Source organism: Sminthopsis crassicaudata, chromosome 3, assembly GCF_048593235.1.
Source record: "Sminthopsis crassicaudata isolate SCR6 chromosome 3, ASM4859323v1, whole genome shotgun sequence".
NCBI lineage: Eukaryota > Metazoa > Chordata > Mammalia > Dasyuromorphia > Dasyuridae > Sminthopsis > Sminthopsis crassicaudata.
The window spans coordinates 271,815,500-271,948,604 of record NC_133619.1 but is presented as its reverse complement, the minus strand read 5'-3'; the positions used below and the strand labels follow the sequence as shown (position 1 = coordinate 271,948,604).

The window sequence follows — 133,105 nt, the reverse complement described above, 5'->3', positions numbered from 1 at the left end:
TACAAGTAAAACCACGGACCCAAACAAAAAAGCATAAGCATAAACTGAAATGATACAGATTAAACATGCCAGCCACAAGAGTAACTATATTCTTTAGCGAGAAGCAAGATAAAATTTCAGTTCAACTGAGAATTCTCAATCTCACTTAAAGGAAGAATCTCTTCTAAAATCTCTAGGACGACTAGCTGGAAATTAGGGACATAATGAGGTGCTACTTTCCTCTACATGTTTATAGCTTTCGGTCTCTTGTGGAGTGTCCCAAACCACAAATGTCTCTATCCCAAGATGCTCTGTAACAAACTGCCAGGCACTCCTTGTCAGGTCATTTATTCTCTATCAAATTGGAGTCATCATTTGTTCCACAGTCAGTGGCATGCAAAAACACTTCAGAGATAGCTAGAAGCCTGGAAACAAAAACAAAATACAAAAAGCCCAATAAAAATATATTTTTAAAAGCTACAACAACAAAAATGTGCATGTAAATTTTTTCATAACATAATACCCAATTTTTACACAAATCACCATATTGTAAAACTTTCAAGGAGACATCCTGCTGGCATATTCCCAGGGATGTCAATGCAAGCATTGCATTAGGCCTGGAGAGGTACTATAGTTAAATATGTTGTAAAATGTGGTTTTACTTACTCTTTTTTTGTTCCAAAGTATAAAGTACAAACTAAGTTTTATTCAGATCTATTCAGTGTAGTCAATGTAATTTTTTACAGCATTAATAAAAATTATTTTTAAAATGCTATTTTTGTGGATACTTTTTCTTAGTTTCCTGAAATATCCTGTGTATATCATTGTATTTATCTTTATTAAAGCTTTTTATTTTCAAATTATATGCATAGTTTTCCATATTCACCCTTGCAAAACCTTGTGTTTCAATTTTTCCCCCTCCCTTTCTTTCAGTCTCTCCCCTGGACAGTAAGTAATTCAAAATATATTAAACATATCATTGCATTTCTAAGGATGGGACAAGATTCACATTGATTTTGAAAGATGTTGTTATGAGGCTTTGTGTCGTCTAATAAATATTGGTTGAATAAATTAAACAAAAAACAATTAAGAAGCCTGACTCCAAAGATAGAGATGAATTGATCTTTATTGCTTGTAAAATCCAATTTGGATGTTCATTGTTGTTATTAGCTCCATCAACCTTATGTTGCTTTTCTATCTTCTTTGGCTTTTTTCTGGATGACTTTCTTCTTACTAATCTAAAAACCTATTTTCAATTAGCCTACATCATTGTATTTGGAATCCTCCAAGAATAAATCTACCAAGTATTTGTTAAACAGAGCACCATCTACTGGTTAAAGAATATAATTTCTTTGATCATTTGAATTTGTTCAAATCCTGTATTTGAGGTTTACTACTCATGTAACTTTAATTCTCCTTAGCCCTTATTTTCCTTATCTATAAAATCATGGAGTTAGATGAGCTGGCCTAGGTTTCTCGTAGCTCTCAATCTATGATTCTGTCATCTTGACTGACTCTTCTATCTTCTTACTTCCTAAGGGAAAAGAAGGTGGCTCCTGCTGTTGCCTTGTTCCTTCCCTTTATCTTTTCCCCTCCTTTACTGCACCTTTACTACCTTCTCCTTCCCTTTAGGTGGAGATTTATGTTATATACTCTTTTCTTTTCCCTACTATCACAAATGTGCAAACTTACATATGGATTGTCAACTCTTTGGGTTCCACATTCAAGTTTGTTTCTCTTGTAATAAACCTAGTCCTCAATTAAATTTTTTGAAATTATTCTTCCTTATTTATTCTCTTCAAAGACAAATACCATTTTTTCTTTCTTTTGTATCACAGGACACAGTGCTTGTGAATATATATAAATATATAAAAAGCTCATTGCTGATGATGGGGATTTCTGAATTATTTTAGGAGAGAGAAAACAGGTAAGAGGCTCAAGGTTGATTTTGCCTTTGGTATAATAAAATGTTATTTTAAATTTTCATTTATTTAATTTTTAATTTATGGAATAAAACAAGCATTTCCATAATATGGTATAATAAAAAAGATGATTGCTCATGACACCGCAAATCTATTATTGTTAAGGACCATGCTTAAGTCAAGGGGCAGGTCAATTCTTTGAGAGCCTCCACAGCTGTGAATCATAACATCTGAAGGAGTTGCAAATCAGCCTTTATTTACACAGATTTTCCTTATGGATTGGGAATGAAATAAGTTGGAGGCAAGAGGGAAGAGGAGGGAGGTCAGATCACACAACTGCCTCTCAGTCTCCTTGTCATCATCATCCTCTCACATGAAGAAGAGCCATTCTACAGGTCTGAGTTAGACCTCCAGCAGGCACTGGCAGGTGGCTCCTATCACAACATATTGTGTGCAATTATCTTTTTCTTTTAGATATATAATATAGTTATCATGTAAATTTCCTTCTTTCTTTTAGAATCTGTGTGTTCTAAAATATTTATAGTAACTCTCTTGGTAGTGGCAAAGACTTGGAAAAGGTAGATATGCTTATTAATTGGGAATGGCTAAACAAGTTGAGATATATGATTATAATAGAATATTATTGTGCTATAAGAAATGATGAGCTCAATGAGCTTAGAAAAACATGGATAGATTGCTTGAAATAATGAAGAATTAAATGAACAGAACCAAGAGAACATTGTATACTGTAGCAATGATGTTGTTTTAAGAACAATTTTGAGTTAACAAATTATTTTGACTATTATAAATACCCAAATTTGCATCCAAAGAAAGAACTGATAAATACAAGTATGAGTAGAATTTTACACACACACACACACACACACACACACACACACACATACACACACACACACACACAATTATGTTTGTCATTAGTCATGCTGTGAAATAAGAATCATAATAAAAGGGAAAAACCAAGAAAGAAAAAAACAAAAAAAAAATGAATTTTTGAAAAGTAAAAACAGTATGCTTCATCTGCATTCAAACTCCATATTTCATCCTATGAATGTGGATGGCATTTTCTATCATAAGGAACTGATTTTAATAAGAGTAGGACATGTCTCTTTTTTGTTTTGTTTTGTTTGTATCCCCAGCTCTTAGCACAGTATAACACACATATAAGTACATTTCTTTCATTTAGCAAAAAAAATAAGATCTGAGGCAACCAGCTTCTTGAAGGCAAAGACTATGCTTTTTTCTTTCCATGCCCAGTATCTCCACAAAGCTAAGTATCAGAATTTTAATAAATATTTGTTGAATTAAATTAAATTATATAATTCTGCACTACATAAAGAAAATTAATCCAAGTTAATAAAAAAGGGGACCATTAAAAACAAAACAAAACAAAAAACCTTTCTTTTCATAAAGTTGAACCAGTTCTGCTGGTTGGAAAAGTGACTCTGAGTCTGAGTCAAGGGCATGAGAGGACAGGTCATATTGATTTTTTATTCAGTTCTGGAAAAAGTATCTACAATGCATATATATATATATATATGTGTGTATATATATATAATAGCTCAATTCATCACTTGCTTTTTGAAATAATCTTTTCTCCTTCCTTTTTTCTCCATTTAGACACTTTTGTCTACTCGCACTGCTTTTCCTCTCTTAATCTCTAGTTATCTTTTCTGTTTCTGCTTCACATACCCTGCAGAGAGAGCAATGGTGAAAAGAGACAGGGAATTCTTCCATATCCTAGTCATGTCATATAGGACTGAATCTCCCAAAGTAGGAATGGGACTCAGTGATTCCAATAAATTTTCATTATCAGAAATACATTATAATTTTTTTTCTAGTAAGAGAATTGATATTGCCTCTAAAAAGAATGTAAAAATTGTAATGAGACTTTTCTATGGTTTCACTTAACCATTCCTGTGACTCCCCAGATCCAAACTCATTTCCTTAAATACCATTGCCCTACGTGTGTGGTTCTTTTTCCCTTTCTCCTTCACGTATATAATGTATGCTCCTTCACGGCTTATTATATATATATATATATATATATATATATATATATATATATATATATATATATATATATATATATATATATATATATATATATATATATATATACATATATAATATATATATATATATGTATATATATATGTATATATATGTATGTATATATATGTATATATACATATATATATTATATTTATAGTTTTATATATATAGTTATATATATATATTATATATTATATTTATAGTTATATCACTTTTATATTTGACTCTCTAGTTCCTAGTACAGGGCCTGACATTTAATAGGTGCTTAATAAATGCTTTTTCATTCATTCACTCATCCATCTATTCATTCATTCATTCTGCCGGTTTACTGTAGGCTAGAGTTTAAACAAGGCTCTCAGAGCATATTATGCTCAGAAGAAGTTTAGGGGACAGAAAGTTAATACAGTCCAATGTTCCAGTGTCAAGGCCTATGAATTGTGAGACATTCAAGCTAAAGAGCAAAAGCATCAGTGCCACTCAGTGTTTTGCCTTCCAGGGAAATAGATTGTCAAGGAAAATAAACAAGCCAGAGTGCTCGGGAAGAAAAGGTTAAAGATTAGAATGTCAATAAAACCAGTGGAACAGGCCAAAGTGATCACAGCTGGAGGCAAAAACCTGTAATCTCATTTTGCTAGAATGATATATGACTTGTCAGTGATGTTTCTTATTCCTGGTAGATAAGATATCATTGCTGAGTGATAGTCAAAAAAGTAGGCAAACTTGGGTACAAGAATATAAGCTTGCATATAGTAGAATTGCATTGGGATCATTGGTGCAGAAGGAAAATTTCAAATTCAGTAAATTCTTCACAATACATTTTTAAATAGAATACTTCATTCACTAAGATTCTAGTCTTCTCTCCTCACTCCCATATAATGTACATTTGATCATTATCTTTGACCAGAAAAAAAACAAAAAAAATTTACTATATTGTTAATATTAGGAAAAGAGAAAAATTATCTTATTCTTTCAACGAACTTAATCAAGCCCAACAGAAGAAGTAGTATATCTTGGTAGAAAACTGGCTTTGAAATCATTCGCCTTTCAATAGTCTCTCTCAATCTTTAAGTTGAATTAAGGAATTTCCTTGGTTGATTTACCTAGGTGCCCCTAGCATGGTGCAGTGGGAAGAGAATTGAGGTTGGAAGGAGAACCTGGAATCTGAGAAGCTGGATTCAAATCTCACTTTTGATGCTTACTACCTGTGTGACCTTAGACAAATTAGTCAATTTCTCTCAGCCTCAGTTTCCCCATCTGTAAAATGAAGAGATTGGAAGAACTGACCTTTCAGGATGGTTTTATGTCTACATCTATGATACTATCCTAGGATTAAGTAAGAACCAAAAAACAAAGCAATAAAAATAGTTCAACATAATGTTAGATCCTGGGGGAAGATAATAGAGACAAATGAGGTGAGAGTTCTGAGTCTAGGAGCTTAACTTTGCTTACAGATTACTTCAGAGCTGTGTTCTATTTATAGTCAATTTGTTTAAGAAGAGAAGAGAACATGTTGATTGGTAAGTGTTGATCACAGTCTTAGGTAATGATAAGGGGTTAAGTAGTGAATTGGAAGGTGGGAAAAGGTTAGACATTTTTAGTAAAGTATAAGGGAAGAAGAGACATCGAGTTGTATGGAACCAGTCCCTGATCCCCTTTTAGAACTTTCTCTAGTTCACAAAATAAATTTTTCCCATTGAAGCTGGGTCTAAGCAAATGTCTTCTTCAGATATATTCTGTTCTTTATTTCTCTTAGGAAGGTATTGAAATTTGTGCTTCCTTAGTCTGAATGAGCCCATTCTTTACACTTTCATGTCTTCTGATTAGTGTCAACCTGTCTATTAAGAAAGGTGACATAGACTTTTGAAGTGAAAATATGGAGCAGCAAAATGAAGTAGTTTTAGGAGAGGATATTTGTAAAAGAATAGTATAAAAATAATTTATGATATTTGATAAAATTATAAATTGACCTGAAGAAGTCATAACATAGACATCCATCACAGGTTACAGATGTTTGATATTTATTACGTGAAATAGCTTGCAGGTTCAAAAAAATATAATTAGGCAAAGCAGAGTCATACTGATTGAGCAACCTGATTTTGGGGGAACATGACTTTTAAAGTCTTAAGGGAATAGAGGATTGGCGAAGGGGGCAAGATCTAGGATATAAGGGGAGGAATTAGGAAGGAGTTTGATTATCTAAACACATGCTGAATGAATAAATGGAGTTTTTCTTAAAATGATCAGTAGCATCTATCTAAATTCATCACCAAGCATCATATGTAATGGGGATAAACTGGAAGCATTGCCAATAAGATCAGGGGTGAAATAAGGTTGCCCAATATTACTATTTTTGCACAATTACGACTTTGCAGATAATGTGATAATATACTTAGAGAATCCTAGAGAATCAACTAAAAGCTAATAGAAGAAATTAACAACTTTAGCAAAGCATCAGTATACTAAATAAATCAATATAACCATTAGCATTTATATATGTTACCAACAAAGTCCAACAGCAAGAGAAGAAATGAGAAATCCCATTCAAAATAACTATAGTGGGCTAGATTGGTGGCACAGTAAATAGAGCACGGACCCTGGAATCAGAAAGACTTAAGTTCAAATCCAGTCTCAGATACTTAATACTTCTTAGTTTTGTGACCCTGGACAAGTCAGTCATTTAACCCCAATCGCCTTGCCAAAAAAAAAAAATTAAAAATATTATATATAATATAAAATTTTTGCAAGTCTACCTACCAAGACAAAACCAGGAATTGTACAAACACAATTATAAAACACGCAAATAAAGTTAGAATTTATTGGAAGAATTGGAAGAATATCAACTGCTCCTGGGTAAGCTGAGCTAATATAATAAAGGTGTCACATTTACCTAAATTAATCTACTTATTCAGTGCCATACTAATAAAAGTGCCAAGGAATCACTTTATAGAGCTAGAAAAAATAATAACAAAATTCATCTGGAAGAACAAAAGGTTAAAAATTTCAAGGGATTAATGAAAAAAAAATGCAAACAAAGATGACCTAGCAGTACCAGACCTAAAACTAGTACTGTCTAACAAGTAGAGTAGTGGATCAGTGGAATAGATTAGGTTTATAGGATACAATAGTTGATGACTATAGTAATCTAGTGCCTGATAAATCTAGACTCCAGCTTCTAGGATAAGAACTCACAATTTGATAAAAATTGCTGGGAAAATTAGAAAACAGAATGGCAAAAACTAGACATTGATCCACACCTAACATCCTATATCAATTTTGATTATATTAAATTAAAAGTTTTCACGCAAACAAAATCAATGCAATCAAGATTAGAAGGAAAGCAGAAGACTAGGAATTTTTTTTTTCATTTAAGGGTTCTGATAAAGGCCTCATTTCTAAAAACTAAAGAGAATTGACTCCAATGTATAAGCATATAAGCCATTCTCCAAATGATAAATGTTCAAAGGATATTAACAGACAATTTTCAGATGAAGAAATTAAAGCCATTTTTAGTCGTATAAAAAATCTTCAAAATTACTAGTTTTTTTAATTAAAGTTTTTTTTTTTATTTTTATTTTCAAAACATGTGGATGGATAGTTTTTCAACATTGACTCTTGTAAAACCTGTGTTACAAATTCCCTCCTGTTCCCATCACTCCTCCCCAGATAGCAAGTAATACTATATATATTAAACATGTTAAAAATATAGGTTAAATACAATATATGTATACATATTTATACAATTATCTTGCTGCACAAGAAAAGTGAGACCAGAAAGGGAAAAAAAGAGAAAGAAAATAAAATGCAAGCAAACAACAACCGAAATAGTGAGAATGCTGCCGTGGTCTACACTCAGTTCCCACAGTCCTCTCTCTGGGTGTAGATGGCTTCTTCATCACTGAACTATTGGAATTAGTTTGAATCATCTCATTGTTGAAGAGAGCCACATCCATCAGAATTGATCATCTTATAATCTTGTTATCTTGTACAATGCAAATCATTATTGTTTAGAAAAATCAAATTAAGACATCTCTGAGGTACTATTTCACACCTTTCACACGGGCTAAAATGACAGGAAAAGATGAGGAGGAAATGTGGAAAACCTAGGACACTACAACATTGTTAGTGGAGTTGTGAACTATTAAACTGTGGATACTCTTTTATCTAGCAATTCTCTACTGGGTCTATATCCCAAAGAAATAATAAAAAAGAGAAAAGGACTCACATATGCAAAAATGTACTTTTTAGTAGTGACAACGAATTGGAAATGTAGTGGTTGCCCATCAATTGGGGAATGGCTGAATAAATTGTGTTATATGAATCTTATGGAATATTATTGTTCTATAAGAAACGACCAGCAGGAAGATTTCAGAGAGGACTGGAGAGACTTAAATGAACTGATGCTAAGTGAAGTGAGTAGAATGAATGGAACAAAACAATAGTAAACAGCAACAAGAAGATTATGTGATGATCAACTGTGATGGACTTGACTCTTTTCAACAAAGAGTTGATTCAGGGAAAACCATCTATTTCCAGAAAGAGACTCTGAATGTGGATCACAAAAAGTATTTTCACCTTTTTTGTTGCTATTGCTTGCTTGCTTGTTTTTTTCTTTCTCATTTTTTCCTTTTTGATCTGATTTTTTTTGTATAGCATGATAAATATAAAAATATGTTTAGAAGGATTATACATATTTAACCTATATTGGATTATTTGCTCTCTAGTTTAGGGGGAAGGTAAGGAAGGAGGGAGAAAAATTTGTAACGCAATGTTTTGCAAGGGTGAATGTTGAAAACTATTTTTGAATATATCTTGAAAAATACAAAGCTATTATAAAAAATTAAAAGAAGTTGGAATAGAAAAAAATAAAGAATGCTAACAAAGACAAGCCTCAGGGGTTGGAAACAGGATGGTTGTATTTGAATTTCTAACAATAGGAAGCCAGATGAGCTCCAGCCTTGTTATCATTATTCCTTATAAGAGGGATCTAATGAATGTTATTAGAGTTCACATCACTTTGATCCTATCTCCTTGTCCTTTGCAGTAGCAGGTAACCACACATGCTTTTACTCCCATCTCTTAACCTCTGAACTCATTCCCTATGATGTGGCTATATGGGAGGAGCTGAGATACAAAATGGTTCATTCTTTTTGAAAATGTGTACTCTTCAGAATTGTCTTGCTCTTATTACAAAAAGTTGTCTCTAAAACCAGTAGGTAATTTGAAATTGTATCTTGGTGTCTCTCAATGCCTCATTGCTTAATAAATCCCTTTTAATTTTCTCTATCTGAGTTTGCTTCTTTACTGAGGGCAAATAAAAAGTTTCTTTTAACAACATGGCCTGCTCTATCTGGAGGATGCTTTTTGTAGGACCACTAACTGAGGAATTCTATTCTGACTCCTTCAGCCCCAAAACTGGATCTTTGTGCAGGTGTCTCTGGTGGTCAGTCAACCATGGGGTGATCAAGGAATTTAAGTTATCAAATTTAGTAGATAAACTGAAATAGGTCTCAACTACAAATTGTGATTTCTCCTTCTCTCTTATTGGTACAAAGAAGAAAAAAAGGATACTTGGAAAAGGAAGCTTGTTCTGTGTATGAGTTATGTGTAACTCATTTTTAAGAGAACACCAGTATTCATGATAAGATCCCTTGGGGCTAGACTTATCTTAACTCCTGTTTGGGTATAAGAACACCCTGCCTTTACACTTTGGATTGGGAAAGTTGTGGGCAAAAAAAGGTTGTCCAGATAAGCGAGGGGACCTTGTGCATTAGTACATATATCTTGGCTGATCTTTCTGAAAAGGCCTCAAGTAAAAATGCAATGACTTCAAAATTGAAATGAGAAGAGTTATGCTATTGACCCACTTCACAAAAGGGAAACCACATGCATTCTGCATTTGGAGGACAATGTTCAAATTTTCTTTCTATTTAGAATTGAAATAGAAACTCTCTGAAGATTGTTTTGACTGAATCAAAAAATCTAGGTAGTATGCAGTTTAGCAGTGGACACAAATATTCGAAAGGCAAAATGGTATAAAAAAAGTCAATGGAATATTTCATTTTCTCTGTCTCTATGGTTTGTAAAGGTATTTGAAGACACATGTCACTGTAAATTGGGTACATTCTGAAACTTTATTTTCTCTCTCATAAATACAATGAATTTTATAGAGATTTTAAATGATTGACTATAGATTTAAATTTTACTTTTTTTTCAAAACTGACCTTTGCAATCATAAAATATGGATATTGGGAAAAGGTAACGTTTTTTTGAAAAAAAATATATATAATGAGATTCAATGTACTGTAGAATAGCAGGCTTAAATTAATATTTTATTGAAATACTTTATGGTTAAAAGGGCAATTGTGATAACATATACAAGTCTCCAGTTTCCTTAAATTTTAGTATATACCATGATGTCTGCAAGCTAGCATCCTAAATCTTTTCTCACTTTCTCAGCCAAACTTCTTTTTAAAAATGTTCTCCTTTAGATCCAATAAAATCTGGCTTTTGACTTTATCTAAAGTGACTTTATCTTTGACTGATATTCCTCTTTACACAGTTCCTTTAAAAAATCTATATTACCTAATCTAATAGTATCTTCTTAATCCTTTCCATTTTGTTTTGTTCTCTCTGAAACATTTGATACTGCTGACCACATCTATTTCTCCTGGGTACTTTCTTTGGGTTTTCATGACTTGTTCTCTCCCGATTCTCTGCTTATCTGTTTGTCTGACCTTAGTTAGTTTCCTTTACTGGATTATCATTCATATCATGCTCCCTAACTTTGGGTGTGACAAAGCTGTGTATTGGGCCATCTTTTGTTTTCTTTGTATAGTCTCTTTGGATGAGTTCATTAGACTTAAAGTGTTCAATTATCAAGTGTATGGAGGTGACTTCTAGACCCATGTCCAGAGTCTTTTCTGACCTACCCCAGGACCTATACTACCAATTATTTCTTCTTCTTGTTCTTCTCTTCCTTATTCTTCTTTTCTTTTTCCTCCTCTTCATTTTTTTTTTTTTTTTTTTTTTTTTTTTTTTTTGGCAAGGCAATTGGGGTTTAATGACTTGTTTAGTGTCACACAGCTACTTTTTTCGAGTATGTGAAGCTGGATTTAAACTCAGATACTCCTGACTCTAAAGCCAGTGCTCTATTCACTGTACCCCTAGCTGCCCCTTCACTAATTGATTCTTGAATATTTTAACCTAATATCTTAGAGTCATTTCAAATGTCATTACCTGGACCTTCATTCTATCCCTTTTCCACACTTCCACACTGTTGAGATCACTACTATCCTTCTAGTCTTGTCAACTCAATATTGAGGTCCTCAAGCCATTTCAAAGGTTATCTCCACAACATCTCTCTAAATTGCTTCTCCTCTCTCCTTACATTACCTGGGAACCTGGTACAGGTCCACCTCATGCTTGGACTATTGCAACAAATCTCCCCTCCATTCTCCACACAGTTATCAAAATGTTTTTCTTAAATTTCAGGCCTCATCAGGCTACTCCCTCCCTAATTAACTTCAGTGACTCCCTAATGCCTTTAGGGTCTCTGTTCCTCTCTTTGGATTTAAAACCCTTCAAAACTTGGTCCTAAACTCTATTTTCATCTCATATATTAGTCCTACAAACCTCACTGTGATCTAGTCAAACTATTCCTCCTATATAACATTCCATGTCCCATTAGAAAGCTAGTTCATTAGTATGAATTTTCATTTTTTGTACTTGTATTTTCATCTACCATATAATATAGAGACTTGCACATTTTCAATTGTGTCTCTTTATGACCTTTTCTTGGCAGAGATACTGCAGTGATTTGCTATTTCCTTTTCCAGCTCATTTTACAGGTGAAGAAACTGAGGCAAACAGGATTAAGTGATTACCACAATTTATTCAGCCATTTCCAACTGATGTCTTCTTGACTTCAGGCCTTCATTGCACCCATTCTTAAGCTGAATTCAATACAATACTTGACTAACTGCACTAGTTATCCTCCATGCTTAGAATGCATGCCATTTTAAAAACAGTCCTTGCTTTCCTTCAAACTCAGCTCAAGAACCCTTAGAACTTTTTCCCATTCCCAACCCTGCTTTTTCTCCACCCCAATGATTAATGCCCTGTTTCCCCAAAACTACCTTGTACTTATTTTATATGTCTGTATATATATATATATATATATATATATATACATATATATATATATATATATATATATCTATGTGTGTGTGTGTGTGTGTGTGTGTGTGTGTTATGTATATACATATGTATATGTGTTTATATTACGTATATTATATATAAGCCTTTTATTTTCAAAATACATGAAAAGATAGTTTTTCAGTATTCACTCTTGCAAAATCTTGTGTTCTAAATTTTTCCCCTATCCTCCCATCCACCCCTTCCCTTAAAAAACAAGCAAACCAATATAGATTAAATATGTGCAATTCTTCTAAAGATATTTCTACATTTATCATGTTGCACAAGAAAAATCAGATCAAAAAGGAAAAAAATGAAACAGAAAAAAGCAAGCAAACAACAACAACAACAAAAATGAAAATATTATATTGTGATTTGAATTCATTCCCTATAGTCTCTTTTTGGATGCAGGTAGGTTTTCCATCACAAGTCCATTGGAATTGAGCTGAATCACCTCATTGTTGAAAAGAGTCAAGTCCATCACAATGGATCATCACATAATCTTGTTGCTATGTACAATATTCTCTTGGTTCTACTCAGTTCACTTAGCATCAGTTCACATAAGTCTTTCCAGGCCTTTCTGAAATCTTGCTGATTGTTTCTTATAGAACAATAATCTTCCATTATATTCATGGCTTATTCAGCCATTCCCCAATTAATGAACATCCATTCAATTTCTCATTTTCCACTACAAAAAGGGTTACTACAAACATTTTTGCACATGTGAGTTCTTTTCCTTTTTTTTAGATCTTTTTTGGGATATAGACCCAGTAGAGACATTCTGGATCAAAGGCAATGTACAGTTTGATGGCCCTTTGAGCATAGTTGCTTGAATCAGTTCACAATTCTACCAATATTGTTGTATACACACACACATACATATATATGTGGATAAAACAATATGTACATGTTAGAGAGTTGTTAAGTACCAACTTAGCACCTAGTAAGAACCTAACATGTAATATATGTACATCTTATTTCCCTAGTCAGAATTTGAACCCATCTAAAATCAGGGACATGTTTATTTCCCCAACACTTGGCACAATACTGGCCCATAATAAGCAAGTAATAAATGCTGACTGATTTGCTAGCTTAATATTTGTGTTGTGGCAAATAATTCAATCATTGATTAGTTGGGGAAAACCTAGATGATAGCTTATTTAGTATCCTATGGCAACTCAACAAAAATAATCTTTTAGGTGCTTACACCAACACTCATAGCCTTAGGATACTTCTGATTTGAAAAGGTATACCTCTAGAACAAGAGAAGTTTACAATTCTTATATACATAATGTATATAAAAGAAAAGAAAAAGTAGCACACATGTGCAGTGAGCACTTTTATTGAATGATTAATTAGCATTGATGATTACAATAAGCATTTCATAATATGAAAGAAATAGAAAGCAATATATCCATTCTCAGCCTGGAGAGTACACAGAGGAAAATTAGAGGCAAATATAGAGAATAACATATAAGTAGTATGAATTAACACAGTGTATATAATAGGCACCCAGTGAACATAAGAAAGAGTATACTAGTTAACTGCATCATTTACTGATAATGTTTTGAGTCAGAGGTTTCATAGAATGAAGACTGAATAGAGAAATCAGGAGAGACTCCTCACCGTACTATCAAGTAAGTAATCTTGTGATCTCATGAGGAGATCACCTTTTTGGGCCTCAGTTTCTCAGAATAAAGTAGTTGATTAGATGTAGTCTAGTATTTCTTTACATTCTATGGCTTTTTGAGAGAAAGTGGGAAAAGAAGGAAAAATTAAGTATTAAGCAATTAAGAAGATAGCATTGATCAGAGATAGTGAGAAGCATCATAGTAAGTGAATTTTCTTGGCTAAAGTCTGAGAATATATTGCAAGCAAAAAAAACTGATGAGATAGATTTGACGGGAGGCTTTAAAAGTCAGCTAGAAGACAGCCAGGTGATGCAGTGGATAAAAGTCAGCTAGAAGACTTGATAGTATGGACAGATTTGAATTAAAACTATAACAACCACCATCCATTAATTCACTTTCTGAAATGGGGAGTCTAAGTATTCTAAGTTCCCCCAAAAAGTATGCAACATTATCTGGGGGCTTCTTCACTTTCTGAAGGAGAATCCTTTGTAGGAAGAGATAAGAGCAGCTGCTGAAGATAAGGCTAAAGAAAATCCAATCAGCTTCAAAAATCCTGGCACGGAAGGCAAGTTCCTCTCCAAGAAGGTGGTGGTGATTGGCAGGGTTGGCACATCCTACATGAAAAAACATGAAAGTTACCATTAGCATCAAGAAAAGTATTTCAGGAAGGTAGGGTTCTTCTTTTTAACATAAAACTAAAACTCTTGTTTTTCTTAGTTGCCTCTAATGGAGCTTTGTTATCAATGAATTTGGTCTTGTACTTAATTATGTTTCAGACTGCACCACTTCCTGAGGCAGGTTTAGACAAGTATATGAGTATTTTATACTTTTTCATTCTTCAAAATCTTCCTCTGGGCCTTGATAAATAAGTCTATTTCCACTGTACTCATGCCCTGAATGATTGCACAAGCACATACTTCATGTTTACCAAAAGATGGAAAAAGGAATCTTTTTCAGGTATGTAATATACTAGATGGGCAGTAATGCACTTCCCAACTCTAAAATTCTGTGCATGAATTTTCTGTGCATGAATAATTTTGTTGTCTCCATCATTATTCTTTTGTATTTCTATAACATTTTCTTGAGGTCTCTTAATAAACACTACATAGTATTCAATAAGCACTACACAGTGATCAAGAATGGAATAAAAATTTACTTCCATTTTGAAGCTGTTCTTCATGTTTTCTAACATCTTGATAACTTATTTGGGCCTGATAGCAACATGACCTTTTTGGAGGGAAATAGTCACTAAAAATACCCTTTTGAAATTGAAGGATTACCCCTCACTGCCTGCCTGCCTGCTTTACTCCATTACCATTTTCTGAGATTTTCTTAGTTTTTTCTCATCACTTACAACTCAGAAAATATTATGTCTTTTATAAAATTGGAGATTTTATTGATTGATTCTCTTGAAGATCATTTACAAAAAATATAAATAAGCACTGATTTCTGAGGTACCTTGTTTCTACACTTTTTATCTATTATTTTCTATCTTGTTCTTTGTGATAAAAACCCTCCAACCTCCAATCTTACGGTACCTCCTTAAAATATTCTTTGGTTGAAACACATAAGCTTTTATTTTATGCCATTCATTCTGCTAGGCATAAAGGAGATACATACATACATATATATATATATATATATATATAATACTAACCTCCAGGCTCATGGTGTTTACTTAAAATATTGATTGGCTGAAACACATATGGATAGGGAAAAAAAACAACTACGGAGTATTCTTAATTACTTTTTTAAATAAATGAGATTTATATTAATGTCATCAGATATTATCTGAAGTCACTGGTACATCTGTTCACTATGAGAAATCACCTACCTCAGATTCTGGTTCTTCCTGCCAGATTTCATCTTCTGGAATTTTCCCCATTGCATGTAGTACCTGAAATGAGAGCATTTCCCGGTAAATCCTACTAATTTAAATGTAACTTGTACACTTGCATTAGAGAGGAAAAATGAACTTTCCACTCTTCCTTATCCATCCTCTTTTCTTTCTCTCCTCCACAGTAAAATAAGGTGATACACAGACTGTCCTTTGCCCCATAAGTGATGTTTTCAGATGACAAAAAAAATATGAACATGAGAATTTGGTACATCACATTTTGAAAGCTTCCCCCACCTTATTTTACTTGTGGAAGATGAAAAGTGTGTGAGACTCCAGTTGGTATATTCAGGATCATTTTTTAGAATTCTCAATCAATTCAGGATGAGTACTAGAATAAGTACTAAAAGGAAGTATGCAAATGAATCCATAACTTTTTCCAAAATGAATAAAAAGTTTAAATTTTGAAATTTTGGGCACTTCAGATCTTTCACTGTTTTGGTCTCTTCTACTTCTTCTTCTTCTTTTTTTTAAATTTAGAATTTTTTTCCACATTATATATGCATGAGTAATTTTTTTATAACATTATCCCTTGTATTCATTTTTCCAAATTATCCCCCCCTCTCTCCACTCCCTCCCCCCGATGACAGGCAATCCCATACATTTTACATGTGTTACAATATAACCTAGATACAATATATGTGTGTAAATACCATTTTCTTGTTGCACATTAAGTATTAGCTTCCGAAGGTATAAGTAACCTGGGTAGATAGACAGTAGTGCTAACAATTTACATTCGCTTCCCAGTGTTCCTTCTCTGGGTGTAGTTATTTCTGTCCATCATTGATCAACTGGAAGTGAGTTGGTTTTTCTTTATGTTGAAGATTTCCACTTCCATCAGAATACATCCTCATACAGTATTGTTGTTGAAGTGTATAGTGATCTTCTGGTTCTGCTCATTTCACTCAGCATCAGTTGATTTAAGTCTCTCCAAGCCTCTCTGTATTCCTCCTGCTGTCATTTCTTACAGAGCAATAATATCCCATAACCTTCATATTCCACAATTTACCCAACCTTGGTCTCTTATTCTTAGTATTTTCTTGAGGATAGCTTAATTTTAACATAGATTTTTTTCATCTCAGGAATTTATTATAAATAGAATAAAATTCTCTAAAAGGTATAAAAGTATGGTATGATTCTTTCTATAGTTACCACATGATACTTGGAAATTGTTGACTTACTTTTAAATCTCTTATGCATTCTGCTCAAATAAAAGTTGAGGCTCTAGTTAAAAAAAATCCAAAGTGGCCATGGGATTAAACAGAGTTTTGGATATGTGTGTGTGTGTGTATACACACACACACACACACACACACACACACACACACTATATATATATATACAGTTAAAGTTTAACACAGCCTTTAAAAAAATAAAATATAAAAATGGAGCTCATTGTTTTGTCTGATATTTAAAAATTTTTGTTTGTGTGTGTGAATGTTTGTTATTGTTGGTAAGTTGTTTAAAAAAAACTGTAAAATTAATTTAGTTTTAAAAATAGACATTGGGTTCCTTCCCATACCTCTCTGGCTGCCCTCTCTCCTGCCTGCACTGCTCCTTCCATATATCCACTCCAGTGGGTAGCAGTCTCTGTTCCAGCAAAATAAATTCTGCCAACTGACTGGCGGAGAACCCTTGAAACCAAATCAGAGAGAGAGAGAGAAGGAAAAAAAATATTAGAATTCCAAAATAAATGTTCTTCTTAAAGAATGAATTACACTTTAAGTCCATTTTCTTTCCTCCTTCTCTTCCTTCTTCCCTCCCTCCTTTGAAAGTGATGATTAGTTAACATTAGCCTCAGTCTCCTAAAATCAAAGAAAATATATCAGCATGCAGTGAAAGTCAAACTCTTGATAGCTTTTGAATCTATAAGCAAATAATGTTCAGATCCAACTCTGTCATTTAGAGGACATTGCTCTAAATTTGAAGGCTGGATATCCTGGGCTCTTCATCTAAGTTCCTATCTCTCTGTGGCTTAGGCAAGTTAATAAACTATTTTATGTTTTGGTTTCTCCATTAGTGGAAATGCAATAAATCAGGCCTGACATTTTCAAGAGAATGTTTTTAATATGGAAAGTGAATTATCTGTGGACCCTCTGTGTTCAATTGATCTTTTTCTACCAAAGAAGATATAAATGAGAGAAAGAATTACTTTCTAGTTTATTTTGTTGGTGAGCTATACTTTGTTGACCTAATACATCCAGTTAGACCCCATTCATGTTTCCTTATGACAGAACGAAAGTGGATGACCACATCTTTGACAGAGGGGAACCAGGAATATATTGATAGCAGAGTTGCACTATCAGTCTTTGACTAGATGTTTGCAGATACTCAGCTGAGGCCCTAGGTTCTTACCTATCCAACTTAACAGTAACTTTCAGTGATTGTAAGTTTAGGTCAGGATGGGATAATAATACTTCAAAAATTGCCATAAATCCATTAAATCTATTTTGTTCTGCCTATCTATCTGTCTGTGTGTGTGTGTGTGTGTATATAAAATCATTAAACTGATATTTCTGAACACAGAGCTGACCATGCCATTCACTTGCTCAAGAAATTTTAACTAGCTTTCTGTTGCTCCTTGGATCACTACAAACTCCTTTGATGAACATTAAAGTTCTACAAATTATCTTTTCTAATTTATTTCACATTATTTCCTTAGGCAACCAGGTGGTCCTATAGAAAGAATGCCGGTCCTGGAGTCAAGAAAATTTGAGTTTAAAATTCCCTCAGACATTCACTAGCTGGGCAAGTCACTTTGATGAGGTCAGAGTAATAATTTCTAGTCTGAAATGTACAAAAATGTACATGTACAAAATTCACAGTGGCCTTTTTCTTTGCCAAAAGGGAAATTTATTTAGAAGAAGAGGTAAAAGAAGAAGAGGTAAAAATGAAGAGGTAAAATAGGCACCAGGTAAATATGAAATAGATTTGGGAGAGCAACCAAGGAAGGAATTTGGAAGAATTCATTAAAGGAATATGCCATTAATTGGCAGGTTAAAACCAAAGAGAAACTTAGCAGACTAACCAGAGTTAGTTATAGTAAGGACACAGATGTCGTTAAAGGGAAAATATTATAAGAGAAAGGGAGAGGAGGAGAGAGAGGCAGAGACACAGAAATACAGAGAGAGAGACAGAGACAGAGTCAGACACAGAGAGACAGAGAGAGGAGGAGGAGGAAGAGGAGGAGGAGGAGGAGGAGGAGGAGGAGGAGGAGAAAGAAGAGGAGGAGGAGAAGGAAGAGGAGGAGGAGGAGAGAGAGAGAGAGAGAGAGAGAGAGAGAGAGAGAGAGAGAGAGAGACAGAGAGACAGAGACAGAGACACAGAGACAGACAGAGACAGAGAGAGACAGAGACAGAGAGAGACACAGAGAGAGACACAGAGAGAGAGAGACAGAGACAGACAGAGAGAGAGACACACAGAGAGAGAGACAGAGACAGACAGAGAGAGAGACAGAGAGAGAGACACACAGAGAGAGAGACAGAGACAGACAGAGAGAGAGAGACAGAGAGAGACAGAGACACAGAGATACAGACAAAGAGACAGAGAGAGAGACAGAGACAGAGTCAGACAGAGAGACAGAGAGAGGAGGAGGAGGAGGAGAAGAAGGAGAAGAAGAAGAAGAAGGAAGAGGAGGAGGAGGAGGAAGAGTAGGAGGAGGAGAGAGGGAGAGAGGAGAGAGAGGGAGAGTGTTTCCCAGAAGGCTTGGTTATATCTAATAGCCAGATGGGGTTTTCCCAGATATTGGAAGAAAATAGACTCAAAATCCACATCAACTTAATTTCAATTTGCCTCAGTTTCATCAGCTATAAAGTGAGAAAAAGAATAGCAACCTAACTCCCCAAAAGTTGTTGTGAGTATTAAATTAACTATTTGTAAAGCTTTTAATACAGTGGTTGTCACAAAAAGGTCTTATATAAATGCTATCAGTATTATTACTTTACAAACTTATATTTATTCTTGGTACATGAAATTGGTAATGCTCTTACAATGCCTTACACATAGAAGACACTGCTAAATGCTTGTTGAATGTAAAGCAAAAACAAAACCTTTCAATTTACCAGAGATTCCCAGGGTGTTCCATATTCTGACTCCAATCTTCTAGCTTTATTTTTTATAATTTTCCTTCATGAACTGGAATTCCAGTTCTATTGTTCATCATCCCTTATTCTCTACCCTTTTGTGCTTTTATACATGTTATCTCTCAAGTCTGAAATGGAAATTCTTCCCTTCCTTTAAGATTTGATTTAAGCAACACATTTTCCAGGAAACCTTTCCTGAGACCTTCATCTATATTTGATCCATTCCTTCTGGAAACTTATGGTCTCCCTTATAACATTATCTGTTTCTTGCCTTTATAACATTATTTATTTTATCCCATCTGTTAGATTATAAACTCCCCAAGGGCAAAAATGGCTTTTTGTTTCTTTTTAAAAATTCCCTTCACTTAGCACAGTGCATTTGCATGCAATAGGTGCATCATTTGTTGAAGTGAAAATAGACAGCTGCATCCTGCAAGTAAGTAGCAAATTAAAAACTAAGAAGTCTTCACGTCACAAATCATTGAGTTTCTTTTCATATTAACATTCATGTGGATATTTTAATATGTACCATTTTGAAGTTATTTGCTGATTATGGGAATTATTATTCTTGGAAGCACACTAAGAGAATATCATGTTGGACTGAGAACAATTCTTGGAGTTAAGAATACATGCTATCATTTGGCAGAACTCAATTCCTCATCAGCCCCCCAAAACACCACATAGGGAAGTTTTATTTAAAAGAACAAAAAGCTCATTTTGAGATCTGATTAGCTTCAGTTTTCCTGACCTAAAACTTCCTTTCTTGCTTTGCAACCTGCTTCATACCCTCTGATCCTTAGCCAACATGGAGAAGGTCCAGGACAAAGCTGTTTTGGGTTGTGATTAACACTGGTTTCTTTGATATACTTCCCTAGTCATCTAGCTGCAAGAAAAATCCCAGGCACATGGAGTCTGGGGCCTGCCACACTTATTATGTGCTTAAGACCATGCAAGTCACCATAGGCTCATGACTTACTGACCAGAGGTATTTCCAGATAGAATGGACAGGGCCATGTCCAGAGAATCTAAGGATACTGGACTTTTGTTGATATATATGAGGGCAAAATAAATTTCCTTTGTTAAATTTTCAAAACTTTATGACAGTGCCTCATTCTGTCCCAACCATCAAACATGAATTAAGGATGTTGTAGTTAGAGCTATACTTATGAACGTAGGACACATGAATAGTCATAAGCAAGGTACAGAGAGATGTCTTCTGTATTAGTGAAGAGATTCCCCTACAATGATGACATTGGGTACAGAACCCACCATCTCCTCAATAAAAAAGTCAGAGTCTGAGATATTATTGCTTTTTATAATGAGAACACAGCAAAAGAAATATAAGGGTGCTGAATTTCATTTACTTAATGTAGAAAAATAGAACTTAAGACACTGAATATTTATACCACCGAAAGATAATTTTTCTTAGTTCACCCCAAGCTCCTACAGTTACAGCTTTGTATAAATTCACTACAGTACCTCCCATACTGAGTCATGATCCCTGGTGGGAAATAACTTGTGTAGCAGCCTCCGGAGTATTGTTCCTCACACCAGTTTTTTTCTTCATAATGCACGGGCTGTAAGGCAATTAGGGCAACTTGAAAGAAAGTAAAAGGAAGACAGTACCAAATGCTGCAATAGCTTCTTTCCTAAACAATCTCATCTTAGAATCTCAGAGCTGCTTAGCCTGGTATTATAAGATTTGATTTAGGACACCAGTCAGCAATGTCAAGTATAGGGAAAAACAAAAACAAAAAAAACTTATTAAGAATTCTAACTTTATAAGCTAGAAAACACATAATATACTTACATTTGATACATTTATGGATTATATTTCCTATTTAGATCTCCTAAGTTTCCATATCTCTTTATTACAAGTTTTCACTTTTAATTCCCATTTTCTTGGAAAAAAGGATTCTTTAAGAGGTGTTTACTCTTTAGCAGATTTGGATCTGAAAGCTCAGAAAACTGGGCCAATCTGGGGAAAAGGTATATCCACTTATGGGTATGTGAATAAAGATTAGAGAGAATTCTGCCCTAGTTATGAAGTTACATAGCCTTTTTGTGGGGACCTTAGCTGGAAAGAAATATGAAAACAAAACATAACATTTCTTCTGGAGACAGAGGCCATTCATATTTTGAATCTATTTTACCATTATAAATGATATTTCTAGCACAGTGTGATATTATTGTGTTCACTTTATCAGTTTCATTTGGCAAGTTTTACACAAAATTTGTTTCAGAGAGAATAAGCTGCCACCAAAAGCTGACAGAATCTTGGGCAAAACCAAAGTCATATGCATGTCATGACATTATCCTCATGATGTCATTGATGTTCTTCCAGAATAAGGGATGAACAACAAACAAGAGTAGTTCACAGTACATCTATTCCATGGGTGTGATTTATTGGAACATAAAGATGAGAATGTTCTTTTTCTTTTTATAAAAATAAAATGTTGTATGAAAAGGGAAGAACAATGAGATTAGAGCCAAGGAGCCTCAAGTTTCATTCCTGAATTTGTCACTAACCACCCAACTGACTATGGAGAAGTCATTTTCTCTGCTCATACATTAGTTTTCTCATCTGTAAAATGAGAGGTTTATAAGAGATAATCTCTAAGATACCTTCTAGCTCCAGATCCCATGCTGTTAGAGTACTTTTGGGAAGGCATAACTAAATATTTTGTTTATATTATTATTATATGTTAATATTACATATAATATGTTTATATGGTAATTCTTGGATTTATAGCCTGACAGAAACTAAACTTAAAAAAAGATTTAAAATAGCACATTATTTATAAAAACATTGAGCCTAGTTCAAATAAATTTATAAAGTTTATTAAGTTTGGTAAAATTCTTTCCCTATGATAATCCTGGTAAGTGTCAAACTCAAGACTTAACCTTTGACCCTCTGACTGCTGATCTAATGATCCTCTCATTAGACCACATATAGGCTTTTGATGTAGGTCAAAAAAGCAAAAAAAAAAATCTCTTAGTACACATTTAATGGGTATAGAAGCTGCTTGTTATTAGCATCTAAATTAAGCTGTTAGTTCCACAAGACCAGGTAAAGTATCCATTTTTTTCTGATTCCCCCTTAGAACTTATTATATATAGTACCATGCAAATAGTTGACCTAAATGAAGATTTGTTGAATGAATAAATGAATGAATGGACTGGATTGTTTATAGGGTACTTTGGTTAAATTTCCCCCCCATGATTTATTTTTATGTTAATCTCTATGTTTATTTATTTAAAACTTCACAGACAAATGGCTTTTGTAATGACTTTCAAAAGGTGATAAAAGACATGTCAAAACTTTTCAAGATGAATGGTCTGGTGAATATACCCAGAACACTAATTAATACTTAAAAGCTATAGAAAGTGAACAAAGAAGATGTTTTTGCTATTGCTTATGAACTCTACATTAGGGCCTTTTGGTTTATAATAAAATGTACTAAAAAGGAAGGCAGAACCTAAGAGCCTTTGAATTCTAAAAGGGGAAAAAAAAATCATCTCTTTGAATGGTTTCCATGGTTACTCAAAACACAGCTTTCTAAAGCTGCTTCAAAGGAAAAAAATGAGGGAAGCTGAGACAAATGTAGTCAAGCATACAGGCAGGACAACCTCTAGGTAAATGGACTGGGTAAAACACATTTTGTGTTTTGCTGCTTCTCCCACCACCCTTTTTATGCCAGTAAAATTAGGATAAAATAAACACAGAGATTATTTTAGAAAAGGAAAACAAATCACAAAAATAACAAAAGTCTTTATATGTGGAAGCTGGGGAAGGGCAACCACCTTATCTGCTTTGCCTGGGGGGTGATGGTTTTGCTGGCAATTGGAGGTTTATATTCTTATTTATAGACTTATTAAGTGTGATCTTCAGGTTATCTACTTTTCCTAGTGTTACCACCTCTATATTTCTTGTTAGCAACTTCCTTAAGAACCTCTTTATTTCAAAAGAGAAAGGTCCCCCTGAAACTGAGGGTTTGGGACAACTGTCTCATTTACCAAACCTGGCAAGAACAGTAAATATATGTGTGTGAGATCACAAGCCATCCTGGAACTCATTCAAGATATACATCATTTGTGTGGGTTCTGATATGGACAAATCACACATATAATGAAAGAAATCACATTTTCTTTTAACTTGATCTTTATATAGGACATTGTTAATCATATCAACATTGGCTTAATGCATCCTCTTTATGAGGGAGGGAAGAGAATCTGGTTAATTTTGCAGGAAGTATTGGACTTACTTTGAGTGCTTCTTTTGATCCCAAAACCTTTGCATAGAGTTCACAGAGTTTCCTCTTCCTTCAAAGGAAAAAAAAAGAAACAGTCAAAAAAGCACTACCTTAAATTTTATTTCCCTTCTCTTACCTTTCATATGGTTTTCCTATTCATTGTTATTTTATCTTAATTTGACCGAAAGGGTCATGAAATGACTTTTATTTTTGCTAATTATTATTATTAATAATATGCTACTAATAAGGAAAATGAAATGCTCAAACATTCTAAAGGCAAATTTTCAGGTTGCTGGAATCACTAAACAGGCAAACTGATCATTTAAAGTTGGTTATCAACCAAGTCAATAGTCATACAGTACAATGTTAAGGAAGGAATGATGGACTGGGGATCTGAAGACACTGCTTTCCATCTCAGTCCTTCTACTTATTAGAAGTGATTATTTCCTCATCATTGGGAAAAATAAGGACAAATCTACTAATAGTCTTTACAATTATGTAACTAAAGTGCTTTGTAACCATAAACATTAGATAAATATAAGTAATATAGGACCTTAGAACTGGTCTAGTTCTTCTATTTCTCTAGGGAGGAAAATGAGCCCAGAGAGATGAAGAAGTAAGTAGGTCTCTTGATTTCCAGCTCAATATACTTTCCATGACATATTGCCTCTTAGAGAAGAGAAATGTCACTTCTTTTACATGGCAAGAAAGTGGAAACTATTAGACCTTTTTGTTCTCTACTATTAAATATTATCTTATTATTACAAAACTCCTCAAAGGAGAGAATTATTACCACTTCCATTTTATAATTGAGGAAACAGACAGAAGTTAAGTTTCTGGCCCAAAGTTACACAGCTAGGCAAGACCTGAACTCATGTCTTCTTGACTCTAGTGGCAATGTTCTATTGACTGTGTCACCTAGCTGCCTTTAAATGATACACATCATTCTATAATGCACATGCTGTGGATAATTTGTTCTTTGAACAGTATCAGTTATTGACAAGTTTGGAAAAGACTTTGACCAGAAGGACTTTGATGATCAAGAATATTTCAGATAATACAAGGTGTTATACTTTCTTTACCTACTTGGATAAATCTTATAAGAGTAGCAATTGCCTCCAATAAATTTAAAGACTGTACCATGTAGTAAACGTTCATGAAGTATCTGTCATCTTAATAATGGAGATGAATATTCATCTAATACTACTGGTAAGTATTTCCATATAAGTTGTTCTAGAAAGTGCTCTATGGATTCCTGGATGATGTCGTCTATTCCAATAGGAATCTACTGTGTGAATTAAGAGTCAGGATATCTCAAAATGAATTTCTCCCAGCCTATTAAGTTTAAAATTCACAATAATTCACAAAAATTCATAAGCTATTAAATAACAAGCTTTATTTCTTACCTTTCTTCTTTGGTAAGATGTGCCAGTTTTCTTGCTTTGTTGGCAAGAATAAATCTAGAACATTAAAAAAATAGAAAAACAGTATGAAATTAATTTTTTTCTCTTGCCCTGTTCACATAACTTTAAACACTCATAAGCATTCTGCTTTAAAAGCCTGACAAAAATGTGACAAATTAATTTATTTTGTTTCCATGTCCCTCTTATTTTCAAGTTATTCCAATTCTAGACACTGAATGCCACTTTCAATCTTGAGAAATTCTGAAGGATAAATAAAATGACCAATTTGTCAGCCATCTAGGTCAGTGTAATATTGTTTTCCTCCAATTGTCATGGAATGATAATTGCTTATTAAAATTCCCCATCTAGTATAGTATTTTCTATCTTTAAAGCATATCATTATTCTATTTCAACTAAGAAACCTTCCTATAAACTTTCCTATGTCTTTCTAAACCCAACCCAAAATAGCAAGTGACAGATGTAATAAATTTCAAAATGGTAATAGAATTCAACTTTTTAAAAAATACTAATTTAGTGGAAATTTTGAAAAAGTAATAATGCTGATTTATGTAATGTTACACTTGAGGAACTATTTTCTTGGGTAAGGAAACATTTCAAAATTATTTTTATTATTATCAATCATTTAGATATAAAGAGTAATATTAGGGGAGTAAATCAGGAGAGGATAGAAAAAATGTAGCAATCGGATCTATGAATAAAGGAATATTTTATGACCCGTAAAACACAAAGGGGATTACATAAAGTAAAAAAAGATAATTTTGATTACATGAAGTGAAAAGGTTTTTCCACAAATAAGAAGTGAAGAAAATAAAATTAAAATATCCTTCATTACCATAAATGATTGGACATTATAAAGAAATATCTTATATTTCATTCTTACCCTGTTATTGCAGCATAAGAACCATCAGGCTTGGTCTCATCTAAAGTGTAGGCAATTGGAGCTTCTTCATCTTCAATGATCATGGTTCCACAGTAATCTTGGCAAGCCAAAAAGAATAGAAAGAACTGAATTTTCCCCTCAAATCATTTGCAGGATCAATAATACAACACTACTATCACTATCTGAATAAAATTGTAGTTTATTGTTTGCACTATAAAAGTAGGAAGGTCAGATATATGCTTTGAAAGAAAAATAACCAACAGATCATTTTCCTCTTTTATTTCTGAAAATGAGGCTACAGACTTGAGCAAAAAAAGAGGATAAAAGAATATAGCAATGTGAGTAGATGTAGGACTGCATTTAATAAAATCTTGTTATTAATTCTGTTTCAAACATAATTTTGGTTCCTTTTTTATGTACATGATAAAACTAAAATAAAAATGAAGATTAAAGGAAAAGTGTTCTAAGAGTACTGCAAAATGGAAACAGTATAAGATATCTAAAATCACTCAGACAATTTGCAGGCTTTAAATGTAATGGTTATTTTCTTTGTAATTTTCCTCCAAGAAATATATGATAAGTATTTGTACTAATTTTTTTCAATGAATTCTCGGTTATCTGAGAGGCAATGAAAATATAGACGATAGAAATCTACCAGTAGTATAAAATCTTCATAGTGATGGATCTCCCCTGATAATTCACAAAATAGATGTCAGATCTAGAAAATGGTGACACTGAGATGTGGTGAAGATACAATTGCTACAATCTGAAAATTCTAGAATATATGCTAGAGATAAGCTCAAGATGAAAGCTCTACTTTATCCCTTATTTATTCAACAAACTAAAATCAAAAGAAATAAGAAAAATATAACAATAACTAATATTTATAGTACTTTGCAAAGGGGTTTAAACATCTCATTATATCCTGACAACAATCCTGAAGGTAGTTTTATTAATATTACAATATTACAGATGAGGAAACTGAGACACAGAGAGGCTTAAGAAAGTAATGAAGAAAATATTAATAAGTTAATTAAACTTAAAAGTGTGATGCATGGGCTACACTAACTATCTGACTAATAGATAGAAAGATGAACGGTACCTAGTTGCTGCTATGAGGGGAATAGTGGGAAGACAATATAATTGATTAATTGTATACAATAGTATATACCATTGCTTAAGAAAGATACATGGAAAGTGCTATGGGAATTTGTAAGAAGGAACGATCATTTTTAGTGGAAGGAATAAGTAAAGCATTTCTGGAAACAGTTTTGACATGGGACTTTTAAAGAGTAAATTTGATGTCTAGTTTCAGATATGTTGAAGAGAAGAAAATGCAGACTTAGGGAATGGAATAGTTCTATGGAAGTAAAAAAGGATTAAAAAATGCCAAATAGTCCACTTTGGCAGGAGTAGTGAATAATTAAATAACAGTTATATTAGACAAGGTTGGGAAGATAGGTTGTAGAGAGCCTCTAATGCTAAGGTTAGACTTTTAGCTTTGTTTCTTAGAAGATATGACATTTTTAAGAGAGGTACAGTATTGCAAAATAATGTGTATTAGTGCGGGTATGGGGAGAGATAAAAGAGCCCTCTAGCATTTTTCTTAGCTAATCCCTGGAATATTACTTCATACAAATAAGATACTTACCCTTTTTCCTCCAAAAAGGTTCTTGGTAATATACCATACATTTGATGACTGAACCCACAGGAACACGACTAATCAATTGGTTTCTCATCATTGGTAAAGGTGGCTTAAAATGAATCTTCATACCCAATGGTGCAGGAACAGCACTAATGACATATTTGGCCTGTAAGGAAACAAACAACAAAATAATAAGGATGAACTCTAATTTTTATAGGATTATAGCTTTGGAGTTGGAAGAAACCTTAAGAGTAAATTGAATCAATCTTCTTATCTTAAAGATACCAAAACTGAAACTCAAAGATATTTATTTAGTTGTCCAGGATCACATAGCTTTAGTCCCTGACATGATTTGAACTCAGGATTAATTCCAATCTAGCACTCTATCCAGTACACGAGACTAACCATTACCTAGAATATTCATAGAGCTCAGATTATTATAGATTTTTGCATGTTAATACCTTGGTCTGTAATGGCATTTAAGAATACATTTTTTTTTCATTAGAAAACATTTTTTTCTTTCTTCATTACAAAAGTATCATATCTGAAGTTGAGTAAAATCTTGTTCATATTTTAGCATTAGGCACTGGTGAAATTCTGACATAAAATTTTATCAATAGAAGGATCTTAAATCAATCAATCAACAATTAAGTACTTACTATGGGTTAGGCACTCTGCAAGGCAACAGGGATACAAAATGAATGAAAAAATATTTACTTCCAAAGAGCTTAAATTTTTAAAAGGGAGAAATTTTTTGGCCCGTTCTTATTTCATGATCATTGGGCTTTCATTGATGGTTTTTGGGAACAAGAATTTCACTATTTCTTCTGTATTCTAGTTTATAAGAAATTTACAAAGTGAATTTCATTGTTGATAGTTCTAATAATTAAAAAGTTATTTCTTATAATGAGCTTAAATATCTTGTGTTTTTAAATTTTAAGTGTTAAATCTTAAAAATCTGAAATTTCCAACCACTGGACCCTACTTTTTAGCTCCTTCCTCTATTGTGGAATTACTTGGAATAAATCTAATCTATTTCATTTAATACATCAAATATTTAAAGATAATTATTATTTCTCTCTTCTTCAGGATAAATATATTCATTTCCTTCTAATGTTACCCATAAAATATGGTTTCTAGCTCCTTCATTATTCAGATTACTTTCCTCTGTAGGTATCTACTATATCAGAATTCAGAATATCTCCAATGTGTACCAAACAGTTCAAAGTATAGCGAGCGAACAAAGAACTTTACCTCTCACATTTACAGAAACTTCATTTTCATTGCATGGAATTTTTGGAACAAAACAAACATTTCTATAACATAGTATAATAAAAAGATGATTGCACATGAAAATGCATATCTTATTAGTACAAATTGCTATTCTTTTTAAACATGTAAAGTTAGAATTAAATTGTTTTCTTCCTCCCCTAACTCCCAACTTAGATATATCTACCATTACATGCAAATATATATATATATATATATATATATATATATATATATATATATATATATATATATATATATATGTGCAAAACTATTCTATACATATTTTTAGTTATCGGCTTTTTCTCTGAATGTAAATACTATCATTTTCATTAGTTAATATATTTAATTTGTGTATGTATAATAGTCAAAATAACTTTTTTGCTTACAACAGTTGTTCTTAAAACAATATTTTTGTTATTGTATACAATGTTCTCTTAGTTCTGCTCATTTTCCTCTTTATTATTTTGTGCTAGCCTTTCCATGTTTTCCTAAGATGACTGAGTTTATCATTTCTTATAGCCTAGTAGTATTCCATCACCATCATATATTATAATTTATTCAGTTATTCTCCAGTTGAAGGGCATCATTGCAATGTCCTTTTTTCTGCCATCACAAAGAAAGTGGCTATAAACATTTTAGAATATATTCTTTTTTCCCTAATCATCTTTGGAAATGGTCCTTATAGTGGTATTGCAGTTTAATAGCTCTTTGGGCATAAATCCAGATTGTCCACTCTCTCTGGATAATTTCAATTTCATTAAATTAAAAAAGATTTTTTACAAATCCTACAAATGTAGCCAAGATCAGAATGAAAACAGAAAATTAGGAAAAAATTACTGTAGACAATTTCTCAGATAAAGGTTTCATATCTCAAGTATATAAATAACTTTTTGAAATCTATAATTGATAAATGGACAAGCAATTTTTCAGTGAAGAAATCAAAACAATTGATAATCACATGAAAAACTGCTTTAAATCATTATTGATTAGAGAAATGCAAATTTAAACAATCTTGAGATGTCATTTTACACCTAATAAATTGACTAAAATGACTGATGGGGAAAGTGACAAATTTTAGAGGGGATGTGGAAAAATTTGGACACTAATTCATTGTTGGTGAAACTGTGAATTGATTCAAACATTTTGGCATAGCTTCTTAGTGAATACATTCTACCTCCTAGAAATAATTTATACAACTCTGAATCACATAAATAAATGTTTAAATAAATTTTTAAAAAGAGCTTAAGTTACCTCATATATCTCATGGTTCAGAGTCTCCACAATAACATTTTCACCTGACTGATCAATGTGAACTACAGGCCTTTCCAACTTTACTCGGTCTCCAAGAAGTTCCATTATCTTCTCACTAACTTGACTAGAACCTCCAATAAACTTCCTTTCCTGTAAAAGAAAGACATGGTAAGTCTTAAGTAAGAAGTGGGACAGAAGGAAAAGGAAATGGAATATTTAGCTTCTTCCTTTCAATGACTTATTACCATCCTTTCAACTTTCATTTTGTTCTCTTCGCCTACCCTCCAGAAGTGTGCTTAAATATTTATTGACTGATTGACTGACTGACAATGTGTCAGATGTAAGATAGGGAGGAAAATAATGAATTGTTATTTTTTTTTTTATAATGCAGGCAAAGGAATAGAGAGGTGTTGAGGAAAGGAATGAACATAAATGAGAAGGCAGTCAAAGTTATGGTTTTTCCAGAAGCAATGTATTTTTGTGAAAGTTGGATTATAAAGAAAAGCATTGTAGAATGAATGCTTTTGAATTGTGGAGCTGGAGAAGCCCTTTAAGAGTCCCTTTTACAGCAAGAAGATGAAATCAATCAATACTGAAAGAAATTAATTCAGGCTATACACTGAAGCTGAAGCCCAAATACTTTGGTCACATAATGAAAAGACAATACTCATTGGAGAAGACCTGGTGTTGGGAAAAATTGAAGGACAAGGGGATGGCAGAGGATGAGATGGAGAGATAGTTTCATGGAGACAACAAATGTTGAGTTTGGAAAGACTTCAGGAGAGAGTGGAGGGTAGAAAGGGCTGTGGTGCTATGGTTCATTGGATCACAAAGCACTCAACATAACTGAATGATTTATCATAATCATTAACAATACAAGGGCTATAACAAAAAAATTCTTGGCACCTATGAGGCCCCAGAGCTCTAATTTGGGGGATAGTTAATTTACAAAAAACATGCAACAGTTCCAACTATTCTAGACATTGAAAAAGAAAACAATAAGGTTTAAAAAAACCTCCTCAATATCCGAAGTTATCTGAAGGCTATAAAAATGTGTTCATAGGAATTTTATATTTTAAATTGTACAAATTTCTTAACTTAAAAACTCAGAAAAAATGTACTCAATATGTCTTTTTTTTGTTCTTACTCTCATTTTTCTTTCAACCTTCATAAATATTCTACATTTTTCTAAAAATCTTTGGTTGCATTGATTCCAAATGTGAAATTACAAAATTAATGCATTTATATATTTTTTAAGATTATACTCAGTTTGTTATTTTGAATGGCTATCAACAAACGGTGACTTTCTAAAATTAAAAGATAGCTCAAATTATTATAGTATCCAGTTCTTTGTTTCTGTTTATGTCTCTGTGTGTCTATCTCCTCTATCTCTTTTTTTTTCTGCCTCTGTCTCTCTGTGTATGCTCCCCTTTTTCTTGTTGACGTGACTTTCTAACTAGAAATATCTGTTGATAAGTGTAGGTACCTGTCCTCCATTGGTTGTTGACATAATCCTGGTTGTGCCCCCACACTGTTTCACATACCACAGGAACCACAGGGCAGAGATTTCATGTGGCTCAGCAGTGACACAGAGGTTCACAACGAGAATAGCAAGCTGCTTGGAAGATCTGTATAGGAAACAAGAGTGGAATCATCATCCAATCATCCTATTGTCTATAGGTGAGAAGACCAAAATGAAGAAAGGTTACATGATTTACAAGGCATTATAGTATAATGCATGGAACAATGGACTGCTTGGCATGAGAATTCTTTTCTTTTTCTTTATTTTCAAAACACATGCATGAATAATCCTCATCATTCACCTAGAGACAGCATTGTGTTCCAAATTTCTTCCCTCCTTTCCTCCCACCCCTTCCCCCTAGACAGCAAGCAATATGTTAATTAGTTCAATTTCTCCATACATATTTCTACAATTATCATGCTGCACTAAGAAATATCAGATCAAAAAGGGGGAAAAATGAGAAAGAAAACAAAATGCAAGCAAACAAAAACGTGAAAATACTATGTTGAGGTCCTCTTCCTCTAAATCTCTGTCTCTTGGCTTTCTTCAAATCCCAGCTAAAATCCTACCATCTAAATTGGGGTGCTGCTATTGAAAGTGTTCCCGCATTTATAAAGTTTTTCTCCATTATGGATTGTCTATTGTTGAATAAGGTTCCATTAGAAGACTTTCCCACAAGTGTGAAATTTTATAATGAATAGTCTCTGAGTTGAGTGAAGTTGGAATTACAACTAAAGGACTTCGACTTCTATTATACTTAGGGGCTATTTTTGAAGATTTTTTTTTTATCAATTTCTGAGTATAATCTGAAGCTATTTCCATATGCATCGCTTTTAGGGAGAATATTTCCTAAAGATGCTCTCTTTTGTAGAAAATGTACTTATCTCAGATCAACAATCCTCACAAGTTTACTATGGTTACACCCTCTCAACTGAATAAGATGAATGATCTCTTCCAATTCAAAATGTTTTTCCTTGTCATTCTGCTATCCCTCCAGTCTGACAAAACATCAGGCTTCTCACAACTTGGAGACAAAGATACTAACCATAGAAAAGATTCTCAGAAAATTTTAAGGGAATAATTTTATCATATCAGCTTGGGAGCTGATTCCTGCTTGTTAGGTCCAGTGTCCTAATTTGCAAAGGAACTTTCAGAGACATCTCCTACCTCCAGCATCTAAGGTGTTTACCTTTGCTTCCACTAGTGGATCATATCTCTTTGACAAGACAAGTTGTTTTCCTGCATTATCTTCCTGCTTCAGAGAAGGGTCTGGGGCTCCCATTTTTCCAGGGTGAAGTCCACAACCACCTCTTGAAATGTCACTGACTTGTGGAGGGAGTTGCTGACCGGTTCTATCCCAGCCAGAAAGGAATCTGGATGTATTAGCCCTTGGAGCCCAGAGGCAGAACTGGAAGCCCTGTGCATGATTAAGTACTGTGGGACTCTGAGGGAGACCAGAATTTCTACTCCAGAATCTTGCAATAGAGCTCCAACCACAGAGCAAGAAATGAAAGTACTGTGATTGTTCTGAAGAAGAAAGGTACCATTTCTGGAAATGGAAGTGCAGTGGCCAGGCTGGAGCATATGCAGAGTGGACACCTTCCTACAAAAGCCAATAGCCTCTGACCATTTTGGCCTTATTATATATCTCTAAATATCTTACTTTTTCCCTTCCTTCCAGCTCCCATAGGGCTACTATCTCCCTGCAATGATAGATCAAAGCCATTGCCCTTTCTTCCTTTTCAGGGCTGTAAGTCCATGTAATTGCCTTCTAATACCATTAAAACTTAACAAAACTTTGCCTAGACCCACTATTATTTTAACCTGATTTAGAATAATTAGGGTTCTAAGAAAACATTTATTTCTTATCGCCATATCAACACATAAGCAATTTATCCCCATATTCTGTTTCAATTAATATGTATTTATGTATATGTATATATACATATATACATATGTATAAGCATATATATATATATGTGAATATATATATATATATATATATATGTATGTATTTCTCAGTTCAAAAGCTACCTTCTTCAGGAGGCCTTTTTGCTAGTGTATTTCCTTTGAGAACCTATCATTCTTATCTGTTTATCTTATATGCACTTTTTAATTTTTTGTTGTTGTTGGGGTTTATTTATTTATTGGTTTTTTAGCATACTATCTACTCCATTAATAGTAGCAATGTACTCATTGAGGGCAAAAACCACATTTTTTTTCATTCTTTTTATTCCCTCCATTTAGCACAACGCTTGACACACATTAAATGTTTAATTAATGTTTTATTATAATTGCATAATAAATATTTGCTGACCGATTCAGACTTCCCACTGTAGTACAAATATTAGGATTTGAATTCTACAAATCCAGGATTTTTCCCATAACACCATGTTCTCCAGATTTATCTACTTTGTAACTAGGAAACTACTTTATAAAACCAACATTCACTATCTGACTCATACATGTCATGAAAAGGGAAGCCAAACTAGCAGCTTTATAGTTAATAGTAGCCTTTAAATTTATTTAATTTTATTTCATTCATCTATTCATTCATTCATTTATTTTGATTTCATTTATTTATTTATTTGGTGAGGCAATTGGAATTAAATGCTCTGCCCAAGGTCACACAGCTGGTAAGTGTTAAGTGTCTGAGGCTGCATTTGAATTTGGGTCCTTTTGCCTCCAGGCATCTATCCACTGTGTCATCTAGCTGCCCTATTTCAGGTCATTTTTACAAGGCAGGCAGGAATGGAATAAAAGAAGAAAAACTGAACATAGAAAAAGATCTGTGTTTTCATTTGAGTTCTTCCAGTAATTGACCAGCAAGTTGATTTGGACAAATTACATTTTCCGGACCTTGTTTTTTTAGTTTGATTAGCTGATCCTCAATGTTATTTCCAGATCATAATTTCTATGACTTTATTGAGCATCTGCTAATGATAATCCTACTGCAGTGAAAATAATGGATTAGTTATGGTTCCTGACCTAATGTCAACAATAACAACAATATGAGGAGGCAAGATTTCCAATTAATTATTACTGTTGAATCGTGTTTACCTCATTTAGGTTTTTTTTGTTTTTTTTTTTTTTTTTTTTTTTTTTTTTTATGGCAAAGATAGTGGAGTGGTTTGCTATTTCCTTCTCCAGCTCATTTTACAGGAAAAAAAACTGAACTCAGGAAGAACTGGATTCAAATCCAATCTCAAATCCAATATACTTAGTAGCTGTATGATCCTGGGCAAGTAACTTAAACTTATTTGCCTCAGACTTAGTATTCCGGACCAACTAGCTGAGGAAACAGCTAAATTGAAAAAGTAGGTTGTATATGACTATTACATTATTTGGTGTAAAGGAAGAGACGTTAGATAAAGAGTCTGCATAACTATGTTTGAGGTCTACCTCTGGCATTTATTAGATCTGTGGCCATGGAAAAATCATTTAAACTCTGAGCTTTAGCCCTATTAACTGGAAAATTCAATAATCCTTGCATTACTTACAATAACTATAGGAAAAGAATTCTATGAATCTTGAAAGAGTCCATTTTTACTTGTGAATCATAACATTAAATATTATTTTTGGTAGGACACTTAAAATAAAACTTATTTGCACCAAAAATAATAATACCTAACATTTACATAACACATTAATATGATTACTTAGCATGTACATAAGGGATATACTCTGACCATTTTGCTCTACTGAATCAAATGTTTGGTTCTTTTAATCAATAAACAATAATCAAAGTAGAATCTCATATTTTTCATACACCTCAATGAATTATAAGGCTGGGAAGACAGAATGTTACAGAAAATTATAAAAACACCACACCCTTGGCATATTTTCATCAAGGATGTCTAGATCTACAGATACAGACTATTGTCATAAAGATTAATGCATATAAAATAGAAGGCATGCAGTCCAGTACTTAGTAATGTCTCCTTTAATCATTTTTTTAATATTAAAAGTACTTGATCAAGTATTTGATCTTTTTCATTCTTTTGGAGTGTCAACAGAGAAGTATCTTTCATACACACAAGTTAAAATTTGATCATACAAAATCCTTTGGCAGACAACTAGAGGTAACTCTGTTCAGTTATTTGCATGCATCAGTATTAAATTAGGAATATTGCCTAGACTGTCACACAACTAGATGGGCTACCATAACCTTAATTTGCTAAAGAGAGTAGGTCATTTAAAAAAAAAACCCAAAACCCAAAACAAAAAGAGTATGTCATAGATGTTTCCTTTAAGAACTGAGAAAAAGTCAAGTCATTGGTACTTTCTGGATTCTCCACTCATTCCTATTTTTATTTTATTTCCTTTAAGGCCATTTTCACAAACTGATTCTTTACTCTTTTTGATTTGGATCATATTATTCTGTGTTCTCTCCAAGGTCTTTTTTTGGTCTACTATTCTTGTCTTTTTCTTTTCATAGTTCCATTGAATACTGATCCATAAGAACAGTGTATATATCAGCCCAAATATTTACTATTGCTTGCACTCTTCTGCTATCCCCATTATGGGTTAAGAGTATAGAATATAGTTATGGATTACTATCTTCCCTTATTAGAGATTCATAGTATCACTGTTAAAATAAATAATGCTCTGAATCACTGATATTCCCAAATTTCCTCTTAAGAAACAAAAGACAGACCTGTAATCTCATATCTTCAGATTCTTTCTCCCCTGATGCACATGACAATCCTACCATCCCTTCTTATCTTTTGTGGTGTCTTTTAGTGGTGTCTTTCTGTAACATGTCATATATACACTCATCATCCTGCAAATCTCCCTTGCCTTTTTAATATATCAGGGGTATGTATCATTGTAGGCCTCAGGCTGTCTATCTGTAGTTTATCATTCTTATTACATTACCAGCCAATCTCCTTTGCTGGTCACCTATGTCCTGCTTGTTTTCCCTTACAAATTATAAAATACTGACGATCATCATTGTCCACATCTATTCACACTTATCCCCTGTGATGAAACAGTCAACAGTGATTTATTTATTAAGCATTTACTATTTGAGAGGCACTAGGCTAAGTGTGGGGGTAAAAAAGAAAAGCAGAATCATGGTCTCTGTCTTCAGAGAACTCAGATGAAGAGACCCACATCTGAAAAATAGAAAGTAGACCTAATATTAATGAAGGCCACTTACAAAATGGAATTAGTTTGGGGTGAGAATAGAAAGAACCAATCAGATTTTATCTCACTCCATCTTGACTCCATATGTATTATTCTCCATCTTATTTTTCTGTAAATTCATGAGAAACTATATAATATAAGCCATCTATTATTTCAAACAACTCAACTGAAACCCTCTCTTCCTCCCTCCCAACTTGGAAAATCTTTCCTCCAATTAAAAATCCCATTTATATTCTAGTTTGTATTCTGTTAATTGCTTTCTTTTAATCAATTGATCTTGTTTGATTAATTGCTCTTAATTCATAAAAATCTGTCTAATTCTGTATCCAGGGTCTTTGGAGTGACTAAGGAATCTGACTTTTTATTTTGTTTTGTTTTATTTTGTTTTTTGTTAATTTATTTTAGGGATCAGATTGTGTTTTCTCAGTTATTATAAATTACTTTCCACAACAGTCACCTATAAATTCCTAAATGAGGCACTTCTCAAGACAAATGAAAGAATGGAAAAGATTACAGAAGCTACTTTGCAATATAAATCTTTCCCCATTCTCTTTTCTCTGTATGACTTGTTGATTTTTCTTCAAGAAAAATCTTATACATCTAATCCACTGTGGAGCTGAGGATGGGCTTATACACTTGCTTCTGTTTCTTATCAAACTTATCACTATGCTACCAAATGAGTAACTGCTATGACTGCAAATGTTGTGATTCTTAACAGTATTACCTGCATTGCTAACTGTGTTGTTCTTATTTATCGCTCCCCTTAAATGATGCCCCAGGATCTGCCCGTGCAATAAGTGATGAGAACACTATAGCAAATGCTATTTTTACTTCACTGCAATATTCCAAATGAATGTTTGGATATTGTCTTTTGATGGATGACAAGCTTTTTTCTTTGACAAGAGAGTACTCGGCAGTTGCTAATTCTCATTTACTTCAAGGGATATTGAAAAATTCTCATAATAAAATTAATTTAAAATCAATTAAATTTTTTTAAATATCTGCTATCTAACAATATTTTTGGTTTGGAGTAGAGAGGTAATAACAAAAAAGAATCAAACATGACAACCTGTCAGCTTGTCACAACTCCATAAATGTCAGCAATTATGGATCCATTTCTTGATTCTAGTCCCATATACACAGAAGAGCAAGTTTCAGTACACCAAAAAGAGACCCTTTGCCAATGAATCATTAATTAGCTGAAAATACTTTTGAGATAGTCACTTTGATTCTTCTATACTTCAGTTTCCTAATCTATAAAAACAAAAGTTGTTCTAGATGAAGCCTAAAGTTCACTTTTACTCTTAAAGCCACCTAACCTAATCAGGCAGATTTCTAATCTAATCTCATAAACTACCTGCTCTTTGCCTTTTGCAAATATTTCTAGGAAATGGAGCCAGAGGGCAAAAGGTACGTGAGAAGGGATGGTGTAAGCTATCTGGTCTATGTCTTCTGATTTACTTCCCTACTTTTGGGGAGGCCGGTCAAATAGCATTATCTTCATTTTAATATCATCATTCATATTTGGACATCTAGGTGGTGCTGTGGGTATAGAACTGGATCTGGAATCAGGAAGACCTGAATTAAAATCTGGACACAGACATTAGCTGGGCAAATCACTCTGCTTGCCTCAGTTACTTTAAGTATAAAATGAGATAATAGCAAATCCCAGTGTTGTGAGGATCAAATGAGATAATAATTGTAAAACACTTTATTGTAGTGTTTGGCATGTAGCAGGCACTAAATTAATGTGAATTTCCCAAAATTATAGAGCTAGAAAGTAATTTGGGCACAAATTTCCTGACTGCAAACCTAGTGCTTCTCTCACTGTAACTAGCTAATTAACACTAAAGGAGGAATTGATGATTGATTATGGAAATAATGCTTTTGAATTGTGCCTAAAGACTTATAAGCTATTTTTTTATAAAAAGTCTCATAACTAAGATATATAAGAAACTGATTAAAATTTATAACAGAGAGCTATTTCACAATAGATAGATAGATAGATAGATAGATAGATAGCAACTTAAGCTATTAACACAACTATTTGAAAAAAAATGTTCTTAGGGGCAGCTAGTGGCGAAGTGGATAGAGCATCAGCACTGAAGTCAGGAGGATCTGAGTTTAAATCTGGCTTGTGACCCTCACCAAGTCACTTAACCCCAATTGTCTCAGAAAAAAAAAGTTCTTAGTCACTCCTAATTATAGAAATGAAATTAAGGCAGTTGTGAGGCTTACCTCACAAACATCAAATTGGGAAAGATGACAAAAGAGAAAATGATAGGTATTAGGAAAATCATAAAACTATTGCATTGTTGCTAGACTTTTTAATTTGTCCATCATTCTGGAAAGTAACTTGAAATTAGGCTTCAAAAGTTACAAGCCTCAGTTGAATTTACTGGTATGTGGAGAACTATTTTGTCATTAGCAGCATCTGTTGTAGTGAAAAGGAGCATTACATCTGAAGTCAAAGGATCTAGATTCAAATTCTTTTTTTCCTTTTCTTGGTATCATTTTTTCTAAGTTTAAAATTGTTCTTATATGAGAAAAATAAAATAATCTCTTTAGATCCCCTTTTAAGTTTCAAAGTTTAGTTGATTTGTCTTGATTTAAAGCTATGCTTGCTTTGGGTATATACCTTTATGTCTTTGTCCAGATTTACATCTACATCTATATATTTTTCTTCAAACACAAAACACCCATTAAACTTCAATATAAAAAGAATTTTATCTATTGGGAAAGATGTAAAAGGTCGGCTTAGGCCAAATCAATTCATTGAACTTAGGTTTCTCCCACCTTGACCCTTATCCCCACCCAATACCATATATAAAGTTTCTATATACTTATTGTAAACATGTTTTCTTTCCTGATAAAATGTAAGCCTTTTGAGTCAAGGACTGTTTCATTTTTATTTTCAGATCCCTACATCTCAGTACATGCCTGATATAGTATAAGTACTTAATAGATACTTGATGATGGATTGCAAGAAGTCTCCATGTCTGAAGTGTGTTTTTTTCTGAGAATAATTATCATTTATTTTTATCTCACCAACAGTGGTGGATTAAAATTAAAGAAAAAAAAAGACAAAACAAAATGGAAAATTATTTTTGGTAGTGTAACTTTTTTTCTAATAAACTTTCATGGAAAAAAGTCAATGCAATTCTGACTTGTTCCAAGTACTTTCCTTATTGTACCTTATTGTAACTTAGAAAAGTTTATATATATATATATATATATATATATATATATATATATATATATATATATATACATATATGTATATATATAATATATATACATATATGCATATATGTCTGCATTTATGTATACATATTATACTATATATATATACACACACATATATCTATATCTATATCTATATAATTCCATTATATTAAAAGTTTTAATAGTTAAAAATAGCAATAAGACTTTTGGGACCTCCTGTATCATATAGATTGACTGATCTACATAATAAAATTGTAATCTTCTTAAGGAAGACAACATATCTTTTAGTACTCTATATAATGACTATGTCCAGCATATAATAGAAGCATGTTGAATTAAATTGCTATATAAAAATGTATTATTTGGGATGTTATTTCTTACTCAGTCCAGCAGATCTTATCCAGTAGCTCCTTCATTGTCATGGAATCCCACTCTTCCGCATGAGGTGCTTTCCAGGGAGCATCACTTGGAATCTATGCAGAAAAGAGTAAAAATCTTTTTTTTATTTGGGGCCAACAGTTAAATTGGATTTTAACTTATAGGACACAAATGAAGTTATATGTCCATAAAGTTCAACTAGATAGGAGGGAGACAGTATACATAAATGACCTACAATTTTTTTTTAATATAAAGGTAGATAGATAGATAGATAGATAGATAGATAGATAGATAGATGGATGGATAGATGGATGGATAGATAGATAGATAGATAGATAGATAGATAGATAGATAGATAGAGGTAGAAAGAAAAGAGAAAGAAAGAAAAAGAAAGGAAGGAAGAAAGAGGGAGGGAGCAAGGAAGAAGAAATAGAGAAAGAAAGAAAGGGAAAAGGAAAGAAAGAAAGAGAGTGAAAAGGAAAATGGAAGGAAGAAAAAAGAAAAGAAGAAAGAAAAGAAGGAAGGAGGGGAGGAAGGAAGGAAAAGAAAGAAAAAGGAAAAAAAAGAAAAAGAAAGAAAGAAGGATAGCAGGATAGAAGGAGGGAGAACTGGCCTCAAATTCAAGACTATGGATTCAAATTCTGATTCTAATACATACTGATAATATTTGTTGTTGTCACATCATTTTTCAGTCATATGTGACACTATGAGACCCTATTTGGGGTTTTCTCAGTGGAGATACTGGAGAGTTTTGACATTTCTTTCTCCCACTCATTTTTACAGATGAGAAACTTTGGCAAAGAGGATTAAGTGACTTGTCCAGGGTCAAACAGCTAATAAGTGTCTGAGGCTACAATTGGACTTGACTCCAGAGCAAACCACCAAGCTGCTCTACCCTGATGGCATGAACTGGAACAATTCATGTAGCCTCTGAGTACTCCCAGCCAATTCTCTCAGACCATAAGTTACAAAACTGTTGCTCATCTACATTGATAGAGATGATTTTTCTAACTGGGTATCCACTTGCATTAATGCAATGAAAAGGGGTGTGTGTGTGTGTGTGTGTGTGTGTGTGTGTGTGTGTGTATTTGGCTATATTTGTTTCCTTCCCATCTGTATGCATCCACATAAATACATGCATATTAGAGTTACATGTACATATGTATGTGAATATATGCATATGTGTGCATGTATGTGAACATTAGCTTGCCTGCTGCCTGTTTGGCTTGAAGACTAAGAATAGTTTTACATTTAAAAAATGTAATGCAATTTTGTAAAACTATTCTCAAGGGATGGCACAGTGGGTCAAATCCAGCCTAATGGGCCACTATTTGCCAATTTTTTCATTATATCATACTTCCCTTTTTATGAAATTTTTTTGTTGTTATTAGACTTATTTAAATTGATGACTACATTGTTATGATTTTATTTGTTTTGCACTCATTTCTAATTCTACTTATTGAACTCTATAAACTGAATTCTCAAATTCATGATGAAACTTTTTCTTTCTTATAATAAATCTTGTCTTTAAATGGATTGTTCCCAGACATGTATTGTAATGTCTAATTCTAATTGAAAATCAGCCTCTATTGGATTAGACTAATAAAGAAGTGATTGGTAGAAAGGAAATATACAAAGCTTCCCTATGTATGTCCAGAGAAGGGCCAAATTTACCCCTGAAAATGTTAAATGAGTTCTGTTGTTTAGTCATTTTTAAATTATGTTTAACTCTTCATAATCCCATTTGGGGTTTTCTTGACAAAGATTCTGAAGTGGTTTGCCATTTCCTTGGCAGCTCATTTTACAGATGAGGAAACTGAGGCAAATGGGTTAGGTAAATTCCCCAAGGTCATACAGCTAATAAAGTGTCTGAAGCTGGATTTGAATGGTGCTCTATCCACTGCACCATCTCCTCAATTTGGTCCAATATACATTTCAAGTTTAATTTAATCTAATTCTCTTTACATATTCTACCTACATATTAGACCAAATGAAACTACTATTTTACTGAAGGCAAATTTCCATCTCTGGGTTCCCGTTACAGGCTAAACTTCTTAATGAGAAAGTAAGTCTTTTTTATGGCCTCCATGAACGCTCCCCTCTTCTGATTTAAAAAAAAATTGGGGGGGGGGAACTCTCTTTTGTGTCTCTCTCATTTTGTCTTGTTTTGTCTCATATGTATTATTAGTAATGTCATAGCCCCTAGAGGGGCTTTTCCTAGAGGAAAAGAAAGTTTCTCCTGTTTTTATTCCCAGGACCTAATATAGCACTTAGTATATGATGGACACTACATATGTGCTTCTTGATATGCTGGAGGAGATATCTAAAAATTGGGACACTAATGAACGATTGGTGGAGTTGTGAATGGATCCAACTATTCTAGAGAGCAATTTGGAACTATGCACAAATGGCTATAAAATAGTGCATACCCTTTGATCCTATCTGCTAGGTCACAGAAATTACTTCTGGGCCTCATCTCCCGATGCACTGTGTCCGCCCATTTAAAGGGCCCTTACACATACCCTTTGATCCTATCTGCTAGGTCACATTCCAAAGAGGCCAAAATAAAACAGGATCTATAAGTGCAAAAATATTTATAGCAGTTCTTTTTTGTGGTGGCAAGGAATTGGAAATTGAAGAAATCCATCATTTTGGGGAATGGCTGAACAAATTGTGGCATATGATTGTAATGGGAAACTGTGCTATAAGAAATGATGAGCAGGATGATTTCAGAAAAACTTAGACTTTTATAAATTGATAATGAGTGAGGCAAAACTAAGAGACAATCATTGTACACAATAACAGCAATAATGTATGATGATCAACTGGGAATTAATGATTCAAGGCAATTTCAAAATACTCCTGATGAAAAATGCCATCCATCTCCAAAGAAAGGACTAATATAATCTGAATGCAAGACATTTTTTCTTTATTTAGTTTTAGGGGATTTTTTTTTGTCTGTCTTCTTTCCCAATTTAAATATGGAAACATGTTTTGCATAATTGCACATATATAACCTATATCAAATTGCTCACTGTCTGAAAAGGATGAGAAAAGAGAAAGGGAAATAATTTAGAATGCAACATTTTAAAAACGAATGTTACTATACGTAATTGGGAAAAATAAAATATTATTAAAAAGAAAAAGAAAAATGTTTCTTGAATTGAAAGTAAGCTCTGTATAGAGATATGTAATTATAGCCTATAAGGAGAATAAAGATTTGGTGAATATCAGCTGGGTCTGGTTTTTCCTGAATCAGTAACCTTTTGCCAGCACTACAGGAACAAAGAATTTTAAGTAATTTTACAAAGAAATGTATTTTTATAATAGTTACTGTGCATTAAATTTTCTTTCTTTCCTTTTTTTGAGTTCTAAAAGAATGGAAAGGAAATAAAATAACATAAAAAGCTACATCTTTGTTTGATCTTTGTGTTTTCCCTTTAGTTAACCAAGCTCAAACATTCATACCTCTTTTCCCATTTCATCCATCGTTCTCCATAGGTTATTATGATCCAAGAATGCAATAGGGTTCCATACAGGAGGAAATGGACCTTTGAAGGGATAACTTTTGCCCTGTAACACATAAGAAAAAAAAGATCACTTTGTCAAAATGTTCTATTATCTTTCATTCCTTTGTATATGTTTAGAAATCTTTCTATTTTGTTAGTAAAGATGTTACATGAAGTTTTTTCCCCTATTGTCTCTCTGATATTATACTAGCCTAATTCCTTGAACATAATAATAAAAGTTTACTTAATTGAATTTTTTGTTTATTTTAAATTTTCTAAAGGGAGATGTTGTGTCTCATGATTCCATTTTGCTGTCTTACCCTAATGTTTTGTACTACTACTCAATAAATAGGTGCAAATTTACTTTCATAGAACTCTTTGGACAGGCTAAAGGGAATGAAATTTAGTGGGTGAATATAGTATTGGATTAGTAGTCTGCCCTACTCTGTCATTACTAATTAGTTGTAAAATATTAGTTCAAGTTACCTTTCTGGGTCTTAATTTTCTTATCTGTACAATGAGGGCATTAGTCCAACAGAGTCCTAAAAATTCTATGATGAATTTTTCACTCTCCTAATTACCCTATTTTGGAGACACTTTATCAATGTTTCTATTACAATGTGACAGCTACATGAATTTCATGAGTCATTCAAAAGGACAGTCCTGATTCCAGCATCCTATTCAGATATGATTTGAGGATGAAGTAACATTGTAATGAAATGCCTTGTAAGACATGCAACAATGAACAAAATGAGGCTTACTTTGCTCTAAAATTCCGCAACAAGACAAACTCAGAATTATATGAGTACAATTGGAAAATACTTTTCACCCAAATAAAAATGTATCTAAACAATTAAAGAAATATTGATTTCTTATGAGTAGGCTGAGCCAATGTAGCAATAACAATTCTGTTTAAATTAACTTACTTATTCAATGCCATGTTAATCAAACTATCAAAAATTATTTTATACAGCTAAAAATAGTTACAGAATTGATCTTGAAGAACAAAAACTCATGAATATCAAGGAAATCAATGGAAAAAATGTAAAAGAAGATGGTTTAGCAGTTTCAGATTTTAAACTATATTTTCAAACTATATGTTATCACTTTGATAACAAAGAAAACAATCTAGTACTGGCTAAGAAATAGAATGGTGGACCAGCGAAATAGATTAGATACATAATACACAATAGTAAAAGATCATAATAATCTAGTCTTTGATAAATCCAAAGATACAAGCTTTGGGGGGGTAAATACTTGTCATTTGACAAAATTTGTTGGGAAAACTGGAAAGCAGTTTGGCAGTCTCTAGACATAGACCAACATGTCGCACCATATTTCAAGATAAGGTGAAAATGGTTCAATCATTTAGATATAAAGAGTATTATAAGGGGAGTAAATCAGGAGAGGATAGAAAAAAACGTACCAATCAGATCTATGAATAAAGGAATGTTTTATGATCCATAAAATACAAAGGGGATTCCATAAAGTTAAAAAAAAATTTGATTACATGAAATGATTTTTTTTTTACAAATAAACTAATGCAGCCAAAATTAGAAGGAAAACAAGAATAAAAGTTTTCCAGCAAGTTTCTCTAATAAAGGCCTCATTTCTCTAATATATAGGGAACTGTGCCAAACTGACAAAATAAGTTTTTTTTCCTCATTGATAAATTGTCAAGAGATAGACACAGGCAGTTTTCAGAAAAAAAAATCAAAGCTATCAATAATCACATGAAAAAATGCTCTAAGTCACAAATGATTAGAGAAATATAAATTAAAATAATTTTGAGAATAACTAATTAGATTGGTTAACATGACAGAAAAATAAAATAAGAAGTGTCAGAGGAGATATGAAAAGATGGAACATTAATGCACCATTAGTGGAGTTGTAAAGTAGTTCAAACATTTTGAAAAATAATTTGGCATTACTCCCAAAAGCCTATAAAGGCTGTTTATTCTTTGATCCAGAAATTCCACCACTAGGTCTGTATCTTAAACAGATCACAGAAAAAGAGAAAAAAATCTATTTGTACAAAAATATTTATAACAGCTTTTGTGTGTGTGTGTGTGTGTGTGTGTGTGTGTGTGTGTGTGTGTGTGTGTGGTGGCAAAGAAATGGAAATTGAAGGAATGTCTATCAATTGATGAATGACTAATCAAGTTATGGCATATGATTTTGATGTCATACTATTGTGCCATAAGAAATGACAAGCAGGATGGTTTCAGAAAAACCTGGGAAGATTTATATGAACTGAAGCAAAGTGTTACTGTTACACAGTAACAGTGACATTGAAAGAATTATCAACTGTCCTATAAAAGTCTAAGTTACTCTGATCAAGACAGTGATCCAAGACAATTTTAAAGGACACCTGATGAAAAATTGATATCCACCTCTACAGTGATAACTGGTAAAATCTGAATGCAGATTAAAGAATACTTTTAAACACTTTATTTTATTATTTTATTTTGTTAGTGTTTTCTTTTACAACATGGGTGTAATAATATAGAATTATATTTTGCATGACCTCACATTTATAATTGAAATTAAATTGCTTGCTTTCTCAAGGAGGAGAAAAGTACAAGAAGACGGAAGAGAATTTGGAATTCTAAAATTTAAAATTATGATTGCTATAAAAATGTTTTACATGTAATTGGGAGACATTTAACAAAATTTAAAAATTTAATTATTTAAAAAATTCATGAATTCCAGGTGAAAATCCCTCATATAACAAGTGATCAATTTTAATAGAATGAATTTCAAAGCCACTGTCATGAGTTCTTTTATTTCTCTTTATAATTTTACTTGGTAATCTTATTAAAATTCAAGGATTCAATGATCATATCTATGGAGATGATTTTCAGATCTATTTATCTAGCTTAATTTTTCTTCTCACCTCTAGTCTCATATCTTCCTTTACCTATTAAGATATTTCAAACTAGATATTCTATAGCTATTTCAAAATCAACATGTCCACTTAACATGTGACATGATCTCATCTTTGCTCTCTCCCCCTTTCCTAACTTCCCTATTACTGTCAAAAGTATAATCATCATCCCAGACACTCAGGCCTACTTATTTTCTCTTGCCAATTTTGAATATTATCAATATCATCACCATAACTGAATTACCTTAATAGTCTTATGGTTTGTCTTTCTGACTCCAAGCTGTTCCCATTCCAGCCTATCTTTTGCTTAGCTATTAAATTTATCTCACCATGTTATCCCCCTACTCAACAAATTCCATTGACTCCATATTATCTCTATGATCAAATATAAAATCCTGTTTGGTTTTTTAATCCTTCATTACCTGCCCTTTTCATACCTTTCCAGTCTTCTCTGTACATGTCCTCTATGATTAGTGTGACACTAGACTCCCCTTGTTCCATGAATAAAAACACTTCCTTACTACTGGAATCCATTTTTATTGATTGTTCCCCATGCGTGGAACTCTCACTCCTAATCTCCTGGCAACCTTTAAGTTTTAGCTAAATTCTCCACTTATGTAAGAAGCTTGTCCCAGTCTTTTTTTAATTTTAGGGTCTTCCTTCTGAGTTTATTCACCAATTTAACCTGTATGAATCTTGTTTTTTACATTGTTGTTTACCTATTGTCTTCCTCATTAGATCTTTAAGAGAATATCTCTTTTTTTGTTTTGTTTTTGCTTTTCCTTCTATCTATAGTACTCAATCCTATATCCAGCACACAAGAGATACTTAGGAAATGCTTGCTGACTGTTTGGATGACAAAGGAGGTGTGCTTGCTGAGTGATATTGGCAAGGAGATGGTCTGGAAGTGACAGTAGAAAGTAAGAATATTTTGAATCACTGTCAAAGACTGAGGATGTGTTTAGGGAAGAAGATGCACTCCCTACTGGAAAGTATGACCAGGAAGGCAATATAATTTGGAAGAAACGGAGGTCTCAGTAAAAGCAAATCAATGGAAAGTATATGAAAGGAAAAAAAGTCCAAAATGAAAGAAGTTTTTATGCAATAGGAATTCCAGGAGGTACAATAGAAGTGATCCACAGAGTTTGAGTGCAAAAATGAAAGAGATAGGATTGAGAAAGATTATTGAGAAAGATTAGATTAGAAGAACAAGAAACAAGAGTTAGGAGTGGATTGTTCCTAGACAATTAATAGTTAAGTAACAAGAATGAGGTAGAGAGGAGTTCTCTAGTAACTGAAGTGGCAGTGGGAGGCAAATGATTTAGAAAGCTTATTACGTCTGTCCCCATTTGAGATTCACAGCAAAAGCAATTATGACTTTTGAGTGAATTAAAAAACATCATTTCATAAAACTAGAAAGTCATTGAATTGGGAGATATTGAACTTATCTATTAGAAAATATTTCTTTTGGGAAGAAGTGATAGGAAAGTCATTTTTTTTTTAATATTTAGAAGATTGCTTAAGAATGGGCTGCAATGCTGTGTGACCCTGGACAAGTCCCTTAACCCCAATTGCCTCAGGAAAAAAAGGAATAGGCTGCTATGTCTAGAACTCTTAAGTACCCTATGGGTATGTTATCTCCTACTAGAAAATAAATGGGAGCAGCTAGGTGGTACAACAAATAAAGCACTAGGCTTAGGGTCAGGAAGATCTTACTGAATTTAAATCTGGCTTCAGAAACTTAATGGATATGTGATCTTGGGCAAGTCACTTAATCCTATATCCTTCAGTTTTCTCATTTGTAGAACTAAGTAGAGAAGAGAATGGCCAACCACCCTAGTTATCTTTGCTAAGAAAACTCCAAATGGGATCATGATGAGTTGAACATTACTGAAATGATTGAACCTGAATCTGGTATGGTCTTTGGACTATTATCTTTTGTTCCTTTGATTCTCAGAACTCCATTTTTGAGCACACTCAACTCCACTTCCCACTGAGTGTCTCTACTCTTTCCTCTAATTTCCTCTAAAGAACAAGGACTTCTGTTAATCTAAAATTTAAAAAATTAGTTTGGGGTGGTGCTTAAAAAGAGGAATGTTTCAGGCACTTTCATTTGAGTTCCCTGTTTTGCTCATTTTGCTTAACTAATTTACTTGGTTGCAAAATACTTCTCACATAGTTGGGGATAGGTTAAAAGTATCTGTAAATGTTTGTACTATAGAAATAAGACACATCAATATAACTTTTTTTTTAAAGTTTTGATTTGTACCCTAAAAGATCTCTAATAAGTGTAGACATGTCTAAAGGAACATATTTTATAAATATATGTAAGTGACTAGTTCCTTTAGGAAGATTATAATATTAATAAAACTAATGTCACTGTCTGGATCCCTGAATGGCTCAATTTTTTTGTGTCCTTCCATGGCTACAGATTGTCAAGCTCACTTCTTTCTACTGATCTTAGCCCCCAGGAACTACAAATACTTTTAAAACATCTTTTATTCTTTCAGTATTTGAAGTCAGCTATTTTCTTTCTTCTTACCCCCAAAAGACTTTAATCTACATTTCCTAAATCCTTATTTAGCTATACAAAAATTGCAGCAAATTTCTTTCTTTCTTTTCTTTTCTTTTTTTTTTTTAGAAAGAATTAGCTGTAGTCAAGATAAATTCTTCATAACTGTCTTCAAGAATTCTTTATTTTTAGGAATTCACCTTATTTGGTACTTATTTGGTACTTCTGAGGTTATTAGGGGAAAAGTCAGTTCTGACTTAACCTCTAGAGATTAAGGTCACACATTTCCCAGACCTCAATTTTCTTAGGATCACAATCTTGAGGTTTTTCCTTCTGAATAATTAAAAAAAATTGATTAACATTGATATGAGCTTAGTTGAGGCTTTCTCAACATTCTATTTTTTTTAATCTGTGAATCTATTTTAAAAATCTGTGAAAGTTAAAAAAACCCACAAACCAAATCCTCCTTCCCCCTTTTTTTTTGAAGAAAGGTAGCTGGATATCTCCTCCTGCTGAACAACTGCTTACTCTTTTCTGAAAACTTAGGATAAGTTCTATGTCTCAAATTTGATCAGTGAAGGCTTTTCAAGATTAATCTCCTCAGTCTCCTTGTCTATGTCACCAGAAATGTGTCTGGGGAACAAACTGCCATCTCTCTTTAAAAACAGTAGTCCTCATTTGATTCAGTGTTGAGATGATGAAGGACTCATCAACTAAAAATAATGCAACCTAGTTGAACTAGTGGTAGTTTCTTGCAGAACTACTGCCTTTTATTTTCTCCTCCTTTAGAGACCTGACAACTTCTGAACTTATCATTCTATTTGTTATTATTATTATTATTATTTTGTTGAGGCAATTGGGGTTAAGTTACTTATGCAGGGTCACATAGCTAGGAAGTATAAAGTGTCTGAAAACAGATTTGAATTCAGATCCTCCTGAATTCAGGGCTGGTGCTCTAGCCACAGCACCAAATAGCTACCTCTGAACTTAACATTACAACAGCCTCCTTGGGCTTATCCTTGTTTGACCATGCTTCTTCCCCATGGCATGAAAGTATCATAGGATACTTTATAAATACAATCTAGCTGGAAGGGAACTCAAAATGCCATCAAATTAAAGCCTCTTATTTTACAGATGAAGAAACTTAAGCTTCAAATTAGGTCTTCAGACTTATGGTCTTAGATATTACTGGTCTGGAAGACTTTTGGGAAAATATTCCTAAACCTTAAAACCAGGCAGATGGGTGGTACAATGGATAGATTTCAGAATTTAAAGCTAGGAAAACAATCACTTTAAATCCTATCCCAGACACTTGCTATATGATGGTAGGTAAATCACTTATTTGCCTCTATTTGTTTCTATTATCTCATCTGAGGATGATAATGGTATCTACCTCTCAGGTTATTATAAGAATAAAGTGAAATAACATGTATAAAGTGCTTTATAAACTTTAATATAATCTATAAATGTTGGTTATGATGATTATTTACCATTTAGCTGTTTACTTATAGTTCATTCTGTTAATAAGGGCACTGTGGTGTTGCCACAGAGGAGAAAATAAAGCTAATGTTTGCTTTATATGTGGTGTGCTCTTTCTCTCTCTTTTTCTTTTTCTCTATCTCTCTTTCTATCTTCCTCTGTATGTCTCTCTTTGTATGTGCACACACACACACACACACAAACCATTTCAAAATTTGGAAAATTTTCATGTACACATCAATTGATTTTCTTGATAATGCATTGTCATTAATAGAAAGGAAACTAAAAATGACAATTTTGTTCCCTCTTAAACCATCAAGCAACAGAATGAAACTTAATTTAACTACATTTACTGAAACACCTTAAAATACAATGCCTCAAACATGAATGATTGCTTATTAATGCAATAATCAAACAAGAATCATCCTTTAAATCCATCTTTTGGATTTTTCTCAGTTTGAGACTTTGATACACTCTGTATTTCTTTCTTTTCATAAGCATACTGTCAAATTTCTTCTCCTTTCCACAAACACCACAGAGAGTGACTACTAATACTTTCTACAAATATCACAAAGCCTCATATGTAACTAATGGGAATTCATTTGAATGAATATTCCCTTGGTAACAAAGGGAATAATCGGAAATCTAGAGAGCACCATTCCAGAGACATTGGATAACTGAGAATTTATATTCAGAAAAACAATATCACATTGCAAAGAAAAAGTATTTTTGTCATAATAGGTTATTGCCTATTCTAAGGATTTTGAAATTAATTTCTGAATCATAAATGGCATGATAATCAGAACCTATTGTCTTTATTTATTACCAAACAATCTGACTAATCCATAACTGGAACATGTAATCTAAATCAGTTATGCTTCTAACATAGATCTAGAGATCTAGTTATCTAGAGATCTAGAGATCTTGAGATCTATGTTAGAGATGCCTAGAAATCAGTTATTCTCCTCTTCTTTTTTGAATGCAGGAAAGATTTATTTTATATTGCTGCAAGAATGGATGCCCAGGTGAGTAGAATACCTTTGAAACTCCAAAGAAGAATTTTATTTCCTATCCTGAAGCACAAGTGCCTCCCCAGATTCCCCATTGCTTGGATGTTACAGAAGTTTGTACATTAATCTCCATCCCTCATTACATAGCCAGCCCCTATACCAAAGGAGCTTTCCATCCTAGGAGGGGGAAGGACGAGAGGAGGGTTGAGGACAGAAAACAATTTTTTTTAAATCTCAGGCCATCCCTCCTGATTACAAATGTTAATCCCTGTCCCCAAGAAGCTTACATTCTTTTGGGGGAAGATAATTAATCTCCACCCTTGATTATTCTTTGATGGCCTTGTGGTTTCAGTTTTCTAATTTAAGTTCCATTTTTTCCAAATAAGTTTTCATAACTGTGGAAGCCAAATAAATTTCTCATCATTTCCCACTTTGTTTTTTAATAATTTTGTTTCCAGAACCTTTTCTAACTCCTCAAAAATGGCTAATAATTTTTTTACATCCCACTTCAAAAAACCCCTTCACAGATTTTCTTATCCAGAATGGACAATTAATCCCTGAATTCTCTGCTAATTCTTCTGACAGGGTTGTATTAAGAGTGAAACTACCTCTAATTGTGACACAACCTTTCTAGAATTGTTGTATTTTCCTATGGCATTCTCATAGTGCCATCTACCTACTCTGATATTCTCTTCACTGTTTTTCTGGTATAATTTATCCAATAATTTATTCACCAGAGTAGGAATGACCAGAATCCAGAAATATATTTCTAGCCTTGAATTTATCAATTATTATCCTTGACTTAATTCTTTCTGATTCAGTCTTACTAAATGCCAGGGTAAAAGGAAAAGCCAATTGGGTTAGGGCACAGGTGCCCACTCAGTTCCATGTGCTACTTCTACAATACCACCCAAGGTCTGCTTAGGGTTTGCTCATCCCTGAGAAATTGCCAGAGTTACTCTCAGACTTACATTCCAGACTCATCTCCTTTCAAAAATATTATCTGAATGCATTTGATATCCCTGATAAATAGGACAAACAACTCTTGTGAATATACTTTGATGGAATAAAATTTATAATTGATTTGGGGAAAGAGGGCAAGGAATTAAAATGACTACTTTACTGCATCCATCCAGATTTGTTCATTAAATTACTGAGCTTTTTTCCAAAAGTCAATAACTTTTTTTTGATCATCATCACATAATCTTTAAAAGACTATATAACCTAAATCTGTTTATCTTAGGTTGAACTCTGTGGTTGACATAATATAACAGAAGAGGGGACCCAGAACAGGGAAAGCTGCTTTCAGAGCTAGGCTATGCAAACTTGGAAGATTGACCATCCCGCTTGCCAATCTCACCTTGTAAATTGATTCACACTCTTAAGTATTCATATATACTCTTTGTGGAGCCAAAGGGAAACATGGGATGTTGACTTCTACCTTGTCTGACTGCACAGATCCCTTAGGAGTCCCCATGATTGGAACAAATTCAATCAACCACTATGCTCAAAGTTATTTACAATACTACTATGCTGAAGAGGTGGGTGAGAAGGATAAAGACAAGGATGAAGTGATTGGAGGCCAGAGAAGTTAGTCAGAAGCTGGTTTAATGAGTTAGTAAATACTGAATAAAATTTTGAAGGAAGAGAAAGGCATAGTTGGGAAATGGGATAGGCAACTGTTTAAAAGGGAGAAGCCATAAATGGATAGTAAAGAGCTGGATGTGAATATTTCTTTCATTTATTTTTCTCTACTCATAAGTATTATCATTGCTTCATAATTGACTTTATTTCAATTCTTTCCTTTCTCCAATTCATTTTCCACAAAGCTGCCTAATTGTTATTCTTGAAGCATAGGTCAAAAATCCCAATGCCTTCCTATTGTCTCTTGGAAAAAAAAATTAAAGTCCTTAATGGGTTTAAATGCCATCACAATCTGGCTCCTGGCCTCCTGTCCAGGCTTATAACCCATTCTTCCCCTTTTAGTGCCTGACCTTAATCCTATTTGTTGTTCTTCATATGCAATGTTTTACCACTTACCTCTTAGTGTCTGTTCTTTATGCTCAAAAAGCTTTTCCTCTTCAATCAACCAGCGAAAAATGTTCAAAGTTATTATTTTGGGCTAAATACTATGTTAGGTGCTGGGAATAAATTTCTCTCTTTTTGAATTCCTAACTTCCCTAAAAGGTCAGTTCCAAGTGCTTCCTGAGAGATGAAACTTTTCCTGATTCCTCAAGCACCAAGATAGTGACCTCCCCTCACTTCCAAAATATCTTGTGTTGTAAATAATGAATATAATGTATTTGTTGTATTTATATTTAATTTTCTTACATGAGTAAATATGCCCCTCCATCCCAATAAAATGTATGCTTTTGAAACCCTGCTATATAGTATGCACCCGATGCCAATAAATTATAATTTTAATTTGTTACAGTCAGAGAAAGATCACAGATGATAAAATAATATCCATCAAAGTACTGGAATAATGATAGTGATGATAGTAAGAAAAGTAAAGAAAATAAACAGAACACTAGAGCTTATCTTGTCTCTGGCAGCTGTATAATCACATACAAATTACTCAGTTTCTTTAGGCGTTTGGGGCATAAATCTAGGTGGTTAAGTGCATAGTACACCTTCAAATCCAGCCTCAAACATTTAATGGCTGTGTCATTCCAGGCAAGTTCACTTAACCCTGTTTGCCTCAGTTTCCTCATCTGTAAAATGAACTGCAGAAGGAAATGGCAAATCTCCACAGTATCTGTGCCAAGAAAACCCCAAAAGGGGTTACAAAGAGTCAGATGTAACTGAAAAATGACTGAACAACTGAACTATGCCTCAGTTTACTCATTTGTAAAATAGTGGCTATTAATACTACCTGTAATGCCTATTAGAATTTTTTTTTTGAAAATCAAATGAGGTAATGGATGTAAAATGCTTTGTAAATCTTCAAGTAACAACTCAGAGGTTTGCAAACAAGGTGTACATATCTTTTGGAGTGTGAGAAGCTTGTCAAGAGGACTATGAATTTGATTTTATTCTGATAAACATTTAACTACTTTATGATTCTAAATGTTTTGCATACTGAGTAAAATTTTCTTCATGAAAGATTAATGTAAGGCCATATAAAACTCTCTTTATATATAATTATGGTTATTTAATTTTTATATGCATATGAAGGAGAAATTATAAAATTTCTTCCCTTTTATACTGAGAGTAGGGCTTGGAGAAAGTTTACTGAAATTCAAGGGTACATGAACTCCAGAAGTTTGGGAACCTCTATGCTTTATTCATACCTATTGCTAACCTTTTTATTATTTAATCCAAGGCATATTTGATCAAAAGCAAATCTAATCCAAGACTCTTGAGCACTGGAATGACATCCAAGGTGCCCTTATAATTGCATATGATTCTCTCCTTTGTGTAATACTAAATCTCTGATGTTTTCTCACAATTGATGATAATCAAATTTGGCACAAAACTTTTTCTTTTTCTTTTTAAACTCATGGTTTAAGTGTCATTAATTTGGGATCCATGACCAAAAAAAAAATTAATCACTGTTTAATCACTGCCAACTGAAAAATAAACAGATCTCCATGGGATGAGTCAGCTTCTTTTTCGGTTGGCACATCATACTCTAAAATACAAAGGTCATTTGCTTGGTATTTATACCTGTGGTAGTGCTATTGAGAAATCCTAGCAATTTTGCAAAAGGCTTAAAAAAGAGGACAAAATGGATTTGCCACAACTTGTTTTGCAATCAGTGAAGCTGAATTTTCTCATGTTTTGGTCCTCCTACATAATCTCTAAACCACCTCACTCTATTCACTCTCCAAACCACCTCCTTCCTCACTCTATTCATTATTTTTATCTATACACTGATTTGTGTTTATTGTGCTTGTTTCTCCACTTCAATTTGAAATCCTTTGCCAGAAATTACAATATTTCTTCTAGTAGAGTCCTTGGGAGTAGGAACTGAATAGTTTTCCATTCTTACTTTAACATCCAGCATAATGCTCTGAGTATACAAGGTACTTAAAGTTGAATTGAATCAAACTGAGTTGAATTGAATCTTGAAGATGGTTCCCAAATAAAACACCAAATTCTATGAGCAATTAAAAAGTATTTACAGACTCACAGAGAAGGACTATTACAGATTCAGTCATAGTAAATGTAATTTCAGCCAATGAGTCTGAGACTTTATATGAGCATTATGAAGTCCGAAGTATTTCATCCATCATTTTTCCAGAATTACCTGAATTTGAGATATGATTTATATTAAATGAGTCTATGTTTGAAGGGGAAACATTTTTCTGAAATATTTATCATCTCTGGAAAGTGTGTTTATTTTTGCAAAACAAGAAACACTATGAAGAGAAGGTGATGATGAGGGGAATTATTTAGTCCATTTCAGAAATTTCTAGACTCTAAATAGATTTCCTGTTGAATGTGTCAAACAGATAGGTTTCCTGGTGCCAGATTAGCTCTAAATGGTATATGAGAAGCTCATGTGAAACAGGCAGCTGCTTCTTTGTGAAACATTTGCCTAACTTTTTCCTATGAATTTAAATCATCATGAGTAAAAAACCAAAACAAAATAAACTATGATTACAAGCAAGCACAATGTGTACTTTGATCCAAGCTCCTGTAAATAAAAGGATTGGAGTTTGGAATCTGTCTTAAACTTCTTGTTAAGATTTAATTTTTTTTCTTTAACCAATCCTAAGACTAATATAAAAGACTTGGATGTTTTCAAATTCTGTCTTGCAAATTTAATTACTTTAAATATTTTCTTTCTGAACTTGTTTATTCTGATTCTGTCTCCAAGAGAAGACTTGGACTTCAGTAATTCTTTAGTAAGGGGTTCAGTTTCCTGAAATTATAATTATTTTCTCTACTCACTCTTACTCTTACCCTGACTTGATTGCATCCTTATATAAAAGATTTTCAAATGGATTTAAGCTTTGTGTTCATTATTAAAGGATAATCCTTATCATTCTCTTCTCATATAGAATTTGGCTAGCAGTCACTGATGGGATATGGGGGCTTGAAGCCCAGAATATATTGTAGTTTCAAGACTCTCCCCATATGGTCCATGTGAGAAATAGATGGGCATTTATTTGGTTTCCACTGTTATGAAATTTAAATTGAAGAAATGAAGCAAATTAGAAAACTGAAATCACAAGGACATCAAAGAATAATCAAGGGTGAAGGTTATCTTCCCCCAAAAGAATGTAAGTTTTTGTAATCAGGAGTAATGGCCTGAGATTTGAAAAGAATCTTTTGTTCTTTGCCCTTAGTCCTCCTCTGTTACCTTCCCCTTTTTAGAATGGAAGCTCCTTTGGGGCAGGGACTGACTATGTAATGAGTGATGGAGATTCATGTCCCATAACTTTTGTAACATTCAATTAATGGGGAATTAGGGGAGGGACTTGATTTTCAGAATAGAAAATAAAATGCTGCCTTTGGAATTTCAAAGATGTGTCTACTAATCTAGGCACCTATTCTTGCAAAAATGTAAAATAAATCTTTCCTGCATTCATCAGTGAGTCAGTGGAATTTTTGGTAAGATATTTTGTTTCAGAGGTTGATCCCAAAAACATATTGGTGTTTCAGGTAGGTTTCATGAGGTATTTCAAAAGAACTTGTTGGCTTAGACCTTCTCCAAATCAAGAGGCAAAAAATTTATTATACCATTGACTGACCGGTGGGCTAAGTTCCAAAAGGGTGTTGATGATTAGCAAAAAGAAAGATTTGGGCTAAGTTCCCTGGCGGAATTCATCATTAACCAGAAGGAAGATGCCATAAAGACAGGCTAAGTTGTGGTTGAAAATGTTACTTCTAGATGATGAGAATAGACAAGTCTTTGAGTTCTTCCTGACATCCTTCTGATCAACAGTAGATCAAGCCTCTCAGCAGGTTTTGGAGTAACAGAACTCACAAATATTTGGAGTGTAATAAATTTCCAGCAGAAGATATTTTGAAAAAACTTCAGAAAAGGCCTGTTTCAATCAGCCATGGGGAAGGCAGCTGAGCACAAGTGCAATGCAGGGACCCAGGGAAGTGTGATGTTCATGTGTTAAGAGAATCTACCAGGAGACTCTTAGCTAAAATACAGCAGCATTTGGCTATTCCATTTTGGTTTAAAAGCCAATGAATCAACAGATTAGCTGTGAATTATCCAGTGCACATAAAAAAAGGCAAATAGTGAGTTTCTGAATCCCAGAATAATGCAGATTTGCCACACCTATCCAGCACCAGAAGGAAGTCAATAGCACCAGTCCAGGACAGCATAAAGCCACTGCTGCATGTAGAGGAAGCTTAGGACAATCTCCCCTTTGCTCTAAGATAAAACTTTAACCTTTAAAAAATGAGCAAAAAAAGCAAAAAGAACTCTAGCCATAGATAGCCTTTATGGAGACATAGAAGAACAGACCTTAAACCCTGAGGACACTAAATGTAAATCATCTCCAGATGAAGCCCCAAAGGATAGTAGGAGTTGGTCCCCATCTCACAAAGCTCTCTTGGAAGAATTCAAAAAGCATATTAAAAGAAAGTTGGAAGAAAAATGGGGAAAGGAAATAAGAACTTTGCAGGAGAGTTTGGAAAAGGAAACAGAAATTATCTGAAGAAAATCCTTAAAAATAGCTTTGATGAAATGAAAAACATATAACTCCTTACAAAATGAATTTAAAATAGAAACCAACTCATTGAAAAACAGAATTTTGGAAATGGAAAAAAATCCAATGAACAAAATACCTCATTTAAAAGTTCAATTGACCATTGCAACAAAAGAAGATAAAATAATTCACTAAAATTAATAATTGAACAAATGAATGTGAATGATTCATTGAGATGTCAAGAATCAGTCAAAGAAAACCAAAATATTTTTTTAAATAGAAGAAAATGGAAAATACCTCATCGCAAAAACAATTGATCTGGAAAATAGATCCAGAAGAGGCAATCTAAGAATTATTAAACTATCTGAAAACCATGATACAAAAAAGAGCCTAGACTTCATCTTTCAGGAAATCATCAAGGAAAACTGCCCTGATATCTTAGAATCAGAAGATAAAACAGCCATTGAAAGAATTCATGGTTTACCTTCTGAAAGAGACTCCAAAATAAAAACTCCAAGGAATATTATAGTTAAATTTCAGAATTATCAGATCAAGGAAATATATTGCAAGCAGCCAGAAAGAAACAATTCAAATATTGAGGAGCCACAATAGGCATTACACAGCACCTAGCAGCTTCCACTTTAAGGACTGAAGGGCCTGGAATATGATATTCCAAAAGACAAAAGAACTTGGATTGAAGCCAAGAATCAATTATCCAGCAAAATTAAGCATTATTTTTGAAGGGAAAAGATGGACATTCAATGAAACTGTTAAATTTCATCTATTTCTGATGAAAAGAGAAGAAATGAACAGAAAATTTGATCTTCAAATGTAGAACTCAAGAGAAGCATAAAAAGGTAAAAAGGAAAGAAAAAATTACTTTTTTATAAGTTAAAAAGTTTATATTCCTATATAGAAAGATGATATGTTTAACTCTTAAGAATTGTATTTCTGTTATGGGTACACTTAGAGGATGCAGGTATAATTTTATTTTATTGTGATAATATAAAAAAAGAAGTTAGAGGTAGAAAGGTAATTGTACTGGAAGAGGAAAATGGAGTTAAAATGGGGTAAATTACATCTCATGAAGAGGCAAAAAGACCTATTATAATTGAGGGAAAGAAGGGAGGGGAATGAGCATTGTATGGATCTTCCTCTCATTAGATTTGGCTCAGATTGAATATCAGATATATTTAGCTTCAGAGAGAAACTTGTCTCACCCTATTGGGAAGTAGGGGGGAAAAGGGAGAGGCTAATAGAAGGGATAACAGAGCTAGAAAGGAAAAGGTATAAGAAAGAGGGAGGGGCTGTGAAAGGGAAAGGTTGTTTGAGGGAAGTTATAATCAGAAACAAAATCCTGGGGAGAAATGAAACAATGAAAGGGAAGAGAAAAGTATAACTTGGGGAAAACAAGATGATAGGAAATACAGAGTTAGTAATTTTAACTGTGAATGTGAATGGAATAAACTCTCTGATAAAACAGAAGCAGATAGCAGACTGGATTAAAAACCAGAATCCTACAATATAGTTTTTACGAGAAATACATTTAAAACAGAATGACACATTTAGAGTAAAAGTAAAAGTCTGGAACAGAATCTATTATGCTTCAGTTAAAGTAAAAAAATTGATTTCAGATCAAGCAAAAGCAAAAATAGTTCTAATTAAAAGAGATAAGTAAGGAAACTGCATCTTGCTAATAGATAATATCATATAAATAACAGATAATGAAGTAATAGCAATATTAAACATATTCACTAAATGGTATAGCATCCAAAAATTAGATAGAAAAACTATACTAGTGGGAGATCTCAACTTTGATTTCCCAGAACTAGACAAATTGAACCGCAAAATAAATAAGAAAGAAGTTAAAGAGGTAAATAGAATTTTAGATCAAGTAGGATTTATAATAGGAATGTGGGGTTGGTTCAATATTTAGAAAAGTTACTTATGATAGACCTTTAGAGTGAGAGAGGGAGGGAGGGAGGGAAGGAAGGGAAAGGAAAGGAGGAACAGAAGTAAGGAGGAAAGAGGAAGAAGGGAGAGAGGGAGGAGTAGGAAGGGGATAAGAAAGGAAAGGAAAAAAAGAGAGGAGATAGGGAGAGCAGTGTTGCCTAACTAACCAGTTCAGTTGGGTTCTCAAGAGGCCAGCTATAATTACAGAGGTTATTGTTTAAACCCAAATCATTCTGCCTCTCATGGATTGGTCAACAAGTCCCAGGCAAATCCCAGTTAGTCATTGTTTGGGTCCTGGTTGACTCAGAGTGAATGTATATGGCAATTGAAATATATTTTGGCCAGAAACCCTAAGGATCTTCCCCCTCCCAAATTTATTATTATTATTATTATTATTATTATTATTATTATTATTATTAACTAGGTATAAGAGGCCATTCTTAGCCTTGAATGTTTCTTAGCCTTTAATCACTGTATGGGAACAGCTTCAGTCAAAATGAGACCTGTTAAAGACCTTAGCTTAAAAAGGCTGAGGTTTCCCATTGCATCCAGAGTTATCTCCAGTCATCCTGATCTATATCTGATCGTTGGACCTAGATGGCTCTGGAGGGGAAAGTAAGACTGGTCATCTTGCACAGTCCTACCTCCCTTAAATCCAGCTCACATGTCACTTAATGTCATGATCCTCTGAGATAAAGGACAAAGAGCAACACCAGACATGATTAATCCTATTATATAGATGGGGAAACTGAGATCAGAGGGCTTAAATAACATGCCCATGGTCAACACAGCAGCTCTTGGAGATACCAAAAGGAAAATTTAAACTACTTCCCACCTGACTTCCACTAGGTGGTGCCATAAAGCTTATAATGCAACTATGGGGCTGGGAAGACTTATTTTCCTGAGTTCGAATCTGACTTCAGATACTAATAGTGTGACTCTGGGCAAGTCTCTTAATCCAATTTGACCCAATTTCCACAGCTGTAAAATGAGCTGGAAAAGTAAATGGCAAACCACTCTAGTATCTCTGTCAAGAAAACCCCAAGTGAGGTCACAAAGGGGAATATGACTGAAATAACTGAATAGTAATAACAACTTAGTAAACTCTACATTTAACATTTCTTCATTACATCAAGCTGTACCACATTGGAAAAAAACAGATTTTTCCTTTTTCTCTTCTTCTTCTTTTTTTTTTTTTTTTTTTTTTTTTTTTGACAAAGGGTATTCAATATTGAGAGAATGCAGCCTGGGCAGAGAGGTTCTGCTGCGATATGAGTGACAGAGCTGATGCAGAGATATAAGCTTAATCATAACATAATGTTTCCTTTAATTCACTGATTTATATATAAGTGGTACAGTTTTAAGATCCTAATAGGACCATACAAGAAAAGAATGTTCTAAGGGTAATATAAACCAGTCCATAATCAAACCCATCAAACTGCGCCTGTGACATCCACAATGAGAGAAAAAGCATTTAAATAATAGTTTGGTCAAAAAAGATCTTGAGATTTTAGTAAACTGAAAATCAGTTCAGTAAACATTTAAATGCCAATTTTATGGCAGGCACTGTGCCAAGTAAGCATTGTGGCACTGCAAATTCAATAAGAATTAATATTGTGACACATGCTTCACAAATAATAAGTACTTAATAAATGCTCATTCATTCATTCAGTCAGTCAGTCAAGGCAGCCAAAAACTGAATGTTATCTGAGACTACATTAATACAATTTCAGTGAAAAGAACACTACAGGTGATCATTCTGCTCTCTTTTCCTCTTATTAGATCACATATGGAGTATTGTGTTCGATTCTGGGAAGTAAATTTAGGAAGGACATTGATAAGGAAGTTTTCAGAAGAGGGAGACCAATTTGGTTTGAAGAGTGGAAAGCATGCTGTTGTAGGAAGTAGAAATGTTAAGCCTAGAAAAGAAAAACAGAGAGAGGGCTATGAAAACTGGCTTCAAGCATGTAAGGGATTGTTGTGTAGCAGCAGGATTAGCCTTATTCTATTCAACCTCAAAGAAGAGAATGAGGAATGATTGGTGAAAAATTTCATAGAAAGTTGGCTCCAATAAGAATAAACTTCTTAATAATTAGTTATACAAAAATGGAACGTTGCCCTAGTGCTAGTGGATTAGTTCACCCTTCAGAGTAGGATTTCAAATGAAAACTGGGATAATTACTTGTTAGGAATATTTAAAAAGAGATTCTTGGTGCTTCACATCCCATATAACCCCAAGAGTATAATTATATGAAAGTTTAGCAATAATTATCAGTCACTAGAGACTAAACACAAACCAATTGATTATCCTGTTGATTTTGGAGCTAAAGTATTCCTATTCCTTGACAAATTGAAATTAGTTCAGCCCTCTGTGTCTAAGAGAGTTTCTTTACCTACAAGTTTTGGTTTTAAATAATAAATTGGTACAAAACTTCTTTAATAGATATTGTGTTTTTTGTCATTTTTAATGACCTAATTCCTATCAATTACCAGAGTCCACCTACAAAAACTGGATGAAAAAGCCAAATTACAATATTTCCTAAAATATATCTTTCCTTTTAATTAGATCATCCCAAGAACAAAAAGGAAAGCAATTTTAGCAAATTATACTGTAAACTCTGCTAAATGAAATTGTTGGGTTTTAAATTTTTATTTTTAATTTATGGAAAACAAGCATTTCTATAAAAAAAATGACTGATTGCACATGAAACTGCAAATCCATTATACACAACTTACTAACATGTAAATTATGTTTTCTTCTCTTCCTGCCCCTCACTCTAGATTGTTACCACTAGACACAAATATGTGTATTATTTCTCTGGATACATATACCATCTTTGTTACCACCACTAGATCTATAGCTAAAGATGATTAAGGAAAAAGAAAAGCAACTATATGTTTTAAAATGTTTATTGTTCTCTTTGTGGTGGCGAAGAACTGGAAATTACACAGATGTCCATCAATTGGGGGATGGATGATGTTTTCTGAATCAGATTCAGTTTGAATAGATAATGCTTTTCACTAGTAACAAATGAATCATTGAGGAAGTGAGGAAAACACATTCTGCATTATAGTGCTTCAAGTGAAAATCATTGTTAGCCATGCCGAAAATTAAATCTTAATCAAGCTGTGATATTTTATTCATGAACAAAGTCCTACAAATACTACATGTTAACAAGAATTATAGCAGTACTAAAACTGAATGATACCCTGGAGGATCGTTAATATTCCAAAAGAGATAATAGTCAGAATGCTGAGGTTGGGGGGGGAGAAGTGGTGGTAATATGTTCATCTAGGGACAATTAGTTTATTTAAAATTTTTTAGGGATGAGAACAAATATCCCTCATATCTCAGATATTGCAATAGCATAGTACAGCATAGATTCCAGCTCAAAACAATATGTCAATAGATTGAACAAATTTATGAGTATGATATTTAGATGTGTGATCAGAATGTTTTTAATTGGAAAAGTGTCCAATGATGAGTTGTCCTATAATTTCCCCTTCTTGAGTGCCTTCCAGCCAGATGGTATATGTACTTAGAGTGCTCAGATTGGAATCAGAAAGACCTGAGTTCAAATTTGATCTCAGATACTTGGCAAATCATTTAACTCCTGCTTCCTTCAGTTTTCTCAACTTAAAAAAAATATATAGCATATTTGTTCTAAGGATCAAATGAGATAATAATGCTAAAATTCAGGGCTCATAGTAAGTGCTTAATAAATTTTTCCTATTTTTCCTTTTAAGGTGCTCTGGTAACATTTCCCACTTCAACAGTCTTCAACTTCCTGATATACTAGTTTTCCATTAAATCTCTTCCTAAAACTTGCAATATAGCATTAGACTAGATGAAACCAATAGTTTCAATCTTTGTTATATAAGGATTTTCCAAATATTTCTTGTTAAAATAATAAATTATTTATGTTAAATGAAATTTATTAAGAGATAAAAAAAGTTAAGCCATTTAAGTTAAATCAGCATTTCTCAAAGAGTGATCAAGATGCTTTTAGGAATCCCTGAGACTCTTTTAAGTGATCTATGAGGTCAAAATTTTTTTCATAAAAAATTAATATGTTTACATTTGTTATATGTTAAATTTTGATAGATATAACCCATATAAATAAAAGCTCTTTGGCATGCTCAGTATTTTTAAGAGACCAAAACATCTGAGCACTGCTATACCAAATAATTACTTAGTGGGGAGGAGGGAGATGGTGGAGAAGAAGAACTGATAGCAGATTTTATTGCTATTTTTGTTTTAAAAACATATTCCTTGCAACTCAATTTTTTGTGAAGCTTTTTAAATTTCAGAAAGCAAGACATGCATGTTAATCTTTCTGGAAATATTTGCACATTAAAGAATATAGAGATAGAGAAGAACATCAGGGATTATCAGATGGCCCTTATAAGAAGAAACATCTTAGCTTACCTTGACATGGTGGATAAGACGCTGTACTTCATTCACTTTGTAGGTCTCTAATCCCAGTTCTTTAGACAACCTCAATATACGATTCTGGGTTGGTCCAACATAGGATCCTCCAAGGTCTACATATTTAACATGTTTATTCTAGTTTTCCAATAAAAAAAGATAAAAAAGATTATTGAAAATAGCAGATAGAAGAAATTAAGCAGCATGCTGAGATATAATGTTTTACCCCTATTATTATTACTTTGAGTAAATTTTTGAAGCACTTTGGGTTAACGTGCCTAATTCCTGTTTATATTTATTTGAAAATTTTCAATATCATCAAATACTGTCTATTTCTTAATTAACAAATGGTTCTCTCTCTCTCTTTTTATTTTTCTCTGTATCTGTCTCTCTCCTCCATATATGTAATACATAAATGTATAAATGTAATATAAAGACATAAATGTTTATATGTGAACATAAAAAATTACTATAATATCTAAAATACAAGTACATCTATGTGTATTATAGTTGATAAAACTATAGAAATACGCATATATGAGAAAAGCTATTATCATATTTAGACAACCTTTCTCTGGATAAGAAGATTGCTTAAAATGAATAACATGATCTACAGTGTATACTCTTTTTTGAGGGGAGATCTATACACTAAATCTGGGTTACTTGTTTTTAAATAAGATATAAATTATGATGGCCTTTCTTAAGTCAGTTCTTCAACTTTGCTTAGAAAAAGTATCTATACATCTGGATGCCAAAGAGAAAAGCATGGGAAAAAAGTAAACAAAATCCAAACCAGTTAGAATATGGTTGGTTAGTCTATTATTTGGGAAGTCATAGCTGAACAGGGAAGATACAATTGTAATTTAGCATGTTAAAAATCTCCACATCCTTAGAAGTTTGAAATTTGATAACTGTTTTGATTCAGCTACTTAATGATAAACTTCTAGGAATTAGGCCTGATTAATAATAGTATGGGTGACCTCACAAAATGAGATGTTCTTCTTTAAGTATTGTTCAAGAAGAGACATTTCCACGAGCTATTGTAAAAGAGATTTTGGCAATTAGAAGAAGTTAGACAAAATATTCTCTAAATTCTTCATTTATTGAACAAATATTTGTTAAGATATCTACTATTGCAAAACACTGTATGAAGGGCAGTGAAGAATGCAAATATGTATAACACATGTTTCTGTCTTCATTAACATTATCCAATAGACTTGATTTTGAAAATGTATAAACAAAATAATAGAAAATACCATTTAATAAATAAATATAAATGAATGTAAAAGAAAAATGCCATTAATGCAATCAAAAGATATAAAAAAATTCTATCAGACTTCAGAGGAGGGAGACCTCACTTTTGACTCAGAAGTTAAAAGAATGCTTAAAAACAAGCTCATCCAACCATGGATTGTTTCGTTTTTTGTTTTTGTAGCCTTAGTGCCTAACACAATGTGAATATGTAATAAGCATGTAAAACATATTTGATGATTGATTGATGGAAAAATTATCATATGAAGTGGGTTTTGAAGACTGATAGAAGTTTGATGGGTTTCTATGAAATATGCATTTCTATATGTTTCATATAGAAATATGCATTTCTATGCATAATAAATCCCATTCAGTCATGAGAAATGCAATATCTATGATATGTCAAATAAGAACTATATGAATTCAGGGAAGGAAGGGCCCACTTATAGCTGCTGTGTTGAGGGATGGTATCATGGAAGTTAGAAGTCAGCCTGGGTAAGATAAATGGTATGCTTTAGCTAAGAGTTTCATAAGCAGAAATGGCAGCGCATTCATGGCAGAGAGAATAGCCTAAGTACAGATATAGAAGTAAGAAAGCACAGTTATGAAATAACAAGGAATACAGATAGTGTTGATAAGGTAAGTTGAGAGCAAACTGTGGAGGGTATTGAATGCCAAACTAATGGAGTTCAATTTTACTAAGTGGTAGATGGAAAAACAAAATTTATTAAGCATCATGATCAAAGATAGACTTTTAGAATATGAATTTGTACTTGTATTACTGGGAGCTTTGAATTTCTTAAATCTTATAGAACCAACAAATTTTGTATAGAAATTATTAGAAATAACATGTAAACTAATCCACAAAAAGGAAAGCAATTATATAAATATTATAACTAATATTTTTTGAAGTATGTGTGTATGTGTATTCGGGAGGATTCTTATATGAATTCTTCATCTCAAGTCATGATTACTTACTCGTACAGTAAAAGTTCTTCCACCTACTCGATCCCGGGCCTCTAGCACTACAACACTCAGTCCAGATTCATGAAGCAGCTTGGCTGCTGACATACCTGAATGAGAAATGAGAACAGAATCATCAGATTCAGATACTCTAAAATTTACCATTATTCCAGAGTATATTGTCATAGTTTCCAGATCCTTTTTGTACCATACTACCTATAAATCTACTGTTGTCTAAACCCTTATACACCTAGGACTAAATGATTCTCTAAAAAATGGTTCTTATTAAAAATCAGAAAAAAAGAACTAAAAAAATTGTACAAGTCAATTTTTCAATGCTCTGACTATACAGCTCTTTAGCTGCACCCACAGTGATTGTGTTAAGAAATATGCTGACCAGACTTCAGGCAACATACAAAGTTAATAATTATTATAACATATGTGTATATGTTTTTATAGATTTACCATTAATATAAAAATAGATAAATAATATTTATATGTGTTATATGTATATATTATGTATATATCAGAAAACATAAAAATATGTATGAAATATAAATAAGATATATGTATATCACTATTAGTTCTGCATATTATAGAGACCAAAATATTTGATGATATTCTGTGTGTGTGCATGCATGCACACTTAGACAAAGACCCAGGAAGACTTGGTATTTGCCCCTCTAAGATCACATACAATCTATTACTAGGTTGATATTTTGTAAAATATAAATAGGCAATGCCATAAGCAATAAGGGTATAAAGAAAAATACTTCAGAGTCCATATCACCTTGCTCAATATAATCTACATTAAAGCTTTCACTGTAACTTTATAAATTCCTCTTCCCTGACTGTGGAGTCTGTGAAGTCTATGATGAAGGGAAAACAATGACCTTATTTTTCATACTTTTGGGTGAGATTTTAAAGGCAAGCATTTATGAATAAATTTTGTTATTTAATTAAATGAATTTTATTTAATATTATCTTGAAAATTATGCTGTGAAAGGACTTAAACAAAGTAGGCTGTGGATGATAGGTCCCAAGTTACCTTGCTATATAGTAAGAAAAGGCAACTGAAAAAACTTTCATCTATTTTTACCACTGTAAATTGAAATGAAATGATTAATGAATAAATGAATAAAAAATAGTTGGATAATATTTGTTAGTCTTAGCTAGAGAAAATGACCTCTTATGGTCTTTTGTAGAAAGTGCAATTTGAAGAACCTGAGGCTCCAATTACTGAATGAAACTCAGATGTCAATGATGGAGCTCTTTTATATGGGGGGAAAAAAGAAAAAAATTGAGCCTATAAAATAAAATAAAAGTGAAATCCCAAAATAAAACTGTTTTCTTAGTGACAAGAATCTTTTTAATCTCCCAAGAAACTTGTATCAGTAGAAAAGATTTTGAGGAAATCAGAGGTCCTTAAACATTGATGAATATATACTTATGAGCTATATGATTATGGACTAGTCATTTAACTTCGCTTAGAATCACACAACTCTCTAAAATTACAAATTGAAATCATATTGTCATCTGTATTGATAGAAGGAATTTATACCTTGAGAGTTCCTCAAAGTTCTTAATATAGTAGAGTTTACTTGCATAAGCCATGTATATATTAAAGTCTGCTCCATGCTTCAAAATCTAGTTCACATTTAGATAGATCTTTATAGTTAAGAAAACAACAACAACAACAACAACAACAACAACAACAACTTTCTCCTCAAAAACTTAGTTGAATTATATAGTACAATACAATTATCTCAAATTTACAGATAATCAAATTGAAGGTTATGGGTATCTGTGAAAATTCAATGATTATGCTTTTTTTTTTTAATTAGACAAATTTACCTTGCCTAGTTTTTTTTTTTTAAAGGATGGGATGAAGCAAGTTGAGGAAATTGAGGCAGATGGGGATAAATGACTTGCCTAGGATCACATAGCTAGTAAGTAAATGAAGGTGGATTTTAATAATTATTTTCGTGACTATAGGATCCATTATCTATCTACTGTACCACCTAGCTGCCTTTAGGTAGATTAATCATCCACTTCTCCACTGGAGTTTCCAGTCTTGTTGCAATATTGATAATTTGCAGACAAAATGAAGAATTATGTTGTTCATGTTAAAACGACATAATAGAAAAGTCAAATCCCAAGCTCTCTAGGGAGCAGAACAGCTTCTGTTATCCTAAATCTTTCTAATCTTCTAAACGGATCAACGTCTAAAATATAAAAATACTAATGACAAGGCACATAGGATTATGTAGGGCTTTGTTGAAGCCTCAAGCTGTAGGAAGACCTGCTTTGATCAAGTTGGCTGAGGGTAAAAAACAGCCTGCTTTCATTAAGTTACTATAGCAACCTGATACCCAGATGCAGCTACTTCAAGATGCTAAGATGAGACTGCTTTCTAGTATGATACAGGCTATGTTTAAAACCATAAAAAATTGTTATTTCCTCAAATATTACATGCAAATGACTGTATTTTATTGAAATAATAGCAACCATCACAATTCTTTTTAAAAAATGCTGTAGCCTTTATCCTTTCCATTTTATTGTTTACCCAGAGTTGACTATCTACATTTGCAGCAGTTTAGCAGGTGAAATAGCTTTCCTCTTACTTCACCATGGGCTCCAAGGACAAAAGAAGAAAAGAATGAACATGAAAATATGAAGCTTTTTCTAGGTTGGATGTCTAGGCACCATTACTTCCCTTTTATATATATGGGATAGATATATACCAAAGCTTTCAGTCTGACACATCTATTCAGCAAACACTTGTGAAAAATATAATGCAGAATATGGCAAAATATTGTTCTCTGAAATATGGGTTTTGAAGATTTAAATAAATTAGCTATCTTAATTGCTTTAAGAAATATTTTTGTGAGACAGAAAGCATAACTATCAATATCATTAAAGCAGAATATAAAATTAGTTGCTTTCCCTCTAAGCAAAAGATTGGGTTTCTCCCCTAAAATATCTTTGTTCTAGACAAAGATAATTAAGTACGAAGCAGAAATAGGAGGTTCTTTTTTTGATAGGAGATTCTTAAAAGACAGAATTTCTATCTGATAAACTATAGCTTATGCTGTGAAAAATGGATGGATAAAGGCAGAGAGAGAGACAGAGAGATAAAGGGAAGGAGGGAGGGAGAAGGAAAGGGAGGGGAAAAAGGAGAGGGAGAAGGAGAGAGGAGAAGAGAAAGAGACAGAGACAGAGAGACAAAAATGAAACAGAAACAGAAAGACAGAAACGAGACAGAGGCAGATCATCTCACCCTTCATGACAATTTTATGAAAATGCATAGATAGCTCATGGCAGTGTGACCAAAACCAAACCAAAACAAAACAAAACAAAACCACAAAGGAAACAAACACAAATTAGAAACAAAATCCAAAATGGGAGGAATATTTTTTTTAGGGGAGGAAGGACAGGACAGGGAAGGAGGAGAGAATGGTGTGATATGAAAAAAAAAAAAGTTCTGATCTGTGAGTCAGGTCATTTGACTCTAAATCTAAATTCTGATGTTAACAAGCTGTAAGATCATGGGTGAAAGTCCCTTCACTTCTTTGGGACTGAGTTTTTTTCCTTTGTGAAATGAGAGAATTTTCATTTAATAAAATTATATCAATTAATATTGCCTTTAATCCAAGATCTTATTTCTGTGATCAATTTAAACAGTGGATGAAGAAAACCTTTATTTTTCAGGAGGGAAGATGAAATTTGAAGAGGTAATTTGGTGCAATGGATATGGTGGTGGAACTTCAAGTCAAGAAGGGGAGGGTACCTTTTCTGCTTCAGGCATCTGCTTTCTATAGAACTATGGTTAAGTCGTTTAACATTTCTGAACTTAGCTTCCTTATCTGTAGAATGGAAATAAAACATCTTTACCTTATCTACCTTACAAGCCTGTTGTGAAGCTCCATCAAAATAATGCGTTATTTGCTAAGCAAACTTCAAAGTTGTTATTTAAGTATTATTGATGATGATGATGAAGATGATAATGAGGAGAAGGAGGAAGGTGGTGGTGATGGTAGGTTGACTAGAAGGTAATTGATTGCTTCAGATACTTAGGAAAAAACGTTTCTTAATTAAGGGAAATGTGTGTCTTCCAGTTGTGGTCTTGTGGACATTAAATAGACTCCTTAAAGGGGCAGCTAGGTGTTGCAGTGGATAGAGCTCCAGCCTTGAATTCAGGAGGACCCAAGTTCAAATCTGGTCTCAGACACTTAACATTTCCTAGCTGTGTGACCCTGGGCAAGTCACTTAACCCCAGACTTAGGGAAAAAAATAGACTCCTTAAATTCTTTTATACATGTCTCACAAAAGACTCTAACCAAAACGTTCACTTTATTATATTATAATCAATTAATCATACCATTTACTCAAGCACTTACTATGTAACTATGTGGCACAGTATATAGAACCCTGGACTTGAAGTCAGCAAAACTTGGTTTCACAGCCTTCCTCAAACATATAGCGGTAGTGTAATTTCTGCTACCCTTAGTTTCTTTATCTGTGAAATAGTAATAACAAGCATACCTACCTCACAAGGCTGTTTATGAATCAAGTGAAATAATATATGTCTGGACAGCAGTAGAAGATGAAGTATTGTGTACAAGGAACAGCAAGTAAGGCAGTATAACTGGAATGTCAAGTAAATGGAAGTGAATAAAGTATAAAACTGGATAAGCCTTTAATTACAGTATCAAAATCAACACATGACCATTGCTGACATACCTAAGAAGTAAGGACTCCTGTATAAGGTGAGATTTGAGCTGAAAGAAAGAAGGGAAGCTAAAAGTATGAAGTAGGAATGGAGAGAATTCCAAACACTAGGGCAGTTGATTTAAGGGAATGAACAGAGGGGACAGAGTGTCACAGATGAAGAAAAGCATGTAGTCCAGTGGATCTTATTTATAGAGTGTGTGGGGAGACAGTAAGATCCAAGAATACTAGAAAGATAGGAAGGGCTTTCAAGGCTATGAATGGATTTAAATAACAATAGGATTATCTATTTGATCCAAGAAGTAATTGAGAACAATCTGAGTTTATTGGGAAAGGGGCAGCAACTAAAGTTTTGGAAAATCACTTTGGAAGTTGAATGAAGGATAGATTGGAGCAGATAGAAATTTGAGGCAGAAAGATCTATTAAAAGGCTACTGCAAAAGTTTAGACAAGAGGTGATAAAAGGCCTGAACTAGGGTAACAGCTACATAAATGGAGAGGAGATTCACAAGAGTTGTGAAACTGAAGTGAAAAGATTTGACAACAGACTAGGTATGTGGATATAGCAAGTCTGTGAAAGGAAGAAAATGTATTTTCTTCAGCTATATGGAAGAAAAGTAAAAGAAAATAAATTTGAAACAATTCCTACTCATAAAGTAAGTCTAAAATGTAGCTTCATGCAGTTATATAACATATATGTTATTCTTCCCACTGAATGGAATCTGAACTCCTTAGGATAGATACTTTTATTTTTGCTCTTGTATTCTAGTATTGTTCCTGGAGTATAGTAGCTTATCAATAAATGCTTATTGATTAATTTTTTTAGACAAAACAGAATTCATGACTGGGCAAGATGAGAGTGGAGGTGAAGAAAGATGAGTTAAAGGGATAAGACAGAAAATTCCTAAACCTCTGAAATCCATTCTGAGTTTCTAATGGTAAATTTATGAGTTTATGATTATAGAGAATTATATGTGCCACATAAGCAACTTTATTCATTTCCTGAAAGAAAACAGGTTAAGTACTTTTCTTTCAACCTTTCTCTCTAATAAAAATTTAGACACTTAAAATGTATTTGAAAGAAATCTAAAAATATCATACAACTGGTTTATCCTCCTGCCAGCATTAACCATCCTTTTCAGGACAATATATATAAATAACAAAATACTAACAATTTTATAAAATACCAATGCTTTGTGTTTTCCAGAATGCAAATGTATATTAAATTCTAATAATAACTTCAAATTTAATTTAATTTTTCCCCAATATCAAGTCTAAACTGGGAGTAAATGTTGCTCTTTATTACTTTTTTTCTAAAGCTAGGTGGCTCTTTTGTTTAATTTACTTTTCTTTGAACATCACCCATATATTTTTGTTGTTTTATCTTTATTTTATTATGGTGTTAGCAATTAGAATCCAGTAACCTAGTTACTATTGTGCTTTCTACACTAATGAACTAAATCTGATTATTGTTCTTTAATTGAGGGATTGAATTTGGCATTGCCAATCTTTAACTCCACTTCCATTAATCAGCTGAAATCCCTAAGCTTATAGGAATGGAAAGAGTGACTTGTGAAAATATACACCCAGGTAATATGATTTACTAAGTCAGTTTCACATGTGCTTTCATTCATTCATTCATTAATAATTAATAGCTCATTCAAATAAACGGTATTATACCACATATTAAGTGGTATCAGTCAATAAACATTTATTAAGCACCTACTACGTACCAGATACTATGCTAAGTGTTGGGGAAATAAATGCAAGACACTTCCTTTCCTCAATCCCTTCATCTATAAAACAGGAATGACAATATTTGCATTACCTACTTTACAGGGTTATGAAGAAAAGTATTTTGTAATTCTTAAAATACTACACATATATGCTATTATTTTTATTGTATTATTAAAGATATATGTGTATATATGCATAAAATTATGTAAGACATAGGGAGTATGTAGACTAAATGTTGAAATTCTTGATTGGTATGAAATTCTAATAGTATGAAATATCCAAGAACTATGTATAATACAAAAATAATTTTTATTTGACTTCAAAATACAAATGAAAGACTTATTCAGACTTTTCGGGGGTGAGGAAGAATGGGGAACAAGACTACATTTAATCCACATGAGCAGCTAAGCAACTTATTTGTAAGTCTTGTGTGTGATGCATTTTGTGTGTGTGTGTGTGTGTGTGTGTGTATTTTGAGAGGTAATTGGAATTAAATTACTGACCCAGTGTCAAACAGCCAGCAAGTGTCAAATGTCTGAGACCATGATTTGAACTTAGGTATTCTTGATTCCTAGGCCAGTTTTCTATCCACATTCATAGGTTTAAAAGACTGCTTGAAGAGAGTGAGAAGTTAAATAACATCCATCTTCACACAGCAAGTATAATTCTAAAGCTAGCCTATTATCCTTTACCATGCCCATTCTTTATTTGATTCTCATAGTTACTGTGCAAAAGAGAATAATGAAACAAATCTGTAGGTTAAGTTCTTATTTCTATTTCATTTTAGAAGTTAATCTTTTCTGTTTTCAATATTATTCTATCTTCATTAATATCACCCTATTGGGTTCACAGAAATGGTGCTATTGTATTCTGTGTTCCTAGAAGAAAAAACAGGCAATGTTGTGCTGTCATTATAGAAAAGCATTCTTTCATTAAATATAAAATATTAGGCATTCCCTATCTTCCTGAGTAAAGCATATTAACTGTCTTTTACACTAAAATAAAGCTAGAGACATTTGGGGGGTTTAAGAATATGGAATATTATATGAATCTTGTTAACGTTTCCATTTATACTATCTCACAGTGATTTTGTCAGTTATTGGGTTCCATTATCAATCTCTATGGAGATGATTCTCAGTTCTATTTAGTTAGACTTCATCCTTTTTCTAATCTCTAGTCTCATATCAACAACTGCACATTAGACACTTTGGGCTTAAATGTTCTATGAGGATCTCAAATCCAACATGTCCAAAATAGAATACATTCATTATCTTACTCCCCCCAAATAATCCTTTGTTCAGAATTTACATATCACTCTAAAGGCTACCACTATCCTGCTAGTCACCAAGGCCTCATGGCCTGATAACTCCTGACTCAAACTCAACTCACATCTCGAATTCATTGCCATGTCCTATCATTTTTACCTTCACCATATTTCTTCCTTAGGCTGCTTGCTTCTCCCCACTTACACAGTTGCTATCATATGCAGGTCTTCATCATCTCATATCTAGCTGTTTGCCTACTTATTGGTCTTGACTTAATTCTCTCTTGACTCCAATCTAAATCTTTACTCAGCTTTCAAAATAATCTTAAAGAGATCATAAAAAGGAAAAAGAACACATGTGCAAAAATGTTTGTACTAGCCCTTTCTCTAATGGCAAGGAACTGGAAATTGAATGAATTCCTATTAGTTGGGGAATGGCTGTATAAGTTACAGAAATATGAATGTAATCGAATATTATTGTTCTATAAGAAATTCTCAGCAGACTGATTTCAGAAAGGTTTGGAGAGACTTACATGATTTGATGCTAAGTGAAATGAGTAGAAGCAAGAGAACATTGTACACAGAAACAACAAGATTATGTGATGATCAGCTGTGAGGGACTTGTTCTTTTCAACAGGGAGGTGATTCAGGCCAATTCCAACAGACTTGTGATGGAGAGAACCATTTGCATCCAGAGAGAGTTCTATTGGAACTGAATGTGGTTCACCATATAGTATTTTCAACTTTGTTATTATTGTTGTTGTTGTTTGCTTGCTTGCTTGTTTTTCTCCTCTCATTTTTTTTTCCTTTTTAATCGTATTTTTCTTGTGCAGCATGATAAATGTGGAGTTATGTTTAGAAAAATTGCACATATTTAAACTTTAATAGATTACTTGCTCTCTAGAGGAGGGGGAGAGGGAAAGGGAGGCAGAAAAATATGGAACACAAGATTTTGCAAGAGTGAATGTTGAAAACTATCTTTGCATGTACTTTTGGGGAAAGGCTATTATTAAAAAAAACCAAAAAAATAAAGTTTACAGAGTGCTTTCTTCACAAAAAACAAACCAAACCAAACCTATTTGGCCTTGAATAAATTCCTTACTTTCTTGGGTCCTCTCTGATTTCTCATTTGTACCATAAGGGAGTTGGACTAGATGATGATTGCTAAATTTCCTCCAAGATGGAAAGTTTATGCTTATGATAAAAAAGTGAAAGAGAAAAGACACAAAGAACACAAGCAGCACCTCCACTTCCTCCTTACCCCCCGAATAAAGAAATCTATGAATCTCTCATGTTCTTTAGGTATAAGTTCTTGTAGATTTGTAAGCATTTTCTTTGACTTTTGCAGCTTTAAGAACATAGAAACATATAGTGAAATAGTTTAAGATAAATCACTACTAGAAATGGACAGGTGGTCAGTGAATGGCAACAAAGATTGTATGATCTTTCTTGGACCAAGATCTGGTAAGGAAAATTGTTCTTAAGAAAGGAACATAAGCAATGAGTTTTTTCAGTCCAGATATACAGTTCTCCCAACCATCCAAGAGAGAACGAATGTCATTGATAGGTATATTAACTTACATTTGGTGGGATCATGGGAGGAGTGGCTGTGGTTGCAGTTGAAAAGAATAGGTTTTCTTGGAATACAGTATTCTATAAGGTGTTCTTCCCTCACTTATCTACTTTAGTTTCTGTGTAAATGAATTACCACAATCTTTCTTCCATTAACAGTGTTCTTTTCAGGTTTTTTCAACCTTAAAGTAGGGTTATTTCTGAGCAACATTGTAAAATACCCAGCTTGCTGTGGAATCATAGAATCTAAATTTACTAGTCTTGTAACAAAATCTACTTGCCAGTTTTGTTCTATGTATATATGTTTATATATATATGTATATATGTATATATACATATATATACATATATACATATATATATATAAATATATATATATATATAAATATATATATATATATATGCTTATTTTCTTCCCATTCTACAAATCCAAATCTCTAGCTAGGAACCTTCACTTGATTTTCCTTCTTCCCATTTGTCTTCTAGCTAATTATCAGTAAATGGCCCTAGTGTACCTTCATAGGGTATAGAAGACCTAACATGAAATCCATGAAATGTAAATAACAAAGCACATACCTCATAGGTTATTAAGAGGATCAAATGAGATGATTTTTATAAAAAGCACTTAGCTCAGTGATTGCTTTTGCTGGTTCTATATAACCCTTCCCCATTTGAACAATCATCTCTCATTGAAGAGTGAAAACTTGCTTAAGAAAAGGTACCTTATTCCCTTGGAATCAAGACACCTTACACTCAGAAGGAGTTTTAGGTATCGTTAAATTTATCCTTCACTTTTTACAAATGATGGAACTGAGGCAAGGCAAAGGATTTTATCAGGACCAGTCAGCTCATGCCTGACAGAGCTAAAAATAAGAATCATGAGTTCTGCCTTCTTAATCAAGTGTATATTTGCTTTGTAAAAAAAATCCTCTCTCTTTATTAGAATATTTTCTCATATGGAATGTAGAAGACTTAAAAAAACAATTTTATTATTTTTAAATAGAATTTAAAAGAGAAGGTTTACCATTTGCTTCTAAGTAGAGGTATTATTATAGACTATTTTAAATAGTTAGGTGGTAGAAAGAACATCATATTATGAAGTAAGAGACTTTGAGGAATAGAGATCCTGTCCATACCATTAGTGACCTCAGGCAGCTCATTTAACATCTTTGAAACTCAATTTCCTTAAATGTAACATGAGAATAATGGATACTTTACTACCTATATCACAAATTATTATAAGGATGAAATTAGATAATTCATATGCAATAATATGGACTCCAAGTTCAGAAGACCTGGTTTTGAAGTCTAACTCTTATACTGATTACCTGTGTGACTTTGGAACATTCACTCAGCCTTCTCTTTCTTGTCTACAAAATGAGAAATTAAATGGTGATTTAAATAAATAAGTGACTGAAATTAGAAAGTTGGAGCTGAGAAATTATAATGCCTTTTCTAATATCCTATAAAAAACTTCATAAACTTTAAGTACTATTTAAGTGATAGTTATTGATAATAAGTAACTACTACTTGTTCATAATAATTAGCACATTTTGCTTAGAATTTGCTTAGAATTGTGAAAATACTGTGCTATCTCATCTGTTGTTGTCATTTATCTTTCATTTTTGAAGAGGACCGATGAGATCATGAATGATGTCTTGACTTGCTTGCGAATGCTCCAAATAAGAATTAGAATACCAAACTAGTGTTAGAAGTGAATAGCAAAGATGGATGAGCAGCCCTGAAAAGGGCTCACCAAATTCTAACATCAGAAGTGCTAATCCTCCTGAACACCAACTCTTCCCCCCTTGAACAAATAAATCTTATTTATGTATAGCAAAACTTTTCTTCATAAGTAGTACAAAGGGAAATTAAAGTCCATCTTAGGTTGAATGATCATGAATTTCCATTTTATGAATTTAAAACAATTGTTGGGATTATTTTGTGGTTCTTTGGAGGCTTGCTACTATAAATAGCAATCTTTTAATGTTCTCTGATATTTTTGCAGAATTTTAAGCTACAACCTTAAAAAAATCAAAGTAACAAATTCATAATGTTCCATTTATATTCTTCCAAAAATGTGCATGGAATGTGTTCTACTGGAGAACAAATGTGTTTTATATGCCAAGCTTATGAAATATACACATTCCTCTTAACAGAGTCAAAATGTATCTTTAACTTTTCTCTCCAAATGTTAACTCTTCGCTTCTCTTCCCCAACCTGTTCATCTTCCTTTTACTCATGGTCTTTCCTATTAGAATATAAGCTCCTTGAAGGTAAAGCTGGCATTTTGCTTGTATTTCCAGATCTTAATATTTATTGTTAGCAATATGTTGATCTTTACATCTCTTTTTAATTTAGCTTTACTTTTTTTATTTTGAACTTAATCAACAAACACACTGGATATGTAAGGTGAATATAAAGTCAAGGCTGACACTAAGACCATAGATCTGAAAGACTGAGAGGATGGTGGTGCCTTTGACAATATTAGAGCAAACTGAGAGTGATTTGGGAGGAAAGATAATGAATTTTGCAATGGATATGTTGAATTTGAGATGCCTACATTTGAAGCTACAGTTCAAAATCTCTACAATGCCCTCAGCAAATAATCTCACTATCGTACCTTCTTTCTGAATATGATTTTCAGATTTCTATTTTTTTATATCTAGTCTCTCTGCTGAGCTCCAGTTTCACTTCACTAACCATTTTTGTAGATATTTTCACTCTAGGCTCAGTAGTCTTATCAACTAAGCTACCTGTCTCTAAATATAAGCTATATTCCCTGAAAAATCCATGGTAGTTTAAAACCTGAATGTAGTTATGCCCGTAGTTTTATACATTTTTTATTAACCTCTCTATCCTCCTGTATCTTTGTGGAAACTGAAAAGTAAGAAGTAGTGATAAAGAATAAAACCAATTCTTTTGAACTGGTTTAAAAATTAAATATTTTAAAGTTTAAAATACTTTTTACAATAAACATTTACAGTAATTTTAGGTTATTCCTTTTAATGTACACACAAATAAATATTTATTTTCTCTCAAAGAAATCTCATTTTAATAATGCAATCTAGAGAGAGGTATCTCCTTTTTTCCCCAGACAAATACAGTATATTTCCTGGACTGTTTTAATGAAAAGGAAATGTTAGCCTCAACCCAACATCCTGTGAGAAGCATAAACCTGAATAATATTCATCTTGAAGGAAACAGAGCTACGCTGAAAGTCCTGGTGCCCTGAGTACACTTTAGCAAGTTGTTTGAATTTCATCCATTTGGATTTGTTTTGAAAGGAAGAAAGTTTGAACAGTCAGTTTACCTTTCTCCCAGGCTCATTATGACTTGTCTTGTTTGCTTTCCCTTACACAAAACAACTGTTACACAGGCTATGCTACATTTCATAAAAGAAGGTATGGTTCATTTGGATCATAAGACCTCTCTTTTGTGGGTACTCATTATTAATACCATACCTCTAAGCATAATATTGGGTCAGATTTCAGTTAATTGGCACTACATAAAATGATCATCTTGATTAAGCAATCAATATTTTCCTTCTACATCCCTAAAGCAAATCAGACACAAGACAGGTTTTGCATACAAGCTACAGATGACACCTACAATTTAAGAGGAGCATTGTTGTTTGATTAGTAGCTATACTGTGTGGTAAAAGGTTCTCCTTAGCTAGATGATTTATCTAAATGGTCTTAGCATCAGCTTTTAAATGTTTGGTTGGAAGAACACTTTATTTTTCTAAGAATCTTGGGTTTTTAAGGGTGAAACTAAACTGCAAGATATTTTGCTTCAACCTTCCCATCTAGAGAAAGGAAATGAGATCTATAATTTTGAAGGGGCTTTCATATGAAGTAAACCATATAAGTAATTCAATGAAGGTCTTACACAAACAGTATTGGATCAAGATGTCGTCTTATTACTATTTTTTGTTTGTTATAAAAATTACTGTAAAATGGAGAAATATTAACAATAGCTAGCTACTTCTCATGTGGTACTTTAAATTTTACAAAGCTTTTTACAAATAAATATCTCACTATCAACCATGTGATATTATTATCCCCATTTGACAAATGAAAAAAAATGAGGCTGAAAGATATTAAGGAACTTGTTCAGGGTCACACAGTTAGAAGTAAATACCTGAGGCAGAATCTAAACTCAGCTCTTCTTAACCCCAATTCTAGAATTCTATGTAGTACTTTTTGTAGGTGAATAAAAGAATTCAATACTTAGAACCAAATATGGAACAATTGATAGATTTAAGATGAGAAAAGGAATATGACAAGGTTATATGTTGTCACCTTCTTTATTTAACTTATTCATAGAGTACATCATGTGAAGTGTCAGGCCGGATGAATCAACAGGCAGAATTAAGATTACTAGGAGAAAAAACAACAATCTCAGATATATAGACAATACCTCTTTGACGAGAAAAAGTGAAGAAAAATTAAGACTCCCCCATGAGGGTGAAAGAGAAGAGTGTCAAAGCTGGCTTGAAGTTTAATATTTTTTAAAAAATCTAATATCTTGGCAACTGGTTCCATCACTTCCTGGAAAATAGAGATAGAAGAAATGACAGATACGTCAGATTTTATGTTCTTGGGCTCAAAGATCAAAGCAGATGTCATTATAGCCATAAAATTAAAAGATATGTGTTCCTTAGAACAAATCTGTACTGTATACTGAAAAGCCGTGACATCACTTTGTTGACAAAGGTTAACAGTCAAAGATATGGTTTTTCCAGGTGCAATGAATGGCTGAAAGGAAAACTCAGCATCAGAAAACTGACACTTTTGAATTGTGGTGCTAGAAAAGACTATTGAGATGTCCTTTAGACAGCAAGACAATCAAAACAGCCAAAATTAAGAAATTAATTCAGGCTATCCAGTGGAAGGCCAAACACTGAAGCTATATTTCTCAAGGATCACTGCTGTTGTGTTCCTTGCCTGTCCTTTAACACTGGATAAAATTGAAGTTTCCTTCAGAGGTTGAGAGTAGCCAGTTCAGACATTGTGGAAAGGAAAGTCTAGGAGACTGTTGTAGTTAGAACTATTCTTCCCTTTTCTTAGTGGTACCCATATGAAAAACACTAGGCTGATCTCAAAGATGTTGAGATGAGGGAGACAAAATCTGAGAAGCATTTAAATTGTTTTCTACTTTTTCCTCACTCATTCTGTAGGTTGTATGTTCAACCCTATAAAGTATTAAATAATTATCACCAGCATTTCACTTCTAGGAACCTCCTTTTTCTTCTATCTTCTCTCTTGTATTATATCTCTATTATGTTACTTTTTTTTTCCTTTTTCTGAGGCTAGGGTTAAGTGACTTGCCTAGGGTCACACACAGCTAGGAAATGTTAAGTGTCTGAGACCAGATTTGAACTGGGATCCTCCTGAATTCAGGGCTGGTCCTCTATCTACTGCGCCACTTATCTGCCCTTATTATGTTACTTTTACTCTTTTATTGTATAATACTGTACTGTATAATTGTTTTCCTTTTAATCTTCAAGACTGTTTTATTCATGAACTTCAATCAGTCCATGAACCAATCCAGACCTGTTTGGTTTGACTCCAAAAGTCAATGCCCCAAACTGCAATTGTCTGAGAAATACACAGCAACAGACACAAGCAATGAATGAGAGCAATGACAGAAATGCCAAGAATTTGGTTTGCTTTTGAAGCAAATTTCAATTTATTATTTCTATAAGAATTGCTTTCTGATAAGTACTTTCACTTTTCTTCCTCTTGTCATAATTTTTGCTTCATCTGGAGCATTTTCTAGTGTACTTAAGGTGAAGGAAAAGAAGCTGTACCCTGAATTCTCTCTCACTCCCTTGTCTTCCAAGAATTCTGCCCTTAAACAATTCCACTAAGTTGCAGAAAAGTTGTGGCACACATTAATGGAAGCATTACCCCACTGATGAAATTGCTAATTCTTTCTTTTTTTTCTTTCTAAGCCCATGTATTTTATTTACTTTTATTTAAATTTTTTCTTTTTTTTATTATATATATTTTTATAATATTATCCCTTGTATTCATTTTTCCAAATTACTCCCCTCCCTCTACTCCCTCCCCCCCCATGACAGGCAATCCCATACATTTTACATGTGTTACAATATAACCTAGATACAATTACATGTGTGTAAATACCATTTTCTTGTTGCACAGTAAGCATTAGATTCCGAAGGTACATGTAATCTGGGCAGACAGATATTAGTGCTAACAATTTACATTCACTTCCCAGTGTTCCTTCTCTGGGTGTAGCTACCCTGTCCATCATTGATGAACTGGAAGTGAGTTGGATCTTCTTTATGTTGAAGATTTCCACTTCCATCAGAATATATCCTCATACAGTATTGTTGTTGAAGTGTATAGTGATCTTCTGGTTCTGCTCGAAATTGCTAATTCTTAAAGTATAAAATACTCAATTCCTTCTAAGTATAATTCTCCTTTCATGTAAAATAGAAGAGAAAATTTGAATATTTCTGCCTTCTCTCCAATACACATTACTACCACTTCTTCAGTGATACCTGCAGTCCATATCCTCCAAATATTTAAAGCTCTTTTTGTTATCCTTAATAAGCTCTATCTGTCTATCTGTCTAAATATCTATACTATATATCTATAACTCTATATCTATCTAATATCTTACAGAAATCTCTTTTTTGTTCATTTTCAGTTATTTCCTCTCATTTTCATTTTCTACATGTCTTTTTTAAAAATCCTGTCTAAAAAAAAATTAAGTAGCCCCTCTTGACAAAGCTAAATCCTTTATTGTCTACCCCTCTCATTTCCTCTCAAAATGTATCCCTTTAATTATCCCTTTCTCTCTCCCTAATTTTTGACTTTTTCTTATATACAGGTTGTTTCTCTATTACTATTGGGCATGTGCCCAGATCTCCCTCATTCAAAAACCAAACCAAAACAAACCAAACCAAAAAACCCATCTTTTACCATCCCTCAAATTGTAATCCTATATCACAACCAAACTTATAAGAAAAAAGCTATTTATACTCACTGCTTCTTCATTTTCACTTCCTACTCACTTCTGAACATTTTACAGTCGAGCTTTCCATGTCTTCCATTTGGTTGAAATTGGTCCCTCCAATATCTTATCTCAGTGCTCATATTCTTATTGACCTCTCTACAACATTTGACACTGTTGATAACCTCTGCCTTCTGAGATTCTCATCCTAGGGTCTTTTCTGACACAAATTTTATTATGGTTTTCCTATACATGAAGCCAAGAAGAATCAAATGAATAACTGACATACAGTACACAATAGCAAAAAAAAAATGTTGGGAAAAGGAATGTAGTTTGGCAAAAACTAGATATGGACCAATATCTTATAGTATTTACCAAGATAAAACCAAAATGGATATCCCATCTAGATATAAAGAGTGGCAAAATAAATTTTCCATTCAGAAAAGAATTCTTGCTTCATCTTTCTCAAGTACAAAATATTTAGTGTAAGTATATTATTTCTCAGCTGCTCTCTTTTTATGAGCAAAAGGCATTCCAGATGTCTATATAACCTTAGTTTTCGATTACTTCTATGAACTGTCTTCATGACAGATTTGTGATGTGCTTCAGTAACTTATCTGATTTCTCTTTCTGACTACACGGTCTATATTACTCTCCTGCTACAACATCCTACCTTTGCTTCACTTATTTTTGTCCAAATGTTCTCTAGTTGGTAATTACAACAGCTACTTAAATGAAAATCTCTTGCTCTAGGTTAGAGATTTTAAACCTAGCTTCTATGAACTTGGGTTGTTTTTTTTTTAAGTAATACTACTTAATATTTGGGATTGGTTTAGAAGTATAATAACTGCATTCAATGTATCTATTTTCCTTAATAATTCTATGCATTTTATACATAAATTTAAAAGCAATTTTCTGAAAATAAATCCAAAAGATTCACAAGACTACTATTGACTAGATGCCCTAAACACCACTTTTTTCATGCTCAAGAACCTTTAGACCCCTTATTTTCTATAACATAAAGTTCAATCTTCTTTGGTTGGCTTTAAAGACTCTCCATAATCTTGACTTAATCTACCTATACAACTTTGTATATTTCTACTATTTATTACAAACTCTCTATTCTAACTATGCCCATTTTCTTACCTTCTTACAAATATAGTTCAAAACTTTGATAAATCCTCATCATTATGAGAATTTTCCCTAAAAGCATAAACTGAAATCTATTCATGTCTTCTCATGTGGACAAATCTTGTCCAACTGCTCCTGAAATGGATCAATTAACAGAACAATAATCGGGACTCCTGACTCCCTCTCACTCCATGTTTGTAATACGTTGCCAAACTTTGCTATTTCTAACTTCACAATATACCTCTCATCCATTCCTTCCTCTCCCTTTACACAGCAATTTTTTTCAGCTCAGGCCTTAATCAATTCTAATCCAGATTATTACATCTTCTTTATTGTTCTCCCATTCCAGTCCATTTCACATTCTGCTACCAAAGAAATCTTTTTTTAAAGACCTAATTGACTTTCCTACTCAATCAGCTCTAATCTGTCATATCTTACCTCCAGAATCAAACATAAACTCTTCTTTTTTTAGCTTTTGAAACCCCATACAACCTACCCACTATTTATCTTTCTGTCTTCTTTGAGATTACTTCCCTCCCTATGTGTAGATATCAGCCAAGTTCTCCACACATGATACTCCATGCACAAACTGTCTTCCCATGCCTATAATATATTCCTTCTTTACCTCTGCCTTATAGAGGCACTTTTTCCTCTTAACATATAGTTAAAACACCCTCTGCATAATACTTTCTGAATATTACCAAAATCTCCTATCCAAAATAAATTGCATTTAATTACATATATATGTATTTGTTCACTTCAAATTTTAGTTTTATATATTATTATATGTATTTGTTTTGTACCCCTTTAAAATGTAAACTCTTTGCAATCTGGGATAATTTCATTATTTATACATAGATCCCTAAAAACATTACATAGTGCATGGGGAATATTAGAACTTCACTATATACTTGTTTAGTGGCAACTAGTTAGGTCAGTGTATACAGCATCCACCCTGAAATCAGGAGGACTTGAGTTCACTTCTAGTCTCAAATACTTACTAGTTGTCTGACCTGCTTCAAATCCTTATCTGTAAAATGATAATGGAAAGGAAACTAGCAAATCAATCCAGTATCTTTGCCAAGAAAACTCCAGATGGGATCATGGAAGAATTGGACATGACTGAAATGATTCAACAATAACAAATGCCTTTTCTTTACTTTTCCTAATCTTTCTCATTCTTCAGGCTCAGTTTAGATCCCAATTCTAGGAAACACATTACCCAGTAAGTGAATTTTATCATAAACTTAGAGTTTGAAAAGACTAACTTCAGCCCCCTCATTTTACATAAAGAATGTACCAACCATTCTCCAATTGATAAATGGTCAAAGGATATGAACAGACAATTTTCAGATGATGAGACTGAAACTATTTTTACTCATATGAAAAGATGTTAAAATCATTATTGATCAGAGAAATGCAAATTAAAACAACTCTGAGATACCACTACACACCTGTCAAAGTGGCTAAGATGACAGGAAAAGATAATGATGAAAGTTGGAGGGCATATGGGAAAATTGGGACACTGCTACATTGTTAGTGGAATCTGTTCTGTTTTCAAAATGCAACTACAAGAAAAACTTAGAGATCATTCAAGTTAACAAAAGGAAATTTACTTAGCCATGACACAAAAAAAGATATTCAGCAGGAATATTAGAACACTTAATTTGAGTCAATGACATTTGTCCATTATTGCTAAATGGAGTCTGAGTGATAGGAGTGACATGTCCTCATGTTGACTTCACTGATTTGGGGGACACCTGCTAAATCTAAAAATCCACTTATACCTAGGTGGTTTTCTTTATGTTTTCAAGTGACAAAGAAATCTTATCAATATACCTGGAGCTTGAACCAGGATGCTGAGCTCAAGAGAGGAGCAGCCTCAAGATTCTGAATCAACCAAAGCTATTTGCCAATTTTGTAACCTTTCTGGAAAAACCCCAAAACAAACAAAATAATAGCCCAGACTGTCTCATCCAGGTGGTCAACCAGAGTATGCAATTATCTCATTATAAAGTCAATTAGCTCAATACAAAAACATTTACTGAAATGGAATAATAAGAAAAGTAGGGATAAAGTGTTTTCTCCATAAATTTGGGGCACATAGTATCAATGGGAAGAGTGCACACATGTGGAAAAAGTAATAAACATTTATACAGTGTTCACCATAGTTCTAAGTGTCTTACAAATATTGTTATTTTTATTCTTGAAACAATTCTGGGAGATGGGTGGTATTATCCCCAGTTTACAATTGAAGGAACCAAGTCGGAGTCACATTTGAACTCAGGTCTTTTTGATTTCAGACTCAGGACTCTATCTAATGCATTATCTGGCTGCCTATATACGCACGTGCAGCCAAATATAGAGGCATTCTTAAGGGTATAAAAATGGCAACTTAGGTCTTTGCTCTTGTAGGGCCACCAATGTCTATTGGTAAAGCCATTGCACAGTTACCCTCTGGGTGGATAAGGTGGGCTGACATAGGGGACTACTTGACATGGGGGACTACTTGACAAAGCTCCTCTAATATTCTGAGTGCTTCCAAACATTACACTGGCCAAAGTTAGGAAGCTTCTCTACGTCAGGCTTCAGTTGGAGTCATCAGAAAAATGTTCCGTTTCTTCTTCAATTGCAAACATAAGAAGCATTAAAACAAATAGACTTTGCAGGTAGGTGATAAATAAGCAGAGTAAAGATAGGACTGATCCTGTGAGGAAAATAATGACCATATCTCCTTAACTTAGTTTCAATTTTGTCTCAATTCATATGAGACTAAAACTGAAAATAACCCTAAATCAGACGATTATCTGGGACAAAGGATTTTATTTTCTGCATACTATCGGTAAAAAGGTTTTATTTTAACCCAAATTCTGTCTTCTGTTGGTTGAAGTAGCTATGACTAAAAAGTTACCTAACCATCCTTGTCAGAGAGAAGTACTAGCATCTACACCTTAGCAGATTGGAACTGAAATAGATTGCTAGAGAGGGAGCAATGACTAAGAAAGGCATACTATGTACTCAGCAGCACCATTCAGACACCAAAGTGATATTCCCAAAGAACAAGTTTCTTTATGCCCCCTCCCTGCTCAGCAAAGTTCAATTGCTTCCTAGAATCATTTATCAAATCATCTGCTGATGATTTTTAAAAGTCTTTTTTAAAGGTTTTAAGGTTTTAAAGGTTTTTTTAAACTTAAAACTTTTAACAACCTTTTCCCTTTCTAATTTTCTAGTCTTTTACTCTCTTATATTCTACTCTGCAACCCTAGTGACATTGTTCTTGCTGCTCCTCAAATATAATATTCTATATTCTGACTTGCTCTCCTTTCTCCCCTCAGCCTTCTAGCTTTCTTCAACTCTTCCTTCAAGTCAAAAATCTTCTTCAAGAAACCTTTCCTGGTCCTTTCTGAGGAACATTTCCTCTGTCGCTGCCAATTCTTACAATACAGGCATTTAATAGAATATGGGTCTTCCATGGTTCCCTGCTTCAGTTTGAACCAGGGCCTGAGGATTGACCAGAATCCCAAAAAAGAAGGAAGCAGAGAATACAGCACCTTTGTATCAGTAGTTATAATAATCTTCAAAAGTTTTCTTTTTTCTTTACTTGCCACTTAAAGGCTTTCCTAAAGCTATTCACTTCACCTGCCAAACAAACTATATGATAATCCCTTCCTCCCTTTCTCCCTGGTTTTTCTTCTCTTCTCCCTGTTTTTTAGATAGTCTTCTAATTCCACTGGTCAGCAAATAAAAACATATTTCTGATTTCTGTCAAATACAAGCTGTTAGACAGTAGACTGCAGGATGGAATCTTATTCCCCCTTCCCCCCAGTTTCCTGAGTAACAAAATTCTTTCAAATTGACTAGAAAAAACTTTCTGATAGCAATGCAGGGAGGAAGATCCTTAGAAAATACTGAGTGTCTTAGATGGTGTTCGGTCCCGAACATCTACTTCGGCGTCCTCTTAATACTTTCAGCTGAGTACTGCTCAGTGCTCCCTACCAGAGAGAGTTTAGCACAATGTCAGGCACATAATGAGCCTATAAAAAGTTTGAGTGATCTATTTAAAAGACCTTCCCCTTAGGACCTTACACTGAACTTTGTGTCAAACCTCTTTAGTGCTCTTATCAGGTGATGTGTATTGCACAACTATGAATATTTAAGACCGATGCATCTAAAACTAAATGGTATCTTACAGAAACTTTATATCTACCCCGAGTTCTGAGTACAACAGATGTTTAATAGGTTTGCTGACTTGAACAATAATTTAGTAAAATTCTAACATTTCACAATGCTCCCATTTTGTCCGTACCTTATTCAAAAGTTTAATCTTTTGCCCACAGTTTTGTTTTTGAGTCAAACTGTAAATCACACACGCTTGCTTAAAACACACAAAATCGACAAACACGATCTAAGCAAAGGCAGACTCTAGGTTTGGTAACAAGACACTTTTCCATTCATTTGATCATCACTACAACCCTATGAGGTATTATTAACCCCATTTCAAAGATGGAGAAATTGAGTTTCAAAGCCGTTATTGGGACTTTATTTGTGACTCGATCTTTTGACTCCAAGTTGAGCTTTCTCTGTAAAATAAGGACCTCTCCACCATTCTTCTAAACCATACGGTTTCTCACTACAAATATCTCAGCGTATTTATATCATAACTTGCAGATTTGCTTCTAGTGTGGGAACTCTGAATTTACTAACTCTGTTCCCTCTTACACCTCAAAACTAATTTTTTTAACCTCCAAACAATTAGAAGAAACAAGGAATACCAACTTTGCCCTGCAATCCTAACTTTCCGCGGCACTCCCTTACCAACCTCCCAGTCACTGACACAGCTAGCAATAGAATTTTTCTCCTCCCTATCCATTAAAATTCAGGAGTCACAATCCGAGAGAAGTGCCACCGATTGGTGGGAAGGGAGAAAGTGGAGCATAGGGTAACAACCAGCTGATTTATCCGTTCCTAGCTGGGCCTGGAGGGTACCGGAGTTGCTATTCGTCACCCTCCCTAGTAGAGGGCTTCAAAGGAATTTGCAAAAGCTGGGGCCAGAAGATTTTGCATTTTAGATTTTGCACTCCAGTTTCCTAATCCCTAATTGGCCTAATTAGTCTTTCCCGGGAGTGAAAGAAAAGAGTAAAACGCAGTGAGATCAAGTCACAGAATTATGGGGTCTCAAAAGTTAGAAAGGACTGACTGCCTGTAATCTCCCCTAGCTCAATTGTTCAATTCAGTACCTCAGCTCGCCAGAGCGCTACAGGTCTGAAAAAAATCTCTAAGGCAATCCTTCAGTCTTCAGCCCCTCATCTTTTTCCCTTTCTCCCATTGTCCCATTCCTCCTTCCAACAGGTTTGACTCAATCTCAGCCTCAGACAGAGCCAAAAAGAACGCGCAAAAATCACTGACCTGAGATTCCTCCGCCCACCACGATCACATCATATTTGTTGCTCATGGTGCACGCTCACCCAACAGGACTATGACCTAAGTCTTTCTCCGATCTCTGGCCCAAGTTTCTCTCCAGATCGTGGTGTCTGTGCTCTGTGGCTCCGTCCTATATATAACTGGAAAGGACTCGGCAACTGCTCCGCCCGCTAATACGCCAAGTGTTGGGGGAGGAGAAGTAGGATTAGTATAAAAGAGGTGGTGCTACAGCCACCTCCTCTTATTCACTCCCCTCCTACCCAATCCCAAATCTGCGATCGTAGTTCAAAGACCATCCCCATGCTCACTTTCCCCCATCACCACATTCACATCCCAAAGCTTCTTGGTGCTAGACTACAGGAAGGGGAATTCGGACATGGGCTGATATTAGGCAACTCAGAGGTAAGCAGAAGAGGCTATGAGGTTTGAATCATCTCAACCTTAATGCTCTTGTGTGAGCAGTTAACTCTGGACCAGTTTGCTTCCGTTCAGTCTATTGAGATAGGGGACACTTGAAAGAATGGGGAAGCTTAATCACAATTTAGGATTATACCGATTTGCTTGTAGCTGTTCTTATAGTGGAGACAGAAGGTGGAAAATGACGGGCTCCCAAGGTCTTCTTGGGATCAGAATCGTAGCCCATTCCTTTCTCCTAGCTCCTTATTTCTAAATTCTAACTTAGAGTTCTAAATCTCTCCTGAAATCCACTATCATCAACTTCTTCTTTGGACATCCCCTGAATATCCCCAAAGCATATTAAATTCAAAAATCCTCTTCCTCTCCATCTTCCAAATTTGTTTTCTTTGGGGGAACCCTTGTATTCTCAGGTACTCAAATTTGTGAGTTCAGGATTATCCTCAATTTTTCTTTATCCCCTACTTGTAATGATTGTTTAGTTGTCTTTCAGTAATGCCTGATTTCTTCTGACCCTTTGGGGATTTTCTTGGCAAGATTATTCCTTCTCCTGCTCAGTTCACAGATGAGGAAACTGAGGCAAATCGAGTTTAGGGATTTGCCCACAAAGTCAGTATCTGAGGCTGGATTTGAACTGAAGATGAGTCTGACTCCAGGTTCAGGATTTTATCCACTGGGACACCTAGCTGCCTTAGCTTTCCTACTTATGCCTACTCTGATCTAATCATATAACAATTTAAATCCCACAATATAGATCAAATCAATCTTCTTCCTTTTACTCTCATAACACCCTCTCCCCAAATTAATCACCTGGAGCATGGATTACTGTTATTGATCCTGCTAAATGACCTTTCTTTGCCCTCTTACACTATCTCCAATTTATGTGCCAAAAAATCTTCTTAAGGCATGCTTGATCATAGTCTTCCCTCCTTCGAAGATCTTTAGTAGTAAATCACAGTCAAAAAAAAAAAGATGATAATAGACATTTATTAAGTGCCTATTATGTGCCTTTTAAACTCTGGGGATTCAAAGAAAGAGCTGGATCTGTGATTTCATTTGGTATAGGTAACTCCTAGGTAAGCAAACTCCTTCTACCAAAGCAACTTGACACTTATGCAAACTATAATCTTAGGATGCTGTCTAGAGCACTGGGAAATTAAATGAATTATTCACATGTTAAACTTGGGCAGCTAAGTGATTTAGTGGATAGAGAACCAGGCTTTGAGTCGGTAAGACGCTTCCTGAGTTCAAACTTGGCCTCAGATACTTCCTACCTATGAGCCCAGGCAAGTCTCTTAACCCTATTTGCCTCTATTTCCTCAACTACAAAATGAGCTGGAGAAGTAAATGTCAAACCAGTGCAGTATTTGTGCCAAGAAGAACTTCAAATGTGGTCATGAAGAGTCAGACATGATTGAAAAATGATTAAACAAAACTATTAAACTAATTATATAAGTATCATAAAACCAGTAGGTATCAGAGATCGGATTTGAACTCAGGTTTCTTAACTCCAAAAGCAGCTCTCTGTTTAACATATATTTTCTATAACAGCTGATGGCATAGATTATATCATTTAGTCACATAGCCTCATGAGGAAAGTGATGTTATTATACCCATTTATAGGTGCTGAAACTGAGTATAAGAGGAGTAAGCTTATCCAAATCACAACAATATTGTGTTCCAGCCAGGATTAGAAGTAAAGCCTTGATTTCACAAATTCCTCAACCCCATGTACTAGTTCATCCATAACCTGGCTCCCATTGATCTTTCTGGCTTTATTTTCATAAACTCTATACTTTAGACAAAGAGAACTAATGATCCCCAACTTGATTAATTGTGACCCACCCCTATGCTTTTGCATATACTGTGCGGTAGATCTGGAGTGTACTTTTTACCTGTTTATTTCTACTTGGCAGACTACTTATCTTTTTTTCAAGGCTAAGCTCAGATACAGCCTCCTCCAGGAAACCTTCTCTTATTTTCTACTTAGCAGTATTTCTTCCCACCTCAGCTTTACTAATATTACACACATTTTGTATTAGTAGAATATAAACTCTTTGAAGGAAGATATTTTTTCCTTCCTCTCTCTGTCTCTCTCTTTTTCCCTCCCTCTCTCCCTCTCTTCTCTTTTCTCCCTTTCTCCATCCTTCCCTTTTTCCTTCCTCTCTTCCTCTCTCCCTTCTTTCCTTCCTTCTTTTTCTTGCTTCTTTCCTTTCTCACAGTTCCTTTGTTTCTTTCTTCTTTCCTTTTTTCTTCCCTCTTTCCTTTCTTCCTTCCTCCTTCCCTCCCTCCTTTCTCTTTTTCTTCCTTTCTTCTTTGAAAACCCATGACCTAGCACATCCCCTTCTTTTTATTATTTTTTAATTTATAATTTTTTCACAGTATATATGCATGAGTAATTTTTTTATAATATTATCCCTTGTATTCATTTTTCCAAAGTATCCTCTCCCTCTCTCTACTCCCTCCCCTTGATGACAGGCAATCCCATACATTTTACGTATGTTACAATATAACCTAGATATAATATGTGTGCAAATACCATTTTCTTGTTGCACATTAAGTATTAGATTCCGAATGTATAAGTAACCTGGGTAGATAGGCAGTAGTGCTAACAATTTACATTCACTTTCCAGTGTTCCTTCTCTGGGTGTAGTTGTTTCTGTCCATCATTGATCAACTGGAAGTGAGTTGGATCTTCTTTAGCACATCCCCTTCTTAATAAATTATTCATTTAGTGTAATAAAAGACCCAGTTCTAATTCTAACACCTCAAGAAGCCTTCTGTGAATACCCAATACAGTAACATCCTTTCTTCACCTAAGTCTATCTAAGTCTAGTATTGTACATTATTTTAATTGTATTCTTCACCCTATAATAAGACAGTGGCCATATTTTCCCCCTTTTTTTTTCTCTTCCTTTACTTAGCATGGTACCCTATATAAGAGGTGCTGAATAAGTCAAAGCAGCTAAGTGGCAAAGTGGATAGAGTACTGAGCCTGCAATCAGAAAGATATGAATTTTAGTCTAGTCTCAGAAATTAGCTGGATAACTCTGGGCAAATCACTTAATCTCTAATTTGCCTTAGTTTCCTCAACTGTAAATGGGGAGAATAATTGCACCTACCTCCATCTACCAAAAGTTGTTAAATGGGATAAATTTTATAAAATATGTAGCAGAGTGCTTGACACATAGTAGGTTCTATAAAAATACTTATTCTTTATCCTTTTTCACTACATCCCCATTTTGGATGAATGAATTGAATGAATAAAAGAATAAACATGTCCCAGAGGGTTTGACTCAATCTTGCTAAGTATAGTAAAGCCAAGAATAAGATCTGAGGATTTTAATATATTTAACTTAAATCTTCAGGCATTATATAGTTATAGGTTATGACAACTTTCTAGACATTTCAAAGACCTTTAGTGGAGATATACAAGGCTCACATTAGACAAAGAACAGTAAAGGATAGTAACTAAATATATAGAATCTTGAGGTTAAGAACTCTTAGGGATCTTAGACATCATTAGCTTAACTTCATTTTATAATTAGGGTAACTGAAGCTTGGGAATGAGAAGTGAAGTTGTTTGCCCAAGGTAACAGATCCAAACCCAGACTCTCTTCTGCCCTAAACATAATACTTCTTCCAATATGTCATGTAGTCTTCCTATCACTCGATAACTTTGTCAGCCTTCTCTCCTTTACCTGAATATCCTTCAGGCTGAGAATTGTTCATTTGTACATCTCCTTCCCCTCTTTCACCTGTCAAGGCAGCTTTTGTGATTTAATTTAGTTAGATTATTACAACAAAAATCACTAAGAAGAGTGATTTATATGATGTGACATCAAGGCAAGTACATTCTTGATTGTACTTGCCAGATATATTGCTTCATTGAACACTCCAAACTTAAACATTTATTCAAGTTTATATAGGTAGGGATGGGAGAGAACTAGCCTTGCCCATGACTTGATATGCCTTGCCTTTAGCATATCAATGTGAAAACCTACCTTACTTGTATGTGATGGAGATATTTTTTCCCTCTGCCATTTAGAACATATGTAAGTATCCTAAGATACTTCCTGTTGGTAACTATGGTGCTGAAAAATTTCTTAACTGACTACCAAGCCAGAATTGAATGAACATACCAAAGGCCCGAAGAACCAAAATCTCTCTTTTTATTTCACTAGCAACTTTCAAGTGAGGAGAAAGAAGTCTCACTTGATTTCATCCTTTATCTTTATCCTGTTCATGGTTAAACTCTCTGTGAAGACTGTCTACACTTCTTATTTTTTCACTCTTTTCTTAACTCTTTTATAATCTGTCTTCCAAATTTATTATCTAATCAAAACAGGTGTTAAAACTATCAATGATCCTTCAATTACCAAATTTAGTGGCCTTTAAAAAATTCTTATTTTTCTGAACTTCTGAAAAGTTTTTTAAAGTGCTGACCCTCTTCACCAGAAAGTAGAGTATTCATTTCTCTCTAGATTTTCATGGCTGCTATGCTCTAGTTCTTTTTCTATCTGTCTGACCATTTCTTTTTTTATTTAATAGTTTTTATTTACCAGACATATGCGTGGGTAATTTTACAACATTGACAATTGCCAAACCTTTTGTTCTAATTTTTCCCCTTTTCCCTCCCCCAAGATGGCAGTTGACCAATACATGTTAAATATGTTAAAGTATAAATTAAATACAATATATGTATACATGTCCAGACAGTTGTTTTGCTGTACAAAAAGAATCAGACTTTGAAATAGTGTACAATTAACCTGCGAAGGAAATCCAAAATGCAGATGGACAAAAATAGAGGGATTGGGAATTCTATGTAGTGATAGTCATCTCCCAGAGTTCTTTCACTGGGTGTAGCTGGTTCAGTTCATTACTGCTCTATTGGAACTTATTTGGTTCATCTCATTGTTGAAAATGGCCACATCTCAGAATTGATCATCATATTGTTGAAGTATACAACGATCTCCTGACTGACCATTCATCTTTTAACGGATCTTCATTCAGGTCATTTTTGCTAACCATGAGTGAGTCTCTAAGAGTCTGTCCAAAGCTTTCTTCTCTTCTCCTTCTAGACTATTTCACATACTGTAATATCTCATCAGTTCACATAAGTTTCATTATTATACTTGTAGAGATGGTTTTTGGAGGTATTTATTCAGCCTTAACTTCTTTCCTTACTTCCAGTCTCAAATCTCCATCTGGCTAATTGACATCTTAAATGGGATACCCCATCAACATCCTAAATTTAATCTATCCAAAACTGAACTCATTATTTTTTTTCCTACAAACCCTCTCCTGATGAGGAGTAATCTTGCAATTACTATCAAGAACATCACTATCTTCCCAGTAACTCAGATTTACCTCATAGTCAAATTGGGATCCTGGAATCCTCAATCTCTCTCACTGGCTATCTCCAATCTATTTCTAAGTATTGTCAATTCTGCCTTCATTATATCTCACATACATGATCCCTTTTCTCTTCTTGTGCTGCAAACACTCTACTGTAGGCCCTCATCATGTCATACTTAGACTAAGGCAATGGACTTCTGGTTAATGTCTCTTCAAGTCTCTCCTCATTCCAATCAATCCTCCATTATATCAGAGTGATTTTCCTTAAGAGGTCTAACTTGTCACTGCCTTAGTCAATAAACTCCATTGGCTCCCTAATATTACAAGGGTCAAATATAAAATCTTGTTTGGTCTTTAAAGCTTCGCACAATCTACCTACAATTTATCTTTTCATCTTTACTAGGTATTACTCCCTCTTATATACTTTGTGATTTAGCAATATTTTTCTTCTTGTTGTTCTTTAAACAAAATACCCGCTCTTTTAACTCTGGACATTTTCACCAGCTATCCTTCATGTCTGAAATCTACACCCTTTTCATCTTCACCTTCTGACTTCCCTGACTTCTTTTAAGTTTTGCCCTTCTTCAAGAATTCTTCTTGAAATCCCACCTTCTTTAAGAAATCTTTCTTTGTATTTCTTAATGTTATTATTAAATTTCCTCTGAGATTATCTCCAATTTATCTCATATAGATCTTGTTTGTACATAACTATTTGTTTGCTTGTTGCTTCTCTGTTGGACTATAAGCTTCAAATTAGGAGAGCAAGGAATAGTCTACCTCCCAGACCTGTAGAGAAAGAAGGAATTTACGGTCAAAGAACTGGAGAACAATATAAAATCCAAAATGGAAAATTTTGATTTGTTAAATTAAAAAGATTTTGTACAAACAAAATCAATGCAGCCAAGACTAGAAGGGAAGCAGAAAACTGGGGGGAAAATTTTTACATATAATGTTTCTGATAAAAATCTTATTTCTAAAAATATAGAGGATTAAGTTGAATTTATAAGAATATAAGCCATTTTCCAATTTATAAATAGTAAAGGATATGAACAATTTACAGATGAAGAAATTAAAGCCATTTCTAATATATGAAAAAAAAGCTCTAAATCTCTATTGATTAGAGAAATGCAAATTCAGACAATTCTATTGTATTACTTCACAATTTTCAGATTGGTTAAGGTGACAGGAAAAGATAATGATAAATGATAAAAGGAAATAAGGGAAAACTGGGACACCAATATATTGTTGGTGAAGTTGTAAATTGATCCAACCATTCTGGAGAACAATTTTGAATTATACCCAAAGGGCTATCAAACTGTGCATCCTTTGATCTCGCAATATCTCTACTGAGTCTGTATCCTGAGGAGATTATAAAAAGGGAGAAGAACCCACATATGCAAAAATGTTTGTAGTAAACCTTTTTGTAGTAGCAAGGAACTGGAAACTGAATGATTGCCCATCAATTGGAGAATAGCTAAATAAGTTATGGTATAAAAATGTCATGGAATATTATTGTTCTAAGCAATCATCAGGTTGATTTATAAAGACCTGGAAAGTCTTACATGATCTGATACTAAGTGAGGTGAGAGAACATTGTATGCAGCAACAACAATGTGTGGTAATCAGTTGTGATGAACTTGTCTTTTTTCAGCAATGATGTGATTTAGGCTAATTCCAATAGACTTGTGATAGAGAGAACCATCTGCATATACAGAGAGGACTATGGGAACTAAATGTGGAATACCACATAGTATTTTCATCTTTGCTGTTGTTTCCTTGCTTGTTTTTTTCTTTCTCATGTTTCCCCTTTTTGATCTATTTTTTCTTGTGCAGCATGATAAATGTGGATATATGTTTAGAAAAATTGTTTAATCTATATCATATTGCTTGCTGTCTAGGGGAAGGGGAAGGTAGGGAAGGAGAGAGAAAATTTTGGAATACAAAATTTTGCAGGAGTGAATGTTGAAAACTATATTTGCATATATTTTGGAAAATAAAAAAGCTATTATAGACTGTAAGCCTCTTTCCCCCCCCCCAATAGTATATATAAATAAATATAAAGATAAATTTTAACATTCACTGTTGTAAGATTTTATATTCTTTATATTGTGTCTCCACAAGAAATCTGATATAAATTAAATATGTGCAATCCTTTTAAACATATTTCCATGTTTTTTATGTTGTGTGAAAAAAATCAGACCAAAAGGGGAAAAAATTTATAAAAGCAAAAAAAGCAAACAAAAAGTGATACATAATCATAAATTATAAACTTCTTGAAGGTGAGGGCTATTTTTTACTTTTCTTTGTTTGAATAGTACTTATTCTAGAACATAATAGGTGTTTGATAATACTTGTTGATTTCACTTCATTTGATCTCTGAGTGAGGAGATAGGTAGTGTCAGTATGAGCAAAAGGCTGTCTCCCCATCCAGCCTCCAAGAGACTATGATACTTATATCTTCATTGTGTCTTTTTGGTTTTGATCTTAGAAAAACAGAGATCAGAGATGAAGAACATTCTGACAATTTAACTTTTAAAGGTTGGAAGAATATATGGAAGTTCAGTAATTGTAGGTTACAACAGTTATCTGGTTAATTTATTAGCTGGGTCTAGGTAGGAATCAGTTATAAGGTCCAAATTGCTTGAAGCAGAAAGTGGTGAATAAATCAGATAACTGATACAACATATACTACAAGAAAAAGAGTGATTTGTCCATTGGCTACACCACATCTAGAAGTGAATTCTTCACAGGGACTAAGGTATATAAAGAAAAAAAAATGTCCCCCATTTCAGAGGAATATGTTTGTACTTCAGTCATTGCTGTGTATTTAGCTTTCAGTTATTTTTCAATTGTGACCAACTCTTCATGATCCTTTTAAGGTTTTCTTGGCAAAGATGCTACAGTTGTTTGCCATTTTCAGCTCATTTTATAGATGAGGAAATTGAGGCAAACAAGGTTAAGTGGCTTGTCCAGAATCCCATAGCCAGTAAGTATCTGAGATCAGATTTGTATTCAGGAAGTTGAATTTTCTTGACTCCAGGCTAGGTACTCAATCTACTGCACACCTAACTGGAAGTTTGGTTAAATAAAGCTATTTTAAAAAACTGATACAGAGGAGAAAACAACTGATCCTATGATACTGGGGCAATAATTACTGGTTAGATGATTTTGAGGCAATCATAACTATAGTTGACATTGGAGCAATACTATAAGGCATGGATGGAGGGGAGGAGTAGCTAAGCCATAGAAAAACTTATGAGAAATTGTATTAAAAAACCTTTTAGATTCCAGAGGTTCCTTACTTTGGAGACTGACCAGCCAGTGCAAATGGAAACTAGGATTATGGCCACAGAACCTATGTGCTATATAAAGTTTTTGAAGGACTTTCCATATACTAATCCTGCATAAAAGGTTGAATTAATATTATCCTCAATTTCATGTGATAAAACTGAGGTTTAGAGAATGTAAATGATTTAAAACCACAATTAGCATTATTACCTGAATTGGAGTTCAAATTGTCTAAGTTTGACAATTTTTCTACTACCACACACAAATTAGCAAAGCTTATAAATGTCCCCATCACACTACCTGATATAAATGGCTATACTAGGGAAGAACATATGAGGTAACCTATTAGGCCAATTTCAAGTCAATCCTATACTATCTGTGGAAAATACAGATTTTTCAAAAATCAGAATCATTTGCAAAGTGTCAAGTATTAGATAAATATAAAATATTATTAGTTATTACTATTACTTAAAGTCAATTCATGTTGTTCTGTAAGAAAAAATAATCATAGAAATAATGTCACAGAATCTGACTGCTGGAAGGAACCTCAATGGTTATTTAAAGACATGAAAAAAAAGTCCACTATAAAAAAGTGTATGGGAAACTTTAAGTGGAGGGAAACCCACCCCCTACTAAGGTAGTCTATTCCATTTTCAAATAGCTGTTTTTATTTTTTTTTGCAGTTTTTTTTTCCCTGACATCATCTGAATTGGGAATTTTGCAGCTTCTATCCATTTATCTTGACACAACATGATGGCTTACTGATTTGAGTGCTGGGTCTGGAGTAAAAAAGACCTGAGTCCAAAGCCAACCTCAAAGGCTTCAATAGTTGTGTGACCCTGGCATGGCCATTTAACCTCTGTTTTGCCTTATAATTCATTGAAGAAGGAAATGACAAACCAGTGTAATAACTTTCCCAAGAAAACCCTTCAGGGTCACGAAAAGTCAGATACAATTGAATGACTAAACAACAACAAAAAACCCTTTTATCTTGGTTCTGCCTGCTGGAGACAAATTGAACAAGCTTAATCCTTTACCTTAAGCTCTACAAATATTTGAACACAGATATGAAGTTTTTCTTTTTAATAATTTAACATAGTCAGTTTCTTAATCATTCCTCATATAACAAGAACCTGAAGCCCTTCACTATCCTAATTGCTGTTTGTTATCTGCTTTGCACCTTTTTAATGTCTTTACAATGTGTCATCTAGAATACAATCCTGTGGTCCTGATGCCCAGTCAGGTTACTGGAAATTTTGCATCTCTTACTGAAGGCTCAGATTGACTTATTTTTCTTGGCTTTTGGGTCATACTGTTGACTCATAGGGAACTTTCAGTTCACTAAATCCCTTTTATCTTTTAAAATCAACTCTTCTTTAACCAGACCTCCATTATATAGTGTTTGTGAATTTGTTTTTTTGAGCCTAAGCATAAAACTTTATATTTATGCCCACTAAAATCACCCCAGTGATCTAAATTTTTTCAATTATAACTTAGTCACCTTTTGTGCTACCAATTACTCTGGGTTTAGGCTATCTGCAGATTTTATAAACACCTCATCTATGCCTTTATCCAACACACATATATACCCCGAATGTTAGTATTATTTAAAATGATTAAATACACAAAAATATGTATCTTAAACTTTTTAAAAATCATCCACTTGGTCACTCATCATGATTGCTTTCTTTTATTTTATTTTTTATGTTCACAAGTAAGAGAAAAGTTCCATGTTAGAATTATTAAACATTTCAGCAGCAGTGAGTAATGTTTGAACAGATGATTTGTATCACATTTTATATACAAATTTATGTAGAATTTGTAATCTGTATTTTTGTATACAAAACTTGTATGCACATTATTTGTAATTACAAAGTTAAAATATGTCAATAAATTCCTTTTAATGGGCTCAAAATTGTATGCAGAAAGAGTGTGTGCATATGTGTGTGTGAGAGAGACAGACAGAAAAGAGAGATATATAGAAACACACACACACACACACACACACACACACACAAACAAATATACACATAGAAACAGTGATGAAAAAACAAAGAGAACCCGATATTATGGGAAACTCTTTGAAACTTCAGGACAAGTTGATAAAATAATTTCAATTTTATCCTTAAACATTAAAATATCTATTTTTTTTTCTTCTCTTTTACAATCTCATCTTGGAAGTTGAAAAAGAACTTTAGATTAAGATATTCTTTATAGAATGTTCCAGAATAAATGATAACATAAATGCTTTCTGAACATTAAAAGAGAAATAATGATCATTAAGATCATTAAGAAGCCTTCATCCAAATTAAGCTTATTTCTTTTTCTTGACAGGGCTATTATTAACTTTAGATCAGGAAAATAATATAGAAACAAGCTACTCATATTTCAGCAAAGATGTGAAAAAATCTTTTTTGTGATCATTTTGCTCAAGATGGAAAGATGTGGAAAAGATAAAAGTATAGTCAAGTAGATCTAGAACAGCTTGAATAACTAGTAGTAATAAAGATAATTTTAAATATAAGAAAATATGTAGTTGGGTGCCTTCTCTTCATGTGGCTTAACATTTCACATATATGTGTATATATAAAATACACTTAAATGAATATATTTGTATATATACATATTACAGATGTTTATGTAATTTATACAGTAGGTAAATATATAATATGTATATTATATGTGTGTATGTATATATACATATACATAACATATATATGTGATGTACATGATGTATAATGTATGATTTATAGGTGATATACATATATGTGTGCATATGTAAATATATATATACATATATATATATATATACATATATATATATATATATATATATATATGTTTGTGTGTGTGTTTATTAAATTACATTGGCCAATTGGAGGTCACTTAGGAAACTGAATCTATTTGCTAAACTTAACCTGCTAAACTTTGAGACATGAAACTATTAATGATTATTCTTTTAGCATTGACATCCATCTATTTCAGAAGCCATTTTTCATGCCCTTGATGAAACCATACTGGTTGTTTGCAATCATTTCTTGTTTCCCTAGATAAACCATAATTTTAATGATCCATTTTAATTTTAGGTTTTCCCCAGGAAATAAATTCAAATTCACTGTCTTAGTATAGTAGACTATTTTCTTCCCTCTTTTAAAAAACAAGATAATATTTGCTCTTCTTTCATTTCATATAATCATTCAAAGTTTACTAATAGTGGCTTAGGAAACACTTATATTACTTCTTCCAGCACCCAAGGATGTAGAGTTGCTCTACTTTGGGTGACTTGAATTCATGAATTTTCTTCCTATTTTAGATGTAAACAAAATTGAAAGTCATAAAAGATAAGATTAGAAGGAATGATATATAAGGATGAAGCTCTTTTAGGTATAATCTAATCATTCCTCTTTTAGGATATGAAACTTTAAACAGCTCAACTGTATGTGGAAAAAAAAATGACTACTTCAGTACCTATTAGTCACTTTCTTGCATAGGAGTCTGAAGCATACTATGTGGGCGCGAATCAGGAAGAGTATTCAACAAGACAGATTTTCCCCTCTTGCCCTGGAATGCTTTAAACCTCAGAGCCAAATCCCTGAAAAAAAGAATCACCAAAGCTTCTGACAAACTTAGGCTAAGAGATTTTTCTTTTTCACAAAGCTCAGTTCTCTTTTATCCCAGCTAAAAGAATCCAATTGCACATCATTCAAATCTAAGGATAAGTCAAGTTAAGTCAAGTTAAGTCTAAACTAAAATACTCAATTAGAGATTGAAACCAATGAGTCCAATGGATTAACCCATTCAGAACATGTAATTCCCTGTGAGTAACAAATTCATCTTAGTAACTTATCCAACAGAGCTGCAAGGGACTGTGAATATCAAGCCCACTCTCTGTATCTCCCATACTTTTCTCACAATTCAAGCTTAGTAAAAGCTGTCTGGTTCTTGTGACATGTCCGGACACAGCAGTAATGTGGTTTTCTACATCAATATCACTTACCTACCCTTTCAGTATGCTACCTTGGGTTGACTGTAGGGGTAGAAGTTTGGGCCAGTTAGACAGATACCTCAGTCCATGCTGGTGGCCGTACTAAAGCAGTGACAATCCAAGTGGTTTGTCCAGACTGACCGCAAAATGTGACAGCTATGAATACTAAGGCAGAACACAGATATCTGCCCCTAACTCAATTGTATGTGAATTCACAAAAGGTACTGTGAATAGCAAGCCCACCAAAATTACTCATCTACATTTTTTCTGGGGAGATAGTCTTGACCTAGCGACAGAATGACACACTCATCATTCATTCACACTTTGCAGTTGGATTCCATGAGAACCTATTAGTGTACAATTGTCAGTTAGTTTGGCCACATATGCTCCTTACACATTTGCCTAACTTCTATTTAAATTTGTGTCTTCTGTCCCTCATAAGATGAGTGTATTTGTGAAAGATCAAGTCCCAAAGTTTGATGGGAGGGAAGGAGGAATCTTTAGCAATAATGTTTTTGTTTTGCCAGGTGAAAACATCCCTTTGTTAACCGATAATGAATCTGTTGTCTGTTAGTGGTGGGGCCTCTTGAGCAGCAATGTTAGGAATACAGCCCTTCAATATTACCCTAGAAACTGAGATGGCAGTCACCTCTTGGATGCCCAATTCTGCCAACATGAGTACAATTTATAAGTTAGAGGATGATGCTTATACTTTGACTTCCCTTCAATATTAACTCTCTTCTAACCATTTTTTTCTTCTGTCATTTCAAAGACAAGGGACATTAATTCTCTTTGGTTTTGTTTATTTGTTTTTGTTATTTTTTTGCTTGTGTATGTGTGTGTGTGTGTGTGTGTGTGTGTGTGTGTGTGTGTGTGTGTGTGTTTGCCCCGGATCAGAGTTGAGCACCTCTGTCTTCAGACATTATTTTTAACATGTCAGATAAATAGCAGTCCTAAATTTTCATAGATCTTTCACTTTTTTAAAGACCATTTTGTTATTCTTGGCTTTCCTTGCTAACTTCTGAAGGTCTGTCTTAGCTTTCACACTCCTAACATTATTTTTTCTTTCTTTTTCTTCCCCACCATTTATCTAAGATCATTAACACTCAAATTCATACTTTGTTACTAACCCTTAATTCCACTTTCTGTACATATATTTAAAAAAACCTAGTATCTGAAGAAACCAATAAGAGTGATGAAATAGGACAAACTATAAAGCAAACCACCTTTTCCCCATTCCAATTGAGTGATGAGGAAATCCTAAGAAGAAATCACAGTGGAATATATTTTTGGCATAAGAACACAAATTTGACCCATAGGCAAATAACTGAGGTCAGAAGTGTGAAACATGGATAGGCTGGGATCACAACCTGGGTGTAGAACAAGGGTGCAGTTCTATTTTTCCAACCTCAGAGAGGAGATTGAAGATAGCCTCCAGGCTTAAAATGGAGAAAGAGAAGAAAAGAAGTAATAGATCATTTACACTGAATCTCTGTCATAGGGGAAACAAATAGAACTCTTAATCAAAGTCCCTAAGCTTGGTTTTGTTCCCTGTGCCCACAGGTGGTGAGAGTTGAGGACAGGAGAAGGTATCTTTCCTGAATGGACCTGAAAGTATACAGAAGTGATTGGAATGGACTTCATTTGAGAAATCGTGTACTGTTTTTAATGATCTAAAACTTCTTCTTGACATAAAAACCTATTAAAAATCAAACACCTGTATTGAGGACTTGCCTTTGGAGTGTATTGTCATGTCAACTAACATGGAATTACCCTGAGGGACTTGTCTTAGAATATGTTCATATCTTTAAATATGGAGACAGTTTTCATTCTCTACAGTGTAGGTCAGAGTAACCTTCTTTGGCTACATAACCACAACAATCCATGATGGTCATTTTTCTGCTGTTCTTTCTGACTTGCATTCTTTCCTGTCCTCATTCCTGCTGTATCAAAAGGGTGCATCCCAGGCCACCCACCACCCACCCAGGTCACTATAAACTGAACTACTGAGAGGGGAAGGACTTCTTTTCCCTGCTTCCTTTCTCCAAGAAATGGACCCGAGCTTATTTGTTACTATTTAGTGTTGTGTGACTTCACTTTCAGGTGTCTGAAGTGATTCCCTACTGGATTATAGTTCTAGTCATGATAACTTTGAAACCAGGATTCTTCTCCCACTCCCTGATTTCTAAAACCAATAGCAAGCATTATTTGTAATGGAGAGAAGCTGCTTGAAGTTTCAATAAGATAGGAGTAAAACAAAGATGCTCATTATCACCACTATTATTGAGCATTGTACTGGAAACAATAAGAAAAACAATAAGAAAAAAGAGATATTAAAGGAATTAGTATAGACAATGAGGAAATAAAACTATGATTTTGCAGATGATATGTACATGAAGAAAATTGTAAATAATAGTTACTCTATAATGCTTCAAGGTTTACAATGTACCTTTCTCACTACATTCCTGGGAGACAGTACAAACATTTCCTTTACCCTGCCCTTCGACATGCTAGAGATGGAAATTCCTTCTGCTAATATAGATTAATAACTCATGTATAATTTACAGTCATAGAAAGTTGCCTCAGGAACCAAGAAATTAAATGAATTGATGATTATATGACTAATATGTAGGACTTGTCCAATGTATCTTTGTGACTCAAGCCTTTTACAAACTATACCATCCTGCCTCCAACTCATTTTATCAGCATCCTTACTGAGATAAATTACTGTATCTTCTTTATATTTATTTGCTACCTAGTAAACAATAGGAAATAAGATTGAATAACTAGGGTGGAGTCATAATAGAAAGGCTTTGAAATTTAGGGAAAGTGGATTAGGATTGGTGTAGAAAGCAACTTGTAGCCATTGAAAATTCTTGAGATGGGTGTGATAAGAAACAAGTAGTGTTTTAGGAAGATTTGTATCAGAATATATAGGATGGGATTGGAAAGCAAATAAAGATGACTACTAGAAGGTTATTTCAGAAGTCAAGATGTAAAATAAGAAAAACCTAGACTAGGATGATTCAATAGGAATTAAGATAAAGAAAGAAATCTGAGAGATAGGTAAAATGAAAAAAAATATTAAAATCTGATGACATATTAGATAACAGAATGAAGGAGAAAAAAGAATGAAAAATGAATTCAGAAAGATTGAAAGAATAGTCATAAAATGACTCCACAGAGTGGCTTATTAAGGAAGTATATATGGCAGAATCCAAGAAATATTATTTCTTCTTTTTTTCCCCAAAAAAATAATCGTTTTTTTTTAGAATTTTTTTCACAGTATATGCATGAGTAATTTTTTTATAATATTATCCCTTGTATTCATTTTTCCATATTATCCTCCCCTTCCTTCATTCCCTCCCCCCAATGACAGGCAATCCCATATATTTTACATGTGTTACAATAAAACCTAGATACAATATATGTGTGTAAATACCATTTTCTTGTTGCACATTAAGTATTAGATTCCGAAGGTGTAAGTAACCTGGGTAGATAGACAGTAGTGCTAACAATTTACATTCACTTCCCAGTGTTCCTTCTCTGGGTGTAGTTGTTTCTGTCCATCATTGATCAACTGGAAGTGAGTTGGATCTTCTTTATGTTGAAGATTTCCACTTCCATCAGAATATATTTTCATACAGCATTGAAGTGTACAGCGATCTTCTGGTTCTATTCATTTCACTCAGCATCAGTTGATGTCTCTCCAAGCTTCTCTGTATTCCTCCTGCTGGTCATTTCTCACAGAGCAATAATATTCCATAACTTTCATATACCATAATTTACCCAACCATTCTCCAATTGATGGACATCCATTCATCTTCCAGTTTCTAGCTACAACAAAAAGAGCTGCCACAAACATTTTGGCAACATCCCTTCTTTAATATTTCTTTGTGATATAAGCCGAGTAGTAGTATGGCTGGGTCAAAGGGTATGCACAGTTTGACAACTTTTTGGGCATAGTTCCAAATTGCTCTCCAGAATGGCTGGATTCTTTCACAACTCCACCAACAATGTATTAGTGTCCCAGTTTTCCCACATCCCCTCCAACATTCATCATTATTTGTTCCTGTCATCTTAGCCAATCTGACAGGTGTGTAGTGGTATCTCAGAGTTGTCTTAATTTGCATTTCTCTAATCAGTAGTGATTTGGAACACTCTTTCATATGAGTGGATATAGTTTCAATTTCATCATCTGAGAATTGTCTGTTCATATCCTTTGACCATTTATCAATTGGAGAATGGTTTGATTTCTTATAAATTAGGGTCAGTTCTCTATATATTTTGGAAGTGAGACCTTTGTCAGAACCTTTAACTTTAAAAATATTTTCCCAATTTGTTACTTCAAGGAATATGATTTCAAAGAAACCATTCCTTCTCCCTTCTCTGTCCTCAAAAAAGCAAACTGCACAACATACATCATATATAATTAATTCTATACAGCCCTCGTCTTTATTAAAAATTCCTGTGGCAAGAAACTTGTAGAAATATGCTTCTGTAAGGAATGAGTCAGTAGAAATATTATCTCTTTGCTAATCTTCTAATAAAGAATAAAATAAAAATATAATCTGATCTTAAAAGGCACACGAGTTAGTTTCATTCAATGTCAAGTAACTCAAGTTAAAGGAAAACTGAATTCGTTGCTGTAACAAATAAAAGAAACAAGACAAAGATTGAAAACAGAGAAAAGGCCTTGCTGTGTGACCTTAAGTAATTCATTATTCTTTTAACTTCAGTTTTCTCATCTATAAACTAAGTGCTGCAGTGATTTCTTAGGTCCTGTCTAAACATCATATTCTACATAAAAAAGGAGCCCTCAAGGTAGATATCAAGAAAAATGCAGGGAATAATGACCATTTCTGAAAATCTATACTATCTGAATATTGTGTATTATAAAATTTATATTTATTCATTCAAAAATGAGCATACTTATTCATGGTCACATAGCTAGAGTGCTAAGTATATGTATGCAATGCTCTGTGAAGGACAAAAAGGAGAACAAACAAGTGCATGTTCCAGTTCTCAAAGAGCTCACACATATTTTGGGAGGTGACTTACTTTAATACTAAAGCTCATCAATATGGACAGTCCTTGAAGCAATGCAAATCACAATGTCCATTCCATGTTCCATTTCTGTTCTATTTCTTTCTTGTCCATAAAGCATCCAAAAAGGATATACAGAATTTTTTTTTATTTTAAAAGTGACAGAATTTATTTTTCCAATATATGCTTATATATTTATACAACTATCTTGCTACTCAAGAAAAATCAGATCAAACAGGGAAAAAAATGAGAAATAAAATAAAATGCAAACAAACAACAAAAAGAATGAAAATGCTATGTTGTGAACCACTCTCAGTTCCCACAGTTCTTTCTCTGGGTGCAGATGGTTCTCTTCATCACAAGATCATTGGAACTGGTCTGAATCATCTCATTGTTAAGAAGAGTCATATCCATCAGAACTGATCATAGTATAATCTTGTTGTCTACATGTACAATATTCTCTTGGTTCAATTATTTCACTCAGCATCAGTTCATGTAAGTCTCTCCAGGCTTTTCTGAAATCATCCTGTTGGTTGTTCCCTACAGAACAATATTCCATAACATTTATATACCATAACTTATTCAGCCATTTTCCAATTGATGGGTATCTATTCAGTTTCCAGTTTGTTGCTACTACAAAAAGGGCTGCCAAAAACATTTTTTGCACATATGGGTCCCTTTCCCTCCTTTAAGATCTCTTTGGGATATAAGCCCAGTAGAAACACTGCTGGGTCAAAGAGTATGCACAGCTTGGTAACGTTTTGAGCATAATTGCAAATTTCTCTCCAGAATGTTTGGATCTGTTCATAGTTCCACCAACAATGTATCAGTGTTCCAGTTTTTCCAAATTCTCTCCAACATTTGTCATTATCTTTTCTTGTCTTCTTAGCCAATCTGAGAGTTGTAGAATAAAATTAATGTACTAAAAGTAATCCCTTTAACATTTCATGAGTGCCAACTGCAATTATCTGTCATTGTCTCTACATAAATGGCCCATTTTCCTTTCTAATAATATATTTCCTGTATGATATCTATTATATTATTTCCTGAATTGTTGCCCACTATTTATCTGGTCAACTAGCACTTATTTAGTGCTTACTCTCTACCAAACACTGTACTAAGCACTTGGAATACAAATACAAGTAGAAACAAGGACAGCCATTACCCTCAAGGAACTTATATTCTAATGGGGGAAGACTATATAACAGTAATCCTAAAGGGGAGGGGAAAAAATTAGGGGATTCATCCTGAAGAAGAAAGAGACATAGATGGCCTGGGTACTCTTCTTAACTGGAGCTTCTGGGAGAAATCAAAGAGAGAGGATGCAGGGTCTAGGTGTTTTCAATGCATTAATTCTAGGGCAGAGTGAAGGTTCAGGATGAAGAGCTGTAACATAGTAGAGGAGCTCTAGAGTATAGTCTGGAGAGTAAAGTGTTCCCAGTGTTTAAAGAATTGCAGCCAAATAGTATCACTGGTGTGAAAAATTAATATTAATCTTTAAACTTAACTATTACAGTCCTCTCTGGCTGGAAAAGCAGATAAATAGGTTAGATTTCAGCTTTCACCAGGGTTCTTCAATACTCTTAAGGGGATTTGAGATATATAGCCTTTCTGAAAATTGTTCCATCCCCCTATTCATGATGTTCCTTGAAATACACAGGAATTCTTCTGAACCCATTTCATTTAAACACTAATAATCAAGGCAGCTTTTGTATGGCAGAAACCGGGCATAAATCTTACAGGACTTAGCAAGATAAAAGTCAAAATAGATACATGACTTATATATAAAGTGAGATTTTATAAGAAAATTAAAAGAATATAGAACATATTACATATCAGATTTATGGATATGTGAATCATCTACAAGTAAAGAAAAAAAGCAAAATTAGGTATAAAATATTTTAAGTACATTTCAGTAATCATTGTATATATTAGTCTTTTACTCTGCTTTTCAATGTATGTAATTTCATACATGTGTTTTACTGTTTTTGAATTCTTCATATTCATCATTGGTTATGGCACAATCATATTTCATTATATTTGTATGATATACTTTATGCCACCTTTTTGATTATTTAGACGCATAATTTGGCTTTAGATTTTATTATAAAAAATGATCCTGGTATGAATCTTTTGTATGGATATCTTTTCTTGCTGTCATTGGTTTCCATGAAGTATAAACCCAATAGTAGTACCCATGTATTAAAGAATATACAAAAAATGTGTATACTTTCTTACATGATTGGAAGTTTTATAGAATGATTGGACCAATTCATATATTTATAAGCTTCTGTTTTTGTTGTAAATATATGGGAATGCTTATGGATTTTATTGTTTTATTTTTATCTACTACTTTATTAAAGTCTTGGTTAATTTTTTGTTGATCTGAGATTCTCTAAGTGAATCATTATATTGTCTGCAAATAGAGATAAATTTGTTTCCTTTTGGCTTCTATAGATTTCCTTATTTTCCTTACATTTTTTTTCTTAGCTAATAGTTACTGTTTCTAGTATAGTATCAATAGTGAAGACAGTTGTAATTCTTCTTTCACTTTTGATCCATTTGTGAAAGTTTGTCAAGTTTCTCCATTTCCAATGATAATATATCTTTGTTTTAGATAAACGTTTTAATCATCATTTTCATTCCTATGATTTTTTAGCAAAAGGAATTTTATTTTCTTATTTATTAGTAATAGCTAGTTATTTTCAAAATATATGAAAATATAATTTTCAACATTCGTCATTGCAAAATTTTGTGTTCCAAATTTTTCTCCTTCCCCTCCTCTCATCCATCTTCCCCAGACAGCAAGTAATCCAATATTTGTTAAATATCTGCAATTCTTCTGTACAATTTCCACATTTATCATGTTGCACGTGAAAAATCAGATCAAAAAGGAAAATTACAAAAGGAAAAAAAAGCAAGCAAAGAGCAACAAAAAAGTGAAAATGGCTGTCTTTATCACAAGTCTTTTGGAATTAGTCTGAATCATCTCATTGTTGAAAAGAGCCATGTCCACCAGAGTTGTTCATCACATAATCTTGTTGCTCTATACAGTGTTCTTTTGGTTCTCTTCATTTCACTTATCCTTTCTGAAATAATTCTGTTGTTTGTTTCTTATTCAACAATAATATTCCATAGCATTCATATACCATAACTTATTCAGCCTTTCCCCAACTGACAGTATCCACTCAGTTTCCACTTCCTTGCCACTATAAAAAGGACTGCTACAAACATATTTGCATATGTGGATCCTTTTCCCTTTTTTGTGATCTCTTGGGAATACAGAATCAGTAGGCATTGATGCATCAAAGAGTATATATAGTTTTATAGTCCTTTGGGTATACTTCTAAATTGCTCTCCAGAATGGTTGGATCACTTTACAACTTCACTAATAATGTATTAGTGTCCCAGTTTTCCCACATTCCCTCCGACATTAATCATTATCTTTTCCTCTTAGTCAATCTGAAAGGTATGTAGTAGTACCTCAGAATTGTCTTAATTTGTATTTCTCCAATCAAAAGTGATTTAGAACTTTTTCATATGAATAGAATATGTTTTAAATTGATCTGAAAGTTGTTTGTTCATATCCTTTGACCATTTATCAATTGGAGAATGGCTTGTATTTTTATAAAATTTGAGTCAATGCTTTATATATTTTAGAAATGAGGTTTTTATCAGAACCCTTAGATGTAAAATTTATTTTCACCTTCTAATCTTGTCTGCATTGGTTTTGTTTGTATAAAACATTTATTAATTTAATGTAATCAAAATACCACTTTGCATTCCATAATGTATCCTAGTTCTTCTTTGGCCTTAATTTCCTTCCTTCTCTACAGATCTGAGAGTAGACTATTCTTTATTCTACTAATTTGCTTATAGTAGCACTCTTTACAATACTAAATCATTCATTAAATCATGAACCCATTTCACTTTATCTTGATATAAGATGTTAGGTGTTGGTCAATGCCTAATTTCTGCCACATTATTTTCCAATTTTTTCAGCAATTTTTGTCAAATAGTGAGTTCTTATTTTAGAATCTGAAGTGGAGTTTATCAAACACCAGATTACTATAGCCATTGATTGTTGTGTCTTGTGAACCTAACCTATTCCACTGATCCACTACTCTACCAAATGGTTTTGAAAACTGCTGCTTTATAATATAGTTTTAGGTTTGGTACAGTAAGTAGGCCTTTTTCATTTATGTTTTTTTTCCCCATTAATTCCCTTAAAATTCTTGATCTTTCGTTTTCCACATGAATTTTGTTATTATATATATCTATATATATATATATTATACTATAATAATATATCATATACATTATAATTATGTCATTTATGTTATAATATAATATTATATATAACATATATGTTATTATTATTCACCATAGTGAATTGATTAGGAAGGTATAAAAGAATTATTATGCCACCTTGAGGATCCAGTTGACTTTATGAAGCATAAATTTTCAGTGAACCTGATCAACACAGTTCCATCATTTAATTAAATTTTTAAAATTTTAATCAGCAACATAAGAATAGGAATGAGGGCACGTGGCTGGATGGAGAGAAAAATTTAAAGCTCAGACTTGGCAGAACAAGATCAGCAATATGATAAAGAGCTTAAAAATTCAAGATAAAGAATAGTATAGAACCAAACTGGTTCCCTAAAAGGTAAATGCAGAAAAAGGAATGTAGAAAAGCCTGTATAAAGGTGATAACCATGAAATGAAATAATTAGAGATGATAGCAAGGATAAAAAAGGTTAAAGGTCACATAGTAGAAGGGGTAGTGAATGACAACAGACTGTGATGAAATAAAGAAATTTAAGAGTTTCTGAGCATTGACATGTTTGTAGGTGATTGCAAAATCAAGGTTATGAGTTATTTCTGTAATTGAGTTGGGTGAAATCACAAGAAACAAATAATTTGATAATGAAGGGTTTCATTGTGAGTGAGATCATGCAGTGCTTCAGCAATAGCAGCATAATGTTTACCAAATGTATAGAAATCAGCAAATCCTAGAAAAGTCCTTAGATCTTGAGGTCTTTTGGCTGTGACTAAGCTAAAGCATGATGAGACACATATATTATAAAAACTGCAAAATTGTACTTGTCAATTGAAAGCTTCAGATCATTTTCTTCTAACTTATTTATCACGTTTATCAGGAATTCCTCAGGTTACTTCAGTATCTTTTCAAAATAATACTGAATTCAAGTACACCAATATTGAATGTAGTTCATAATTCTAACTACTTTCTCTAACAATTACTGGACAATGGCAGGTACTTTCAAGATGCCTTGAGGCATAAATAAACATTGGTAAAATACAACTGAGCAGATGAAAGCAGTCTGACCTTTGTCTTCATCCACAAAAATCTGGCAAGTGCCACTTGGCAAGGCCAACACTAAAAATCACTGACTTTAACAGACAATTCAGGACACTTTGAGCTCTGGGTATGATATACTCATTTTTTTTGGTTATCTTGTTAAAAGTCTTGTAGTCTCTATATATGTGTGTCTCACTACCATATAAGTGTTGGATTCTGTGATGATGGCATTGACAATCAAGTCTTTAAAATAGTGTGTGAGTCTATTCATCTTAATCAATTTATTAAGTGGCTTGTATTTTCCAGAAGAATTTTCTGATAATATTCTCACAATGGTCAAGGCCAGTGTGGTAGATTTGTGATTTTTTTTTCTTGGGTGTATCTCTCATCCCATTTGTACTTTGAGTCTGTCCTCTTGCTGAGCTTCCACCTGAAATACTTTTTCCATTTTTATGTAAGTGAGGACATACTAAAATTTCTCAGGATCTATATATGAAATTAACTGGTAAGTGCCTTTTTGAGGTTCAGCATTTGAGATTCACCTGACTCTATTTTCTTGTTTGGCTTCCATATAGATGATGAAAGCATGCAGTTATTGAAACCCAACTTGTTTTGACCAAACTAGATCAAGAATAGAATTTATTCCAATTGATAGGAATTAGAATTGGTTTCACTTAGAGTTAATATGTTGCTAAGAGTTGATAGGTCTGGACACACTAAAGACAATGTCCTATTGACATTATCAAATTTTTTGGGAAATTTCAAGGTCATCTCAATCTATCCCAATTATGGATAATTCCTATCATGTAAATCAACCAAGATCACATCTTTTCAAAGTGTGTAAATATATTTTTCTTAAATATACCTCATAATATGACTTAGAAAATGATAGTCTCTTGTGTTCCATTGTTCAGAACATGAAGGCGGTCCATATCCTTCAATTTCACCATCAACTCAATGTCCTTGGATGAGGTCAAGGCCATATTACATATAAAAGCAAAAATAGAAAAAAAGAGTCAGAAAAGGGCATGAAAGCAAAAAGTACAGTAGTGTTGCTTTCTTGTTAAAATTAATAGACATTAGTATTTTGTATCAAGGTGTAAATAATAGAAATATAATCTTCTTCTCCATCCAGATGGTGGATCCTCTATTATGTAGCCATGTGATGCTGAATATTATATGTGTGAGAGAAAAAGATATGACTTCTGATTGGCTGAATAGCTTATGCGAAAGAGAAGTAGAGAGATGAGAAAAAGAAGTCAAAGGGTAGACTTTGAATGACTAATAGTAGCACTCAGTGCCTTAGCCAAGCATGGGGATAAATTTGGCACCTCAACATGTACCTTGATTTGTAGTGACTCCATCCTGCTAAGAGCAGACTTCTCAAATGAAATAGTTTTCTTATTACTTGATCTGAGATTCCATTTTTAACTGAGTTTCAGAGTTCGTTTACTCTTGTGTATTCTAGCTTAAACTAATCAGTTCAACTTCCCCTATAACTTTTGTACTATATGCTTCAGAAGAAATACCTTTGCTCAATATCCACAGTTATCACTTGTGTAAAATCTTTTGGTGGAATGGGAACTAAGCTGGCTGAGAGTGAATTGTCATTCAGTCTGTGGTGGAGCTATTTCCTATCTTGAGTAATTTTTTTTTATCTAAAACCCCTCATGAATTCTAGATAGTAAATGTCTGAAATATAACAATAGGTATAATTCTAACCTAAATATATCTGAGGATAATAGCAAGAGAAATTGTCTAACCATGGTCTATCTTCCTTGGAGAAATAACATAAGTCAGTCAAGATCATAGATCTAGATAAATAGCTAAATCTAGATAAATACTGTGTATTTAAGCTATCTTATGTCCTTGTGGTTCAGTCCCTGCTATAGAGATTTGTAGTTTCATATGCAATGTTTAAAAACATTATTTATTTATGAATTTGAATGAAAAATATATGTAAATTTAGTGCCTACAAAAAATAAGAACAAAATATCTAAAATATTTGGGAAGTTGTAATATAAAAGTATTATACAAGGAAGGGTGTCCCTATTTATATAAAACTTATTTGTTCAGACTTTTCCTAGTAACTATCATTTAGCAAAATATTTTTGTTGTTAGAAAGTAATTCTTAGAAATGGGATCATTTCTATGAATTTCTATAATTCATCTTGAATCATATATCATAAAATTAAAAAAACCTAATATTGTTATTTACTTAATTAGAGCTGGGATTTCAGAGTGACTTCCAAATTAAGCTCACATAGAATTTTTAGTCTTACCTTTCACTTTCAAGACACCACAGAAAGCATAATAATCAAGCTGTGAGACCAAACAAAACATCTTGGAAAAAAACACTCTGGTGAATTCTACAAAAAATATTTAGACAATCATTAGACAAAGTAGTGGATCTTTGGTTTTGGATGGATTCCTCTCAATATTTTTTTATTTAATCTTTCAGTCTAACAAGAACTAGAATGAAAACAAAGAGAAAATGAGTCAGAGAGAAACAGAAGGAGAAAGGGAAGGAAGGAAAAAAGGAAGAAAGGAAATAACAAAGAAAGAAGGTTATAAAGAAAGAAAAAAATTAGATAAAGGACAAAGACAAATTGACCATCTCTTCCAATGGCACTTTAAGGTATACATTTCAAGGGACAGCTAGGTGGCACAGTGGATGACCTTGGACTAGGGAGGTTTTGAGTTGATTTCTGACCTCTGATATTTATTAGTTTTATGACCCTTGGGCAAGTCAATTAATGCCAATTATTTAAAAAAAGAAAAAAATATATGTACATCTCAAATTATGATTCTTTTGCTCCTATTATATTCTGCTGATTTTACCCTTCTTTGTATCAAACTCTAATAAATTGCTTATTTTTCCATTTTTATAATTGGCATGATGTATGCTTGTCACCTATCAAGGAAATACACTTAAGATGAATGAGGAATTCAGTCCTGTGCTAGATTCTATGGAAAGTACAAAAGAAGTATCAGACTCACTTACCTCAAAGAGTTCACAAAGCTAGTTTACAAGCCTTCCCTTCCCTTCCCTCAGGTAAGACTAAAACATATTGAATTAATAGTAATTAATAATTAGTAAATTATAGTTTGACAGGCAGCATGATCTATTGGGTGGAGAGTTGTGCAGGGAGGCAAAAGAATATGAATTCCAGTCCACCCTTTCATACATGTCAATTTTACCATTATGGACAAGTTGCTTAACTTCTTAGAAGCCCCAGTGATCTACAAGCTACCAGTTAGTTACCAATTTACATTAAGCAGAGAAGTTTCCATATAGAGACTCCTCAGTCTCAGTAATGAAATTCCACAACTCCAGAACAATATATATATATATATATACACATATATGTATATATATATTATATATATATACATATATGTGTATATATATATATGTATATATATATATACTTGTATGTATGTATGTATTTTATAAACAAATATATAATATGCAACAATAATAAACAGAATATAACTTAAGTTTCAACTGATGTGTTCCAGACTATAAATAAGCACAATATAGAATGAGCTCAGGGAAGAAGAGTCTCAGTAGAAGTCAGAGTTCTCAGGAAAATATTAATGGAATTACGCTTTCATTGGGCTTAGAAAGATAGGTAAAATTTGAATAGAAATAGAGAAATGGGAAAAGAATGATAATAAGAAACCGAGAAAATTCAGAAATAATTGGCATTTATAGATTCTATCACAGTGAAATTTCTAGATTTAATAAAAGAGAACTTTCTGCATCCTCAATAGTCTGTAGAAATATGATTTTTACCTCCTCCTTCCAGAGCCTTATTTTATAGGGCTAGATGTCCAGTTACCTCAAAACAACTAAGCCAAATACAGAATAATTCCTTTAATTAACATGTGACAAATAAGCTAAAATAAATGAAATAACATCAGCAAGGACATAAGTTGGGTGACATAAGAAATAATTGCACAACATGGACAGGCTTCTCCTTAATTTGGGCAGGAGGAAGTGGCACAAGCTATCATAGTCTGTGACTGAAATGGTTACAGGATGTTCATCTGTTCTGGTAGGACAAGTGATTGAATCAGAGATACAAAAATATTTTTGGAGACTTTTCATGTAGTTGTAATCTCTAATATGCTAGGCTTGGTCACCATGACAAGGAAAAAAAAAAAGGTGGAGAGCTTTTTGTTTACTTTCTACAGTTAAGCAAGTGAATTAAGAATCTGTAACTCATAGCTCTGGCACCTTATATACAGACATTTGATATAATTCTAGCAAATTGATCAATACTGATTAGAATAGAGTAGGAATCCAAAAGAATTACTCCTCATGAAAAGAGTAAAAAACTTATATAATATAATTGCATTTATATATAGTTGGATGAGATTTTAAGTGACATCTCATCCAATCTCCTTATTTTACAGGTGAAGAAAGTAAGGTTCTCCTGGGTGAATTACTGGTGGAGTAGAGATTAGAATCTAGGCCTTGTGGTTGCAAATTTAGCAGTGAGTCCCACCCAAGTGAAATTTGATGCTTCAGTTAGAAGTTAATTGAAAATGCCATTCAATTCCTCTATTTGAGAAAAAGAAGAATCATCTTGGACAAGCAAAACTTTTTTTTTTTTAAATTTATGAAACTCACTTCTAAGACAAATAGTATACCTAAAGAAAGAAAAGAATAATGAAAAAGAACAGGAGTATGTTCTATTAAAATCACAGTAGGTCACTTCTAAGTCACAGTGTTCAATGGGCCTATGCCAAATTTAGGAATGAAATTGCCCAATGAAGATAAATTACACTTTTAAAATGAACATCCAAAGTTAAATGAAGGAATAATAATCTTGAATGGGTTATTCTATGCTTGCATTTTTTTACAGGAACACTAAATTGTATGGAAAGAGTGGGAGCCAATCTTTGAAAAGAATTGAATCCCTGATCTGAGGTATCTCATTCTAGAAAATGAAAATGTCAACTTGGCTCTCTTTGAAATGAGTATGCAGAATGTTAGTCTATAACCCAAAATGCATATTGCAGTCAGTTCTGCTATAATGAGACATGTTCCCAAAAATCACTATGCAAAATCATACACCAAAGCTCACAGAGCTTATGAGAAAATTGTAGTTAGGATACAATACTCAATAACTTCTTCAGTGACACATGAAAAAAATAGGAAACTAATAAAAATGGTAGCACAAATTTACACATATTAAATGGTTAAGAAATACATAAGTGCTACAATATACAGCCTTAGGTTACTACCTACCTGGTCCCCTTAGGCATGGGCTGGCAAAAGGCTACCCAAAAAGTGTTGGAGCAGTAGGACCAGCCTTACTCCATCCAAAGTGTCTATTGCACCAGAAGATAGATTATAAATACAGAACTTCTTGAAAAAAAAAGACCTGATGTTTCCCATTTTTCACAAATACACATTGGGAAGGGTAACCTCAAACTTATGCAATACAATATTAGTGAGACACATGTCATAGGGTTCCTATCTAGCAAAAGCATTTCAAAATTTCTTGTACTGAAGTGCTTTCTTTGTAAGGTTCTCATGTACCCTTTTGGGTTTGGTATCCTCTCAGGTTGTTCAGCTGAGCTCCTAGGGTCTGCATCTTTCCCATAGCTTGATCTCTTCTATGATGCCATAGATCATCACATTATTTTTAAAAATTTCCCTTGTCTACTAACCATATTTCTCTATTTGTGTGTGTCTAGAATGTGTTTCTACTTATTTAGTTGTATTTTGCATTCTCTTAAAGTGATAAGCTCTAGAACTGTTTGATGGGGAGCTCCCACTTTGCTACTAGAGATTATTGTTAATGTCACAGGAAAGAAAAAGTAATCTCTTTCTTCCCCACCTCCATAAGAAGTTCCCAATTTTGGACTATTTACTACTCTGGAACTGCTGAAATTCATTTAGAGTGGGGCTATTCATTTATTCATGCATGCATTCAGGGTGTAGCTACTTTAAGCCCCCTGGCTAATTTGTTTGCTCAGCCAATAATATTGATTCATTCTTGACTCAATTAGAGGGTTGCTCACATCTCATAATGGCATATCACATCTTTTTAACATATGAAAACCTTATCATGTGTTGCTACTCCATATAACTACATCCACTGATCTAGTTAGGTGTGTAAAGATCACATCTCCAGCCCATTAAAATAGCAAGTATAGGAAATGCAGTTATTTAATTCTAGCAATATAGTAAATTAAGGACATCTTTACAATGTTAATTTTTTTTCACTTTGTTATGAGTTTGTTGTTAGTATTGGATAATTTTGGGGAGTTGGGAAATAAAAATCTTTTGGTAGAGACGTCTTTTTATGAATTTGTTTGCAAAAGTTAGGATTCATAATACTGGTAAATAATAAGATTAATAAAATTAACATAGTAAAAACAATGGAATACACTAAGTTCATACAGTGAGTTTTCTTTGATGTGAACATGCTTACTGGTCAGACTCATCTATTATTTCCTTACATCTGTGATTTTTATCCACTTCTAAAACTTTTCATCTAAGTTTTTCAGAAGAAATCAATCCTTTGATTATCCCAGTATGTTTTTAAATAAAAAAGGTAGAATAAATGAATGAATGAATGGGAAAGGAAAAATCTAACCCTAAACTCCAAGGTATCTTGCAAAATATAACCTATCAAAAGCACATGTAAGGATATGATTCCATGTGTGGACAGAGGGAAGAGGAAGTGGAGAGAAAAGAGAATATCAATGAAGAAGACCTAGAAATGGATCCATTGGATAACAAATACTCAAATCAAGGGTTATCATGATCTAAAGAAGGCAAGAGGATCTGCCATCTCTTATATTTTCCTTTATTTAAAAATTAAATAATATATTTGAAATACTAAAAAATGGCTCTGATCAGTTCTGCCTGTTTAAGAGATAATTAGGTATATATCTTCAGATAGTGCTAGGCCAACAAGGAGGCAAGATGAACAGAAACATCTAATGATTGCTAGGGAGGACTCCTGGTCATGTTGAGACAGTTGCTGGACAGTGCCTGGTTGTTGTATAAGATTATCCCTAACATCCTCCAGCTTATTCATCTCTAGGTTCAATATTTCAGTAGGTCTATAATCTCATCAATATGGGTTCTACTACTACCCTTGAAGGTAGCAACCCAATCAAAACTTTCTAGTTCGGCCCAATTCACAACTTAAGTTTTAATAATTCTTCCACTGATTATCTGCCCCATGTATTGTAGAACTCCTTTGGTTCTTTTTAATAATCTGTGTTTAGCCTGGTACTGAGACCATATAATTCTAAGATTCATAGTCCAGATAAAAAATAGTGTCTCATCTTTTTTATTTTTTTTTTTTGAGATTTTATGCTAAGAAAGAAGAGATGTTAATTCACAAGACAAGAGTTCAGACTATTAAAGTAGATGGAGGTTGTTTTTTTTTATTGTTGTTGCTGTTGTTGTTTTGGGTTTTTTAATTCACTTGTACCAGATTGCCCTGACAGTATATATATTCATTTCTTCCAAGAAGAATAAAAATTAGACATGACCTCCAGACTAGGCGAGAGATGCACAAATCAGTTGACTACAGCACATTACCAACAATGACTTGAAGGCAAGGGACAGCATGTTAGATGTTATCAATGACTTGTAGAACAAGTAGAAGTTGAGAGAACTTCTTTGAAAATTTATCAAAAATGAAAAAATTGGGATTGAAGGAGTCCTACCAAATTCCTTCTATGACACAGACATGGTACTGATACCTAAACCAGGTAGACCGAAAACTGAGAAAGAAAACTATAGACCAATTTCTTTAATGAATATTGATGCTAAAATCTTAAATAAGATATTAGCAAATAGACTTCAGAAAATCATCCCCAGGATAATACATATATGACCAAGTGGGATTTATACCAGGAATGCAGGGCTGGTTTAATATTAGGAAAACTATTAGTATAATTGACCATATTAATAATCAAATTAATAAAAAACATATGATCATCTCAATAGATGCAGAAAAAGCATTTGATAAAATCCAACATCCATTCCTACTAAAAACGCTCGAGAGTATAGGAATAAATGGACTATTCCTTAAAATAATAAGGAGCATATATTTAAAACCTTCAGTAAACATAATATGTAATGGTGATAAACTAGAACCTTTCCCTGTAAGATCAGGAGTGAAAAAAGGTTGCCCACTATCACCATTACTATTCAATATAGTACTAGAAACTCTAGCCTCGGCAATAAGAGCCGAGAAAGAGATTCAAGGAATTAGAGTAGGAAATGAAGAAATCAAATTATCACTTTTCGCAGATGACATGAGTGGTATACTTAGAGAACCCCAATAGACTCTGACTAAAAAGCTATTAGAAATAATTCAGAATTTTAGCAAAGTCGCAGGAATACAAAATAAATCCACATAAATCCTCATGGATTTTTATACCATTACCAACACAATCCAACAGCAAGAGATACAAAGACGAAATTCCATTCAAAATAACATGTCGATAGTATAAAACTATTTGGGAATATATCTACCACAAGGAGGGAGTCAGGAATTATATGAGGCAAAATTACAAAACACATTGCCACAAAAATAACAGTCAGATTTAAATAATTGGGAAAGACATTCAGTGTTGTTGGATAGGCCGAGCAAATATAATAAGAGATGACAATACTCCCCAAACTAATCTATACCAATCAGACTGGAAAATGAATGGATATCTATCAATTGGGAAATGGTTGGGTAAACTATGGTATATGAATGTTATGGAATATTATTGTTCTGTAAGAAATGACCAACAGGAAAAATACAGAGAGGCTTGGAGAGACTTACATCAACTGATGCTGAGTGAAACGAGCAGAACCAGAAGATCATTATACACTTCAACAATGATACTGTATGAGTATGTATGCTGATGGAAGTGGATTTCTTCAACATAGAGAAGAGCTAATCCAATTCCAATTGATTAATGATGGGACAGAATCAGCTACATCCAGAAAAGGAACACTGGGAAATGAGTGTAAACTGTTATTTTTACCTTCTGAATCCAATTCTTCCTGTGCAACAAAAAATTCGGTTCTACACACATATATTGTATCTAGAATATACTGTAATATATTCAACATATATAAGACTGCTTGCCATCTGGGGGAGGGGGTTGGGGGAGGAAGGGAAAAAATCTGAATAGAAGTAAGTGCAAGGGATAATGTTGTAAAAAATTACCCATGCATATGTACTGCCAAAAAAATGTTATAATTTTAAAATAAAAAAAAATCATCAACTCTTGTAGTTTTCATTCATGATTTCTTGAAATATAGCTTTGGTAAACCAGACTTTGATAAAGCCCATTGGGATTCAAATGGACTATTTGACTATGTCTTTAAACCCAAAACACTTGATTCTCAGTGATTAGCAAATAATAAGTTCCAGTCCAAGCCTTTCTAGGCCATTTTGGGGGGAATTTTGATGACTCAGAATGATTATAAATAACAAATGTTTCTGTTCTGGCCAGTAACACTGAGGATCTTCCCCTCTGGGAATGATTCTTTTGGGAAGTCAAAGAAGGACATTTTTGCCTCAATTCTTACCTAGCCTCTAATTATTGACTCAGACTTGGGAAAGACCTTAGTTTTGAAAAGGTCAGAGTCTTCCATTGCATCCCAGGCCATCACCAGTTGTCCTGACCTAAGTCTTGCACTGGTCTCTGATTACACTGGAAAAGAGGGTAAGGCTGAAGACTCTGCACAGCCCTAATTCACTTAAATTCAATTCACTTGCAAATTCAAAATATCATCCTCGTACACCATTGATCTTCTTTGAGAAGGATCACCACCACCAATATAGACATACACCTATTTGAATCTTATTGCTCCCTCTATGTGGCTGTAAATTTTTTGACGGCAGAGACTATTTTTTGTTTTATCTTTCTTTCTCTAACTTCGAGCAAAATGCTCTGCACATAGCTAATAAAAAGGTTTTGGAGTATATGGTTGAGACTATTCAATATTCTATCCCCTTTAAGTTTTGTCCTGGTGATAGTGAAAGGTAAGCTTATCAGAATCAATTCCTTGTTTATCTTGCAAACTTTATCAGAGAAAATTGCTACAAAGAAAAATTTTAGTTAATTATTTCCCTTGCAATATTAGTTTTATTATATTTGTTTATGCAAAAACCATATAATTGTATAGAATGAAAATTATTTTATATTCCATAATCCTATTTTCTTCTAGTCATGAACTTTTCTCCTATTCATAGTTCTGGCATATAGTTTTTCCAAGTTTCCCTAATTTGTTTAGGATGTGACCTTTTTATATTTAGGTGACATAGATTTGGATCTCTCTTTGTGTAAAATGTGAAATGTTGCTATAAATTTAATTTCTCCCATACTACTATCCAATTTTCCCAGAAGTTTTATAGTGAATTAAATATTGAGTCCTTATTATTTTGGTATTTTTACAAATATTGTAGAAAATTTATCTAAATGGCATTTGTTTATTCATCCATTTTCATTCCTAGCCAAAAATTTATTGAGCACCCATTATGTCAAGATCCTACTTTTGCTTTCAATAGAAAGACAAGTTATATTGTGAGAAGTGCTAAACACACCAGAAGTACCTCATATAAAAACACTGGTTTGTGGTTCATGAAAAGCCTCAGAAAAAAAAGAATAAAATCAATTTTCCTAATTCTAATTTTAATTCTAAATTCAATGTCTCACTTACCTTTGTGATATTGGGTAAATTGAGTTACCAATCTAGATATTAATTTCCCTATCTTTATGAACTATAAAGGCATTTACTATCCCTTATGAAACTGGGCAGCCTTTTCTTAACCTTTATCCTGAGCATATCTTCTACCCATGCTGCTTCCTAGAACGGCAGGGGACTTGAAGTACCTGCTGAGGCATGACTTTTATATTAAGCTTTGTACTTTGCAAAACACTTTCCTCTCAGTCACCTTGTGAGATAAATAGTGCAAAAATAATTACACACATTTTAGAAATGAATAAGAGTTTATTCTGGGGAGGTGGGTCACACCAAACAATATTCCCACTAAATTCCACTTGCACTCACTTCTAGCTCTTTATCTTAGTCCTGCTGATTTTTGATGTCCTACTGTGATATGGTTGTCCAGGTCAGGTGGTGTAATTGGGAAGAAAGAAGGTAGCCCTAGAAAAGAGGTGTGAAGACCAATTCTTTAGATCCTTTGGATAAGTTGTGTCTGAATTGTAAGAAAAAGGAGGGTCTTAATATAGTGAACATTCAATAAATAGCTATTTGTTAAATAAAAATGGATGTGATCAAATATCAGTGTCAGCTCAGACCAAGTAAGAAAATGTCATCTGTGCAAATTCCCCAGATATTTCAAATCAAAGCTGTAAATAACAATGACAATAAAATTATAGGTTGTAGAAAATAATTGAAAGCTTCTAGTCTCACCTTTTCTATTCCTTTGATCTTAGGTCATTTCTTTGGTGTTCAGCCATTTACAGGCTCATCAATTTCTTAATATTATAAATATTTTGCCATATGCTAAGCATTGATCATCTCTTTTCACTATTTACAGACCCAGCTCTGTTGAGGTCTGGCTTCTCTATCCTGGGGAAGTTAATCCATTCATCTTGAGGACTTGTCATAGATCAAAAATGTTGTGGATTAGAAAAAGGATCAATGTTTACCTTTGTCCTCTCTATCTAATAATACCAAGCCTATATTTCATCTCCAATAGCTAATTTACCAGAACATCAGGGTGTAGCCAGCATGGGGATCATACTATCTGACTTGCCTTTGTACAATACAAAATGTGTGGCAATCTACTTGGACTATGACTACAATGACCTTCTCACCACTGCCACTACCACCACAAGCATCAAAACTGTTTGCCTAGTGCAAAACTCTCCTCCCTAGTCACTTTTCCTGAATCAATGTTACACAGTTATTCCTTCCACATCACAGGGGTTAGGGGTTTGGCACCCCAGTGATCTGGAAAATTTCCATAAATTGTTTTGGCTCTCCTTTATATAAAAGGAAAAGTCCGAATTTTTTCTTTCTTTCTTTTTAATGGGGGTGTTTATAATACATTATTATACAATATTATTGTATATATTTACATTATTGTATTGCATATTGTATATTGTATTGCATATATTTACATTATTGTAAAATTTTTATACAAATAATGTATAGTACATTATTTGTAAAATTTGGATTAAGTATTTGGTTATAGGTTCTGTGTTGTCCATTGGCCTTTGTGAGGCCTTTGTGAGTTATCTATATCTTCCACAAAACTCCCCCTACCAATTCCCATTTATTTTCTTATGCTGACCCACAACATTGCAACTACAATGGGGAAAGTTGTGATGTGGAAAGAATAACTATATTGTCAAAAGAATGGAAGCTCTTTGAGAATATGGACTGTATTGTTTATTGATTAATTTAGGCAGGAATGCATATTCAATATTCCTCTACTACCACCCTTACCCCTGCGAGAAGCAATTCATTTGGACTCTACTATATTACAATTAATATTGATTAATTTGATGAAATCATATCAAAGTTCTGTATATAAAGCCCCAGGGCTGTGAGCTATAGATTCTTAGTTCATTTGCTTAATTACAGGAAGTTAACTAAAGCATCTCTACCCTTGTTTTGCCTTGTCATGGTGATCAAGCCCAACATGGAAGAAATCACAACTTGATGGAAAGTCTCCCAAAAATATTCTTGGACCTCTGATCCAATCACTTGACCAATGGGAGGAGCAGATGACCATCTCACAACCATTTAGGTTTCTGACTATAATGGCTTGTATCATGTCCTCCTGTCCAACTAAGGAAAAACCTGTCCATCTTGTGTGGAATTACTCCTTATGAAACCAATTTATGACTCTACTGACACAATATTTTGCTTATTTTAGCTTATCTATTACATGTCAATTAAAGGAATTATTTTGTATTTGGTGTAGCTGTCCTTGAAAGATCGAACATCTAGCCCTATAAAAAATAGTGTCCTGGAAGGAATAAGCATATCAGATCTGAGAAAGATCTGAGTTCTATTTCATTAGAGAGATCATGGACCCTTTAATAAAGCACCATTGGCTCAGAGCTGTCCTTTAGTGTCTTTTATTGTGGATGGCATAAAATTAATCATCATCCCCTATCTTGTTCAACTTTCCAGGATAACCCATATTGTTGTTAAATAATCTTAGTTGTCAAGAAAATTTTCTTATACCTAATCTAAATCCTTTCTTTATGGCTAAGCCCTTTATTTCTTGCTGTTCTGTCAGTGAAAATGGAAAATAACTGGATATCAGCCTTTTTATAGTGTTACACACATACACACACACTTATGTACACACAAGCTGATTATTCCAGACCTGGAAAGATTTACATGAACTGAAGCTGAGTGAAACAAGCAGAACCAGGAATATGTTGTACACAATAATAGCAAGAATGTAAGATGATCAACTATGAAAGACTTGTTTCTTCTCAGTGGTTCAATGATCCAAAGCAATCCCAATAGACTTTGGGCAGAAAATGCCATCTGCCTCCAAAAAAAGAACTATAGAGACTGAATGTAAAGCAACACATGCTATATTTATTTCTTTTTTCTGTGTTTTTTTTTAAAGCTATGGCTCTTCCCTTTTGTTCTCTTCCAACATGATTCATAAAGCATTGTGTATTAAAATAAATAAATAAATTTAAACTTAGGGATAAAAAGAATTAAAAGGAGTTGGGGAAGGCATAAATGTAAGTATAAGAAAAGGTGAGACTAAGAGGAAGTCAGGGGAGCTGGTAGGCAGAGATGAGGAAGAAGAACATTCCATATGTTCTTCTCCACAAATAGAGAAAATTCAGGCCAGTTCTATTGCTGTGAAGAAACCCTACATATGTATGAGCTATTATACTACTCTGCATCTTAAGAAAATCAAATCATTCCTCTGCAAACTAGTAGGAATGAATTCTATATTCGGAATTATTTTTTAATTAATGGATTGATTCAAACCTGGTGCTTAGGCCCTCTGTGATTGATTGAGGATAGTATGGACCCTGACTCTTACAAATGTGCTGCCATTATAGTATATGATGTCATTAGTAGAAGCATATACCTTTGCATTAATATAGGTCCCAAACCCCATGAATAAATGAGCTTTTAGGGTCAAAACAGGATTTAAGCTAACTCTTTTTATTATATCTGCATGTGTCCTATGTGTGTTTGCTAAGCATGCTAAACCACAATTCCTAGGCCTTGAAGTATTAAATATCAAGAAATATAGGTCTAGAATCCTTTCTTGGCCAATTCTCAGAGTTTCAAATATTCATTTTATTTAATCTCTTGTTCAATTGTTTAACGTGCATTGTCATTTTTAATCTATAAAATCCCTAATGACCCTTCTACAAGAAGCTTTTCCCAAGTCCTCTTAATTCTAGTGCTCTAGAATATCATAGGCTAAACTTCTTGATGATATTTTTGTATAAGTTTACTTAAACAGATCTTTAAAGGCATATTGCTTACTTAGACTTTAACTAAAATGTGCAAAAGCATGTCTAATATGTGTACATCTAATTTGTAAAACAGTTTGCTCAGCCATAAACTGGGAATAATAACAACATCTATCTTGAGTGGTTGTTGTGAGCATCAAATGAGGTAATATTTGTAAAGCACTTAGTACAGTATGTGGTACAAGGGAAGTATCTACCACGTGAGTACCTACAGAGGTACCTTGCTGCTTGTCTGTTTCAAATTCATTGAATTCAGTATTTGATGTATTTTGAGGAGAAAATACTTCAGTACTCGATGCTTGCTTTACATTGGTAGCATTTGGCTGTTGTCTTGGTTGAGAAGTAGGAATACTGGGTGTATTGCCTAATATCCACTATCCTAGGCAGCTCCTCCTCAGCAAAGGCAGCAGGATGCAGAACTGTCAGGTTGGAGCCCATGTATGTATGTCTGTGGGCAAGTGGAGGGGAGAAGTTCCTTCAAGATAATGGTTTCAGAAAAGTTAGTCTCCTGATTCCAAAAACAGTAGTACTAGAAGGGACATGAGTGGCCCAGCATGCTCAGCAGGAGGAGAAGCACAAGAAGCAGTGGGAACCAAGGCAGAGATAACTATGGATGATTCCTGGCCAGATCCCTGGGCTGCCGAAAGATACTAGTCCATTGCTCCTGCCTCTACTTTCAGTTCCTTACTCTTACCCTCACCAGTCTGGAGTAGAGGGAGAGCATAAACGTCCCAGCTCCTCTTGAAAAGTGAGTTGGGTCGAGAAGGAAGGACCCCAGGTGGGCTAGGCTAGGGTGAATTGTTTCTCTGCAGCTGGAAGCCCCACTGGCCCCTTTGGAGAATTGTATGAGAAAGGAAGTTAGGCTGTAGACTAGAGATGTACTCTTTATGGGAAAAATTAATTGGTACTCATCATTTTCATCACTCATTGAGCCTTCTGGAATCAAGTAACAATGAGTACTGAGGTACCACTTATTTCTTTCCCATTCCTTATATCTAACCTAACTCTATACTATTTCATTTGATGACCTCATGGGTTCAAGTATTATCCCTATGTCAATGTCTCAAATATCTATGTATCAAGCCCTATTCTTTTAAACTGCAAGCTTGTATCATTAACTGCTTTTTGAACATCTTGAACTGGGTGTTTCATAGGCATCTCAAACTTAACATGTCCAAAACAGAAGTCATTATTGCCTCAATCCTCCCTTCTTCTGATCTTTTCCTTTACTGTCAAGGGCAGTTCTGATTTCAGTCACTCAGGCTTGCAAACTTAGTGTCATCCTCAGCTCCTCTGCCTTTACTATATTATTATCATGGAATTTAATTCAGTAAGTCCTTTATTTGAGACATTATTTTCTTGGTATGATGAACTTCCAGGGAGGAAACTTGTTTTACTGATACAGATTGCTATCTTCTCTTCAACTTTTGGTCTCTTAGAGTATTAAGGGGCACACCCAGTACGTGTCAGAGATGGGACTTGAATTGGGATCTTCCTGACTCCAACTATAGCTCTAACCATTATGTAGTACCACCCGCTATGGGCACAGATAATCTAACAATTGCTTAGAATGAATTTTTACATTCAGTAGATGGTAGTTTTGAGAGTGGCAAGGGAAATGAAGCATATTGCTATTTTTGATCAAGTTTTCCTGAAGGTAATGCAAGAATTTTCTTTTTGTTTTATTATTTCTTGTTTCTTAGAATATCATTAGCTTTCTTTTGTCCAATTCTAGTTTTCAAGGAATTATTTTCTTCCTTAAGTTTTTGACCCTATATTTCATGTTGGTTGATTTTCTATTCATAATTTTTTTGGAATGCTCTTATTTTTCTCCTTATTTTTCCTCAATCTCTCTTATATGTTTTTAAAAGTCTTTTTAAAATTCCTCCAAGAACACTTTTTTGTGCTTAGGATCATTTGATGTTTCTCATTGAAAAAAAAGTGACTTTTTTTTTTTGCTCAGTTATCTTCCTCTGGGTATAGTTGACTTCTTTCCCCTTTGTTTATTCATTTGCATTTATTTATTTTTGTTTTTTTCTGTTTTAGCAAGTATTAATATAATGAAATTATAGTCCCTGAGGCATGGGTAAGTGATGCCCCAAATTTCAGGTCCTTTTTAGTCTGTCCCAGGACTCAAACGTAAGCTCTCCTTTTCTTTCCTAAACCAAGGTAAGGGCCTCCAGTCACATAGTCCAGCAAATAAGCTTCCTTCCTGAAGTCTCTCAAGTGGCTACAAACTACAGCTTCCTTCTCTGTCCTGGAACTGAAACTAAGGACTCTATTCTCCTGCAAGTGTCCATAGCCAGCAGTACTGCTTACTGTATTTGTTAGGTGTGGGCTAGCTCCTTCTTCCTTGCAGATTCAGCCTAGGGTGCATCTGGTCAGCACAGCTGACCTTGACATCGCTTGAGAGTGAAAGATCCTTCAATCTTTTCCCAGCCATTCAGATCCCAACTGTGCATGAGATGACAGCTTCTAAGGCTGTGACTGCTCCCCCAACCCAGCAGATCCCAGGTTTTTTTTTTTTTTTTTTTTTTGCTGATTCTGCAGTCAGCCTGGAGATGTTTGTATGTCACTCACACTAAACCTGTGCCACTGGAAGTCAGATTTTTTCCTGGGGTCTTCTCACGTTGTTTTAGGAGAACAACTGCTTAACCCTAACTTTTGTTTATTAACATAAGCTCTACATTCCCCAGGGAGTGATATTCTGTCCTTTTTTTTTTTTTGAGGAAATTGGGAACTTTGAAAGTTTTCTGATCTACTCTGCCATCTTCCCAGAATCCTCTCCCCTCTTGTAATTAAAAAAAAATCATTTAAGAGATTAAGCCTAGGTGTATGATAACATCGAAGTCCACATTCAATTTCTAATTCTATATTTGGATTGCAATGTGATTCTAGGCAAATCCTTTAATCTGTATTTCAATTTGGGGGCAGCTAGGTAGTACAATGATTTGAATGCTGGGTCTAAAATCATAAGACAACTCATCTTTCTGAGTTCAAATCCAGTCTTAGACACTCACTATCCATGTACTCCGGGCAGGTCACTTAACCTTGTTTGCCTCAATTTCCTCATTTGTAAGATGAGCTGGAGAACAAAATGGAAAACCAGTCCATTATCTTTGCCAAGAAAAACCAAATGGAGTCATGAATACAACTCTAAATGACTAAATAATAACAAACTTCCATTTCCACCTATGGGGAAAAAATCTCTCTCTCTCTCTCTCTCTCTCTCTCTCTCTCTCTCTCTCTCTCTCTCTCTCTCTCTCCTTCATTGTTGCTGTTTATACTTCTTTCCCTGCTTATCTAAATTGAACATTTCTCCTAAATTTATGTCTCATCCTTGATTCAAAATGGTGGCCTGAACCTCAGAGCCTAACTACTTCTCCCTTTAGGGAGATTTTGGGGGGGATTTTTTTTGTTTTGTTTTTTAAAATTATTATTACAATTATTTATATGTTCTCACTGGTGTATTCACATCTGATTATTCATTAGCCAGTCAGAGTTTATTAGTTTTTGGAATCAGTGGCATAGTAACAAGAATTTACTAAGGTAAGAAAAGTTAGGTAGCATAGTATAGCATGATACAAAATATCTCTAAATATCTCCCCTCAACCCCACTCAAAGTCAAGAACACTGTCTTCCACAGATAGTATAGTATCTGGAGAAGTGGGCTCTGACTTAAAGAGCATCTCTGACAAAGGAATAACTTATAATAATTTCTGGATAAATGAATTTTTGTTTGTTTTCTTCATGGAGATGTCCTAAAGTTAGCTGGACTTTGAGGATAAATTCTCTTGTAGAGTACTAAAGCTGCCTCATCTACATGTGTCTAATTTTTCTTCAGTCCATTGCTGCTCCTAACATATCCCTATCAGTTGCTGTGGAAAATCCATTTATTTGACTCTGACATTACAGGTCATTCTTTATTTGGGGGTGCATGAAAGAAGACAAATATTCTCTCTTCCTCCACTTAGTGATTACTTCTCAGACACTTGCAGCTACTATTTGACAAACAATTGATATATATATATTTTTCCAAATCAGAGTGGGAGGTTAGTTAGTTTGTTCAACTAATAACATGAAGCTTCCTGTGTAGTCATCTACTTGCTTGAAACAAAGTTGCCTAGGGATTGTTCTTACCAGGTGCACACCTTTGATTGATTAATTAAATCTGTAAGTCAATCAAAAAGGCAGTCTCACTTGAAAAAAGTGTCAATGTCTAAAGCATCTTACAAGTTACATTAATTGGAGTTAAGAGCTATTACATATAGAAAAGTCTATAGACCTTTCCCCTAGGGTATTATGGCAAATTATTATTTTTTAAATGTTATAAATATACATATGTATGTATTGTTCAGTTGTTTTATCCATGTCTGACTCTTTGTAATCTGATTTGGGATTTTTCTTGGCCAAGATACTGAAATAGTTGGATATTTCCTTCTCCAATTCATTTTTACAGCTAAGAAAATGGAGCAGAGTCACAAAGCTAGTACTTGTCTAAGATTGGATTTGAACTTAGGTCTTCCTGATTTCAGGCCTGAAACTCTATCCAGTACACCACCTAGCAACCAAATATCTATGTACATACATACTTACATACATACATGTATATATGCTATGTACCTATATCTACATCTAAGATATAAGGTCAGAATAAAATTATGCCCACAACTTAAACAAGTAAAAGCCTGAAAGTTTTAAAAAGTAGTAATCTTCCTCTTCAACATTACTCTGATACTTTTTGTTCCTTCCTTTATTTTTTTAGGAATTCAAATATACACTGACTTTATTCCTTCATAATTCATTGCTTTAGTACTTTCCTAATTCTAACTGAATTGAAAAGAAAGGGTACAAAGAAAGCAAAGAGAATGCAGCAGGGTCCTTTTAGATGACCAGAAAATGTAGAAAGCTCCCTCAAAGTTGTCCCTAAATTATTTTTAGCAGTTTAAGCAGAATGATTGTATGAATGATAATCATGGAGA

At 33.6% G+C, this 133,105-nt stretch overlaps 1 protein-coding gene across 1 annotated transcript; it reads right to left on the bottom strand.

The window, feature by feature from the left end:
- Positions 1–13,493: 13,493 nt before the first annotated feature.
- LOC141561333 (amine oxidase [flavin-containing] B) lies at positions 13,494–90,416 on the bottom strand. The gene is made up of 15 exons (XM_074300808.1): positions 90,214–90,416; positions 67,401–67,495; positions 65,172–65,309; positions 44,244–44,348; positions 40,779–40,870; positions 31,989–32,130; positions 30,503–30,652; positions 27,986–28,145; positions 26,335–26,431; positions 25,437–25,490; positions 24,043–24,100; positions 21,257–21,354; positions 17,218–17,329; positions 15,633–15,695; positions 13,494–14,412 (listed from the first exon to the last, which is right to left on the bottom strand). Exons 1-15 carry the CDS (start codon positions 90,257–90,259, stop codon positions 14,263–14,265), a joined length of 1,560 nt encoding a protein of 519 aa, XP_074156909.1. The 5' UTR covers positions 90,260–90,416; the 3' UTR covers positions 13,494–14,262.
- Positions 90,417–133,105: the final 42,689 nt, after the last annotated feature.

Coding starts and splice junctions, on each gene's coding strand:
- LOC141561333 (XM_074300808.1), bottom strand. CDS start 90,259: ATGAGCAACAAATATGATGTGATCGTGGTGGGCGGAGGAATCTCAG. Junction 28,146..30,502: donor TGAACCATGAGATATATGAG/GTAACTTAAGCT, acceptor GTTTCCTTACAG/GCCAAATATGTCATTAGTGC. Junction 21,355..24,042: donor GATCAAAAGAAGCACTCAAA/GTAAGTCCAATA, acceptor ATTGCCTTACAG/CCCGTGCATTATGAAGAAAA.